The sequence below is a fragment of the Cetorhinus maximus genome, chromosome 13, assembly GCF_964194155.1.
Source record: "Cetorhinus maximus chromosome 13, sCetMax3.hap1.1, whole genome shotgun sequence".
Classification (NCBI taxonomy): domain Eukaryota; kingdom Metazoa; phylum Chordata; class Chondrichthyes; order Lamniformes; family Cetorhinidae; genus Cetorhinus; species Cetorhinus maximus.
In genome coordinates, this window is record NC_135891.1 from 57014240 (window position 1) to 57158418 (window position 144179).

Sequence of the window (144179 nt, forward strand, 5' to 3'; positions counted from 1 at the left end):
TATCGTATTTTCTCGCTGGATTGGGCTGTTCAGTAATTGCAGTTAAGACTTCTAGGCCCATTTTGCTTAGGGAATTTATTTAATGTTGTGTTCGTTTTGGTCAGAATTCTTATTTTGTATCTCAAATGATACAGGGAACTTGGAAGAGATTGTAAAATTGTACAGTGTGATGTTTGATTTGCTGAGAAAATGTCTATTTTCTAACAGTCTTTTTATTTGGTAATTGTAATGTGGCCTTAACTTAATAAAGTCACATCAATAGAAAATGAAAATTGTTTTTAATGACATAGGGTAAACTTTAGTATCAAAATAAACCCCATGTTTGATGTGGATGATATAGCTTATTCTACCTATAATCAGGTGTGTAAATGTGTAACTTTTTAAGTTTTTGTTGTGAGGGACCTCATGAAATCACTAAACTGCAGCAAAACTCCAGTGTTACAAACATCTGTTACTCTGAAGTGTCTTTATATGAGAAATAGTTCAAGCATTTTGTAACCTTTGCATTTTTCTCTTGGCAACATTTCGATGCTTTACATCCAATAACTAACAAGAAACTGACAAACGAACTGGTACAAAGGGATGGAGAAAAGATGATGTTGGCAGGATGGCATGTTTTATGAATAAAAATACTATTTATTTTCACAGGGAATAATCATTAATAAATTATTCATTTAACAGTGCAGAAGCTTGCTGTGCTGTAGTCTGGAAGGCACAATATTGCTGGCCTTAAGATTTGGGTGTAATATGAATTAATATACCCAAAGTGACTTTGCTAGTGCTGATTTACCAATGGTATGCATCCAGTGAGGGGCAGCCTTCACAGACAACATGGGCTGGGAAGTTTCAGGCCCTCAGCCCCTGATTTGCAATCTATTCATTTAATTGGATGGAAAATCAAAACCTGTGGAGCGACAACTTCCTGTGAATGGTGCTCATCACAAGGGCACAATGATCGGGAAATCTGTCCAATATATGCTTTTACAGGACGAAAGTGCAGTTAACTTTAGATGTAAAGATTTCTCTCTGTGAGTCACAGTGTGCAGTGTAAACAAGCCCAGGTTGCAGGAATCAAGCACATTGGAAACCACCATAAATGTGATCCTATTGGGATGCAGTTGGGGCAAGACTGCTGATTTTTAAATTCTAATTCTTGTTTTCAAACCCTTCTATGGCCTCAGCCTTTCCTTCCTCCATAACCTCCTACAGCTCCACAGCCCACCAAAATCCCTGTGCTCCTCCAATTCTGGCTTCTTGTGCTTTCATAGTTTGTTTCAATTCACTGTTGATGGCCATGTCTCCTGCTGCCAAGGTCTTAAGCCCTGAAATTCCCTCCCTAAACCTTTCTGACTCTCTACATCTGCCTCCTTCTCGAAGACACTCCTTAAAAATCTGAGTCTGAGTAAGCTTTTGGTCAACTGACCTAATATCTCATAATGTGATTCAGTGTCTGATTTCACTGGATCACTCCCCACTGAAGCTCTTTGGAATGTTTTGGTCCATTATGGGTGTTATATAAATGATAAGTTGTTATTTAACTAAGTAAGCATTTCAGAAGTAGTCCTGAGTGAGTCTCTATATGTCAGGAAGCCAGGTGTGTCTTTGATGGTGAACAGAGGGCACTTGCCTGATACAGTGGTAGACCAAGTATAGAAGCAACATATATCCTTGTGTTAGGCACTGGTTCATTGCATTTCACTTCCCTGTTAGTCTACAGCCTAGTGGCTGAACACATCATTACTGCTTTGTCAGTTGGATATGGCTCTTTGAAGAAGCTCTGCTTTTTAAAAGACACTTCCCTGCTCATTTTTTTAAATATTCGTTCATGAGTCAACCACATTGCTGTGGGTCTGGAGTCAATGTAGGCCAGACCAGATAAGGACAGCAGATTTCCTTCCCTAAAGGACATTAGTGAATCAGATGGGTTTTTTTATATGGCAATTGACAATGGTTTCATGGTCATTGTTAGACTTTCAATTCAAGTTATTTATTCAATTCAAATTCCACCATCTGCTGTGGTGGGATTTGAACCTGGGTTCCCAGGGCATTACCCTGGGTCTCTGGATCACCAGTCTACTGACAATACCACAATGCCACTGCCTCCCCCAGGGGAGGACCCAGGATCCAGCAGGATTGCTTTTAAAACTGTAAAGGACTTCCCCAGTGGCTTAAAGAAACCATGTGGTATAGCAAAACAAGGTTCCAGGTTCAATCTAGGTCAGTGTTGACTTAAATGATTTCACCCAGAGCAACATTTGAAGGGTCACAATGGGTCTTGGTGCCATTGGGTTGCAGAGACTGAAGTAAACACAGTCAGGCTGCCAGCTGCTTTTGAGTGCTTGCCACTTGGAAATGGACATGACATGAGGGTAGGATTAGAATTCTGTGTGGTTCATCCAGTGATCAATAGGCTGCTGGCACTCACTGTCTAGGTTTATACATGACAAATGAACACATTGAGCAACAAGCCAGTACCTTCAACAGCAAGCAGGAGCAAAGAAAGTGGAATGGTGAAGGAGTATAATGGTTGAATTAATAGGCAACGACTGTTCCATATACAACTGTTTCTGTCACATCAGTCTTTTCAAGCAAGTCATGGTCATAGAGCTTTGTATTCATGTGGATTAAGGGCCTTATAGTTTGCATCCACAAGCATGAGGTTTATGGTGTGTGAGCTCATTTTTGTGTTTATTATTGCATGTGATGAGAGTGTCACTGGCATGGGCAGTATTTATAGCCCATCCCTAATTGCCCTTGAGAAGTTGGTGGTGAGCCGCCTTCTCGAAGCACTGCCGTCCATCTGGTGTAGGTACGTCAAAAGTGCTGTTAGGAAGGGATTTTCATGTTTTTGAATATAGCAACAGTGAAGGAAGGGTGAGATATTTCCAAGACAGGATGGTGTGTGGCTTGGAGGGAACTTGCAGACGGTGGTGTTCCCATGCATCTGCTGACCTTGTCATTCTAGGTGGTAGCATCATGGGTTTGGAAGGTGCTGTCGAAGGAGGCTTGGTGAGTTGCTGTGGTGCATCTTGTACATGGCGCATACTGCTGTCATTGTGCTCTGGTGTTGGAGTGAGTGAATGTTTAAGGTGGTGAATGAGCTGCTTTGCCTGAACGGAGTCGAATTTCTTAAGTGTTGTTGGAGCAGCATTCATCCAGACAAGTACAAGTGTTCCTTCTCCTGTCTTGTGTCTTGTAGATGGTGGACAGGCTTTGGGGAATCAGGAGGTGAATTAATCACCACAGAATTACCAGTATTTATGTGGCTGATCTACTAAGTTTCTGGTCAATGGTAATCCCAGGAATGTTGATTGTGAAGGATTCACGCCATTAAATGTCAAGGGGAGATTATTAGATTTACTGTTTTTGGCAATAGTCATTACCTGGCACTCATGTGACAAGAATGTTACTTGCCATTTGTTAGCCAAAGCCTAAATATTGTCCAGGGCCTGCTTCGCTATCTGAGTAGTTGTAAATGGTGTTGCCATTGTGCAATCATTAGCGAGCATCCCCATTTTTGTCCTTTTGACAGAGGGAAGGTCATTGATGCAGAAGCTAAAGTTAGTTGGACCTAGGACATGACCCCAAGGAACTCCGGCAGAGATGTCCGGTAAATCACTGACCACTAACAACCACAACAGTCTCAGCTAGTGGAAAGTTTTCCCATTAACTTCAATTTTGCTAGGGATCCTTGATGCCACACTTGGCCATATGCTGCCTTGATGTCAATGGCAATCACTCTCAACCCACTTCCCGGATTCAGCTCTTTTGTCCATGTTTGGACCAAAACTGTAATAAGGTCTGAGCCACTTGGCCCTGGTGGAACCCAAACTGAGCATTAAGTAGTGCTGAAAAAAGAAACATGTCGAAGTTTGTCATCTTGCACTCTTTAGGACACTTTGCAAGGATACCAATATAGTGGGGAGACAGCAATTTATACTGTATGTGAAAATGCTTGACCTCATCCTCACCAGCCTGCCTGCCGCTGATGCATCTGTCCATGACAGTATTGGTAGGGGTGACCACCGCACAGCCATTGTGGACACAAAGTCCTGCCTTCATATTGAGGATACTCTCCATCGTGTTGTGTGGCACTACAACCGTGCTAAATGGGATAGATTTTGAATAGATCTAGCAACTCAAGACTGGGCATCCATGAGGTGGCGCTGTGGGCCATCAGCAGCAGCAGAATTGTACTCGAACAGAATCTGTAACCTCATGGCCCAGCATATCCCCCACTCTACCATTACCATCAAGCCAGGGGGTCAACCTGGTTCGATGAAGAGTGCAGGAGGGCATGCAAGGAGCAGCACCAGGCATACCTAAAAATGAGGTGTCAGCCTGGTGAAGTTATAACACAGGACTACTTGTGTGCCAAACAGCATAATTAGCGAGTGATAGACAGAGCTAAGCAATCCCACAATAAATGGATCAGATCTAAGCTCTGCAGTCCTGCCACATCCAGTCGTGAATGGTGGTGGATAATTAAACAACTCACTGGCTCCACAAATATCCCCATCCTCAATGATAGAGGAGTCCAGCATATCAGTGCAAAAGATAAAGCTGAAGCATTTGCTAAAATCTTCAACCAGAAGTGCCAGGTGGATGATCCATCTTGGCCTCCTCTGGAGGTCCCCAGCATCACAGATGCCAGTCTTCAGCCAATTCTATTCACTCCATGTGATATCAAGAAATGGCTGAAGGCACTGGATAGTGTAAAGGCTATGGGCCCTGACAATATTCCGGCCATAGTACTGAAGACTTGTGCTCCAGAACTTACCGTGCCCCTAGCCAAACTGTTCCAATACAGCAACAACACTGACATCTACCCGGCTACATGGAAAATTGCCCAGGTATGTCCTGTACACAAAAAGCAGGACAATTCCAACCCGGCCAATTACCGCCCCTTCAGTTTACTCTTGATCATCAGGAAAGTAATGGGAGGGGTCATCAACAGTGCTATCAAGCAGCACTTGCTTAGCAATAACCTGCTCACTGATGCCTAGTTTGGGTTCTGCCAGGGCCACTTGGCTCCTGGCCTCATTACAGCCTTGGTTCAATGGACAAATGAGCTGAACTCCCAAGGTGAGGTGAGAGTGACTGCCCTTGACATCAAGCTCGCATTTGACTGAGTGTGGTGTCAAGGAGCCCTAGCAAAAGTGGAGTCACTGGGAATCAGGGGAAAAACTACCGACTGGCTGGAGTCATACCTAGCATAAAGGAAGATTGTTGTGGTTGTTGGAGATCAGTCATCTCAGCTCCAGGACATCACTGCAGGAGTTCCTCAGGGTAGTGTCCTCAGCCCAACCATCTTCAGCTGCTTCCTTCCATCATAAGGTCAGAAGTGGGGATGTTTGCAGATGATTGCACAATGTTCAGCACCATTCATGACTCCTCAGATACTGAAACAGTCCATATCCAAATGCAGCAAGACCTGGACAATATCCAGGCTTGAGCTGACAAGTGGCAAGTAACATTCATGCCACACAAGTGCCAACAATGACCATCTCCAACAAGAATGAATCCAACCATTGCTCCTTGATGTTCAATGGCATTACCATCACTGAATCCCCTACTATCAACATCCTGGGAGTTACCATTGACCAGAAACTGAACTGGACTAGCCATATAAATACTGTGGCTACAAGACCAGGCCAGAGGCTAGGAATCGTGTAACCCACCTCCTATCTCCCCAAAGCCCGTCCGCCATCTAAGCCACAAGTTAGGAGTGTGATGGAATAACCCCCGATTGCCTGGATGGGTGCAGTTCCTACAACACTCAAGAAGCGCGACACCATCCAGGACAAAGCAGCCCACTTGACTGGTACCACATTCACTCCCTCCACCACCGACGCACAGCAGCAGTAGTGTGCACCATCTACAAGATGCACTGCAGGAATTCACCAAGGCTCCTTCGATAGCATCTTTCCAACCCACAACCACTACCATCTAGAAGGACAAGGGTAGCAGTTAGATGGGAACACCACCACCTGGAAGTTCCCCTCCAAGTCACTCATCATCCTGACTTGGAAATATATCGCCATTCCTTCACTGTCGCTGGGTCAAAATTGTGGAACTCCCTTCCTAACAGCACTGTAGGTGTACCGTACACTACATGGATTGCAGCAGTTCAAGAAGGCAGCTCACCACCACCTTCTCAAGGGCAAGTAGGGATGGACAATAAATGCTGGCCCAGCCAGCAAATCCCATGAATGAATTTTTAAAAAAGAGAGTGCTGATTGGTTGACAAGTGGACTCTGATTTTTAGAGGCGTTGCCATGGAGAATGCACCGGCAATAATGACTGACAGTTAAATGCCAAGAATTGTTTGAAATTTAAACCAGACAGCTTGACCCTGATTGGTCAAGGCATTGCCCTGAGGAATGAGTCAGTGAATGGCTGTCACTTATTTTGCTTAGCTGAAACAGACGCAATGTGCGTACATGTTCTTTCTGTCTGCAAAGAACAGGGCCATGTGTATTAATGTATGTAGCTTCTGGTACACGCAAATGCACCACACTGAGAGCCCAACTGACAATCTTAAATTGGTTGTCAGTGTAATTCTTAGCACATTGAGGATTATTATTTAGCAAATGTTGTCCAATCGCAAAATCACATCTAATGTTGGACACTGTGTTTTGAGTTTTGCAAGCACTGGCTGGTTGGGTACGGTCTATACCTCGCCCGTTGCGAACAATGGAAGCGATATGCTGTTTGATATGATCCACCTGTCTTTGGGACATATAGCCTACATGCCTAGCATCATAGTGGAACTGAAATTCATATACCACATTGCTCATTTGTGTGATAGGCAGAATGCCTTTTTGGCTTGATGGCAGCATCCTGTTAGTGGCGAATACCACTCATGTTGCTACTGCATAGTAACAGTGTGAAACAGCTAGCTTCACCTGTTGCTCCAATTTTTGAGATACCTTGCCCTTTCAGGGTAATCTGAGGTACACTGGGCACTTTTCAGGGCTGAAAGTGATGGCTTTAGGCCCGTTCATGAGGTTGTTTTATTCATTCATGGGATGTGGGCGTCACTGGCCAGGCCAGCAGTAACATTTATTGCCCATCCCTGTGGGGGCATTTAAGAGTCAACCACATTGCTGGGTCTGGAGTCACATGTAGGCCAGGCCAGGCAAATTTCCTTCCCTAAATGGCATTAGTGAATCAGGTGGGTTTTTACAACAATCAACAAATGTCATCATTAGACATTTAATTCCAGATTTTTATTGAATTCAAATTGCACCATCTGCAGTAGCAGGATTCAAACCCGGGTCCCGAGAGCATTACCCTAGGCCTCTGAATTATTAGTCCATCGACAACACCACTACACCATTACCTCCCCTAGCATACAACATAAAATGATCTGATCAGCGCAGCCATTATCCCTCAGGATGTCTTTGATATGCCCTATGTCAGCATCAAGCTTGTATAGTGAGCAAATGGCCTAAGCCCTATGGAGCAGTGAAATGAACTCCCCTTCCTTGACATACTAGTTGAGAAATCTACCAGGGGGTTCTCTACCACGGTCTACTGCAAGCCCAGTTACACTGGTCAACATACACATTGGGATTCTTACAGTTCCAGATGCTATATGATTGGTCTTATCGGCAACCTTTTAAATATGGCTTGCACTCTGTGATCAGGGTCGTATTATTGGAGACGCAGCTGTGAAACTTTAAGTGCACCTATTCCTTTGGCAGTCTTCAGCATCTGTCCCTTTCAGGAGTACACCGTTACCAGACACAAATGCTGAAGAGATGGGCAGCTAGCCTCACCTCAAAGGTGCTGAGGAGCACACAGAGAGAATAATGGAACTCTCTGGCGCCTGCCCATGACATTCTGGCAGCAATGACAAGCACCGCCGAGGTGCAGGCATCACTGATGTGTCCAGTGAATGTGAAGCCGGATCATCATTTTGCTCTGAAGGTTACACACTGCACAGGGAAGAGGCCCTGGACTGAGACACCTGCCTTTATCTTCTGCAGAAATCAAGGTTTCACACCTGAGTGACAAGATCACTGCTCATCAGAACAAGGAACCACAGGCAAGGAGACAATCTTGGAAGTTTATTTATAATAGTGAACGTTATGTACAAGTGAATAACTGCTGTGCCCACGTGGTGCAACTGCATTTTTTTAACTTTCCTAACCCTCCCGTTATGTCTTGTGCTCCCCCGACATCCACAGCGGAGGTAGAGGCAGCCTGCTGACTGCTACACCCTGACTGCATTGGTTTTGGTGGGTATTCTCTGGAGGGCCGAGACCTGGAGGGCCCCGGCCTGCTTTGGATATCCTGCTGTGGGCCAACTGTACCCTCATCGGCCTGTGGAGTGGGAGATGATATGGTCACAGGTAGAGGGGATTTGGATCGACCAGACATTCCTGGAGTCACCTGAGTGGATGTCTCCATGGTGTTGAGTTGCTGGTGCTCCTCCTAATGGATGCCCAAAGGCTTTTGACTGACTCCTTGAGGAGAAGGGGAAGCTGGAGTGAGATCGAACCTCCCATACACCCCTCTCACGTTGACACGGTTGGAGGACAACTAAGGCATCAGCGATGGTGTTCAGCCCGTGCAGCAGAGCAGAACCAATTTCCTGGACCAAGGTCTCCATGGGGGCTGCAATCCTGCCAGGGTTGACCTCGGTGCATTGGCATGTCGGTGGTGCAGCTCAGACTGAAGGCAAACAGACTCCTCCATCAATTTGCAATTTGAGGAATGCACCAGACACCCCTTCCTGATGTTCCCGTGAATTGTCTTTGCAGTTTCACCAACTTATTGAAGCTTGTCATCTGATGCAGACTCAGCAGATTCCTTGCCTCCAGCAATCCTCTGAGCACTGGACACCTGGGCAGTCCCTACTGCCGCCTGCTGTGGATCAGACAGTGCGATGTGCTCACCAGATTATGATGCCAAGGCTGCTCTACATCTAGGTCCCACATCCCACTGAGGTGTGTGTCATTGCGCTGGTGGAGGGTGTGGGTGAGCGCTGTGATGGGTTTTCAACGGTGTTGCCCTCAGAGTCCTCATCCAAGGTTCTCTCGGCGTTGGGGTCGAAGTCAAGGTTGCCTGAGGGCAACGTGGTAGATGTGCCGGGGAAAGAAAGTAGAGATTATTAGTGCTTGGCAGCCACATTACACACAGAACAGTGGACTTAGTGTAATGTTTATAGAGGGATGATGTGGTACAGGATCCTCAAGTGGACTCTTGTTGCAGACCTCACTTTCACAGAGTGAATGGTCCATGTCCTCTCCAAAGCATGAGTCTCGAATGGAGTGAGGATCTTGATGTCTGGCACTCCACCCCGGTCTGGGAACTCTCCTGTTGATCATGTCCTGCATAAAGACAGATGGAGAGAGCATGAGCAAGGTGCATGCCAGGCCAAATGAGAAGGATGCCAGGCATGCGTGTGTGCTAATTGGAGCCATGGACGGGATGAAGAGGCAATCTCCAGAGGAGGTGAGGCCAGATGGGGATGTGAGGGTGTGTGTGAGAGAGTGAGTGGTGATGTCTCTTGAGCTGGCAGTGAGTGAAATGCCAGTGAATATGTGATGGGCTTGTGAGTGTGAGTTGAGAGTAATGAGATGGTTGACTTACTCTGGTGGTATGGGTGAGATCATTCATCCTTTTTCTGCACTGGATGGCCGACCTCTTGTGTGTAGTGTTGGCACTGACCACTTCTGCCACCATCTCCCAAGCAGGAGTGGTGAGATTTATGGGCCTCCTGCGACCTAAGCGGGGGTAGAGGAGATTGTGGCGGGCCTCCATACCATCCAAAGGCATCCCAGTGATCCGTCACCGAATCGGGGGCTGCACTCTTCTTGGATTTTGGGGCCATGTCTTCATTAGAGCAGCCCTGGGCTGCAAGCATTGAGAAGTGTGTGTGCGGCTACCATTTAAGTATGGTGCCCGGAGTGAGGGAGCGACAAGGTAACTGTGTGGCAGGTGAATCATTGGCCGGCTGCCAGCGATCCAGCATGTCTCCCTTGACTGCACAATTTATGAGCCGGGAAGGGGACGTTATGGCATGGAAATCCGCCAATGTGGCTGATAGGTAAAATGTCTTTTTTCATACCCGCTACTGCACTTATTCCGCCCTTAATTTCACACACGCATGCACAGATGCAAAGACCTTGAGAACAGGCTTTACCAGACTGGGAGCCATGCTTAAGCTGACAATATAACATGTTGTATTGCTTCCCAAAAATTGCTGAGGAGAAAAGGTCTAACTTTAAGACAGACAATAGTCATGTTATTCAATTGTACCAGATTTTCTTTATATTACAAACTTAAGTAAACAAATCAGTCAAACTTCGCAGGAACATTATTGAGTTGAGACCTTAAGAGAGGTATCTTCATAACTGAGACAAAGACACCAAAAACTACACTTTTGTAAGTAATAAACTGATTGTTATTTGTTTGAATATCCTACCTAATTTTATTCTCCAAGTGAATTTGAGGTTTGCATTTACTATATTTAAATGCATTAGTTTATCTTGCGTTTACACGCTGTAATATTCAAAACATTATACTAATATAATCCAAGATTTAAGCTTATAATAAAATATTATATAGTAGCCATTATAAAAGGGTGTAACTCAGTCTATAAACCTCACGGACCCTAACCCTTCAAGAATTCTTAATTATAAAATTCCACTTTCTGAGAGGTTGCTCTCTGATAGGAGAGATAATTCTGCTATAATGTACCATATGTTTTATTTTGAGGGCAGAATTTTATGCCTCGTAGGGGGGTGTGCGCTCGACCCGACCAGGCATAAAATAGTGCAAGAGGACGTCAGGTGAGTGTCCTGACATCATCCCGCACATTCGCAATCTTCAGGTTGATGGGTGTGCGCGGGTGTTGGAGCCACGCCTGCCATCAATTAAAGGCCACTTAAGACCATTAAAAACCCAATCGAACCAGATTATACATTGCCTGTGTGATTTTGCGCTTTTTGCACGAGCAAAACAGGCAAGAGGGCAGTCCACATTTTGCAAAACCTCATCCAAGGGCGGGATAATAAGGGTCAGCAGCATTGTTATTGTGAGTAGTGAGGAGTTCAGGAGATAGTTTGCTGCTGGTTTCTTATTTGAACTTGACAGCTTCATCTCGTCCTGAGCTTCAGTCTTAGCATTTCTAGGCTTCGTTTCAGGACTCATTGGTGTCTCCAAGGCCCCTGGAGGATTTTGACTGTGTGGACCCTTCCAGGTATCAGACAGCCTTCAACAGCCATCTGTGACCATGGTAATGGGGATTATAGTCTCCTCTGGATGCACTTCCTCTGAGGAAGAAGAGCGGGGCAGAAGGGAGAGGAGGCCATGTGTCCCTATGCAGCTTCCAGGGTAGTGACCTGCGGGAGGAGAGGCACAGCACAAGGGGCGCAGGGCCAGCCGGGTGAGGCTGCAGAAGACATGACTATCCTGCTACCAGGGGTTACAGGTGGTGATGCAGCTACCTCAATATGTCTGAGGTGCAATGCCAAAGGAGGCTCCACCTCTCCAAACAGACCTTGGCCTCCATTTGTCAGGAGGAGAACACGGTTAACGTTTCGAGCCAATTTGACTCTTCAACAGAACTAAGTGAAATATAAGCTGACTTAAGGGGTGGTGTCACCCATCACTGGCCCTCTATCCAGCTCTACCCCCCCCCCCTTAAACCAGCTTGTATTTCACCTCTTTTCCATTTTTACTTAGTTTTGTTGAAGAGTCATACAGACTCGAAATGTTAATTGTGTTCCTCTCCGCAGATGCTGCCAGACCTGCTGAGTTTTTCCAGGTATTTTTATTTTTGTTTTGGATTTCTAGCATCCGCAGTTTTTTGCTTTTACCTCCATTTGTCAGATTGGGCCTGAGATCAGCTCCAAATGTGTGGGTGGACACCCCATGTCTTTGGCCCTGAAGGTCAAAGTGGCCCTCAATTTCTATGCCTCCGGCTCTTTCTAGGGGTCAGTGGGGGATCTTTGTGGATTCTCCCAATCAATTGTCCATAGCGACATCAAGCTAGTGACAGAAGCTCTGTTCAGGCAGACAATGACATTTATTCATTTCCGTACGGACAAGGCCAGTCAGGCTGAGCGAGCCAGAAGCTTTGCAGCGATTGCTGGGTTCCCCCATGTCCAGGGTACAATCGACTGCACACATGTGGCCATCAATGCGCCAGCGGGTCAGCCGGGTGCCTTCTTCAACAGGAAGGGATTCCTCTCCATGAACATCCAGATAGTTTGTGACCACATCACGCAGATTCTGCAAGTCTGTGCAAGGTACCATGGCGGCTCCCATGAAGCTTATATCCTCAGACATTCCCAGGTGCCAAGGTTATTCAGCGCTCCAGCCCAACTGGATGGATGGCTGCTGGGTGACAAGGGCTATCCGTTGAAAAGGTGGCTTATGATGCCTCTCCGCCACCCAAGAACAGAGGCAGGGCGAGTTATATTAGGAGTCATGCCTCCACAAGTGCGATGATAGAGAGGAACATAGGTCTTCTGAAGATGCGCTTCTGATGCCTGGACCTTTCAGGGGGAGCACTACAATACCCCCCAGAGCAGGTGTCATTGATAGTGGTTGCATGCTGCACTCTCCACAGTCTGGCATTGACAAGAGGGTGACCCACTGGAGGAAGAGGATCTTGACACAGCTGCGCAGCCACAGAGGATGAATCCAGTAGTGAGTCTGAAGAGAAGCACGGAGAGGAGAACGCTGAGGGTGTGGAGGCAGACCTCTGTATCCTCCAGGGACACCTTGATCCAATGCTCCTTCAGCTAGGCTGCCAAAGATCTGCTTCCACCTCATTCCAGGGCTGCCGCCTCCATCCCGGATTCTGAAATGACCCTTTCATTTGAACCCAAAGCCCACTCAGTGCCTGTGCAATAAGTTTAGAGCCACTCACGTCCAGCATTACATACTGGCGTACCCTACACTGAAAAAATACAAAGGTGAAGCATACTCAGGCCATTATAACAAAAACAAAATTTATCACATTCTGACAATCCAAAAAAATTAACTTTACCTTCTCTGGTCTTCATTCACAGACCAGTAAACATAAACAAAACATTACATAACAGAAGATCACACAATCCCCCATGTGCTCATGGTGCCTTAAACTTATGTTTGTGAGTACTACGTCTTGGTGCACTCCTGCCTCCCCCCCATCCCCTCCCCCTCCCTCCAGCCCCTCGCTGTCAACGCTATTGGAGACTGCCTGCTGGCTCCGGTGTCTTTTTGGCTTTAATGACCTTGGCGGTCGTCCTCTGGCCAGTGGAGCCTGTGCTGGTCCTACCTGGGAGGTAGCAGCCAGTGCTAGGGCTGGCATCTCCCCAGTCATCACAGCCTCATCAGATGCCACAGTCACTGGCAGAGGGGTGGAGGAGCTGCTACCATCATCCAGAGTGCCCTGAGAGGAGCCTGCAGAGATGACAAGCAGGTCAAATGCCAACATGAGGTCACTCTGGAACTCACTGCTCGCCAGTGATGGACGGGCACCTAGCTGGGATACTGGGTCCCTCATCTATCTCCCACACTGGCACTGACCTCCTGAGGTCATTGGCTGTGGGAAGGCTTGCAGGTCCGAGCGCAACCCCAGGAACCCCTTATTCTGTTCCTGGAGCTGCCTGTCCATGAGAGTCGTCACTCTCCCAATGGAGGAGGCAGTGCGCTTGGCCATGAGGGTCAATGCAGTGCTCATGTTCCGCATGGACTCCTCCACAACAGAGACCGTGGCATGCATACCCTCATGGATCTCTGCCAGATCCTCCCACACATCCTGCCGGACATCCAGCATCTGCCGCCTAATGGATGACTCCAGAGGCTCATCATCTGCCTTCGACTGAGCATCGTCCTGGTCTCCAGGAATTCTCCGACTGCCGGCGCCCTGGGCACTCTCTGCCTCCGCCTGCTCCTCAAATGAGTGTGAAGTGCCCTCACTGCTGTGATCCAACATTCGAGCCAAGGATCTAATGCCCACTGAGGTGCTGTTATGTGCGCTGGTGCCTCTTTCAGAGAGTGGGTGTGACGCAGGTGCAGGCGAAGCCTGGCGGTCCTCTGGATTCAGTGGTGGCTCTTTGGGGCCCTGCGATTGAGTGTGAACTGGTGAATCTAAATGAGAACAACATGTCATTGGTTTTAAGTCATTGGGTTGTTGCTGTGCATGCCAGGCGACCCTGGTGAGACCATGGAGATTTGCATCATGGTGCCATCGTCTTTCAATGATCAATGTGGAATGGAATTTTGAGGCTTCCATCAATAATGAGACTACACAAGATTGTTTGCACCATCCGAAACTCTCACCTCTGTGCACTGCATTCTTACCTTCGCCTGACACCCCAGCCTCTCCACGACCGGCTGAATGAGGTGCATGGCAGCTCTCCAGCTCCAAGGAGCCCTGCTCAAATTGTGTCAGGGTTAGGAGGCTTGGGGGGCCTCTGCCTGTCCATAACCTTTCAATGTTGTTATGGGTTGTCTTCTCCTGGAAGGACAGAGGAGCATGGATTAGTCCATTCTCTACTTGAAGTGTCATTCCAGCCTGGCCAACCCCACCTGAGGAGCACCTGGCAGGGCACATCCGAGTCATAGCCCTCAAACCACAAGGCACTCAGTCCAAACAACTAGGGCTCACCCCTTTGGCCAGCTCCGGCATCATTTACAGCTGGCACTCAGACTCTAACATCCCTGAGGTACCCGGGTGGGGAGGACGGGGGTGGGCAGCCAGACCTTAACGCTTCAACACAATGATCCATGCCAACACGGTACTCACCCTTCCTGAGCACAACAGGTTGTTAAACCTTTTGCGGCACTGCACTCATGTGCGCTGCACAACATCGTGGCTGCTGAGCTGCACTGCCACCTCCTCCCAAACCCTTTTCGGTAGGTGTGGTAGCCTCCTCTTTCCATCTCTGGAGACAACTGACAGCCACCTCCTCCCAGGAGGACCACGAGGCACTCATCCGAAAACCAGGGGATCGAGTGCCCACCCGAGCTGCCCTCCCACCTGGAGTCTCCAGCAGCACCTGAGGCCATAACTTGTGGTCACAACGCAAAAGATATGTTCTTCCCTGGCAGCCTTCAGGGGCTGCCTGTGCTGTTTTTAAACCAGCCGCCGGGTCGCCATTGGACCCGGTGACCAACAAACCCCCACCCCTGCCCGTCCCTTCCTGACCATTGGGAGGATGCGTTTCATGTTGGGCGGGCCTTAATTGGCCAGCCAGTGTGAAATCGCGGTCGGGTGCCTATCATGGAAGGCGGCCCTTTACCCGACCAGTTGTAAGCCCGCTGATTGCACCCACCCACCAGGGATAAAATTCAGACCTGAGATACCTTTGGAAGAAAGGATATCTTATCTTAGGACCATATCAATAGCTTGCATAGCTGATTAAGGTCTTTTGATGATTAAAATTTTCTCTCAGCTAAGTATTTAAGCTAACAGTAACATCAACTGAATGCATTTACTTTGTCGGGGGTGTAAAGATAGCAGAACCCTAACATATCCTATTCAGCACAATGGTAGTTCCACATAATATGATGGAGGGGATCCTCAGTGTAATGACGGGTCTTTGCCTCCACAAGAACTGTGCGATAGTGACTCCTATCGATACTGTTATGGGCAGATGCATCTGTGATAATTAGATTGGTGAGGAAGAGGTTAATTAGATTTTTCCCTCTTGTTGGTTCCCTCAGCACCTGCCGCAAACCAGGGCCTGGGAGAAGGGGGTGCCGAGAGTGCCAAACACCGGAGCCCGGAGTTCATGGGGCACGCAAGGTGGGAGGTGTGGGGAGATTGGAGGGGAAGGGGAAGTTGGATTTTCTTTTGAATTTATACCAACATATAAATAGCAGTCAAATTTTTTATTATGCCCCAAAGTAGGCACAATTCTGATGACATGCTGTGTTGATGTACCAGAGGCTTGAGAATCTTGGGACCCATCAAAATAAATGCAAGCAGCTAAAAACTGGGAGTGATGCAAAACAAGGTGCTGCCTCACTTTCATCCATTTTACTACTCTTGCAAAGTCTGGGAATGAAATCCCTATCTATCACTGAGACATTGCTTGAGGAAATTTTTATAAATCTTTACTCCATCCTGGGTTCACCCCACCCTGCTCCATCCTGTTTAAAATCTAGCAGAAGGTGGCCACCCTGTGGGACTAGAGTTTCTCTGAGGGAGCCATTCCCAATCACTGTAACTTTGGCAAAAACAAAAATCCATTGAAATCCCAAAGAAACAGCATAAAAGGCTTTTACAATGAAAGGGCCTTTATTGAAACCCAATCCTATGATTTAAGTGCTTCAAGAAATGATTTCTCTCGCAATTTTGTTGTTGCACCCTTTTTTTGCTGTTGGAGTTTCTTATTTAATAATTACATTGTTCCACTTAATTTGCCTGTCTCTCTCACACCTCAAACAGCAATTATAATATTTAAAAAATATTATTTTCATATTTATTTAGTACAAATGTAATGCAACATCATATGGAACCTGTGGATAGACTGTAAGTTCATAGTGTACAACACAATTGTATGACAGTGGGTTGAGACCAGGGAAGTCAGAATGGTAAGGTTGTATTATCTACAGAGTTGCATTGTTTTATAAATGTAGTGATTTCTTGGTAACCACTTTCCTAAAATCAGTTCATTTGTTCTGTTCTGTGTGGCTTTCAATTTCACCATTGCTGCAGTCACTCTACCTACTGCAGGCAGGTGCCATGAAAAAAGATAAAACTTACATTTAATCAGCACCTTTCATGATGTCCCAAATTGCTTTACAGCCAAATAAATACTTTTGAGTTGTAGTGACTGGTATAATGTAGGGAATGCTATCAAGTGGCAGAGCAGGCTCGAGGGGTCTGAATGGCGTACTCCTGCTCCTAATATGTATGTTCATATGTAATTCTAGATGGATGAGATGAGCTGGGCTTAGATGGCCTTTGTCACCCATAATGCAAACAGAGGATGGACTCATGGCTGAAGTTCTGTTTATTTTGTTGCTAATGCAAGTTTACTATGAACAGGCTTTGTGGGGTGAAATTTCCAGGACAGGAGTGCATAATGGGCTCATAGTGAATCAGTAACCTGTTTTACGCTGCACATGATTCTCAAGGGCCTTTTCCATTGACTTCAATCTTGTTCTTTTGCCTACTTACCTATTATCCCATTTTATCCTGGTGCTTTATCATGATAAAGTTGTGTTACATAGTGATACTGAAAATGTATTGTAGTGAGAAGCAGCAATCAGCAGAGTCTTCAGACTTGCTAATCAAGAAAACTCAGATACAATTGAGAACCAAATAGTCTTTGTCCTCAGCTGGTCTCTTAAATGTTGTGTTGTACAGAGACATCTGAGGGCTCCAATGTTTCTCACTGACAGTGAAGGCCATTCATTCCATTTTGTTGCTCAGGAGTCATTTGATCTTTCTGCCTGTGAGATTACTGATAAAGTAGGGTCTAATTACACCCTTTGTATGAAATAATTATATTGGATAATATCATGCACCCAGGCAGGAGAAAGTCTTCTACTTCTTTTTTCAGAATGCAAAAGATCTTGTGCAGTTTATCTGGGTTGCAAGTATTGAATCTTTCCTCCCAATATGAATTACTGTCACTGTGCCCATATGGTGCAATGCGTAGAACATATTAATGAGGGCTGAGGCAGTCACTGAAATCAGTGTTATTGTCTGCACAGTGTTATAAATAACAATGGAATATTTTCCTGTCAAACTAACAATATTGCAAGATGCTGCTAAAATAAAATTTGTACTCTCTGGTTTGTTTAATAGTCATGGTGGGATCACCTATAGGGTGCACACAAACTAACACTACATTATATTGTTGCTGTTCTCACTATTAATGACCCATGCTGCATATGTATCAGACAACATTTGTTATGCAGATGACAACAAAGGGCATTATCATTTTACCAGGACCTTTCTGTGATTGTTTGGTGAATTAATTGGTGAATCTTGAAAGGGGAAAAAGTATCATGCATGATTGAGGGGGAGGGTTAAAGTGGAAGGGGGTAATGAGGGGCCCGGAAACAGGAGAAGCACCAGGGCCCATGATTTCTAACCACTGCCCTGCTACAGACCCAGTCTAGCAACTATGTCCTTTAGGGTTCAGCCAACCCAATCAGCAATGGTACTGCTGAGCCACTCCTGGTGATGGCCATTGAAGACCCCCACCCAGAGTCATTCTGTGCTCTTGGCACCCTCATTGCTTCTCACAATTGGTGTTCAACATGGAGGAGCACTGATTCAGCAGCTGATGGAGGGCAATAGGTGGTAACCAGCAGGAGGTTTCTTTGCCCACATTTGACCTGATGCCATGAGACTTTCTGAGGCCAACTGCCTCTCAACTATATACCATTGTCCTGCCACTTCTGGTGGATCTGTCCTGCCAGTGGGGCTGGACATACTCAGGGATGGTGACAGAGGAGTCAGGGACAATGGCTGCCAGGTATAATTCGGTGAGTATGACATAGTCAAGCTGATGCTTGACTAGCCTGTAGGGCAGCTCTCCTAATTTTGACAGAAAAACCCAGATATTTGTGAGAAGCACTTTGCAAGGTCAACTGGACAGGCTGTGTTGATTTTTTATTCCCAGTGCCTAGGTCGATGCCAGGAAGTCTGTTTAGTTTCATTCCTTTTTGACTTTTCTGTTCGGTTTGGTACAACTGAGTTGCTTGCTGGGTCATTTCAGATGGTAGTTAAGAGTCAACCACATTGCTGTGGGTCTGGAGTTACCTATAGGCCAGACTGAGAAAGAACAACAGATTTCTGTCCCTGAAGGACATTAGTGAACCAGATGAGTTTTTAGGACAATCTAGTAATTTCATGGTCATCATTAGTGAGAATAGTTTTTAATTCTAGACTTTTTATTTATATTTAAATTCCAATGCTGCCATGGTGGGATTTGAACTTTTTGCTCTTGAGGATGAGTCTGGACTGGGCCTTTGGATTAGTGGACCAGTAACATTACCACTGTCCCCTTCCCACTGCCTCATTCATATCATGAACCAAAAAAAAGTTTTTCTTGATAAAAGAAATTACCTTTAATCTCTTGAGGCATTTCCATGAATTTCCTAGTTACCCCACATTTGGGAATGATGCATGGATCTGTGCTGCTGATTAATATGACTGGGCAGGAGATTCTGAAGGAATGGCCTCTAAGTTGGCATGTATCAGTGATCTAAATTCATGATTTTTAAACATGACTGTCACAGTTTGCGAGATCAGGTACCTGTTAACCACGAGTCACTAAAAGCTTGCATGCATGTGCAGCGTGCAATTGGGAAGGCAAATTATAGGTTTGCCTTCATTGCAAGGGGATTTGGGTACCAGAGAAAAGGTGTCTTGTTGCAATTGTATAGACCCTTGGTGAGACTGAACCTGGAGTATTGTGCACAGTTTCGATCTCCTTTAAGAAAGCATGTACTTGCTTTAGAGGGTATGCAACGGAGGTTCACCAGATTAGTCCCTGGGATGGTGGGATTGTCTTATGAGGAGAGATTGAGGAAACTGGGCCTCTCTGGAGTTTTGAATAATGAGATGTGATTTCATTGAAACTTACAGAATTCTTACAGGGTGTGACAGGATGGACGTAGATAGGATATTTCCCCTGGCTGGTGAGTCTAGAACCAGGGGACTCAGTCTCAGAAGAAGGGGCAGGGCATTTAATACTGAAATGAGGAGGAATTTCTTCACTCAGAGGGTGGTGAATCTTTGGAATTTTCTACCCCAGGGGGCTGTGAAGCTCAATCACTGACCACATTCAAAACAGAAATTGATAGATTTCTGGAGACTAATGACATCAAGGGTTATGGGATAATGGGGAAAAATTGGCATAGAGGTTGATGACCAGCCATGATCTGTTTGGATGGTGGAGCAGTCTAGACAGGCCAAATAGCCTACTCCTGCTCCTATGTTGAATACTGTTTGCTTCTTTGGCAGTAATCAGGGCCTTTTTGAGGTGGTTTTGTGACAATCTCAATACTGTTTTCCATCCTCTTTACAATATTGCATTGTATACAAATGTACCTGCTGAGTCCTATAAATATATATATGTGTTTATGATACCTATTACTATATATCCTAAAAATCATATACCCACAGCTCCTAGCCTGTGCTTAACCTTGTGACTTTGACCAAACTCTTAGCCACCTGCCTTATATCTCCTCCTGTGGCTCAGTGACGATACTTTTTGCCTGCTTTTGCAATTGTGAAGCACTTTGAGACATATAAATGCAATAATTTCCTTGAATTTTTTTTGCTTATATCGACCATTTGAAATGTCAATTGGATTACAGGCAATAACTTTCTTCTAGGTTTCTAGAAATCCATATATAAACCACTTGAATGCTTCCATTAGCTTCCAGTCTGTCACTCATTCTGGGTATTTATTATGTGGTGTAAAAACCACCTGAACCTTTTGATTATTTTAACATAACTTAGGCCTGGTCTCCACTAATTTTCTGTGCTATGTATAGTCTGTTCTACAAGTGAAGTTAAAGATTGGAGGTTTTCCACTTTCTCTATTGCTAGATGATTGATGTGAACAAGGAGATTGCACAATGTTAGCCCAATTGTATTGCTGTCACAATGGAGAGATGACTGAAAGCCTGCATTTTAGCTCGATGGAAAGCTTGAACCCTTTGGCCTGCTTCCTCTTATACAAAGTATCAGATAGCTGAAACACAGGCTTTTCCCTGAAGAAGGAGCAGATAAGAACTGGAATGAGTGGAGTGGAGAGGAATGAAGAATGGAGGATGATTATAGGACCATTGTATTATTTATGAATAAGTGGCTTTTCATTTCTCATCATGATTGGTATCTTCAGTTCTGAGTATTTTGTTGTGGTGAAATAAATATGGTAACACAAATGTGATGATTTATATAATCTCTATTTTTCAGATACAGACGGCGGAGCCTCTGAGCCCACAATCTGATATTCCACTGTGTTTAATGTGGACATGGCAGTACTGGGCACATTAAGAATGATTTGTGATAAATATATGCAGGATGCTGAATAACGGCCTGTCACCTCTACAGGTATTAGGCTCAGTGTGATGCACAGCTGGCCATGCTCTGTGTACTGAAGGCTCTACATCAGGATAGGTTCCTGCAAAGTAGTGGCCTACTTACTGCTGTCTTAGCGAAAAGCTGACCGCAAGCTTGATCTCTTGTGAAATAAAGTTTGATAAATTAGCTTGGTATTCAGTTTGCCCTGCTTCTATTGAACTGAATCAATTCCGTTTGAGGATGACGTTTAACTTGAATTGGCACTGAATTTGGTGTATAATAAACCTATTATTTCACTATACCTGTGGTGCCATAATAGTAGAGTGCCTGTTAGTATATATCACGGTCAGCTCAGTCACTGATATCACTTACCTTTACCATAATTGTTCCCCAGCACATCTGAATAGTAACAGGAGTGGTAAACTTTGAAGTGAAGCTCTTGCAGATGAGTTGGAAGTGAGAGTAAAGTTACCATTTGAAGTTTGGGTTCAGAGAAGCTCTTCACCTCAGCAGTCCAGTAGAGACTAAGGCCTCATTATGTGGAGAATCTTAGGCAAAACCCTGTAATATTAGTCTGTAGGAGCGGTAAACTTTGTTTACAAACTTTGTTTACTTTGCACATGCAATGTGCAACATCATTTTATCAAATGTCATAATAATTAATTTTTAAGGGAATTTAGTATTTTAAAGCTGAACTCTTTTCATTACTCATACACTGCAATGTTTAACCCGTGATCGTGCAGGTTCTCTTATAAGAAGAGGGGGCATTAAAAATTCTTCACATTTTATTGAATCTCAAAGCATCCTGTAAGGGAGGAATTTATGCCCTGTGCACTCAATGGGTATGTGTGTGTGTGTGTGCATGTGGAAGAGGAGAATTAAATGATTTTAAAAGACGTGTTCGTTCCCTGCAGAGGCTGTTACAGAACGCCAAAGAAGAAAAACACTTTTGTTCACCACCTTTGTAGAAAAAAACAAACATTGAGCTTCTAACTCACTTAGATTAAATACTAGCCTCCTCTCAGCCCCTTGTTCACCAAGTTGCTCACTCACCTCTGATTCTTTTGCTAATTACCTCAAATTTGTGCCCTCTGGTTATCGATCCTTCAACCATTAAAATCAGTTTCTCTTGATTTAGTCTATCTATACCCATCATGGTTTTAAACGCCTCTATCAAATCGCCTCTTAGCCTTCTCTGCTCTAAGAAGATCAACACCAACTTCTTCAATCCATACCTTTTTTATACCCTAATGGAATTTTCTGAAGGATCTGGAAATAAAAACAGCCTTATTTTCCACCAACTTGCACGTTTCCTTGGACAAAACAGGGGTGATGTGCAATATTTCTGCAAACATTCACGGGTGCAGAAGCCTGAAAGGTACCATGCAGACATTGTTCTCTGAGAAATAACGTGCGTGCGTGCGTGACCACACAAAAAAATTTCAAGGGCCACGCACTGAAGAGAATGTGCCATGCACAAGAAATACATTTCAAAAGGGAAAGCTGGTGATGAGAATGAAGGATAGTCCATGGTTAAAAAGGTTGAATATTGGACCTCCTTGTTATTAGTACCGTCACTTATATCATTTTTAGCTACATTGGTTAGAACGGGTGGATAGTGCTAATCGGTTTCGGGCCAGGCTGAGCATGTGAAGAAGCTTCATTTTTATGAGACAAATGAACTTGCAATCTAATCCAAAAAGGGAGCAGTTTTGAACTATCTGCAACATATGGATTAAGAATAGGCTTGCTTCTGCCCAGCCCCAAGGCAAATCGTAAGAGGATTTGGCCCATCTGGTAAAAGCACAACCGAGCTTAAAGGTATTATTGTGGAATGATTTAAGTTTAACCAAAGGAGGCAAAAAGGCAACAACAACATTTCTCAGTCTATGGTAGATTTGGAGAAACTGTCCGAACCATATGACTTTGGTGGACCTTCTCCACAATACAATAAGAAACAGGTTTTCTGCAGTATGAAGCATCATCACTGCAGGGGAAGTAGTTGAAGGAAGACAGTTTTATGCCTGCTAGAGCTTTGGGACTAGCCTTGGATGGAGATTGCTGCCAGACTCGATAGCGAATTATAGGCCACAGGGACCAACTGCTTGGAGTGAAAAGTGTGGTAAAAATAATGAACAGCCAGACCCATGCTTTTATATGAAGGTTAAATGCCTTAACTGCATGGAATAGCAGCAATCATCTAAGTGTTGTTGGATGTTTGCCGGCGCGGCTACATGGCAGATGGGGGAAGAAACAAAGACTCAAATCATATAGCAACATTGTGAAAAATGAACAGAAGGAAAGATAAAAATCCAGTGCCCAATGTGTTGAATCTGATGAGAAATCTGATGAAGAACCTGCACCACAAGAAGAGACAGATGAGGGAAAGATGCTTTCCTGTATGAGGTGTCAGCTGTGGGTCAGTTGGTAGCACTTTGAGTCAGGAAATTGGGGGTTTAAGTCCCACTTCAGGGCTGGGATACAAAATTCAAGACTGACACTCCATCGCAGTATTGAGGGAGTGCTCCACTGTCAGAGGTGCAGTCTTTCAGATGAAATGCTAAAGATGTATTTTAAAGATCCCATGGCACTATTTCGAGGAACAGCAGAGGAGTTATCCCTGGTGTCCTCAATATTTATCCCTTAATCAATATCACCAGGACAAAATGTCTGATCATTATCACATTGCTGTTTGTGGGAGCTTACTGTGTGCAAATTGGCTGCTGCATTTCCTACATTGAAACAGTGACTACACTTCAAACGTACTATTTTGGCTGTAAAGTGCTTTGCAACATCTGATAGTCACCAGAGACACTATATAAAATGAAAGTCTTTCTTTATCATAATTGCATAATGATAACTGTAAATGGCTTCCAATGTGGAGTAAAAACGTAGAAACTATTTGTCCCTTGTATTCCCTCTGTGACGATCTTTGACCCTAATGCAGTACAGTAGAAAAATCTGCAATTTCTTTGAAAAGTATGTGGAATCTGTAACTATTTTTAAGAATGTTTAAAAAGGGCTTTTAAGAGCTTACATCAATTGTAAAGGGATAAATTATAATTCTCAATAATAAGAAACACTGGTCTGTATGATCTGGTGAGCCTTGATCAGGAAGCCGGACAAACAGGAAGGAAATTAAGACAGAAGCTGTATGGTGGACAGAAGCAAAGGAAAGGTGCACACATAAAGGAAAGCTACAAACAGAGGAGCTGGAGGGTGAAGACATTCAGCGCACAGATGCAAGTGCAAAGAGAAAGCGCATAAAGACAGAAAGAGGAACATGGAGAATTCTTGTGAGGAAAATAAGCAAATCACTATCAAAAAGAGGTCAGTTTTTCTGTTTGGCAGAAAAGGAAACAAGAACTCTTGGAGGTACTATATAAACTGGCTAAAAAGGTCCACAACCTGGAAAGCTGTGTGAATAGCTCAGAGTTGCTAAAGAGCTGGGTGTTTCCCCAGAAGTGGTCAAACCATGAACAGGGGTGTTATTGGTTGGTCTGTTGAAAAGGAACACTACACCAGAAAGGTGAAAGCTACACCAGAAGGACTATAAGACCATAAGACATAGGAGCAGAAATTAGGCCATTCGGCCCATCGAGTCTGCTCTGCCATTCAATCATGGCTGATAAGTTTCTCAACCCCATTCTCCCGCCTTCTCCCCGTAACCTTTGATCCCCTTACCAATCAAGAACCTATCGATCTCGGTCTTAAATACACTCAATGACCTGGCCTCCACAGCCTTCTGTGGCAATGAATTCCATCGATTCACCACTCTCTGGCTAAAGAAGTTTCTCCTCATCTCTGTTCTAAAAGGTCTTCCCTTTAGTCTGAGGCTGTGCCCTCGGGTCCTAGTCTCTCCTACTAATGGAAACATCTTCCCCACGTCCACTATATCCAGGCCTTTCAGTATTCTGTAAGTTTCAATTAGATCCCCCCTCATCCTTCTAAACTCCATCGAGTATAGACCCAGAGTCCTCAAACGTTCCTCATATGTTAAGCCTTTCATTCCTGGGATCATTCTCGTGAACCTCCTCTGGATCCTCTCCAGGGCCAACACATCCTTCCTGAGATACGGGGCCCAAAATTGCTCACAATTATCTAAATGTGGTCTGACCAGAGCCTTATAAAGCCTCAGCAGCACATCCCTACTTTTATATTCTAGTCCTCTCGAAATAAATGCCAACATTGCATTTGCCTTCCTAACTACCGACTCAACCTGCAAGTTAACCTTAAGAGAATCCTGGACTAGGACTCCCAAGTCCCTTTGCACTCCAGATTTCTGAATTCTCTCCCCATTTAGAAAATAGTCTATGCCTCTATTCTTCCTACCAAAGTGCATGACCTCACTCTTCCCCACGTTGTATTCCATCTGCCACTTCTTTGCCCATTCTCCTAACCTGTCCAAATCCTTCTGCAGCCTCCCCGCCTCCTCAATACTACCTGTCCCTCCACCTATCTTTGTATCATCTGCAAACTTAGCCAGGATGCCCTCAGTTCCTTCATCTAGATCATTAATGTATAAAGTGAAAAGTTATGGTCCCAACACTGACCCCTGCGGAACTCCACTAGTCACCGGCCGCCATCCTGAGAAGGACCCCCTTATCCTCACTCTCTGCCTCCTGCCAGACAGCCAATCTTCTATCCATGCTAGTACCTTGCCTCTAACACCATAGGCTCTTATTGTAATGAGCAGCCTCCTGTGTGGCACCTTGTCAAAGGCCTTCTGGAAGTCCAAGTAGATAACATCCATTGGCTCTCCTTTGTCTAACCTACTCGTTACCTCCTCAAAGAATTCTAACAGATTTGTCAGGCATGACCTCCCCTTGATGAAACCATGCTGACTTTGCCCGATTTTACCATGCACTTCCAAGTATTCTGAAACCTCATCCTTAATAATGGACTCTAAAATCTTACCAACGACCGAGGTCAGGCTAATCGGCCTGTAATTTCCCGTCTTTTGCCTCACTCCCTTCTTAAACAGGGGGGTTACATTAGCGATTTTCCAGTCCTCTGGGACCCTCCCTGACTCCAATGATTCCTGAAAGATCACCACTAACGCCTCCACTATCTCTTCAGCTATCTCCTTCAGAACTCTGGGGTGTAATCCATCTGGTCCAGGTGATTTATCCACCTTCAGACCTTTCAGTTTTCCTAGCACCTTCTCCTTAGTAATGGCCACCATACTCACCTCTGCCCCCCGACTCTCTTGAACTTTGGGGATGTCACCCGTGTCTTCCACTGTAAAGACTGACACAAAGTACCTATTCAGTTCCTCGACCATTTCTTTGTTCCCCACTACTACTTCTCCAGCGTCATTTTCCAGCGGCCCAATGTCCACTTTTGCTTCTCTCTTACCCTTTATATATCTAAAAAAACTCTTGCAATCTTCTTTTATATTACTGGCTACTGCCATGACCCGAGGGGGAGAAGAATCACAGAAATGTGCCTTGCTGATGATAATCATATCTCTGAAACTTGAAGGTGAAAGCTCTTATTTGCTCGGACTCCTGACATACCCTGCATGAATAAAGAATGGCACAGTGTGGAATTGTGTAGCTACTTAGTGCCACATGTCTTCAGGGAGTGATGCGGGTACTTGTAGTTGTGTAATTATTTAAAGTGAAATTTATTTTTTCCTTTGAAGCATCATTTGCCTGTCAATTCACGTTTAACTTGCATTGGTTCTGATTTGTGTTAAAGTAAAAGTTACAAAAAGTGAAATCTTGTTGGTAATTTCTTTATTTGTGAGTTGTTTGGTAAATGTAGTTATTTTGGTTTACAGTTTCCCCAAGGGGATCATAACACTTAGTTATTCTTTGACAGAACCTTTTAAAGGATTTACAAATATAATTACTGTTGTTTTGCCAGTAACTTAATATTCTCACTAAAATTGAAAGTTGCATCCATACATATTTTCCTGAATCAAAAACAAGAGTGAAACAATTAAAGTGAATAATTGTGTAGGAAATAGATGGTAACAAGTTAATTTTAATATAGCATGCTTCTGACTAAGAAATTCTGAGGCAAGTTCTGTTCTTACTCAAATATTTTGCGTGGATTCAAAAAAAATCTGTAATAGAAAAATATAGGAAGCTCACTGCATTCTCCAAACATCTAAACTATTTAAAAAACAATGTCATTGAACTAGGAGTTAACTATTCTCAAATGAATGTTGGATCTCTTTGATCTCAATTTGGTCTATGTGTTTTTCTGTTGGTGGAATCCCAATTGGTCATGAAATGCTATTGATTGCCAAACAATGAAAATCTAAATTTAGATTGATGCCATCTTGATGGCCTTTTGTTCAATATGAATGTTTAAGACAGTGAAAAAGTCCTTGAAAGGATCAATGCCATCACAAAATGCAAAGTGAAGCATGATTCTTTAAAGCAGGACCAACATCCATCAGTTTAGTGAGTGTTAAGATCTCAGACAGTACTTGGATGATTAATCGTTCTCATGCCCTGAATGGAGAAACACAGATTGCTGGGTAGGCATCTGTATCTCTGGTCCCCAGAGAATTCATGTTGTGGTGTAATTCAACACCAAAACAATCCATATTGTTGCTTTACTTGTCCAAATTAAGTGGCAGTGCATTTATACTGCAGCCAACTGCTGAGACCAGTTCAGGGTTCAACCAAAGCAGAAGCTTGTTAACATTACCCAGAAAAGACTTGGCGTTCAGTTGCTCAGAGGAAGTCTGTACACATTTGTGTCTCACGTGCCTGTCTGTGTGCTCATACATGAACACGGGTCCTCTCTTAGCAGCTGAATTTGTCACATTGTGTGGTTGGCACAAGGTATTTTCCTCAAACATTGAAATTAGATGCAGGTAAGTGTAGAAAAAATATTTATAAGAGATCACCGAGCTCTCCTTAACATCAAGTTTGACACTGCACGCGATTTACACTCAGCAGTATATCAAGTGGAAACTGTGAGATTTCCTCCTTCAGGACTGTAAGATCAAGTTGGGGTCCTACTCCAGGATGTAAACTGCAAATAAAATTTCCATCGCAAAAGAGTATAAAAGCTGCTGAAATAAAATCCCAGATTTTCTTTCAATGTGAGGCTGGTAACTAACTTCCTCCATATTATCCTGAATTTCTAATTAGAATATGCCATAAGTGAGTATGGCAATGAATCAGAAGCATATGACTTCTAATTCACACCTCTTGCGCACCCGCAATCTCCTAGGCCCTAAGCTCTAGAATTCACTTTCTAAACTTTTCCTCCTCGCTCTCCTTTAAGATTTCTCCTTTCAAATCTATCTCTTTGACCCAGCTTGTGGTCACATGTCCTAATATCTCTTTGTTTCAAATTTTCAAATAGTCAAATATTTCAAATATTTTTAAGTTTCAAATTTTGTTTGTTAATGCTGCTGTGAAGCACCTTAGGATGTTTTGCTTCATTAAACACACTGTGTAAATGCAAATTGTTATTATGTATTTGAGTACAGAGATTCCACAGAAATGCAGAACCTGTTTCTAATCTCAGACTGCCCAAGTGTTCGTAAGTGTTTGTTATATTCATGCGAGCAATTCTTAAAGAAAATGATATATGAGCAATAAATTGTGCAGAGACCAAGGCACTCGCACCATCATTGTTATGCCTTGAGTGGCTTGAAAACTGGCAATGATCTGGAAAAATCATGGTCGCCGTTGTCTTGGAATGTGGTGCAGTTATGAAAATGACCTTCTGACATTTCTCTGTGAGGACTAAGGGAGAATCAGCTCAAAAGACTTGGGAAAATATAAAGCCTTGTCTGTGATAGCATAGGTCTGTAACTTCCTCTTCCATTTGCACCATTCAAAGGTCCAAACAACATCATCACGAAAACCTGGATTTGAGCCATGGTCACAGGAGGCAAATTTAGATTAAGCCATTTTTATACAGCAAACCCGAAGCATTGGTCAGTCTGAATTTGCAGGAAGCTTACATACACAACAATCATTTTTTTTCATTAAATTTCTTAATCTACTTCCCACACAATGGATAAAGTTAAGGTCATCCCCCGATCCTAATTTCAAACAGGAGGCAGGCTATACATAGGGCACCGGATGGAATTGCAGCTCAAATGCTTATGTTTGCTTTGCTGCTGAAGCACATTTACTAACATCTAATGTTTTTAAAGTGACAGTTTGTCTCAGCTAGTAGCACCCTTGTCAGTGTTAGAAGGCTGTGCATTCAAGCCCTGGTCAATATTAACTGCAGGGCTTCAGTTACATCCTGCCAGCCAGTTACCTGCCCAAGGTATGGATGAAGAAGTAGCTAACTGGAAGATGAACATTGGGCAGCGTGGAGGCCTCCCATCAGTGTAGGAGGATCTAAATATAATAAGCATAAAGACGTGGGGGAGGAGTAGGGTAAAGAGTTAACATCAGAAGCATACATGATGTTATAATTGTGTCTGATCACATGACTGAGAAGTAAGAGCAACTTGGAAAGAGGACAAGTTCCAACCTTGTGTAGAGGTCCAAAGATGTAAATACTTGCTGCAAATAAAGAGTCATGGTTTTGAGAAACTACAGACTCAAGCAGCATACTTTGAGGGAATAGGCAATCCCCAAAACCCTGGTCTAGGCCCCGACCTCACAGCGAAACATGGCGACATGAAGTAAAAGACCACGTGAACTTTAATAAGATGATACAGGGCTGACAAGAAAGGTATTCTCAAAGGAAGGACAAACGAAAAATATTGAAGACCCATCACAACGTCACAACATCACAGGAGAAGCAGATACATTCGGGACACAGACCCAGAGGCCAGACAGCAGTGAGCACAGGCCTGAAGCAGCAGAACAGAAGCAGGAAAAATTCCAGGCACATTATGATGTTTAGCTGAGTTAAATCATCCCAGATTCTTATAAAGCAGTTGGCTATGGGATCGTAGCCATTCTTGAACACTGTTTTGTTGGCATGGTGACCAGTGAGATAACACCTTGCTGCTGCATCTTTTCAATTTCACCCTTGACTTTGTCCAAGAGTGGGTGAGGGTCTTCCCTTGGTATAAAGAGGCAAATTGGCTTAGCATTAGCTCTTAGGATGATATGATACCTTGCTTCTTAACCCCACTAGAACTATAAGTGAGTTACCAGTGCTGAAGCCCAGGGAGAGAGTATGGGTCCATGACTAACGGAAGAAAGGCATAATCATTGAAAAAAAAATCCAGAACCAACATCATACAGGATTGAGACAGACCAAAAGGAGAAACTGCAGCACTTCAATAAACTTGGAGAGAAAGCCAATAGAAACTTGGGCTTACTACTCAGACCCTGATGAAGAAGAAGTATTTACTACAACTTTACAGCCACTCAGGAGAAGATCAATCACACTGACAGAAGGGAGAGTACAGAATATCCTCGACCACAAAAGATCAGAACGTGATCAGGGAGATTGGTCAAGGCCTCAGAGACTAACCCTGTGAAGACTGAGATTTTGGGAGGAGATGAAGGAGGATGTAAATATGATAGGGATAAAGACATGGGAGAAATGTAAAGGGTTAACATCAGAAGCACACAAGATGCTTATGCGATAATGATGTCATCACATTGCTGAGAAGTAAGAACAATCTGGAAGGAGGAGAACCTCCAACCTCGTGTAGCGGTCCAAATGTGTGAATGTGCTGTTAATAAAGAGTCATAGTTTTGAGAAACTACAGACTCAAGCAGCATAATTTGGGGGAGTAGACAATCCCCAATCACCCCACCCCTATCTAGATCCTGACCACACAATGCAATGACCAACACTCTGATAATTTGCAGGAAGTGGTGTGGTGTTGTCAGGAGGGAGTGGAAAGTTAGGAGCTGGTCCAACAGAGGCCCTGATTTCCCTGGTGGGCCATAGAGGAGCTCTCCTGCTCCTGTTGGCCCCAAAATGAAATGTTTAGAATGTGCCTGAGAGTCTCTGCTTCTTCCCAATGGCTTTGACTGGGTGGACATCCTGGTCAGTATACTGTTAAACTGTCATGGAGCCCCAAATGGTGCGTATTACTCTACAGGATCTCAATTTGTGTACATTATGTGACAGGATCCTGAATAACGTGTATAATGTCCCAGGGTCCTAATTAGTGTGCATCAATGAGGCACCCCCCCCCACCCCCCCCCCGCCACCACCCTCCCGCCACCTCACCCCTCGAAGGAGATGAACGCCTCTGCGCCAATAAAAACAGTAGGGTCAGGAATCGGTTCTGCCCTCTTTCTGCCAGGCAGAATGAATTTGTGACCCCCATCCCCCCGATTCCTGTCATGTCAGTAAGGAATAAAGTTCCCACTATCGAAGAAATCAGTCTCAGGACTTCATAATCAAATTGGCAAAACAAAATTCTGTGAAAGCGGAGATATAAATTTGAAGGTAAAAGATGCAGTGTGGTGGCAATCAGAGAAATGTCCCACTACAATGAAAAATAAAGTGGAACAAAAATTTATGATCTATGCTTAAAAAATGAATAAGACACCTCAGGACAAAAGCAAGTCATCAGCATACAGCTTAATGCTCAAACTATCATCAATCAAGACCAAGCTATAGGACTGCAGGGATACAATGGAAACTGGTGAAAGCTTCGCTCCTGTATCCTATTTTGGTTTGCTGTTGTTAATGTAAGTCTAAGAGAACAATCTATAATGTGCCAAAGTTATGAAGCTCACAAACAGAACAAAGAAGTTCTTTTTATGTTATGTTTATATCTAATGAAATTGCCACTTCCACTAAATATTCTTCTTTTGTCATCTTGGTGGACCCACATCAAAGTTTAAGGATTTCTCTGGCTGTTCTGTGGTAGTCACATTTTAAAAATTCATCTATGGGATGTGGGCGTCACTAGCTAGGCCAGCATTTAAAGCCCATCCCTAATTGCCCTTGAGAAGCTGATGATGAGCTGCCTTCTTGAACCGCTGCAGTCCATGTGGTGTAGTTACACCCACAGTGCTGTTAGGAAGGGAGCGCCAGGATTTTGACTCAGTGACAGTGAAGGAAAGGCGATATATTTCCAAGTCAAGCTGGTGTGTGGCTTGGAGGGGAGCATCCAGGTGGTGTTGTTCCCATGTATCTGCTGCCCTTATCCTTCTAGATGGTAGCAGTCATGGGTTTGGAAGGTGCTGTCTAAGGAGCCTTGATGAGTTTCTGCGGTGCATCTTATAAATGATGCATGCTGCTGCCACTGTTTGTCACTGCTGGAGGGAGTGAATGTTTGTGGATGTGGTGCCAAGCAAGTGGGCTGCTTTTCCTGGATGGTGTCAAGCTTCTTAGTGTTGTTGGAGTTGCATTCATCCAGGCAAGTGGGGAGTATTCCATCACACTCCTGACTTGTGCCTTGTAGATGGTGGACAGGCTTTGGGGAGTCAGGAGGTGAGTTACTCGCCACAGGATTCCTAACCTCTGACCTGGTCTTGTAGCCACACTAGACTATATGGCTAGATCCGTTTAGTTTATGGTCAATGGTAACACCCAGAATGTTGATAGTGGCGGGACTCAGTGTTGGTAATGACATTGAATGTCAAGGGGCGATGGTTAGATTCTCTCTTGTTGGAGATAGCAATTGCCTGGTACTTGTTTAGCCTAACTGTTACTTGTCAGCCCAATCTTGGATGTTATCCAGGCCTTGCTGCATTTGGACATGGACTGCTTCAGTATCTGAGCAGTCATGAATGGTCCTGAAGATTGTGCAATTATCAGCGAATATCCCCACTTTTAACCTTAAGATGGAAGGAAGGTCATTGATGAAGCAGCTGAAGTTGGTTGGGCCTAGGACATTACCTTGAGGAACTGCTGCAATGATGTCCTGGAGCTGAGAGGACTGACCTCCAACAACCACAGCCAGCTTTCTTTGTACTAGCTATGACTCCAACCAGTGGAGAGTTGACCCCATGATTCCCATTGACCTCATTTTTGCTAGGGCTCCTTGGTGCCACCCTCGGTCAAATTCTACCTTCATGTCAAGGGCAGTCACTCTCACCTCACCTCTGGAGTTCACCTCTTTTGAACCAAGGTTGTAATGAGGCCAGGAGCTGAGTGACCCTGGCAGAACCCAATCCGAATGTCGGTAAGCAGGTTATTGCTAAGCAAGTGCCGCTTGATAGCACTGTTGATGACCTCTTCCATTACTTTACTGATGATCGAGAGTAGACTGATGGAGTGGTAATTGGCTGGGTTGGATTTGTCCTGCTTTTTGTGTACAAGGCATACCTGGGCAATTTTCCACACTGCCGGGTAGATGTAGCTGTACTTGGACAGCGTGGCTAGGGGGCGTGGCAAGTTCTGGAACACAAGTCTTCAGTATTATTGTCAGGACATTGTCAGGGCCCAGAGCCTTTTCAGTATCCAGTGCCTTCAGCCATTTCTTGATATCATGTGGAGCGAATCGAATTGGCTGAAGACTGACATCTGTGATGCTGGGGACCCCTGGAGGAGGCCGAGATGGATCATCCACTCAGGACTTCTGGCTGAAGATTGTAGCAAATGCTTCAGCCTTAACTTCTGCACTGATGTGCTGGGCTCCTCCATCATTGAGGATGGGGATATTTGTGGATCCTCCTCCTCCAGTGAGTTTTTAATTGTCCACCATCATTCACGACTGGATGAGGCAGGACTGCAGAGCTTAGATCTGATCCGTTGGTTGTGGGATCGCTTAGCCCTGGCTATCACTTGCTGCCTGTGCTGTTTGGCATGCAAGTCGTCCTGTGTTATAGCTTCACCAGGTTCACACCTCATTTTTAGGTATGCCTGGTGCTGCTCCTGGTATGCCCTTCTGCGCTCTTCATTGAGCCAGGGTTGATCCCCTGGCTTGATGGTAATAATAGAGTCAGGAATATACTGGGCCACGAGTTACAGATTGTGGTTGAGTACCATTATGCTGCTGCTGATGGCCCACAGCACCTCATGGATGCCAAGTTTTGAATTGCTGGATCTGTTTGAAATCTATCCCATTTGGCATGGTGGTAGTGCAACACAACACAATGGAGGGTATCCTCAATTTGAAGGTGGGACTTCGTCTCCACAACAACTATGAGGTGGTCACTCCTACCAATACTGTCATGGACAGATTTATCTGTGGCAGGCAGGTGGCTGAGGATGAAGTCAAGTACGTTTTTCCCCCTTGTTGGTTCCCTCATCACAGTCTAGCAGCTGTGTCCTCTAGGACTTGGCCAACTCAGTCAGTAGTGGTACTACAGAGCCACTCTTGGTGATGGACATTGAAGTCCCCCACCCAGAGTACCTTCTGTACCCTTGCCACCCTCAGTGCTTCCTCCAAGTGGTGTTCAACATGGAGGAGTGCTGATTTATCAGCTGAGGGGGGTGCAGTATGTGGTAATCAGCTGAAGGTTTCCTTGCCCATATTTGACCTGATTCCATGAGACTTCATGGGGGCCAGAGTTGATGTTGAGGACTCCCAGAGCAACTTCCTGCCATCTGTATACCACTGTGCACTGCCTCTGCTGGTTTTGCCCTGCTGCTGGGACAGGACATACCCAGGGATGGTGATGGCGGTGTCTGGGACTTCATCTGTAAGGTATGATTTTATGAGTATGACTATGTCAGGCTGTTGCTTGACTAGTCTGTGAGACAGCTGTCCCAATTTTCGCACAAGCCCACAGATGTTAGTATGGAGGACTTTGCAGGGTCGGCAGGACTGGGCTTTCCCTTGTCATTTCCAGTGCCTAGTTCGAAGCTGGATGGTCCATTCAGTTTCATTCCTTTTTATTTATGTTTTAGCAGTTTGATACAACTGAATGGCTTGCTAGGCCATTTCAGAGAGCATTTAAGAGTCAACCACATTACTCTGGATCTGGAGTCACATATAGGCCAGACGGTAGATTTTCTTTCCTAAAGGACATTAGTGAACTGGTTGGAAATATGTTTGTGGAGATTTCAGCAACTTAATTTTTCTGATGAAACTCTAAACCTTTTTAAATGCCTACACCTATAAATCCCAAAGAGGAAATCTTTACTCAGACATATTCTAAGCTTTGCTACAGCAATGATCAGTGGAGTTTTTATCTCCTGTGTTCTAATGATTAGAGCTATTTATCCAAGCCTGGATTCTGTTTTTTTACTCTTGGAAGTGGCACTGGTTCAGGAAGAACATGCAGAACCCAACTACTTTGCTGTAGATTCAAGATTGTAAACAGCAAGCAGAACAAACCTATTCACTGCCAATTAGCGAGAAACAATCTTTAGAGGTACCAGTTCTAACTTGTTTACTTCACTCCATCATCATATGACAAAAGAACCAGGGAGTGAGACAAATTGGACAGCTTTCTTTCAAAGAGCCAGTGTGGGCATTATGGGCTGGAGGATCATCTTCTATGCTGTATCATTCTGTGATTCCAGATTCCAGATCACTATTGAAGTTGGTGAGCAAAATCAGCATGCCATCATTATCACTCAATCCACCTTCAGTTCCATTTGAATGATACCACAAAAAAATGTACCATTAAGCCAACTTTTCAAATTGATTCAACAAACTGGAAAAACATGGTGATTGTTGTATAGATGCTCAAAATTCCTAGGAGATTTGTTAGACTAAATAGGAACAAACTGTTTTCACTGACAGGAAATATGGTAACTACAGGATGTATATTTAAGATAATTGACAAATAAAACACAAGGGGAGATGAGGATAACATTTGTATGCAGTGGGTCATTATGATCTACAATGCACTGCCTGAAAGGGTGGTGGAAGCAGATTTGTTAGTAATCAGTGGAAATCAGATATATATTTGAAAAGGAAAACTTTGCAGGGCTTTGGGGAAAGAGCAAGGAAGTGAGAATAATTGGATAGTTCTTTCAAAGAGGCATGATGGGCCAAATGTCCTGCTTCTGCACTATATGATTCCAGAAGGGACTTCTATTTATACAGCATATTTCATGTTCTTGTCCTAGCACAAAGCACTTCAAGCCAATCAAACACCTTTGAAGTATGGCACTGCTGTTATGTAGAATAAAGCCAATAGCCAATTTATACTGGAAGTGAGATAAATAATCAAATTATCTGCTTTTGGCCATGTCGTGAAGTGAAAGAACTGCAAATTAAAAGTGGAAAAGTTTTCAGTTGTATTAGAGTAGGCTATTCAATAGGTAAAGTGTTATCCTGCATTGGATATTGTATATGGAAAGCATAACCTATTGGAACAGCTAACTATTTAAACTTTTCCCATGCTTTCTTTCGTTCTTTCCAGAGCCTCTCAATCATCTGGTTGGCTGTTTGAAAGCTCTGACAAATGTCTGAGTTTTCAGCTTTCTTCAAACGCACTATTGGGGACAAGGTTTATTTATACAGCTTCCCTGGGCAATGTCAGTTTGATGACTTGGCTGCCTTTTAAACCACAAATGGATTCTGCACTGCAGGGTTTGTTTACACAGTTGTTTACACAAATGTGAGCTTCTTTATTTGGACATATTTATGAGCTTCTAAGGGAATAATGCTTTTTCAGCTGCCTATAGAAGTGATACTTGTTTACCCTGACATATATGAGCTTAGGAAATATAAAATAAATCATTAGTTATTATAGTCAGCTGAAGAAATCAGTACCTCTTTGGGCTGAAGACATTACAAGTTTCAATGAAGTGCTACCAGAACTACTATTTATATTCACTGTTATTCCTGCCACTTTGTTGCTGTTGACACAGAGAAAAAAGCCTCTGTATCATCCTGACCCAAAAGTGCCACAACCCCATTGTTTACATTGCAATGTTGATACTGCAGCGGAGCTGCATCTAACAGCAGGGCTGTAATAGTTAGTGCAACTTTGATCTTCAAGACTGAGATTGATAAATTTTTGTTAAGGAAAAGGTATACAGGGATATGGGAAAAAGGCAGGTAAAAAAGCGTTGAGGTGCAGATCAACGATGTTCCAGTAGAATATTCCACTCCTGTTCTTGTGCAACACTAGTGACAGTTACCAGAGGTACACATCTGCATTCCAGTACTAGCTACACTTCATGTTCTGAAGTTGGCATTGTTCATAATTCCAACAGAATTGGAACGTGGAGAAATGCAAACTGACAAGATATGATAAAATTACCACAAGGAAGAATGGTGTCAGATGCAAATCCTTATTTGGTTTTATTTAAAGTAAGCGGGGATATAATTTAAAAATTAGAGATAAACAATTTAGAAGGGAAATCCGGAAGCACAATTCCGCACAAAAGGTAGTAGAAATTTGGAAAAACTTTCTCCAAAAAGCTGTGGATGCTGGAATAGTTGGAGCTTTCCAAACTGACATTGATAGATTTTTGTTGGGTAAAGGCATCAGGGGATATGAAGCTCGGATGAGGAAATAGAGTTGAGATACAGCTCAGTGTGATCTAATTGAATGATGTAGTACATTCAAGCAGATGAATGGCCTACACCTCTTCCTATATTCCTTCTAAACAGAAATCCTGTAGAGCTAATTGAACATTTTGGAAATTGTGGGTTATAATTTTGTTTTAACCAGTATCTATTTAACATTACAACTGCTCCAATCTGAACAGCATCATCTCGAGCATGAAGATTGGCCACATGTGAGAAAAAAGTCACCATTTTTGCCTGTTTGAGAAAGTTTCACTATCTAAAAGAGGAACCATTATTTAAGGCTGTAATTTTATCATCCTTTCCCTGTTAATTTACGAAATATCTTCATATAACACAAAGTTTTGTTTTAATTTGTTCTTGGGATGTGACTGGTGTCAATCTGTCATATTTTTTTACATATCTCAAGTTGCTTTGAGAAGGTGGTATTGGGGTTTCTTAAGCCAATGGTTCCCCCACAATGCTCGTGGGTAGTATTTTGACCCAGGGAAGATTCAAAAATGTGAGAATCAGGATGGCTGTCAGTATAAAATGATGAATACAATTTTGCTGTTTTGACCCCTGCCAATAGAATAGATTCTTTCAACATTTCTTCAAGATTAAGTTATGATGAAGGAAATTGTGCAGAATATTAATGAGAAGATTGTCTGAAATCTTGGCTTCTTTAATGCTACCATTCCCTGGATTCAAAGAATTAGCCATTTATAGTAATATTAACTAAAAAATCTAATCATACATTGTAATGACTTGACATACCGGACAGGTTTCAACTAGAAACAGATAACTTTATTACAGAGAGCTACATGCTTGAACCAGTTCCTTGACAAGAAGCCTCACCCTCCAGATTACCCGCGTTTAGGGCTCATTAGTCGGCGCTTCCAAGAGCAGTCACATGACCCCTGTTAGACAATGGTAGGAGAAGCTATAACTTCAATTACTACATTCACCTCCCTTTAGTTTTTTTTACAGTTTCTATATACAGAGAATATTTGAATATCCCATAATATACATATATACAACTCAGATGATTAAAGGTTAAATCTCTGAGGTGCTTTCCTTATTCGGTTAGAGCAGTGTAGCTCTGCCACTTGAGGTTCTTCCACTGGATCAACATGATCAGGAACCGCAGCACCAGATACATCACTAGGAAGTAGCAGTTCAGGGTTTGGCAACTCTATAGAAACATCTGACATGTCTATTCTAGGTTGGTCTGTCACCTCAAGGATTAATGGTTCAATGTTAATCACAGGTGGAGTAGCTGGTTGTTGGAATGTCTCTCTATTCCTAAGATGGCCCACATGTTTTCGAACAATTTGGTCTTCCACCTCAGCCTGGAAGGGCAAGGGACCAGTTTCTGAGACAATTGTACCAGGAACCCAACACGGTCCGCTTCTAAAATTCTACATGAAAACTGTGTCAACTACAGTGATTGTTTGAGCTTTACTATGAATATTGTGATTCAATTTTTGATTACTCTGATTCTTCTCTACCTTTCCCACTAAGTTTGGAAACACCAGACTTAACCTTGTACATAGGCAGCATTTCATCACTAATTCAGATGGCATTGAAACTGTAGTTGAATGAGGCGTCGTATGATAATTGAGAAGGAAGCGGGAATGTTGAGTTTCTATAGTACCATCGGATAACCTCTTCATTCCAGATTTGAAAGTTTACACAGTTCTTTCAGCTAAGCCATTTGATGAAAGATGATATGGTGCTGTTTTAATATGTCTTATTCCATTTAAACTCATGAATCTGTGAAACTGTACTAGTAAAGACCGTACCGTTATCAGAAGCGATGATTTCCAGTAAGCCATGTATACTAAAACATTGACGCAGCTTCTCAATAACTGCACTCGATGATCTGAATTCATACACATCCATCCACTTAGAATGCGCATCTATGATCAATAAAATCATGGTACTTAAGAATGGTCCTACACAATCAATATGTAGTCTAACCCAGGGTCGACCAGGCCACTCCCACGGATGCAGTGAAGCTGAAACAGGCAACTTATGTTGTTGCTGATAATGGAGACAATGCTTGACCATGCTTTCAAAGTCACTGTCAATGCCTGGCGATCAGACAATGCGCAAGCATTTTCATCTTTGATATGCCTGGATGTGCACTGTGAAGCTCTGTCAAGAATCGTTCTCTACCTTGCGAAGGGACGGTAACTCTTGGCCCCACAACAAGATCCCATCTTGACAACTTAACCCTGCTTTTTGGGCATGAAATGGTCTCATCTTTTCAGACACTGGTGAATTTGACCATCCTTGCAATACAAGGACGCTGACTTTTGACAGAATTGGATCTCTGTTCGTCCAACTTCTAATTTGCTTTGCAGACACAGGCAAGGAATCCAAGAAATTCAGTACAAGCGCAAATCCTTGTGGCACTAGAGCATGTACAATGCCATCTGGTAATGGGTAATGACTGAACACATCCGCATTTACAATATGCAAGCCAGGGTGGTGCATAAAAGTATACACCTATGTAGATAATAAGGAAAGCCCAATATTGAATTCTTGTTGATGCTATTGGCAGAATGGCTTTATCCCCGCTGAATAAACCCATTAATGGTTTGACACAATGGTGAAATGCCCTCCATCCAGATACTGGTGGAATTTCTTCACACCGACTATCACTGATAAACCTTCCTTTTCTAGTTGGGAATAACCCTTCTCGGCTGCAGAGAGGGTTCTGGAGACATTGCCAATTGGCCTTTCTGATCTGATTGCTGTCTTTTCTTCTTCTGTTTGCTGCAGAGTTTTGTCTCCTCCTTAATTTTGATATCATAGTTGGCCAAATTTCTCTCTGGCGAAATCTTAATTTGGTTCAGTTCAGTGGTTGAGCTACCCATGGCTTCATTATCCACTTGCACCTTGGAATGTTCTACGACTTTTCCTTCTAATGCCGCTTTTGTTTCATTCAGCTGATTCTTCAGCTCTTCAGCCTCTTTCTTGTATCTCTTGTATCTCCAGGCTTCCTCCTGGAATATTGAACATTGCTGAGTCTTCTCTGCCAACTGTTTCTTCAGTTTGTTCAGAGTGGCACTAAATACACTTTGTTTCTCTTCATGATTTTCCAGAGGAACCAACTCTGACCTGAGGGATCCTTGCAGCATGTGAAGGTCCTTCAATTCTCCTAACTCATTCTGAAATACTCTGTCGTATTTTCTTAGCAGTTCCTGTTCTCAAGTGAAATATTTCAGACCAGTTGAGCTTTGTTTTTGTAACCAGTCTTGGCCCAGAAGACTAGGTCTTTCGCCTGTCACTATGGTCACTGGAAACTGGGCTGCCTGTTGCCTATAGGACACAGGTATTGTGGTGATGCCCTTTACTTCTATGGATTCTCCAGTGTATGTCTTCAATTGAGCCGTTGTTCGCTCCAGATTCCGAGAGTGGGCACCTTCATTTAGGTATTTAAACGTGTGCTCTCCCACCGCTGTGGTTGAGGCTCCCGCATCTACCTCATTATTAGTGGCTTCTCATTAGGTTGGATTGTGACAGTGATAGGTTCGGTTTTTACCGCTATACAGGGAATAGATATCGGCAGCTTCAGGTTCTATTGTATTATTCAATTCAATCATATTAGTTTGCTGCCTTATGGGCTCTTTTGATTTCACCCTGCATTGCTTTATTATGTGACCTTTCTTATGGTAGTAATGGCATTCTGCCTCCTTGAATCTGTAGGTGTTTGATATGTGGTCACCCCCACATCTATAACAGATTAACCTTGGAGTAGCTGCTGAAATTGTTCTACTAGGCCTTTTCATTTTTCTAACAGCGGACATTGGCTCTCTCTTCGCTGCTGTGTCTCTGGTTTTTAGGCCACGCTCAGCAGTAGGTTCCCGCCCCACGTGAAGAACAGTACCATGTTGTACATTTTGTAAAGCCTGCGAGTCTCTTGCAGCACTTTCCCATAGTGCTACTTCCAGGGTGTGCTTCAAATCGGTTGACTTCTGCAAGTAAATGGTGCTGAATGGCGTTGTCTTGAACTCCACAAACTAATCGGTCCTGCAGCAAATCATTGAGTGCCTCGCTGAAGTCACAGTCTTCAGTCAACTGCTTCAATATCGCTATATAGGTTGCGATGGACTCTCCTGGGACCCTAACTCTGGAATTAAACTTATACCTCTGCAATATTATGGGTGGTTTTGGCTAGAAATGCATTTTCACGAGGTCTGCTAATTCATTAAAGGACTTAGGATTGGGCGCGTTCAGGGCCGTCAGGCAGCAGATAAGATTGTATGTCTTGCTACCACATACACTCAAAAGGATTGAATTCTGCTTCTCTTCCGTGATAATTTCAAAGAACAAAGAAAAAAGAACAAAGAAAAGTACAGCACAGGAACAGGCCCTTCGGCCCTCCAAGCCTGCGCCGATCATATTGCCTGTCAAACTAAAACATTTTGCCCTTCCGGGGTCTGTATCCCTCTCTTCCCATCCTATTCATGTATTTGTCAAGCTGTCTCTTAAACACCACTATCGTACCTGCTTCCACCACCTCCTCTGGCAGCGAATTCCAGACACTCACTACCCTGTGTGTAAAAAACTTGCCCCACACATCTCCTCTAAAGTTTTGTCCTCTCATCTTAAATCTATGTCCCCTAGCAATTGACTCTTCCACCCTGGGAAAAAGCTTCTGACTATCTACTCTGTCCATGCCACTCATAATTTTGTAAACTTCTATCAAGTCGCTCCTCAATCTCCGTCGCACTAGTGAGAACAATCCGAGTTTCTCCAACCTCTCCTCATAGCTAATAACCTCCAGACCAGGCAGCATCCTGGTAAACCTCCTCTGCACCCTTTCCAACGCCTCCATATCCTTCTGGTAATGCGGCGACCAGAATTGCACGCAATATTCAAAGTGTGGCCTAACCAAGGTTCTATACAGCTGCAGCATGACTTCCCAGCTTTTATACTCAACTCCCCTGCCGATGAAGGCAAGCATGCCATATACCTTCTTGACTACCTTATCCACCTGCGTTGCCACTTTCAGTGACCTGTGGACCTGTACACCCAGATCCCTCTGCCCATTGATGCACTTAAGGGTTCTGCCATTTACTGTATAATTCCTACCTGTGTTAGACCTTCCAAAATGCATTACCTCACATTTGTCTGGATTAAACTCCATCTGCCATTTCTCCGCCCAAGTCTCCAACCGATCTATATCTCGTTGTATCCTTTGACAATCCTCTGCACTATCTGCAACTCTCCAACCTTAGTGTCATCTGCAGACTGACTAACTAGCCCAGTTACATTTTCCTCCAAATCATTTACGTATACTACAAACAGCAAAGGTGCCAGTACTGATCCCTGCGGAACACCACTAGTCACAGCTCTCCATTCAGAAAAGCACCCTTCCACTCTGTCTTCCAAGACCAAGCCAATTCTGTATCCATCCTGCCAGCTCACCTCTGATCCCGTGCGACTTTACCTTCTGTACCAGTCTGCCATGAGGGATCTTGTTAAAGGCCTTCCTGAAATCCATGTAGATAACATCCACTGCCCTTCCATCGTTGATCATCTTTGTCACTTCCTTGAAAAACTCGATCAAGTTAGTGAGACACGACCTCCCCTTCACAAAACCATGCTGCCTCTCACTAATACACCCATTTGCTTCCAAATGGTAGTAAATCCTGTCACGAAGAATCTTCCCCAATAATTTCCCTACCGCTGACATAAGGCCCACCGGCCTGTAATTTCCTGGATTATCCCTGCTACCCTTCTTAAACAATGGAACAACATTAGCCATTCTCCAGTCCTCTGGGACCTCACCCGTAGCCAGTGAGGATACAAAGATTTCTGTCAAGGCCCCAGCAACCTCCTCCCTTGCCTCCCTCAGTACCCTGGGGTAGATCCCATCTGGCTCTGGGGACTTATCCACCTTAATATTCTTTAAGACGCCTAACACCTCTTTTTTGATCTCAACATGATCCAAGCTATCTACACACTCTTCCCTAGACAAACCGACCACTACGTCCTTCTCTTTGGTGAATACTGATGAGAAGTATTCATTTAGTATCTCTTGCTCTATTTCTAATCTCTATTTCATTCACTATGAAATAAAAACTAAGGCACTCTACACACTGGCTCCAGTCTTCCATAATCATGTTGTAAGGATCGATTCTGCCAAAGAGTGGCATGACTGGTGAGTAATCTTTTTTTTTAAGATTTGATGTACTCATGTTAACAAGGTGAAGTGCATCATGGGAGCTATTTTACCCTTGTCGCCAGGTACAAATTGCTTTTCTCTGCACTAACAAATCAACAATGTTGAACAGTTAGGGGATGATTTTCCAAATTTGCACTCACTGTAAGGAGCCTCACCCCTACCTTCCACCCCACCCTGGTATATGAATCAGAAAGTTACGGGTGTACTCCTGAGGATTTTCCATTTATTCCTTTTAACAGGACTGCAATTTCCAATTTTTGTGTGGGTTGGTGGAAAAGAAAACCATGGCACAATTTAAAAAGGACTCACTTACTTTCTATTAGAAAGAGGATTATAAGGCTAATGATTCTAGAAGCAGGGTAAGGAAGTTGATGGACAGTTTGGAAGGGTAGGTTTGATGCATCAATGGTCGTCTTGTGTCTTAAACATTACTTTGCTACTACTCAACAGACTGGTGTTGTGTTTCTGAAATCTGGGGAATATACCTGCAGTCTGGTGAGCACCACATCACTTCAATGGCTTCAATTGGCAACTAAAACATTGATACTGTTTGTCACAACTCATGGCTATAACAACTATTTAAAGAGTTAGAAACACGGTGACAGCGGTGGAAGTGATTGTTTAAAGTAACTTTCACTATTTTGGTGGATACCTTGGTAGCCAGCAGAAGTGAAAAACCTGAAAAGTCCGGATGGTGATGTTGGGAGTTGTAGTGATCATAAGTAAAACCTTTCATACTATTTTGGGGATCACATAACTGTACAGATGAATCAGCCCTAAGCACGGATAATCTTAGGGGCGGAATTTTCTGGTTGTGGACCTGGTTCAAGCATGTAGCTTCATCAGGGGCTCTGTTAATAAAGTTTACTGTTTCTAACAAGAAACTGCTCAGTTCACCAAGCTTATTATATGAGTGCTCTACCACTGCCACAGACTCTCAAAATCCATAACATGGCTGCAGTGGAAAAGGTTCAAGCGAGCATGGAAGTGCTACGCTCTGTTGAAGAAGCCTGGCACCCACCACTGAGCAGAGCAAACCTGCCAAATATTAGTGCCTGTAATTTTGCACATGAGCTGAAAGAAATTGTTATCACAAATCACCTCCAGTTGGTTGCCAACTTAATCACGTTGCAGTGGATGGTCCAGTTCAGAAGCAAATGCATATTGTTATTCTGCAAAGCTGGTCTTGGATCAAGCCAGAGGCACCTGAATGCTTCCACCAAAGAGATTTGATATTCAAAGGACAACTTCCTTACCCTGCTTCTAGAATCATTAGCCTACCCATTGCATTGTGCAAGGAATCAATGTCTGTAGCTCATTCAATATGCATCGACATAGAAGGTTGTATCTTTAGAGCCTATGATAGTGTTCATTTGCCTAGGATGTGAACAGAGTTTAAACAAATGTGTGATAATTGTTTGTCCATCGAAGGTCAATCTCCAGGTAAGGAAATATTAATACAGCAAAAGACTGTGCTTGGGCCTTGGTCAAAGGATGGGGCTGATCTTTGTGAGTTATATCACCCAACCCAGCATTTAACTATTAAGTGACTTTATTGAAGCAGCCAGCTTCACTTCTGCTACTATGTACAGTGATCTGGGAGAACTTCGAGATGTTTGCAAGATCTGGGATACCAGACATCCAACTAATGGATAATGATCCATCATTTGCATCCGTGACATTTTCAGTGTTTGACAAGAGCTGGGGTTTAGGACACATGACATCCTGACCTCAACACCCACAGTCCCATGAGAAAGCCGAAAATGCTGTCAAGACTGTGAAGAGGCTTTTCACAAAATGTAGAATCTGTTCTGAATACGAGTTTCTAGCTCTTCAGGTTATTGCAACCTGCTGAATGAAGAAATGGGTATAATTCCTGCATGGAAATTTAAGAGTCATAGGTGCGAGAGGTTAGATGACAAAAGAGATGATGGTGCAAGGCACAAGCTAGCTAGTAATGGGACAAGTAAAGAAACAGAAGATGTGTACACAGGAGGCGTGAATAGGAAAATGCAGATTCTCTCTGGTCTTCCATCTCATCAGGTGTTTCAATTTGTTCTTTTCCTTTCCTCTCCCCTTGGCTTTCCCTGACTTTGCACTTGTTTTAAACCTGGTACATCTCTGTTTTCCAGTTCAAAGGATCAACTATCTGAAGGAACTCTGTTTCTCTCTCTACAGATGCTGCCAGACCTGCTGAGTATTTCCAGCATTTTATTTTCATCTCACCACTCATTTGTTGCAAGGCCATTATACTGTCAAAGATGCCAATGTTTCTTCATCCGACTGTAGATACCTGAACCTCGAGTTGTGCTAAAAAATATACCTCCCACTCCAGGTTAGACAGGGAATCAGGTTTAAGCAAGAACTCCCAATAACATTTACTTCTGACGCATATAGTCAATGAAAAAGCACTAGAATCTTCCAAAACTAACAATGTCCCAGAAATTAATATTTTTTTCATTCCTTTGTTGGATGTGGGCATCACTGGCAAGGGCAGTATTTATTGCCCATCGCTAATTGCGTTTAAGGTAATGGTGACTGACAACTCTGCTAAATGTTGAGTTACTGCAGCAGATCCATTTCCACCTGAGACTGGTTCTAATTGAGTGACTGGAGCATCACAATCTTCAATTGGCACCACCGACTGCAATTAAACAAAGTAGAAACTTGGATTTATATAATGCCTTTTATGACCTTAGGATGTCTTAAAACACTTTAAAGCGATAAAGTACTTGTGAAATGAGTCATTGTTGCAACGGAAAGAGTTGCGGCAGCAAATTTGCACACAAAGTTTCCACAAATAGCAATGTACTTTATGACCAGATAATCTGTTTTAGTGGTGGTTAAGGGGTAAATGTTGTCCAGGACACTGGGAAATAATTCTGCTCTACTCCAAATAGTACAACAAAATCCTTAAGATGGCAGACAGTGCCTCAGTTTAATGGTTCATCACTCGGAGTTAGTTAGGTTAAGTGCACAGGGGCTGAATTTTTGTTCTGGGGCTCTGATCCTAATGTTGGATGTATTTCCAGGCCCTAACCTGCATCATGCTTTTTGAATGACAAGCCAATTCGTGGCCAGGGTGTGCGCTCACCACACAATTAAGAATGGCGGGTGGGCTCATGAGGCTGGAGGGCCAGTAGGAGGCTCTCCAGCAATGACAAATTGGTAGCTCCACTGTCAGAGGTGGGAACTGCTGATGTACGTAGGTAAAAGAGAGGGTGCCTCCATCTTGAGGCGCTCTCTGAGAACATTTTAAAAATAAGAAGAGCTCACAGCTGCCATGCTGTCATTGTGGAGGGCATACCCCATCCAAGGGGAATTCTGCGTCCACAGTTGTGGCCGTCTCATGATCATGGCCATGATAGGGTGTTAAAAATGGTAGATGGAGTACTGGCTCTCCAGTCTGCTACTGGGAGGTCGCTCCCATTCCTCAGTTAGGATTCACCCTTAATGGGGACCCCAATTACCAGCTGGAAAAAAATTCCAGTTGGCGTTTGCACAGTGACCAACTATCAGGTTTAATTGGCTACCTGATACTTGTGGGTGGTAGCCACCAACACCCGCCCTGTCCGAACCGGCATGTTTTAAAATGGCAGGGAGGTGGGAACATGCGGGCAAACTGGTATGCTAATCATCAACACAAAATTGTGGGCCTCTCTGCCCATTTGAAAATTCAGCCCCAAGTTTACAGAGTGGGACTTGAACTGATAACGTTCTGAATCAAAGGCGAAAATGCTGCCATTGAGCCAAGATGACACCTTTGTGATTGGCAGTGATTGTGATTCCAGTTGATGACAGTGTTGCACTAGGGCTTGAGCTGCTAATATATTCAACTGCCATCTGTATCACAAGTAAAGGAGCAAGATATCTTCCTGAAGATCCCCATGGAATATGCTTCAGTATAAGATCTTCTTCCATGAGGTGATTCTCGAGGAATGTGTCTGCTTTTATTAAAATGATGGCGTTTGCGTTACTCGAATTGTGCTACTTATCTCTAAGCCACTTGCCCCAATGTCAGTTCTAGTCAACTCCAGGCCCAGTTTGATACTGAAGGAAGAGGCTGGCTTTGTTTATTTGACCAACTTGCATATTATGCCAACACCATGCAAATTTGGCACATGTGCCATTAAAACCTCACAGATATCTTTACTCACCATACATGTACAGGCAAGGAGTAGCCAGGCTTTATTCCTTCATTGGCTTCTTTGAGTATCGTAGTGCTTCACTGGCTTCATATAAAATCACTTCCCTCATTTATTTGCATATCTCTTGAAATATGGGTGCAAGGTGACCCTGATGACTTAAGAATTATCGGTGAGGGAGCAGTACTAAGAACAACTGGAGCAACTGGAGTACTGTGTGCAGTTTTGGCCCCGTTACCTTAGGAAGGATATTATTACCATAGAGGGAGTGCAATGAAGATTCACCAGACTTGCTTCCAGGATGGTAGGACTGTCCGATGAAGAGAGATTGAGGAAACTGGGTCTGTATTTTTTAGAGTTTCAAAGAATGAGAGGTGATCTCATTGAAACCTACAAAATACTTAAAGGGATAGAAAGGGTTGATGCAGGTAAGATGTTTCCCCTGGTTGGGGAGTCTAGAACCAGGGGACACAATTTCAAAATAAGGGGGAAACCACTAGGGACTGAGATGAGGAGAATTTTTTTTTACTCAGAGGCTTGTGAATCTTTGGAATTCTCTACCCCAGAGGGCCGCGGAAGGACTGTGGGAGCTCAGTCATTGAGTATGTTTAAAGCAGAGATTGGCAGATTTCTAAATACCAATGACATAAAGGTCTATGAGGATAGTATGGGAAAAAAGGCATCGAAGTGTATCATCAGCCATGATAATATTGAATGGCGGAGCAGGCCCAATGGGCCTGTTTCTATGTTCCTACTTCTGTCCAAGCCTCTGGTCACATTAAATACAAGCAGGCCAGTAAGAGATATAAGGGAAGATACAAACTGAGTAACCTATGCTATGAAGGATGGATTACCAGGGCTTGCAGGACACATGAAGTCCATGGGCGCCCTAAATATAGATGAATTAGTGGACACAGTCAGCAGAGGAAGAATTAAGTTTCTTGAATTAATACTTGAGGTCTAACTTTCTGCAGGGCGTTCCTCAATGAAAATTGTGTGCTTACGATTTCTCGATAGGCGCTCCAGATGAGCACATTCCCTGCTTGTAGCACATGTTTGGAAAATCAGCTCTTTAATTCCCTATCAGTTTGGCACTGCAATGAGGCAGACCTCATGGCAATCCTTAAGAACAAATGGTTACTGTGAGATTTTGCTGCAAATGCCAGGGCAACAGGTCTGTTGGTCGTAATAGCCCATCAAGCTCCTGAAGAAAACTGGCAATTATATAGCCCCTTTCATCACCTCAGGGTCTCTCAAAGAGTTTTACAGCCAATGAAGTACTTGCAAAGTGTAGCTATTGTTGTAAAGTAGGAAACACAGTGGCCAGTTACACACAGGAAGCTCCTAACGACTGCTATGCAATATTCTACTATATATAATAGAAACGTTTTCTATTTTTAGGTGTTTGTTGAGAGATAAATATTGCCCAGGACACTGGGGATAACCCGATCTTCTTCGCAATAGTGCCAGGATATATTTAACATCCACCCGAGAGAGCAGACGGGGCCTCAGTTTAACATCTCATCCAAAAGATAGTGTATCCAGCAGTACAGCACTCCCTTAGTACAGTGCTCAATTGAAGACCTCACTAATGCTCTCAAGCCCCTGAACTCACAAACTTCTGACTTAGTGCTGAGAGCACTGTCACTGAACCATGGCTGATACAAACACAGGAAGAGGGGAAATATGGCCTGCATTTTAGGCTCCCCTACCCCGCTGGGGCAGGCTGGCAGGCAGCATAGCGTAAAATTGAATGGCATGGAAGGGGGCAAACCGTGCATGTTCCCTACCCAGCTCCACTGCTATTTAACTACTGGTGGGGAAGACATCGGATGGCCAGCCCTTTGAGCCAAATGAGGCCCTTAAGTGGCCAATTAAAGCCCTCTTTCTTCTGCCACCACTGTGCTTTTTTTAACCAGTGGTGGGGACACCCAGGTCTCATGGTGACGCTGCCAAATGAACCCTGGCATTCTTGTTGTGGTCTGGGATGTGGGAGCTTTCTTTCAGCTTGGGCATCCTGTGCTCAACAGAGGCCTCCTCAAGGTACTTCCAACCCCTGTTTATTTCCCCCCACTGCCCTTCTGATGGTGACCCCCCCCACCCCATTTGCCATGGCCTGTCAGACTAGCCCTGGTGAAACATCCCTCCTCCACCCCACTTACTGCGTTATCCAGTTCTAGCAATATTCTTCATTGGGGACTGAATGCACTTCCAGCAGTAGCCGCCATTCTCGATGGTACTGCAGTGACTGAAAAGCTGCCAGCCATTTTATTGGCAGCTTACAGAGGTTGAGCTTCCTCTCAGATGGTGCTGGAAGTCTTGCCCTGAGCTAATTAACAGCCTGATGGCCATTAAATCAAGCTTGGGCTTCCTGGCCATGCGAAGGTGGGCTCAGGCCTGAATTTTCAGCCAAGGGCATGGCCACTTCTGCCTAAAATTCCACACTATGTGAACATGCCTACACCTCGCTCCATCCCCTCTTCCCCTTTCCTCCTTCCCAAATTTCCCTGGTCCAGTGACCAGAATATAAATCACAATTCCTCTAAAGGGTGGTGCATCCATGTTTGGCACCCATACATTGCTGTCCAGTAGTGAAAATGAGGCAGATTCCCCAGCCCCAGGAATCACAGCAACATTTCTAATTAAAGCAGCCTGTAATATAAATACAGAAAGATGATTTCTATTGATAGCAAATGAGAATTTCTGCTGAAGGCTGCAGAGAGAGATTCAGTCATCTCTAGATTCTTGAAGATTTCGCTCTCTTATAATAAGAGGCGATTGAGGTCGAGAGATTTCTTGGAATTGCCCCTCTCTGCTCTCCTAACTTTAGCAGAACATGGGGGGGCTGCAGCTCTGAGGAAAATCCTGGTCTATATTTTTACATTGCTTGCTGGAATCTCACAGCTGGTTTCAGCAGGTCTGACCTGTTTCGTCTGTCTCTCCCCTATTGTTATTCAGTGCACGCTCCTGCCTTGCTAGATTGAGACTAATTTCCATAACCTAGATACCCCGAGATCGCAACAAGACATAAAGAAGGATAGAAAATCTCATCACCATTCAGCTTATTGTTTTTTTAATCATTTTGGTAACTGAAGGAATTCATTAGGTTACAGAATGCATTTTAGAGATTTACAAAAGCTCACAAATATCAGAGACAATGAAAAATATTGGCTGTTTATTTTTCCTCTCGTGGTGCTGCGTGATGTTTCATGGGGAAGTTGCTGTTTTGGCATAAATTGTTTCTCAATGTTGCCCCTGCCAGGGGATGGGTTTGTTTTCTTCAGATCCTGTTTTTGTTTCATTCCTTAACAAATTGCACATTGCACAAATTGACATTTATTTGACTCCTGCTATGTTCTGTCATTAGCCACGACAAAAAATTCTGATGAAGGACAAAGGATGAAAGTGTGGGGCACACAGCCCATAAAACTTTGAATTTTTGGTATTAATGAGCAAGGCTGAAGAATGAATAATAGTTATCCGAATTGGACTTTTTACAGAAAAGCCTTTTATATAAAATGTTGAGTTTCTGTTTTGGATGCAGTTGTAGAATCTTCCATGAACTAGAGCAGTGTAGCAGCATTAAATAATGTAATGGTTTGTTTTCTTTTTCCATTAAAAATTATTCTTTGGAATATTTTTGAATGGTAACCTGGTGTAGTTTTATTAATATAGCTTTAATAAGGATGCCCAGTCTTCCAGCTGTGAGTTAATTGATTTAAAAATCATTAAACAACTATACTGAAAATTAGTGGATCAATAGCATTGTAATAGATATGCATGAAGTTGAGAGATATTTAGGAATCTTAATTCTTTCGAGTTATCAATAGTCACAGATTGCAACTCTTTTTGAGTACAATCACAGTTCTTGGTTTCCGGGAGTGGGACATGAACCCACAACCTTCTGATTCAAAGGCACCTGAAACTTAACATGTCCAACCAATTCAGAGCAGCAATCAAGAAAGCCAATTGGTTGTTGAACCACAAGATGAAAGCAGTTGAACATAGGTCAGAAGAAGTAATGATCACACTGCACAATGTCCTGGTCAGACTACACCTCAATTGTGTGGCCTGTTCTGGTCACTGAAAAACAATTACTGAAGGCAGTGCAGATTGCGACTGGTAGAGGTCCAAGTTATGAAGAAAGACTGATGAAACCTTGGCTTTTCAGTCTGGAAAGCAGAAATCTGAGACATGGTCTTATAAAGGTATACAAGGTAGTTAAAAATACAGGTGTGAAAAAGACATGAAGGACATAAGTACAAACTAGCTTCTACAATTAGGGGGAAAGATCTTTCTGGATGGGCGAATTAAGATGAGCTGAAGGGCCTCCCTCATCCATAAGTATCTTGTTATCATACATTTTAAAGTTAATCGAATGCTATCACTATACACGAGCTGGATTAAGATAAAGAACCATTCATTAAGAAACTAACCACTGTCAATAATTAGGTCACCTCTGATGGTCTGAGATTGATTGCATGTGAGGTCTGTAATGTCGTATTCATCCAGAATGAGATTTGCTAACACTTTCTGCATATAAATGTATAACCTACTTTGATGGTTCTCATTGGATGGAATCGTCCGTGCCCGCTGGCTGGTGCCAGGGCGGGCGTGAGCGGGAAATATGAAGGGAAGACCAAAAATCGGTTTCATGCCGTCATGAAACTCGTTTGCAATCTTCCGCTCTGCCCATCAATGGTGAGCCACGTTTCCTGCCACCGGATGTTTGGAGCTTCATTGTAATACATCTACATATCATTATAAGCCCGTCTTGCCAGAATCAGCCCCTCCTGTAAAATTTACCACCCACAAGTGGGGGAACAAAGGTTACATAGAAACATAGAAACTAGGAGCAGGAGTAGGCCATTCGGCCCTTCAAGCCTCTCTGCCATTAAATATGATCATGGCTGATCCTCTATCTCAACGCCATATTCCTGTTTTCTCTCCATACCCCCTCATGCCCCTAACGTCCAAAAAAATATCAATTTCTTTTTTGAACATACTCAGTGACCCGGCCTCCACAGCCTTCTGTGGTAGAGAATTCCACAGGTTGACCACCCTCTGAGTGAAGAAATTTTTCCTCATCTCAGTTCTAAATGGCCTGCCCCATATTCTGAGACTGTGGCCTCTGGTTCTAGACTTCCCAACATCCTCCCTGCATCCAGTCCGTCTAGCCCTGTTAGAATTTTATATGTTTCAATCAGATCCCCTCTCATTCTTCTAAACATTAGTGAATACAGGCCCAGCCGAACCAATCTCTCCTCATACTGCAGCCCTGCCATCCCCAGTATCAGCCTAGTGAACCTTTGTTGCACTCACTCTATGGTAAGTATATCCTTTCTTAGGTAGGGAGACCAAAACTGCACGCAATATTCCAGGTGTGGTCTCACCAAGGCCTTATATAACTGCAGTAAGACACCCCTAGTTCTGAACTCAAATCCTCTTGTAATGAAAGCCAATGAATACCATTTGCCTTCCTAATTGCTTGCTGCACCTGCCAGTTTACTTTCATTGACTGGTGTACAAGGACACCCAGATCCCTTTGTATATCCACATTTCCCAATCTATCACCATTTAAATAATTCTCTGCCTTTCTGTTTTTCACACCGAAGCATATAACTTCACATTTATCCATGTTATACTGCATCTGCCATGTGTTTGTCCACACACACAATTTATCTAAATTGCTCTGAAGCCTCCTTGCAACCTCCTCACAACTCACAACCCCACCCAGTTTTGTGTCATCAGCAAACTTGGAAATATTGTCTTTGGTTTCTTCATCCAAGTCATTTATATATATACCGTGAATAGCTGCGGCCCAAGCACTGATCCCTGCAGTACAACACTAGTCACCGCCTGCCATCTGGAAAAAGACCCATTTATTCCCACTCTCTATTTCCGGCCTGTCAACCAATTCTCAACCCATGCTAGTATATTACCCCCGATCCCATGTGTTTTAATTTTGTCCACTAGCCTCTTATGTGGGACCATATCAAAAGCTTTCTTGAAATCCAAATACACCACATCCACTGATTCTTCCTTATCTATTCTAGGGTTTCGGGGGTGAGGTTGCGAGGGGTGGAATGAAGGTGTCGGGGGTGAGGTTGGGAGGGAGGATTGATGGTGTTGGGGGGTGAAGTTGGAAGGGGAGAATGAAGGTGTCGGTGGGTAAGGTTGGGAGGGAGGGAACGATGGTGTTGGGGGAGTGGGGTTGGGAGGGGGTGAACGAAGGTGTCGGGGGTGAGGTTGGGAGGGGGAGTATGAGGGTGTCAGGGGTTGAGGTTGAGGGGGGGGAATGAAGGTGTCGGGGGGGTGAGGTTGGTACTGGAGCAGGGAGTACGGGGGAGGAGGGTGTAACGGGGTGAATACGGCAACTGGGGAGGTAGGTGTAAAGAGAGAGAAAGTTGTAATGGGAAGGAGTCTGGAGGGGAGAAGGAGTCCTGAGGGGTGAAGGAGTCCAGGGGAAGGAAGGAGTAAGCGTAGAGGAAGGAGTGAAGGTGGAGGAAGAAGTAGGAGTGGAGTAAGAAGTAAGGGTGCAAGAAGGAGTAATGAGTCCATTGTGGGGGGACGGGAATCATTAGGGAGGTTCCAAGGGGGTAAGGAGCAAGTGGGGGATGTCCAGATGAACGTGCAAGGTGGGGTCTGTGGGTCATTGACTGTTGCCCGAGGAGTGAAATGAGAGTGGGCATGGTAGGGGGAATAGTGAGAATGAGAGAGGGCAGAGTGAGGCGGTAGGGTGGGAGGGTGAGGGTGCGACAGTATCGGGAGAAGGGACAGTGAGGGTGGTTGATGGGGATTCTGAGGCAGGCACAGACCCTGGGAGTGAGAAGAAGGAGATTGGGGATGTTAATGTGGACGGAGGTGGAATTTTCAAGAGGGTAGGGAATGTGCACGTTTACCTGAACATCTCAGAAAGAAAAGAGTTGTGGCTGGTAGGTGACAGTGGAGAGGTGGAAGGTGATGTCGGGGTGTCGACAGTGATGGGGGAAAAGGACATGGGTGACTGGGGGAGGGGAAAGGATGGTGGAGCTAAAGCACAATGTGAAACACATCATGCTTGTGAATCTGAAAGTGAAAGGAGACTTGTGGTGGGCAAGATCAGGTGCTGCATGGCAGTGTGACCAGTGGGTGGGCGGAGATGCAGGTCAGCTCAGATGGACAACTGAAAGAGAACCTCAGCAGGCAGCATTGAAAATACTCAGGACATTGAGATGAGTGTGATTGAGGAAGGATCTGCATGTGTGGGAGAATGCTTGCATGAGGCTCCAAAAGGTCCTGCCACACACACACACACACACACACACACACACTTTTCCCTCCAGAATCACTCGTGGGCCGGCTGCATGCAGCTGAACTGTTAGTGGTGGGAATGCAGTGGGAGGACACGTGAAGCCTGTCAATGAAGCTGAAAGACACCATTACACAATATTCAGTGAAAGTGAATATATTTTCTGATTGTAAAGTGACAAAATGTGTTCACCTGAGCAACCAACTGTGATCAGAATTTATTAACTTTTTTAAGCCTAACACTTCTAGGTGCTTCCCTGACGTCCGCAGCAGGGGTGGAGACAGCCTGTGCAATAGTTGGCTCTGTTCTTTCTGATGACTTTGGCATGGGCCCTCTGGAGATCCAAGGCCTTGGGGGCCCCGGCTTGCTTTGGGTCAGCCACTCCCTCTGAGGTGACAGAGGATGGGGTTGAGGAGAGTCACAGGAAAAGGGGACTTGGGGGAGAGGACAGCCTTTGGGACCCCTGAGTGGATGACCCGAGGTGTCCAGCTGCTGCTTCTCTACCCTTCGGGTGCCCAAAGGCCACAGCCTGACTCCTTGAGGCGAAGGAGCACCTGGAGGGACATCGAGGTGCCCTGTTTCCCTCTCAGGGCCACGGCCTGACTCCTTGAGAGGGAACTCATCCCGGCTACTGCGATGGATTGCAGGTCTGCACGCATCTCCACGTTCTGCTAGACCAGGGTCTTCATTGCGCCCACCATCCTTCCCATGGAGACCTCCATGTGCCATCAGAGTGCAGGCGGACACACTCCTCCGACTTGCATGCCACTGTGTTGAGGGCTTCCAATAGCTCTGCATGAGGTCCCCCCCGCCTTCTGCCGACTCTCCATGAGTTGGAAGGCTAAATCCAGAGGCTCGTCATCTGACTTGGACATCACAGATGCCTCTTCCCCAACAGAGTGCTGGGTAGATCGGTTGAACCTGCCCCCTTCTGCTGCGGTCACCTGTCTGTGCGGTGACTACCAGATTGTGAACCCGATCCTGCTCTAGATCTAGGTCCCACCAAGGTGTGTGTCTCTGTGCTGGTGGAGGGTGTGGGTAAGCGCTGCGATGGATCTTCCAGGCTGCTTATTTCCAACTCTTTAATGGAGGAGGTGTCCTCTTGGCTGGAGGTGAGGACCTGGATGGAGCTGAGGGACTGGCTGGCTGAGGGTGTCAGTTGCTTGGCAGAGCTCCCTGTGAACCAAAGTAGAGATATTTAGTGCATGGCAGCAGAGTCAAAAGCAGGAGAGAGTATTCGCATTTGCGTTGAGCGAGGGATGATGTGGTGCAGGATCCTCACGTGGGTATTCCCCGCCGACCTCACCATCACTGCAGGCACGGTCCATGTCCTCACCAGTCAGCACGATGGCACGCTCCTCAAAGTGAATAAGGGGCCTAATGTGGGCCACTCCACCCCTGGTCTGGGACCTCTCCCTGCTGATGTGAGCCAGCTTCTCCTGCAATGAAAACAGAGGGAGAGAGTGTGAGCAAGACACATGGCACTGCATGGAATGTTTGTGTGGTCAGCGGCCCAATGGATGGGATGAGGATGTGAGCTCGAGTGGAATGAGCCTGATGGAGATGTGAAGGTGTGTGTGAGAGTTAGTGGTGTTGTCCCTTGAGATGTGAGATCCCTGTGGATGTGTGATGGGTTTGTGACTGTGTGAGTTGAGAGTGATGAGAAGAGTGACTTACCCTGGCGGAATGGATGAGACCATTCATCTTTTTTCGGCACTGGATGGCTGTCCTCTTTTGCAGCTCTGACCACCGCTGTCACCGCCTCCCATTCTGGATTGGTGACCTTGCTTGCTGGCCTTCGCCCAGAGTGGGGTTAATGGACATCACAGCAGAACTCCACGGCGTCCAAAAGACATTCCAGGGATGCATCACTGAATCTGGAGGCTGCAATCTTCTTGCCTTTCGGGGCCATGTCTTCTTTGCAGCAGTCCTGGGCTGGAAGCATTGAGAGATGTGTGCATGGCTGCACTTTAAATATAGTACCTGGCATGAGGAAGTGATGAGCTGATGGCGTGGCAGGCAAATGAGAGTCCGCCAGCCATCGAAACGGTGTGTTTCCTGGGAATGCATGATTAATGAGGTGGGATTAGGACGATGCGGCTTTGTTCCCCCCGCTCGTTCCCGCACTTCGTCCAAACCTGGGGTGATTCTGCCCATTGAAGCTAACCACTGTTTAAATATGTTTGCAATCTGTCTCACTCATTTTAACCACAAATCTCAGGCACAACGTTTTCCAAATGTTGACAGTATGGGTTTGGTGAATTTGCGCTCCCAGTGCAGAGTTTCAGCCTTCTGGAAGTTCATATGGAGAATTAATTAAAATTAATCGATGAAAAACCCTTCAGGCCTTGCTGACCTCCACACGCAAATTCCCAATATGCATTCCAGGCATAGAAGATATGTTGACGGGGCTATGAAGTAAGATAGGAGAAGCATAAACAACGGCACAGACCTTTTGTGCCAAATGCCCTGATCTCGTGCTGTAAAATTCTACATATTTCCATATAAGGTGCTCATTGGGAGTGAATTTGTAAAATCTCCTGTATTCCTATGATGTGTGACTGTGCGATGAACCCTGCCTGTTCATGAATAAAGAGCGATTGAAATCCGACCATCTTGATCTGCTTTCATTTTGCTGTCTCCAGCTTTAAAAACCTCACGTTAACAAAGTAGAGAATATAAATCCCAATGACAAGTATAGCTGACCACCAGTATATAAGAGCTGCATTCTTATGGAATGGTGGGACAGCCTAAGTTTGTATTGGTTCATCTGATTTGAGATTCATAATGTTGATCCAGGAGGGAAACAAATTGTCTTCTTTCTGTCCTTGAATGGAAGTCCACAGTGAGGCCACTTTGGAACATGCACAATGTCAGATATACGTTTAAGCACAGTTCTTTCCTGTGAATGAATCATTGTTCCAGTTGAGACCAGGCTGGGCCATTCTGCATTATTCCAGTAACTACATGTGGCTCTGAAATGGTTCAAAGGGTGAAACGGGGACGAGAACATTTGTGATTAAAGTGGCTCCTAATGAATCTTCAGTATAACTGCAAATGTAACTGCCATTGTGATGTGTCACGCAAAATATATTTTTGGACACAGAAAAGGCTCAGATATAGTTCCAACAACATCAGCAATCATATCTGATACCCTGGCATAGTTTTAATGAAAGTTAAAATGAAAAAGTCAAAAATTGAATTGTAGAAGTTGCAGCTGTAAACTGACTTTGAGGAGCAGGTTTTTCATAGAAAAGCATAGAAGTTAGAATGGTGCATAGGGGCGTAGTGGTATTGTCACTGGACTGGTAATCCAGAGACCCAGGGTGATGCTCTGGGGAACTGGGTTCGAATCCCAGCACGACAGATGATGGAATTTGAATTCAATAAAATTTGGAATTATAAGTCTAATGATGACCATCAAATCATTGTTGTAAAAACCCATCTGGTTCACTAATGTCCTTTAGGGATGAAATCTGCCATTTCACCTGGCCTGGTCTACATGTGACTTCAGACCCACAACAATGTGGTTGACTCTTAAATGCCCTCTGAAATGGCCTGGCAAGCCACTCAGTTGTATCAAACAGCTAAAAAGCTAATAAAAAGGAATGAAACCAGACAGACCACTGGCATTGACCTAGGCACCGGAAAACAACAAACCCAGCCCTGTCGACCTTCTAAATCCTCCTTACTAACATCGGGGAGCTAGTGCCAAAATTGGGAGAGCTGTCTCACAGACGAGTCAAGCAACAGCCTGACATCATCATACTCACAGTATTGTACCTTACAGATAATGTCCCAGACGCCACCATCACCATCCCTGGGTGTGTTCTGTCCCACCGGCAGGACAGACCCAGCAGAAGTGGTGGCACATGGTATACAGTCTTGAGGGAGTCACCCTGGAAGTCCTCAACATTGACTATGGACCCCATGAACTCTCATGGTATCAGGTCAAGCATGGGCAAGGAAACCTCCTGCTGATTACCATGTACTGCACCTTCTCAGCTAATGAACCACTACTCCTCTATGTTGAACATCACTGTGAGGAAGCACTGAGGGCGGCAAGGTAGAATATACTCTGCGTGGGTGAATTTCAATGTCCATCATCAAGAGTGGCTCGGTAGCACCACTACTGACTGAGCTGGCCAGGTCCTAAAGGATATAACTGCTAGACTGGGTCTGCTGCAGGTGGTGAGGGAACCAACAAGAGGGAAAAACAGGCTTGACCTCATCCTCATCAACCTGCCTGCCGCAGATACATCTGTCTATGACAGTATCACATAGTCGTTGTGGAGACAAAGTCCTGCCTTCACATTGAGGATAACCTCCATCATGTGTGGCACTCCCACCGTGCTAAAGGGGATAGATTTTGAGCAGATCTAGCAAGTCAAGACTGGTCATCCATGAGGTGCTTTGGGCCATCAGCGGCAGCAGAATTGGACTCAACCACAATCTCTAACCTCATATCCCGGCACACCCCCACTCTACCATTACCACCAAGGGATCAACTCTGGTTCAATGAAGAGTGCAGAAGGGCATGCCAGGAGCAGCACCTTGCATACCTAAAATCGAGGTGTCAACCTGGTGAAGCTACAACACAGGACTACTTGCGTGCCCAACAGTATAAGTGATACACAGAGCTAAGCGATCCCACAACCAACAGTAGATCTAAGTTCTGAGGTCCTGCCACATCCAGTCATTAATGGTGATGGGCAATTGAACAACATCAGTGCAAAAGATAAGGCTGAAATATTCGCAACAATCTTCATCCAGAAGTGCCGAGTGGATGATCCATCTCAGCCTGCTCCGGAGGTCCCTAGCATCAGAAGTGCCAGTGTTCAGCCAATTCGATTCACTCCACGTGATATCATGAAACGACTGAAGGCACTGGATACTGCAAAGGCTGTGGGCCCTGACAATTTTCCGGCAATAGTGCTGAAGACTTGTGCTCCAGAATTTGCTGTGCCCCTAGCCAAGCTATTCCAGTACAGCTACAACACTGGCATCTACACGGCTATGTGGAAAATTAGCCAGGTATCGCTTGTAAACAAAAAGCAAGACAAATCCAACCTGGTCAATTACCGCCCCATCAGTTTACTCTCGATCATCAGTAAAGTGATGAAAGGGGTCATCAACAGTGCTATCAAGTGGCACTTGCTTAGCAATAACCTGCTCACTGACGCTCAGTTTGGGTTCCACCAGGGTCACTCAGTTTCTGACCTCATTACAGCCTTGGTTCAAACATGGACAAAAAAGCTGAACTCCAGAGAGGTGAGAGCTACTGCACTTGACATCAAAGCAGCATTTGACAGTTTGCGGCACTAAGGAGCCCTGGCAAAACTGGAGTCAATGGGAATCAGAGGGAAAACTCTCCGTCAGTTGGAGTCATACCTAGCACAAAGGAAGATGGCTGTGGTTGTTGGAGGTCAGTCATCTCAGCTCCAGGACATTGCTGCAGGAGTTCCTCAGGATAGTGTCCTAGGCCCAACAATCTTCAGCTGCTTCATCAATGACCTTCCTTCCATCATTAGGTCAGAAGTAGGGATGTTCGCTGATGATTGCACAATCTTCAGCACCATTCGCGACTCCTCAGATTCTGAAGTAGTCCATAACCTGGACAATATCCAGGCTGACAAGTGGCAAGTATCATTCATGCCACACAAGTGCCAGGCAAGACCATCTCCAACAAGAGAAAATATAACTATCGCCCCATGACATTCAATTGCATCACCATTGCTGAATCCCCCACTATCGACACCCTGGGGGTTAGCATTGATCAGAAACTTAACTGGATTAGCCATATAAGTACTGCGGCTACAAGAGGAAGTCAGAGGCTAGGAATCCTGCGGCGAGTAACTCACCTCCTAACTCCCCAAAGCCTGTCCACTATCTACAAGGCACAAGTCAGGAGTGTGATGGAGTATTCTTCATTTGCCTGGATAAGTGCATCTCCATCAACACTCAAGAAGCTTGACACCATCCAGGACAAAGCAGCACACTTGATTTGCACCCCATCCACAAACATTCACTCCCTCCACCACTGACACACAGTCGCAGAAATGTGTATCATCTACAAGATGCACTACAGAAACTCACCAAGGCTCCTTTGGCAGCACCTTCCAAACCCACGACCACTACCGTCTAGAAGGACAAGGGCAACAGACACATGGGAACACCACCACCTGGAAATTCCTCTCCAAGCCACTCACCATCCTCAATGTCGCTGGGCCAAAATCCTGACATCCCTCCCTAACAGCACTGTGGGTGTACATATACTGCGTAGATTGCAGTAGTTCAAGAAGGCAGCTCACCACCACCTCCTCAAGGGCAATTAGAGATGGGCAATAAATACTGGCCCAGCCAGCAAAGCCCACATCGCGTAAATGAATAATTAAAAAAATCAGCTCAACCAGGCTTTGTGTTTATCTGTTAAGCAAACAATATCGTCCCAATTACATTTGATCATCCTGTTTTCATATCCTTTCATCCATTTCCTTCTTCATCCAGCTCTTCAATCTAGATTTGAATGTTGACATAGTTCCTGTCTTAACCACTAACTCAAAACTAATTTCCGAGCCTCACAATGATATATGTAAGAAACTTTCCCCTGCCCTATGTACTAAAACTCTTGGTTTTTAGGCAGGAAAGTTAAGGGTTCAAGTCCCACTTCAGGGACTTGAGCACACAATCCAAGCTGACATTTTAATGCAGCACTGGGGGAATGCTGCACTGTTGGAGATGTCATCATTTAGGTGAGACACGTTAAACCAAGTCAGGTGAATGTGCGAGATCACATGGCACCAATGTTCCCACTAAGCTGTGCACGGCCACAACTGCACAGCAGACTGGAAGATACTTTGCAGCCATTGCTCTGTGTTAATCAATGCGTGTGTGCAATTGGGAACCAGCTCATAGTAAAGGACTTTTATAAGGAACCTCGCACAACACAATTTCAAAGGAGAACAGTGAGTTCCTCTCAGTGTCCTGACCAAAATTTATCTCTCAACCAACATCACTAAAACAGGTTGTCTAGTCATTATGGCATTGCTGTTCGTGGGGTTTATGTGTGCATATGGGCTGCTACATTTGGTAGATTACAACAGTGACAATATTTCAGAAGTACTTCTGTAAAGGCTGTAAAGGACTTTGGGACAAACTGAGATCATGAAAGATGTTATATAAATGCTAGTCTTTTTTTCTATCCATGGTCCCTCATTCTTAACCCCTCGAATATTGGTCTACTTCTTTCTGTACTGTTCCATCATGGCATAATTTAAATTATATCGCCCTGTAATCTATGTTAGTCTAAAGAGAAAGGACTGAACATTTAAGTCTTTCCTCCTGTTGTATTTTGTCACTCCAGGTAGCATCCTCATGAATTTGCACTGTCTTGAATGCCTCAATATCCTTCCTATACTGTGGTCTTATTAAGATAGCTTGTTCTACAAGCTCAAGTTCTCCAACATGGTAATCCATCCCCGTGTTATTTGCCTATAAGTGCCAGGTCACTCTGTCGGTTTTTGCGGGTTGTCAGCTTGTAGACTTTTAAGCAGGAATTTCCATTTCCTGCATCATCACTTCCAGGTTGTGTGAGATATAGTGTAATGTCACTCTGTATTGCCCCAGCAGTCTCCCTCAGAGGTGATATTTCTTATTTCTGAGATCACTGTATGGTCTCTTTCAGTGATAAGGTCATTTTAATTCCAGATTCAAATCGTGCCCATTAGAAACTGCAGTAATATTGCCTACACTAATTTATATCATGTTCTTATACCCAATAGATAGAGGAGAATTTTAGCCCACTAGTCTGGTTTAGATTTGACTCTTCATACTCACTGTCTAACCATTGCACTCTAATAATCTAATACTCTCTTTACCAAAATTAGCTAATACAAAGGGGCTGTGGCATAGTGTTAATGTCACTGGCCTTGTAATCCAAACGCTCAGGCTAATGCTCTGAGCACACGGGTTCAAGTCCCACCATAGCAGCAGGTTTAATTAATTAAATCTGGAATTGAAATTGTCTCAGTGCTGATGACCGGGAAACCCCTCTGGTTCACTAATCCCTTTTAGGGAAAGAAATCTGCCATCCTTACCTGGTCTGGCCTACATGTGACTCCAGACCCACAGTAATGTTGTTGACTCTTGAATGGCCTCTGATATGGCCTAGCAAGACACAGTTGTGTCAAACTGCTACAAAGTAAGCTCCCTTCCTAACAGCACTGTGGGTGTACCTGCATCACATGGACTGCAGCAGCCTCAAGGGCATTTAGGGATGGGCAATAAATGCTGGCCTAGCAAGCGATGTGCACATCCTGTAAAAGGATAAAAAAAAAATCCTGTGTCAGTTGAAGAATAAACTGTGTAACACCGATAATAAGTACTTCCCATGCCTAAATTGCATAACCTGCTTAATCGTGATTAGACAGTTTCTAATACAGAAATGACCAATTTAATTGTTTCTTCCTACATATAAATTGTTTATTTGCATAAAATGTTGGCATCCTTGTATACTTCTTCACATGTTTCAGTGTTTGTTCTTCTTATCAAACCAGCACTAGGTAAAATCCTTGCTCTCTTCTCACACCTCTGGTAGAATAACAGGTGCTGCATTTTGTAGAAATAAAACTCCCAAAGAGTGCAGACTCAAATTAAGCAAAGAACAAATGTGCTTCATTATTTCAGAATTTTGTTCCAGATTTCCTTTGCAAATGTTAACCCAGTACTGAACTGTGAATGTGCATGCTGATATTAGACTGCTGTAGCTTATTAATCATCACCCAAGAGTATACCGGTCTAATATTAAGCAATTAAATGGCTGACGCTTAAATAAATTAAAATATTGCACTTGCTACAAAAGTCTTATTAGAAATGAATGCAAAGAAATTGAAAGTAGCATGAAATTTGTACCAACGGTTGGTGAACCAATAACAAGGAGGCACAGACTTGAGATTTATCACTTAATGAGAAAAGAGGTAAGTTTGAAGAGGATTTTGACATAGAGGGTTATTAGAATATGAACTATTTTACCTCAAAGGCTCTGACGGCAGAAGTTATAACAACATTGAAAGGGGGAAATTGAATAATTATTTACACAGAAAAACATAGAACGATGAAGGAGCAGTAAAATAGGACCAGAGTAAATCTTCAGTTAAAGAACTGGCACTGTCAATGTGTTGAGTCTCCTTCTGTGCTGTGATTTCAATGAGACATGTAAGAGTGTAAAACAACAAAAATGAGGCCGAGAAAACAGGTTTGGTGAAATAAAGAATTATGAGCAAAAGAATGAGCAAGACAGGAAAAGAGACAGGTAGAAATTCTAAAATTTACCTCAGATCAATGTGTCGAAGGAAGAATTAAAAGGGACTTAGTGCAGGTGTGGGTTCTTTCAACTCTTGTCTATTGATCGCATTGGTTTAATTAAATGTGATGCCTTTGGTTTTACACCAAGCTACCGGTACGATTTCAATCGTAGCACATAGACATGGGGCAGAAAATTCCCCCCGTGCAGGGGCAGGTGGGGGCAGGCGCGAACCCGATCGACGCCTCCGATCGGGGCCACGCCACCATTTTACGTCAGTGTGCCAAGCAGGGCCCGCCCAACGTGACACGGGCCCGCAAGTGCTGAGCACTCCCTGTGCGGGTGACGGGGGGGAATTCCCTGAGCAGTTCCCTGCGCTCTTTCGCGCATGCGTACGAAAGAGCACAGAGATCTCCCTGAGGCACCACTGTTGGACAGGCAGCTCAGTTAATTACATTAATTACTTTTTAACAAGCCTTCGACGGGTTTGCAGCCGACCTGGTTGTGTGCCCGCTGAACCAACAATCTAAATGACGCGTGGTGACGTCAGGACGCATGCCCGACGTCACCGCACGTCATTTTATGCACAGGCCAGTAGGCCCCCCCCATCCACCCCCTCTAGCCACACCCCCCCCCCCCCCCCCCCGCCTTACCCCCGCTTGCCCGTGAATTTCCGTGAAGTTTTCTTGCTCATTGCCATAACTTTGGCTGACATGCAGTGCAAACCTGAGAAGAACAGAGTGAATGCCATTTAGGCTGCATTTACAGATTGTCCACAACTCTTCTGCTCAAGTTAAGGCAGCTAAAAGATAGGGTCCCTGCAGATATTCAGCATGTTTACGACGCATCCCCAGGCAAATCATGGCCATCTGCAAAGGGGTTCAAAATGCCATGAAAAAGCTACATCCTTCAAAATCATATTCTTGAAGAACTGTATTCCAGAAGGCTCAAAATTAAGGGTAGAATCTTGCCTGGGCTCGGTTGCCAGGCTCAGAATTGGCAGAGCAAAGTCAGAGCCTACCAGAACCAAGAGGTTCGAGGCTGAATCAAAGTTGGAAATTGGGAGTCATTAGCATTTTATGCATGAACTGCTTGTGTCTGTTTCATAGTTTGCTCATTGCAGGTCGCAAATGCCGCAACATCATACTCAAAGGTAAGTCCAGGTTAAAGGGCAGAGGGTGGGTCTGGTCGGGGAGGGGAGGGGTTGTTGAAGTCACTATGACAGGGGGAGGAAGGGGATCAATTGCAACAAACGTGGAATTGGGGAGTAGTCCTGCTCCTCCATTCTCCACAGAAATTTCTTTTTCTAAGGTTGTCAGTAAGAGGGTTTCTGAAGAATTCTGGCCCTTTCTCAGAAACAAAATTTGCCAAAGAGTCCTTCAGAAGGTGTTAGGCCCAAATTAGCATCCACAACTAGCCAAATGCCTTTTTAAATGGTACCCAGTGACACAAATAAGTGGGCCTGTGAATTTAGCAGTGGGCCTAATGTCTGTAGATTGGGCACAGGCTGTCCCAGTGCTAAATTGGCTGGTGTTGTACCCATTTTATACCCAAAAATTGAGCCCAGTGCATACCAGTTTCTCTTAGCTTGGCCACATTGGTTTGATAAATGTGGCCCACACCAAGGACAGAATTTTATGTCCTGCGGGCGGGCATGCGCTCAACCTGGACGGGCGTAAAATCGTGCGAGAAGACATCACTCGCATGATATTTCGCTCGGCGGGCGCACGCAAAAGTCAGAAGTGCACCCACTGACAATTAAGAGGGCAGTTAAGCCCATTTGCAGCGCAATTGTCTTTGATTTTTCGTGGCCTACCTAACCTTACGGTTGGCGGATGGGCGAATCAGCCAGGCGGACTTTGCATTTTTCACCAAACCTGATCCAAGGGCCGGATGAGGTTTCCGACATTAAGTAAAATGAAAATGAAAATCTGTGTGCTTGCCCGTGACCGCGGAAACGTCATCGCCCTCCTCCCGCCCCCCCCACCCTGGCAGCGCTGAGCTTTTCAGCGCGCGTTTCATGCTGGCTGCCCGTTAATTGGCCAGCCAGCGTGAAATCGCAGTCGGGGACCGATCGCGGTCGGCGGTCCATTTCCCGACCGCTCCCGCGTCCACCAATCATGCCCTCCCGCCAAGATGAAAATTCAGGCCCAAGGAGTGCATTTCTCTGCCCCATGAACATGTGGAGGCAGGGGGCCAGGAAAACAGTGGAGTGCTGCGTCAGGAGTGCTCCCCAAAATATTCCCACCCCTGGAAGAACTTTCCAAGGGGGAATTGAGAAGAAAATCGGCAGCCCACTCCAACAAGGCTGGTAAGCCATAATGCCTCTTATAGGCCCAACTTGGGGTTAGTTTCCAATGGAGACAGAATCACCCTGCCACATGTGGAGTTCTTAGAGCTGTACTCAAGGCCACAGGCCCCAGGGCCATCGATGCCCCTTTTAAATTCCCCTTCGCAGTAATTATTAGACATTAGCTATATCCACAGGGCATTCTTTGGGCCCCCCGTCTACAATAGGCAGTTGTGGCCACTTACCTTTAACAATTTTTTAAGTCTTCAGAGAGTGTCTGCTTCTTGAAGTACCCTCACAGTCCCCCAACTACTTTGGCAGTGCCAGCCTTTCCCTGTGGGGCTACCAGCTGCCCACAGCCTTGGATGGTCCAATTGGCCATCCCCCCTGAGCAAGCCACCCACTGTCCTTGATTACACAGGGGTCTCGGAGCTGGCTTGTTAATTGACTGCCTCTGGGAAGATCACGCAGTCAGGTGGGACTCAGGTGCCCTCATTTGGTTTCGACCTCAGCTTCCAATACCCACCTGAAAATCCAGCCCCAAAGTGTCAGGATATCAGATCAGAGCTACCATATAAAGAGTTTGATAGCCTTGTTTTAGTGTTTAATTGAACAGAATACATTCTTTAGGGAAGGAAATCTGCCATCCTCACCTGGTCTGGCTGACATGTGACTCCAGACTCACAGTAATGTGGCTGACTCTTAATTGCCCTCTGAAATGGCCTAGCAAGCTACTCAGTTCAAGGGCAATTAGAGATGGGCAACAAATACTGCCCTTGCCAGTGAGGCCCATGCCCCATGAAAGAATAAAGAAAAAAAACAATTCAAAGCAGAGATTCATCACACAGAACGCAGTTCAAAATATGGATTGATTTGCTAAATGATATACCAATGCTTTAAAGGGAATGAGGGAATGATGTGGACAGCCATTTAAGTTTTATCTTGGAGCCATCTTGCTGATTTATACAGTATCACAGATTAAAAAGGGAGTGGGAGTTTGGATTGCAATTGGGGAACATCAAAGCAGTCAGTTATACAAATTCACCAGTGCTGGGACTGTTTCTGGATTAATTCTAAACTCTGAAGGGATTTTATAAGCGAAGGATAATAACCAAGGCTGATATATTCCACATTTTCTAGAAAATAGACTACTGAAGCTGACAAACGATTACACTAATGAGAAGTACTTTATTCAAATGTAATGTTCCTAGGTTGTTTGTACTGGGAGCGTTCAAGGTGGAGATGAGCTATTGTATTCATAAGTGTTCACAGACCAAATCAGATGGTGCACTGTATTCAGTGTGTATGGCCTTTTCAGCACTGTAAACCTGTAATTGCTGTCCGCCTCTCTTCCTATTCCTTCTCTTTTGTGAATTATTTATTTGCAGACACTGAATGGGTCACTAAGAAAACTGAAAAGCATATTTCTCTAAATTGAGTGCATGGGCAGGAGACTGTATTCAGCAACACTGTCGTCTTGTGCTTAATGTTGCAGAAGCTGTAGTTTTGTTGACTCCAGTTATCCCCAATGGACCATTTTATATTGTACTTTCCAAGTGCATCATGGAAACGTTACCCAGTTACGCACCAAATTCTGGAACATTAACTGTCATCTTATTCACTCTTTTTCAAATTTTTGCAGCTTAAATCGCCCTAGATAGCATTCAAAGTATTGAAAAGACAGGCAAAGAAATGGGGATGAATTTAAAAAAGAGAGATATACAACCTCAAGCACTTACAAGCATTCCAAGGCAAAGGAAGAAAATAAATGTTACTTATTCGCTTATTGAGGTTGCAATAGTGCTGTGTGCTATTACTGAAACCCATTCTGCTTTGCTTTACTTCTAGTGTCTCTGAATTGTGCGCTGTGTACAGTAATAAAAGAAAGAAAAAAAGAAGAAACTTGCATTTGTTTTTCACAAGCGCAATATATGCCAAAGTGCTTTCTAGCCAGTAAAAAACCAAAACACCCCCCAACACCTGTAAATATATTTTCTTCCTTCCTCTCTTAATGTGGGTCATTTGGGGTGTTCAGGTAGGTTTGCAAAAACAATCTGTCTGTGCACTTGCTCCATAATCTAACACAAACATATGAACATACGAATTAGAAGCAGGAGTTGGCCACTCAGCCCCTCGAGCCTGCTCCGTCATTCAATAAGATCATGGCTGATTTAATTTTAACCTCATCTACACATTCCTGCCTACTCCCAATAACTTTTCACCCCCTTGCTTATCAAGAATCCATGTACCCCTGCCTTAAAGATATTAAAAGACTCTACTTCGACTACATTTTGAGGAAGAGAATTCCAAACTCTCAACCCTCTGAGGGAAAAGTTTTAATGGGCGACTCCTTATTCTTAAACAATGATCCCTAGTTCTAGATTCTCCCACAAGAGAAAGCATCTTTTCCACATCCACCCTGTCAAGTCCCCTCAGGATCTTATATGTTTCAATCAAGTCACTTCTTACTCTGCTAAACTCCAGTGGATACAAGGCTAACCTGTCCGACCTTTCCTCGGAAGACAACCCACCCATTCCAAGTATTAATCTAATAACCCTTCCCTGAACTGCTTCTAATGCATTTACATCTTCCCTTAAATAAAGAGACCAATACTGTATGTAGTACTCCAGATATAGGGTGGGATTTTCTGCACCCACCCGCTGCCAGGATCTTCTGGCCCCGCTACAAGTCAAAGGACTTCTGGCTCCGCCACAAGTCAATGGACTTCTGGCTGGGGCATCGCCTCAACAGCGGCGGGTCCTGCCTGCGACAGGGTTGGAAAATCCTGGCCATAGTCTCACCAATGCCCTGCCCAACTGAAGCATAATCTCCCTACTCTTGTATTCAATTCCCTTCGCAATAAACAATAACATTCTATTAGCTTTGCTAATTACTTGCTGCACCTGCATATTAACCTTTTGCAATTCATGCACCAGGACACCCAGATCCCTCTGCATCTCAGAGCTCTGTATTCTATCACTATTTAGATAATATGCTTCTTTTTTATTTGTCCTGCCAAAATGGACAACCTCACATTTGACCACATTATACTCCATTTGTCACATCATTCCCCACTCACCTAACCTATTTATATCCTTTTGTAGGCTCCTTGTGTCCTCTTCACAACTTACTTTCCTATCTGTCTTTGTGTCATCAGCAAATTTAGCCATCATACCATCGGTTCTTTCATCCAAATATTTTATATAAATTGTAAAGAGCTGAGGCCCCAGCACTGAACCCTGTGGCACACAACTCATCACATTCTGCCAACCAGAATATGACCCATTTATGCCTACTTTCTGTTTCCTGTTAGCTAGCCAATCTTCTAACCATGATACTATGTTACCCCCTACACCATGAGCTTTTATTTTCCACAATTACCTTTGATGTGATACCTTATCAAATGCCTTCTGAAAATCTAAATACAGTACATCCACCATTTCCCCTTTATCCACAGCATCTGTCACCTCTTCAAACAACTCCAATAAATTGGTTAAACATGATTTATTTTTCATAAAACCATGTTTATTCTGCCTTTAATAATAGCTTCTAACTTGTAGTGGCAAAATGTCACCACACACAGACACGCATTTCTATTCTACATTCAAGAGTAATAGGGTCTTACGGACATTAGACTGTGTTATGGCACAGCCGATGGTAAATGCTGAGCTGCTCAAATCCCAAAGGGAAACTTGAAATAACTGCCAAAACTGTTTTGCAATTTGTATAAATTTTGAGATGCATGGCTTGAATTCAATAGTAATAAGACCACCGAGTCTTATAGGTTTCTTACAAAACTAAATTATACCTTTATTAATAGAAGAAATGATTTTAAATACATACATAGATCTACAAATTACTCCCATGATAACTTCTAACTCCCAGTTAATCTAACTCCCAGTTGCACTTTCATTAAGGCAACAGTAAGGCACATAGATTTTAGAAGGCTCAGGCAAAGTAACATGATACAATCCAATTCAAAGTGAGTTTTTTTATCTTCAGTTCTTTGTACACAATAGCTTGAGGCTTAGATGCTGGAGGCTTTTCACACTTGTGTTAGATCTTAGAATTCCTGCCCTTACACACAACCTTCGCTCCTTTATACATATTTTTCCCTTTGAATGCAAATTCCCGTTGTTTCACTATGGCCAGGATTTTCCCCTTGGCGATTTGGGGGTGGGGTCCGGTTGCCGAGGGGAAAATGACACGGGATGATGTCGGGAGGAACACCTGACGTCATCCCGGTCCATTTAAATTTTTAGGAAGGCGGGTGGACAGCGAAATCAGCTGTCCGTCCACCGACCTGTCAATGGCCAATTGAGGCCATTGACAGGCTAATTAAAGTAATTAAAGACCTGCCTGGCCAACCTTAAGGCTGGTGGGCAGGCTAGGAGCCCCAGCGGGCTCCAGATTATTCATGAAACTTCATCCACTGGCGGGATGAAGTTTCCTATACGTTTTGTACAAAATTAATAAAGTTTATGTGTTCTTTATTAACATGTCCCATCTCGTGTGACATTTTTAATGTTTCTATTTTTAAAGTTTTTTCCACTGTCTGTATTCTCCCTGAGACAGGACATTGCCTCAGGGAGAAGTGCGCTCTTTCGCACGCATGCGCGAAAAAACGCACTTTGACAGATGGGGAATCCCTCCCCCCCGGCACAGGAAGCGCATATATGTATGCAGGCTAGTCTTTCTGTAAGTCTGAAGAAAAAATAGAATTAATAATAGAACACAGAACAGTGCTTTGCTGTGGGTTTGGGAGAGGTTGTATCTGACGTAGTCCCTTAATTCAGATAATTAAGAACTCCATCCGACAAATTCTGCCCTATGTCTTTGGACTTTGCCTCTCTGGTAATAAAAATCTCTCATTTTACCAAATTCACCAGTAATCTTTGGGAAAAATAAACACACTGTTTCTGAAATTCTCCTGGCTAGTTGACACGTTTCACACCCTCTTTTGAATTCAAGCTAGTCTGGTTTATTTAAAAATGCAAATATTCCCTTTACAGCTATGTTTACCTACTTAACATTTCAAACCTAGCTTATCTTGTTATACGTCAAACCCTTCAGACCAGCTGCCTTTAATTCAATTAAGTCACACACACACACACACACACAGACATAGACACAGACCCCACTATTGCTCTACTTTACAATAAATTCCAATAACATTATGAAAATTATTTTATCTTCCTGACAACTGCTGGGTCTGCAGATCCCTGGTTTCTCTCTTCCTCCTTTCTCAAATATTGGACTGATGTGTTTTTCTTTTATTCTGTTACGGGATGTGGGCCAACATTTATTGCCCATCCCTAATTGCCCTTGAGAAGGTGGTGGTGAGCTGCTTTCTTGAACTGCTGCAGTCCATGTGGTGTGGGTACACCCACAGTGTTGTTAGGGAGGCAGTTCCATGATTTTGACCCAGTGACAGTGAAGGAACGATGATATAGTTTCAAGTCAGGATGGTGTGTGTCTTTGAGGGGAACTTGCAGCTAGTGATGTTCCCATGTATCTGCTGCCCTTGCCCTTCTAGGTGGTGGAGGTTGCGGGTTTGGAAGGTGTTGTGGAAGGAGCCTTGATGAGCTGCTGCAGTGCATCTTGTATATAGTACATACTGTTGCCACTGTGCGTCGGTGGTGGAGTGATTGAATGTTGAAGGTGGTGGATGTGGTGCCGGTCAAGTGGGCTGCTTTGTCCTGGATTGTGCTGAGCTTCTCGAGGGTTATTAGATCACACTCCTGACTTGAGCCTTGCAGATGGCAGACATGCTTTTGGGAGTCAGGAAGCGAGTTACTCTCTGCATAATTCCCAGCCTCTGACCTGCTCTTGTAACCATGGTATTTATATGGCTGGTGTGATTCAGTTTTTGATGAATGATAACCCCCAGGATGTTTATGGTTGGGAAATTCATTGATGGTAATGCAATTGAATGTCAAGGAGATGGTCATTGCTTGGCATTTGTATGTCATGAATGCTACTTGCCACTTATCAGCCCAAGCCTGAATATTATCCAGGCTATGGACATGGTCTGCTTCAGTATCTGAGGAGTTACAAATGGTGCTGAACATTGTCCAATCATCAGTGAACATCACCACTTCTGACCTTATGATTGGAAGGAAGGTCATCGATGAAACAGTTGAAGACGGTTGGGCCTAGGACACCACCCTGAGAAACTCCTGCAGTGATGTCCCAGGACTGAGATGATTGATCTCCAACAACCACAACCATCTTCCTTTGTGCTAGGTATGGCTCCAACCAGTGGAGAGTTTTTCTCCTGATTTCCATTGTCTTCAATTTTATTAGGGCTCCTTGATGCTGCACTCAGTCAAATGCTGCCTTGATGTCAAACGCAGCCACTCTCATCTCACCTCTTGAGTTCAGTTATTTTGTCCATGTTTCGACCAAGGCTGTAATGAGGTCAGGAGTTGAGTGCCGTTGGCAGATCCTAAACTTATCCAATCCAATGACATAATTCCTGAATCAAAAGACATTTGAAAACATCTAGCTAATGGACCTGTAGTTTCCTCACTAATTTATTTTAATACATTGGGTGGATACTACCATGCCCTGGAGATTTGTTCATCTTGTGTCCCATTATTTTTTCAATCACCCTTTTTAAAAATGTTAAAGATGCTCCCTCTCATGTAAGTTACCAGAGGTTCAAGGGAAATTAAAATTACCCTCATCATATGCTGTAAAAATGGACACAAAGGCCTGTATTTTCATTTTCAAAGAGGGAATTATGAGGCAGGCCAATTTGTGACATCACAATGCTGCCTCCTGCTGGCAGTGCTCGCCCATGATACTCTCATAGTGGGGTGGTGGGGACGAGTGGGCATTATGGCCACCGCCTCCAGAAGGAGGCCCAAGGCAGCGACGGAGATGGGTGGATGCCGGGACGGTCAGGTTATAAAATCCGTCTCTGTTCCCTGGGTCATTGGCCCAATGCAGTATATGAACATGAATCCCCCTTATTCATTCTATACCCCAAGCCAATTCAGCCAACCCTCAACCCCCCCATGCCCATTCACCCAGTATCCACAATGTATAGAACTCGAGCCCAGAATGACATTAAGAAGTCTCTGAGATGCTCATGAAATTTTCAAATGTAACAAACTCATTCAAAAGCTGCTTCAAAAATGCTATTATCCTCTTAATTACTCATAAATCTGTCAAGTTAAATAAACACACAGTCCCCTTAACAACAGTGTCAACAACTCCTGCTAAGCTGAATCTGTTAGTGGGGCTGGGAACTCAGCCAGGCATTCATAATGGGATTCTGTTGCACAGCTGTATAAATAAATCCTCTAGGGCTGAATGCATTAAAACCTTTGAAGTCAGTGAAAGATCTCTGTCATTTGTTCAAGCTTAAACACAGGGGGACAGATATGTGGACTATCAATCAAAGAAAAAAATATATTGCAGGGGGCCATTGACACAATCAAATCTGAATATCAGTACACTTCAATGCAGCAGAGCACTTTATTTATTGGATAATGTACTGTAATGCATCTAAACACTTTTCCATTTTCACAATGCTGGCCAATTTAATGATCACTATATAAGAACAAAACCCTAACATCAATCACTGCATTAAAAACATATTTAACTTATCATACACCATTACATTATGACATTGTCATCAACAGTGCTATCAAGCGGCACTTGCTTAGCAATAACTTGCTCGCTGACGCACAGTTTGGGTTCAGCTAGGGCCACTCAGCTCCTGACCTCATTACAGCCTTAGTTCAAACAAAGACAAGAGCTGAACTCCCAAGGTGAGGTGAGAGTGACTGCACTTTACATCAAGGCCGCATTTGACAGAGTGTGGCATCAAGGAGTCCTAGCAAAACTGGAGTCAATGGGACTCAGGGGAAAAGCTTTCCACTAGTTGGAGTCATACCGAGCACAAAGGAAGATGGTTGTGGTTGTTGGAACTCAGTCATCTCAGCTCCAGGACATCACTGCAGGAGTTCCTCAGGGTAGTGTCCTAGGCCGAACCATCTTCAGCTGCTTCATCAATGACCTTCCTTCCATCATGAGGTCGAGAGTGAGGATTTTCGCTGATGACTGCACGATGTTCAGCACCATTTGCGGCTCCTCAGATACTGAAGCAGTCCATGTTCACATGCAGCAAGACTTGGACAATATCCAGGCTTAGGCTGACAAGTGGCAAGTAACATTAGCGCCATGCAAGTGTCAGGCAATGACCATCCCCAACAAGAGTGAATCCAACCATCACCCCTTGGTGTTCAATGGCATTACCATCACTGAATCCCCCACTATCCTGGGGGTTACCATTGATCAAGAACTTAACTGGACTAGCCATAAAAATACTGTCGCTACAAGAGCAGGTCAGAGGCTAGGAATCGTGCGACAAGTAACCAACCTCCTGACTCCCCAAAGCTTGTACACCACCTACAAGGCATAAGTCAGGAGTGTGATGGAATACTCCTCACTTGCCTGGATGAGTACAGCTCCTACAACACTCATGAAGCTTCATACCGTCCAGGACAAAACAGCCCATTTGATTCCCATCACACTCACAAACAATAACTCCCTCAACCACCGACGCACAGTAGCAGCAGTGTGTACCATCTACAAGATGCACTGCAGGAATTCACAAAAGCTCCTTCAACAGCACCTTCCAAACCCACGACCACTACCATGTAGAAGGACAAGGGCAGCAGATAGATGGGAACATCACACCTGGAAGTTCCCCTCCAAGTCACTCATCACCCTGACTTGGAAATATATCGCCGTTTCTTCACTGTTGCTGGGTCAAAATCCTGGAACTCCCTTCCTAACAGCACAGTGCGTGTACCTACACCACATGGACTGCAGCAATTCAAGAAGGCAGCTCACCACCACCTTCTCAAGGGCAACTAGGGATGGGCAATAAATGCTGGCCCAGCCAATGAAACCCACATCCTATGAAATATTAATTAAAAAAATGTAAATTTTTTAACACCTTTTGAACTTACCTGTCAAAAGGTTCCTAACTCCAGAATGAGGTCCTCATAATTCATAGATAAAAACAAAAAACTACTGCGGATGCTGGAAATCCAAAACAAAAACAGAATTACCTGGAAAAACTCAGCAGGTCTGGCAGCATCGGTGGAGAAGAAAAGAGTCGACGTTTCGGGTCCACACGACCCTTCAACAGAACTGAAGTATAGTTAGGAGAGGGGTGAAATATAAGATGGTTTAAGGTGGGGGGCGGGGGGAGAGAAGTTGAGGGTGGGGTGGTTGTAGGGACAAGCAAGCAATGATAGGAGCAGATAATCAAAAGATGTCACAGACAAAAGGATCAAAGAGGTGTTGAAGGTGGTGATATTATCTAAGAAAAGTGCTAATTAAGAATGGATGGCAGGACACTCAAGGTACAACTCTAGTGGGGGTGGGGTGGAAAGATTGACAAGGTTTTAGTTGTAGATTTAAAAATAATGGAAATAGGTGGGAAAAGAAAAATCTATATAAATTATTGAAAACAAAAAAAAAAACAAAAGGGAGGGGGAGGAAACGGGGTGGGGATGGGGGGAGGGGGAGTTTAAGACCTAAAGTTGTTGAATTCAATATTCAGCCCGGAAGGCTGTAAAGTGCCTAGTCGGAAGATGAAGTGCTGTTCCTCCAGTTTGCGTTGGGCTTCACTGGAACAATGCAGCAAGCCAAGGACAGACATGTGGGCAAGAGAGCAGGGTGAAGTGTTAAAATGGCAAGCGACAGGGAGGTTTGGGTCTTTCTTGCGGAGAGACCGCAGGTGTTCTGCAAAGCGGTCGCCCAGTTTGCGTTTGGTCTCTCCAATGTAGAGGAGACCGAATTGGGAGCAACGAATGCAGTAGACTAAGTTAGGGGAAATGCAAGTGAAATGCTGCTTCACTTGAAAGGAGTGTTTGGGCCCTTGGACGGTGAGGAGAGAGGAAGTGAAGGGGCAGGTGTTGCATCTTCTGCGTGGGCATTGGGAGGTGCCATAGGTAGGGGTTGAGGAGTAGGGGGTGATGGAGGAGTGGACCAGGGTGTCCCGGAGGGAACGATCCCTACGGAATGCCGCCAGGGGGGTGAAGGGAGGATGTGTTTGGTGGTGGCATCATGCCGGAGTTGGCGGAAATGGCGGAGGATGATCCTTTGAATGCGGAGGCTGGTGGGGTGATAAGTGAGGACAAGGGGGACCGTATCATGTTTCTGGGAGGGAGGAGAAGGCATGAGGGTGGATGCGCGGGAGATGGGTCGGACACGGTTGAGGGCCCTGTCAACGACTGTGGGTAGAAAACCTCGCTTAAGGAAGAAGGAGGACATGTCAGAGGAACTGTTTTTGAAGGTAGCGTCATCAGAACAGATGCGACAGAGGCGAAGGAACTGAGAGAATGGGATGGAGTCCTTACAGGAAGCGGGGTGTGAGGAGCTGTAGTCGAGGTAGCTGTGGGAGTCGGTAGGCTTGTAATGGATATTGGTGGACAGTCTATCATCAGAAATTGAGACAGAGAGGTCAAGGAAAGGAAGAGAAGTGTCAGAGACGGACCATGTGAAAATGATGGAGGGGTGGAGATTGGAAGCAAAATTAATGAATTTTTCGGGGCTCTTGCCCACATGTCTGTCCTTGGCTTGCTGCATTGTTCCAGTGAAGCCCAACGCAAACTGGAGGAACAGCACCTCATCTTCTGACTAGGTACTTTCCAGCCTTCCTGGTTGAATATTGAATTCAACAACTTTAGGTCTTAAACTCCCCCTCCCCCCATCCCCACCCAGTTTCCTCCCCCTCCATTTTGTTTTTTTTTGTTTTCAATAATTTATATAGATTTTTCTTTTCCCACCTATTTCCATTATTTTTAAATCTACAACTAATACCTTGTCAATCTTTCCACCCCACCCCCACTAGAGCTGTACCTTGAGTGTCCTGCCATCCATTCTTAATTAGCACTTTTCTTAGATAATATCACCACCTTCAACACCTCTTTGATCCTTTTGTCTGTGACATCTTTTGATTATCTGCTCCTATCACTGCTTGCTTGTCCCTACAACCACCCCACCCTCAACTTCTCTCCCCCCGCCCCCCACCTTAAACCATCTTATATTTCACCCCTCTCCTAACTATACTTCAGTTCTGTTGAAGGGTCGTGTAGACCCGAAACGTCGACTCTTTTCTTCTCCACCGATGCTGCCAGACCTGTTGAGTTTTTCCAGGTAATTCTGTTTTTGTTTTGTCCTCATAATTCATGACTGTTCTGAGATTCTGTGGACCAAGTCTCCTTCAGAAGCTAGCCAACTTTGTCAAAATTGCAAGGGCTATGAAATGCGCATGCCTGCGATGGAGCTGCAAATGTCAGTAGTACCATGTGTGGCTCACTACCCACTACCGTAACCCATACCACTAAAAATCGCAGATGATTGTAATCAGGGCAGGAATCCTGGAATTTGACATTGAGCCAAATTATTAGGCCTCCCTCCATGTTGGAATGAAGGCAGGTGAGCTTTAAAAATGGTGGGAGGACCCAATTCCAGGATTCCTGCCTGAATGACCCTTGAGGAGGTTTAAGTTTTTCTTAATGGCCCTGGCGTTTTTTTATCAGTATGATGTGTGGTTGAGTGACAACTCTACTACATTGTAGAAGTTTAATTTTTTTCATGTCCATTTCAAAGCCTTCCCATTTCTAAGTCATGGCTTCTGACATCTGCTTGTAGTGGGTACTGGGTGAGTGGCTATAGAGAATTCATTGGGGGCATGGGGTATGAGATGAAATTGGGGAATGCAGAAGGTGCATGGGTGTATGAGTGGTCTTGGAGTCAGAGAGGGGTTATGGGGGCATGGAGTCATGGAGGGGGCATGGGAAGCATGAGGCACCATGAAAGGGGCATATGGGGTAGATGGAAGGTGAGGGGGTGTGTTGGCTTAAGGGCCTGACATACATCATTAAAGTTGTGTCCATGTCCCAGTAAATGGAGGTGGGCCTCCTAGCCTTACCAGCCACCCACCTCCATTGCCGCCTCAGCCCTAACCCTGGAAACAGCGGGCCCAACTTCATTCTACCCCTGCCTCCTCGGCATGTGCGGGCCTCCTTATCAGAGACAGGTTTGCATGGTTGGGAACTTTCCCGACTTGTGTTTCCCAACTCCTTCACAAAACTCGAGCTCAATGCCTTTATTTATAAAATCCAGGATCCCATATGCCTTTTTAACAACTTGCTCAACCAGCCCTGCCATCTTCAATGATTTGTGCACATAAACTCCAGGGGCTGAATATTCCCCCCGTCAGGAGGGATGTTGATGGGTGGGCACATACTAGCGCACTTCCGATCGGCGCCCCCCAATCAGAGGCGCGGCGCCATTTTACATGGCCCGCCCAGTGTGACATCCGCAGGGAGCTCCCTGTGCGGGCGGGGGCTGGGGGGGTGGGGGTGGAATTCCTAAATTTGAGAGTGCGCTCTTTCGCGCATGCACACAAAAGAGTGCATTCATCTCCCTGAGGCTAAGTGCAGTCTCGGGGAGATCGGCTCTAAATGTGAAAAACTTAAAAATAGAAAAATAAAATTTCCCTAACATGTCCCCTCATTGACAATGTCACATGAGTTGGGACATGTTCATAGTTTCCAAAAAAGCTTTATTAAATTTTTAAAAACCTACATGAAACCTCATCCCGCCCGTGGATGAGGTTTCAAGCTTTTTCTAGCTCGCGTCGGGGCTCCTGGCCTGCCCGCCAACCTTAAGGTTAGACGGGCAGGTCCACTAATTACTTTAATTGCTCTGTCAATGGCCTCAATTGGCCATTGGCAGGTTGGCGGGCGCGCAGCTGATTTTGCTGCGCCCCCGCCTTCCTGAAAATTTAAATGGGGCGCGGTGACATCGGGCCCCGCCACCGCTCACCGACGGTAAAATCCAGCCCCCAGGTCTCTCTGTTCCTACATCTCCTTTAGAACTGTATCCTTTAGTTTACATTGCTGCTCCTCATTCCTCCTACCAAAATATATCACTTTACATTTCCCTGCTGTAATAAACTTGGAGTACAGGAAGGGTTTCTTGAAAGAAACAGTGAACTTTATTTACAGACCCCATGTTATGACGCAGCAGATGATGTGTACCAGATGGATCAAATCCAGGAGGGAAATTTGAATGCGCTATCACAACGGTTTTGCAATTTGTATTTATTTCAAGGTGCATGGACTGAATTCAGAAGTAATAAGTCCACCAAGAATTTTAAGAGGTTTTATTTAAAAAACTAAATTAAAATATTTATTAACGAAAGAAAAGATTTCAAGCACATACATAGGACTACAAATTACTACTATAATAACTCCTAAAATTTCGAATTAACCTGACTCCCAGTTACACACTCTTTAAAGCAACAGTCCAAAAATAGATTTTTAAATTTTAAGCAAATCCAGTAAATTAACACAATACCCTGGACAGTGGAATTCAAAATGTGTTCTCCAACTTCAGTTTCTGTAGTCAGTAGGCTTATGCACAGATGCTGGAGGCTTCGTTAAGGCTACTTCGCACAGTTCTGTTAGATCTTACAATGCCTTCCTCTGATACATAGCCTCATTCTCCTTTATGTATGTTTCTCTCCTTTTTAATATGTAAATTCTATTGTTTCATAAGTCTTTGAAGCTGTATCTCCCTATAACATAAAAACGTTCATGTTGTCATTATATATTGTCAGTAACCCGAAGGAAAAATAAACACATTCCTTAGCTTGCTTGTCTGGCTATTTGCAAACAGACTGAGATCCTTTTGAAATCCAAATCCCCCTCCATCTATCTAAAAATGCAAATTCCCTTCACATCTTACATAGTAAGCCAGCATCCATGTTTACTCATTAGCATGTCAAGCACCCAGCTTCTTTTGATGAGTCAAAGTCTACAGTCAACTTGACTTCAAATATAATTAAATCACACGCAGACAGACTTAACTATACTTATCCCATAAATTTACTTTACAATAAATCAGAAAAATATTATGAAAATTATTATACTTTCATGGCATTCCAGATGAGGCTACATGCTTGTTCCAAGACCAAGGGGCTAAAAAGCTCCGCCCCTAAGATTCACCACACTTAGGGCTGATTGGTCTATACAGTCACATGATTCCCATAACAGTAAGAAATGGTTTAATTTACAATCATTACACCTGCATTAGGATGTAGATAGCAACATCTGTGCTATATATCATGGAGTAAAGGTTCTCTACACTGCACACCTATATAACTGAAGACCCTACAGAAGCGTCTTCACTGACACGGGTACTAAACACAACAGAGTGAATGGCTTGTTTAAAATCAGTAGCTTTTTTCAAAATCTAAAACTGACACCGTACATAAATTTTGTTTAGAAGTTTTTCTTTCTGTATCAATATTAAAAAGTCCAATACTGTGTTTGCAAACAGCGAATTGAAAGTGAGGAGAATATTGAAGATTCTCCATTGAGAAGGATATGTCCAATCTCTAATTATAATAATACAGAACAGATTGCCACTAACTCAGGTGCTTATTCTATTCCCGCACTGGCTGTTGGCTTCATTGGAAATATCTGAGGTAAAAGAAGAAATCAAATATTTGATTGCTGGGAAATTTGGAATAAAATTGAAAACATAGAAAACTGTCAGGAGCTCACTTACATCTAGAAAATCAATATCAAAATTTACAGGTGATATCAAACTGGGGGCGGGGGCAGGGCGCGGTGGATGTAGCTATAGCTAACCCTGATGAAGGAGGCAAGATAATAGAGGAAGACTGGGTAGTTAAATGGCAAATTAACTTTAACGTAGGTTGAAGTACTTTGGTAGAAAAAAATAGAAACCTCAGCCAGATCTTAGAAAATAAACTGAATGGATTAGAAGAACAAATGCATCTAAGGTGCAGGTGAACAAATCACTACAAGCAGGATCACCAAATATCCAAAATAGTGGTTGTATTTAAGTCGTGTGGCATCCTAGTCAGGCTGCACTTTGAAAACTGCGCTCAGTTCTAGTCTTCACACAAAAAAATGACTCTGAAGAAAGGGCAAAAAAGTATTTACAAGGATGATAACAGAGCCAAACGATATCAGCAATTGGGAAAAATTAAACACAATGAGCTTTATTCTTTAGAAAAACAAGACATGAAGACATGCAGGTGACCTGATAGAGATATTTCTAATTATAAATGGGAGGGCAAGGTAGATATGGAGAGAATGGGGGGAATTTTGCTAGCCTACACTAGGTAGGGTCACAGCTGCGGAGGAGGGCACGGTAAAATGAGGGGGAAGCCATGCTGAATTGGGTCCCCAACTATGCCCCGCCATCAGGGAATGTTCCTGATGGTGGGACAGGCTTCAGATAGGCTTCCTGCAATGAGGTGGGAAGAAAATTTAAATATTCAAGTTCCTTATTAAGGGCCATTTTGCCAGGCCATCAGCATTTTGCTGACAGCAGATCGACACCCTGCCCCATCTCACCCTATCCCGCCCACAAGTCAAGTGGGAAGGCTGCCAGCTGAATGCAGATGCCCCCCAATGGCAGACTAGGTGTGGGGGGGTGGGGGGGTGCAGGGGGAATTATTTGTTTATTCAGAGAGGGAGGTGTGGCCTAAAAGGCAATCCCTGTGGGCCTAGTGATTACCTCAGAGGGGAGCTCCCCTCCCATCAATATAATTTATATGTTTCTTTAATTATCTTTGGCCTACTTTCTGTAGGCTGCAGGGCCCTTGCCTTCCTGAGCAGTGGCCACCATTCCTAGTGGTACTGTTGAGGCCCCTGAGCTGTCAGCAAATCAGATTGGTCAGCAGCTCTCTGAGGCGGGGCTTCCTCCTGAGTGAGGAGTGGAAGTCCCGTTGCCAGTCAATTAATGCCCCATAGAACATTCAATGGCAGTGGGGCTGTAGACATCGGTGGGGACACATCTGAAAAATCCTGCCCAATGTTTCTACTTGTGAAGGATCCAAAACTGTAGGCCGTAAGTACAAGTTAGTTGCTAATAAATTCACTGGAGAAATAAGGAGAAATTTCTTCTCCCAGAGAATGGTTAGAATACAGGAACTCACTAGCACAAACAAGTAGCTTAAATGCTTTCAGTAGAAAACTAGATGAGCACATGAGAGACAAGGGAATAAAAAAATACGTTGAGAGACTGAAATGAGGCTGACAGAATGGGAAGAAACTTGTGTGGAGTAGAAACAGCAACATAAACTAATTGGGTCAAATGGCTTGTCTCTGTGCTGCATAAGCTGTTCTATTCTATGTATCCCTGCTATTGCCATTCTTCCAACATAACATCCCTATCCTCAGTGATCTGGAATGGTTTCTTAACTAAAAGCAAAATACTGCAGATGTTGGATATCCGAAACAAATGCAGACTTTGAAGAAGGGTCACATGGACTCGAAACATCAACTTTGTTTCTCTCTCCACAGATGCTGTCAGACCTGCTGAGTTTTTCCAACATTTTCTGTTTTTGTTACAATGGTTTCTTGTTCCTCAATGCATCAAATCCCTCTGCAGTCTTACTCCTTCTTACTCCTGCATCTGCCTCTAGCCTTGCATCTGCTCCTCTGCTCTCAGGTCCTCTAACTCTGGCCTTCCCTCCCTCTGCCATCAATAGTGGCTGGGCCTCCAGCTGCCTCCAGCCCACCCTCTGCTACTCCCTTCCTAAACCCTATTGGTCCCTCTCTTCATGTTTTAAAAACCCTCAGAAAACCCATCTTAACCAAGCCTTGCCTCACTCTCCTGCTACAGCATACATATCTTGGGACTGTTTCTATTTTGAAGATGCTTTGTTAATATAAGCAGTTGTTAAATAAAGAAAACTGGATTAGTATTGTCGTGTGACCCTTCGCTAATGAGGTCAGTTCCAAGAAAGTGTCCCATTTGTCCTCCTCTTTAAGATATGAAAGACCTGCTGGATATTTGCAGCTCTCTTTGGCCCGTCTCTGTGCTTTAAAAAGGTATTAATTTTGGTAATAATAGCAGACTCAAACTGGTGTGTTCTTACTCTACTAAGCATGCTATTAGATTTACAGCATAGACCTTGACCCACAGCCACATTACCATTGTCTATTCGCCTTTTTATAGATTTGAAATTAAACTGTAGTAAGACTTCTGAAGTCATGTGCTGTAAGGAATTCCATTTGACTGCAAATAAACCATTTCCATACTTTTAAAAAATGCATTTATATTGCATCTTTCACGATTCTAGGATGTCCCAAAGTCTTTTACAACCAGTTAGGTTATTTCGAAGTATAAACAATGTAGCAGTGTGGGAATAAAGCAAGTTCCCACAAACAGCAATGTAATAACCATCAGCTCATTGTTTTGTTTAGTAATATTGGTTAAGCAATAAATATTGGCCAGTACCAATACTGGTGAGACCTCAGCTGGAGTATTGTGTTCAATTGAACAAGGCTTTGGAGAGGGTGCCGAAGAGATTTACTAGAATGGTACTTAAATGAGGCACTTCATTTTTGTTGAGAGAGTGGAGGAGCTGGTGTTGTTCTTCTTAGAGTAGAGAGGATTAAGAGGAGATTTGATAGAGATGTTCAAAATCATGAAGTTTTGATGGAGTAGGTAAGGAAAAACTGTTTCCAGCAGCAGAAGGTTGGGCAACCAGATGACATAGTTTTGGGGTGATTGCCAAAAGAACCAGAGGTGACACAGCAAGTTGTTATAATCTGGAATGAATTGCCTGAAAGGAAGATGAAAGCTGAATCAATAATAGAATTCAAAACAAATTTGATAAAAACTTGAAGGAAAAATGCAGCGCTATGGGGAAAGGACAGTAGTGAGATTAATTGGATAACTCTGCCAAGGAGCCCGCAAAGGCATGATGGGCCAAATGTCCTTTCCATGCTGTATCATTCTGTGATTATAGAACAGTGGGGAGAAGTTTCCTGCTCTCTTTCAAATTAGTGCTATGGGATCTTATAAACATTCTGGGAGGGTAGACAGGGTGTTGGTTTAACATCTCATCTAAAGGGCTAGCACCTCTGACAGTGTAACACTTTCTCAGTCTGGGAGTGCCAGCCTAGATTTTATGTTTAAATCTCTGGAGTGGGTCTTGGACCCACAAATTTCTAAATCAGAGGCAAGAGTTCTATCAACTGAGCCACAGCTGGCATGCAATCTGAAGTGTGTCATTATATAACAATTTGTCAAGAGATTCAGTTCATGTCACTACCTGTCGTCAAAGCTTAAAATTGCTTTGTAGACTGGTGACATGTTTTAATTATGCAGTAGTTCTAGTCTTCTGTGGATGAGACCCTCTAAGGGGAAAGAGTGGTGGTTTCTGTTTGCCAATTATAAGACTAGTGATGAGCGAGGCCAGAGATGGGGACACTCGATGCTGAGTGTTCACACTCCTGCTACACGTTTGGGGTTTGTGTGGCAGCTGGCACATCGAGTGAGTTGAGGTGTACTGGCCTCCATGAGGGGTATATGTAGGTAGCCTGACTTCCTGAAGTTTAAAAATCTATTTGGATTCATTAAGAGGATCGATAGGGTTGTTGACAGGGTCAGGGAAGGAGCTTGGGCAACCCTCCCCTCTCCAATCAACCAACCAAGGGTGGAAGATCGTGAGAATTTGCATGAGGTGCCCAAAGTGGCACTTTGGCCTTGGACTTCATTTTCAGAGCACACCTCCAGTCACCTGCGAAAAATTGATGCAAAGTTAAAATTGGAGTTGGTGAGATTAATGAAGGAGAAGATTTCGCAGTATCGTCATAGCAACGAAAGAAGTGAATCATATGGGAGGAGTTTTCTCCACAGAGCATCAGTATAACAACCATTCGTGACTACATCACAGTGAAGCAAGTAAATATGGCAGCCCAGATGTACACAGGCACATGATCAGCCAGTGCTACATCAGGAAACAGGATTACTGCATCAGAAGCATCTAGCTGAACACAACAGAAGAGTAGTGCATGAGGGGTTCATTCTCACTAAGGAGCCTGTGGCTGAAGTATGTCACGGTCCAGGTTCAAGTCATGACCATCCACAGGATTCAGTGAATCCTCTGCTAGATATTATCAGTGGTAATTAAGATCACCATTGCCTTTAACCTTCTTATATGACGCAACCTTCTATTCAGCAGAGGGAACATCTCAAGAATCACTTTGTTTGATGGTTGGACCTGTATGAGTGAGGACTGTGGAAGTTGGCAACAATCATAATATTTTCTATAATTGACTTCTGATTTTTTTTATGGTGTAACTTTAAATAGTTAACTTAGATAACTAATTTTGGTCATGAAAACCAATTTTTTAAAAAAGAAAACTAATAACTTTAGCCTTACAAATGTTTTTCAAAGATTAAAGCATCTGGGCCTCCTAATGTCCTGGGCCTTTCTTGCTAATGAGGAGTATGTGTTGATATACAGTTTTACACTTACATCAGGTTACATCAGTGGTGAGATATTCATGCCTTTGATAATTAATGAGTGGAGTGTAAATTTATTAGACAATTGGCATTATATAAAAGTATAGTTGTGATATATGGTAAGAGCACTCCATTTTGAACCATCGGGATGGCTTTTACTTTTTCTTTCCAGGTTTCCACTTTGGCAGGCAAGTGAAATGTTACTTTTTGAAATAATGTGCCCGATAAAATCCTAACCACAAGCTAGTGGCTTAGCCTCCGAGAGATACATAGGGAATGTGGACTCTTCCTGCTTCATTAAAATGGTACGAAATAGGACTGCAGCACAAAATGAGCTGAGAATAAGGATTCCTGTCCAATATTCGACTGGTAGAGAATACAGAATCCAACCCAGTACTAGGCTGGCAGACAATACAGATTCCAGCCCAGTGACAGACTGATGAGCAATCCAATCCAGACTTCTACCCATTCTGACTGGCATGGAATACAAACTTCCACTTGACGCTAGATTGGCAAAGAATGCAGATCCCTGACCCTCACTAGACTGGTCGGAATACAGATTCCTACCGTGCATTAGGCAGACAAGGGATAAAGACTCCCACCAACTCTATTGCAGCAGGAAATACAGACTTCCTTGGCATAAAGTTGCCATGCTCTACATCAGCATAACAACACTAGATTGGTCAGAAATTAAATGTAATCATTGCCCAACAGACTGGGCAAAAAGCCAAGATGTATATTTATTGCCAGAGCCCCAGAGATGATATAGCTCAATCAATAAATAAATAAATACATAAGAACGATTAAAAGAAATCTAAGAAAAAAAAGAGAACCAGCAGTAAACATCAACGTAGTCATCAAAATGATTCAATTCAGGTCACATGGGATGGAATTTAATGCCCTCCCCTGAGGTGAGTTTGGTGAGGGGTGAATTTATTCGAGTGGGAATGTCACCCTGCTGCCTCCCCGCCTCTGCCCCAATTAAGCCTGAGGTGGGAAGGCTCATGGAGGGCCTTCCCGCCCCACTGAAATTAATGCCCAATTAAGGGCCTCAACCAGCCACTGCAGGTATTTCCCCAGTGGTGTACATGGGACTCACAACATGGGAAGCCCAAAAAGCAAATCCTGTCCGGATTTCTTGCAATCTTCCAGGTGGGGCCTGTTGTTCAAAAACATTAAGTGCCTATCATTGGCCAGCAGCTCTAAGGGGCAGGGACTTCTGCCCCCAGAGTCCTTGATTCCAGGGAAGATCCATCAATTTCTAGTTAAGTGCCTGATTAGCATTTAATTCAGCAAAAGGAAACAATGCAGGCTCTTGTTGGCTCTCCCCGCCAACCCAATCCCTCGGCTCTATTAAATACAGCCCCTAGATACACAAGTCTTTTCAACAGCCATCCTTAATGCCAAGTAGCAGTGAGAATTAATCATGACCGTACATGGGTACTAAAGGTTTCTGGCCTTTTGATAAACCTTGCTTCTGTGGGATGTAGGAGGAAGGATGGGCATGTTAACTTGACAGAAGAGACAACTGCTGGGGTCTTCTAATTGAATTGATGGCCTGAATTTTCATTTGGCTGAGGAGGCAGGGCGGAGGTGGGCCGGGCCACAATTTCCCATCACAGAGCGGCATGCTGGCTTTCTGATGTGGTTCCATCTCCCAGTGATTTTGAAGAATTGATGAGTCCCGTATACCAGCCATCTGCCCAAATATGGGTGACCAATGGTTTAACTGGAGGGTCCAATCTATTTGGAAGGCACAGCTCCAAAAATTGGCTGCAACCCTGGCATGCCTGTTACTGTCGGCGACTTTCCCCCTGAAGTTTGAAGGCCCTACCCCTCCTGACACCCTTACTGACCTAATTAGTGACCAAGAATGGAGGCACCCTTTCTATCCACTTCAACAGGTCCCAGCTCTGGCGGTAGGGCTGCTGACCTGTTAGTGCTGGACAGCTTCCTATTGCTCCTCATGACTCAGGACCCTGCCCCCATTCTGAACTAGATGGTGCTCCAGGTAAATTAAATTGGAGTCAGCTAGCTGTTTTCAGCCAGAGTTTTGCTCGTATTCTTGGCTGTTTTTTTTTAAATCTTAGCCTCAAATATAAAGGCTGCTGAAGTTCTAAAAATTTTGAAGGCCTGATTGTCATCAGTCCAACCTGAAGACACAATGCTCATCCGGTTAGAATGATTATAGCTTGCAGTTAGAGAATACCTTTAACATAACTGTCCCAAAAACTTTCACAAATAGGAGCAAGCAAAATAGACATGAAGCCACAAGGGCCACAAGCCATTAGGAGTTGAGAGGAGTGATTACATTTTCATTAAATTTCCATTCCCATTGAGGTGCTTTTAAGCCTTTCTCAGTGATGATTCCTTGGGCACAGCTGGCCAATACATTGCCCAACTTGGCATTGAATCACACAAACCTGGAATGACCAAAGGTTCGAATTTTAGTATAACTGTTGCCTGCCTGCATGGCAGTTGAAATGCTAAAATTGGCCTCAATGTTCCCGGACCAGCCTCTGCTGATAAATTTGAACTTAACTTGGCTGCACATTAGGCAAGGACAGGGGACAAGCTTGGACATAGATTTGATATCATCCATGATGAAATGCTGATTTTATCAAATTGTCAGACATTGGGCAGCATATATTAGCTAGCATTTAAGTTGGAGGCAGTGATTCAAGCAAAGAAAGTGAGGGTAAATAAAAAAGTATTTTTTAATACATCACATATATCAAATATTGAATGACTTCCTATGTAGAAGTAATGAAAGCACCAACATGAGCATTTCTTCTGGTCCTTATTGCTTCACAAAGTAATTGGTACTGATTTCTAAACTTGTAGCAGCCTCTCATCCTTCACTAATAAATAATACAATAAACAGGTCAGATCTGATTTCAGTTCTCCAAAATGTATCATTTGTCATAGTCTCTCCTTCATTTCCTCTAATCCTGTTAAGTTGTCCAGCCAAAGAACATCTTCATAACTTGGGTCCCTTATCTCCAAAGCTCACTTTGTGGATTAGCTGCGACTGAGTCAACAAGCTGGATGCCAAAAGTAAAATGTCAAAGTCGGCCAACATGTTCTACCTAAAGTGCAGCCACCGTCCCAAGAACAATAAATCTTAAGTACTGAGCTAGCTCTGTATGGTACTGAGATAATGCAAGCTGTATTTACATAATCTATGCAGGCATCTCACTCAAGTCATTAGACCGCAATGCAGAAGAAAATTTGGAGTGGAGACATTTACAACCTGCATATTTACCAAGTGGCAGAATTAGGGCTGGTGAGATTTTTTTTTCTCTCTTAAATACAGATTTCATTACTTTCATCTCCAAGGGATTGATCACTATCCTGTTAGCTTCTGAATCAGACACCCAGTACATTAAAGTTGTCATAAAGAGCTGTCTGAAAAATGTCTGAAGCATCATCTACAAATTTCCATATGATCATCTGATCTCAGCTTATAATGATGAATAAGAATGAGTTGGCCTAATTTTGTTCCCTGAGGTGCAACCTACTCAAATAGAATCTGTGGCACCAGTTTCAGTCCCGTGGGTCATTTCGAACTCACAGTAACAGATTGAATGAGCCAACCTCACAAGTTTATCTAAAAGGTTTGTTGTGATCAAAAAAAAATAAAGCATGCATTTTTTTTCCCTCTTTTAGTAAGCAACATTGTACTTTGAGGAAATCCATCATCCATTGCAAATCACTTTTTGTGACTCTACAATTTTCTACTAAAGCCATTCACAAATGTAACTTTCATTAAGCTTGCTCATAGCCAGCATTAGACAGTTTGGATCATAGCTGGATTTACCTTGAGTAGAATAGTAACGATGGCAATCAATCTGACATTCACTGGTGCATTAAAAACAGCACAGAGAGGAGCCTTTAGTTCAGCCTTGAAAACCCACTAGACTTCCTCACATAAATTACTGTTAAAGTGTTCTGTGGCACAGGGGCACATGGTGATTTGCTGATACCGTTTCAGGTAAGCTGTCAGGAAAAGTACTTTGATGTAACATGGAGAAGGTCCAGTGTAAAACCATTATCGATCACTGCTTCTTGCAGTCAGCTGCAGCTGAATTTGCAGGGGGGGTGATTTTATGGAGCCCGCAAAAAGTGTAATACAGGGTGGCTGAATTAGGCAGGGTGTGAAAATTTCAATTTCCCAATGTCAGGTTGATATACAACAATTAAGTCAGTGGCATGTTTGTGATGTGGCAGGCCTCACGCCAGTCTGTTCATGGGTTCAATTCCATGAATAGTCATTCGCGTAAAATGTTTTAATTACATCCTACCTTTGAAATAAAGTCAGCTAGTCGGCGGCACACAAGAATCTTGTGGCACCAGGTTCATGTTAGTTTAAATCTGGTGTACAACAGTCAGCTTTGTGCAGCTATGTCTGAAGTCAGTGGTTTTCCTTGTTGAACTCTGTGGCAGAAGGGAGGGGAATGGCAGCTTGCACAGAGGCTTGAGACCAGCAAGGGTGAGTAAGTGGTGAAATGGGACAGGTGGTGGTGTGAGTCAGGTTGGGGGCAAGGAGGAGTGAAGTGGGAAGGGCCTGGCGTGTTCGGTGTGGTGGGGGTGTGTGGTGGGAACAGTCAGTCAATGTAGGGGTTCAAAAGGTGGTGTCAGTACTATCCATATGTGGGTCAATGTCAGGGTGTTGGCTGGCAGAATCTTTAATGGGATTTGAGTTCACCTACAACATTTCAATTATCCCCACTGAGAGTGATCTCGGACAATGCTCTTTACAATGCATAGAAGGGAGGGCCAGCTGAGGGCCAGCAAGTTCAGCCAATTCTCATAGAGAAACAAATACAATATTGGACACTAACGTGAACGTTCATAAAGAGTGAACACAAAAACACAACATTGTTTCTTCCACAATAAAGAAATGTCACTAACTCCCCTATAACCATTAATACGTGCCAAACATGAGGCGCACCAGTACATTTAGCTCTCCAACTAAGCTAGTCTCAACAAATAATAATGATGCACACATGAATAAAGCGAAACTAATATAATGTGAAATACTTATAAGTGAAATTGAAAAATACTCATGCCATCCTTGTGCTCTCAATAAGTCTTAGGTTAATGGCAGTGGGGGTTGGACAGGAAAGTTTTGGCTGCGATAAAAGTCTGCCTGTTTTACAAGGATGTTCTTTAATAGCCTGCCTGTACCAGCTGCATTGTCAGCTGACGGTGGGTTTCACCACTGAAAAGCAGTCCTCATCATATGATCACATGTGTCCCCTGTGCACATTGCTGGCACTTTGCATGGGAATCAGCAAAAAACAAGAGAGTGGGAGTGGTGCCCACTTCCTGTTCCACCGTCAGGAATAGCAGGCCACGGTTAAAATTCCCCCTGTGATTTATCAATTTCCAGTTTTCAAATAAGGTTCAGTATCTCTTTATCAGACATTTATTTTTTCCTGCATCATCTTAGTGGGTTATGACAAACAAGCATAAACTGTGTGGGGCAGTATACCCCTGATACAGTATTGCAGCTCTATAACCCTCAACATGACAGCATTCCAACTGGTATCTAATGGTCAGTTTGATAATCAAATTATTTATGACAGCAGAATGGTACACTTGCCTGCACAATTACCAGTACAAATCATGTGGGTCGAAGTCATTCTTAAGCAGAAATGCCCGATGTTTCGAAATCTCTTTATAAATATGGGCAGGTTTTTCGGGTTGTCAGGTGGGTGCGGTGGGTGGGCCTGGGAGCGGTCACAAAACGGTACACCGCCCACAATCAACCCACAGCTGCGATTTCACGCTGACTGGTCAATTAATGGCCAGCCAGCGTGAAAAGCGTGCTGAAATGCTCAGCTCTGCCAGGCTGGGGGGCAGGAGGAGGGCGAGCGTTGAAGTCTGAGCAGGCACGGGGGAGCGCGCACTGAAAGTCCCCTGAAGGTAGGGAACTGCCTGAATTGACTTACGTTTTATACTCTGTAAAATCCATACTAAAAGTACAGATATATTAAAGTGTTAGGTTTGGAGAGCTATGCACTAATTTTCTGTGGAAGCAATTTGATCCTAAAGTATAGATTTTTGACTCTCCTATCTTTATATCCCATGATGACAAAATCTGCCAGAGTTTTGTGTCCTGAGCACTATCCAGTCTATGCGCGAAACTGTGCTGTATGACATAAGTGGTGTTTTCATATGAAATTCCCTCAGCTCCTGCTGTAAATAAGCCATTTTCTGTGAGTTAGTACCTTGTTATTAATGTCACATGTTGCAATTTTGAGCTGTGGGTGAGAATAGGATTGGACTGAGTTCTGACGCTATCTGTCAAATAGGCCTCCAAGACACATTGAGCAAGTTACTAGTGGGTTACTGGCAGGAAGAGCAGATGAGGAAAACCTCAAGAGATCAATATCATAGTAGTAAAAGAATGTAGAAAAGGTAACTGGAAGTTATTGTTGAAATTCTGTAAAATCTCTTGCTAAAGGGACTGGTACCCAAACATAAGAGATAGGAGCTGAAGATTAACCAATCCAAATTCTAGCACCACTGGGTGCGAACCCAAAACTGGGCACTTAATGTAATATCATAGTGTGGCTGAGTGGTCTATCAGGCACAAAAAGTCATTTTGGAAGTAGAACAAAATATTGAATGAAATGTATAACCTTTACATGTTAAAATGGGATGTGTTTTTTGGGACATGCTTCATACACAATTTAAACTTTAATGCCCAAATTTACTGTTGGGGGCTAAATATTCATAATGTTCATATGGCCATCTAAACCATATGGTACAATGACCACTCTTCCCCTATCTTTTCTGAACACTTTGTACCCTTGGATATTAAGTGCACAATTCTAAACCATTTTTAAGCTACATTTCCATCGTTACCACTCCCACCACATCATATTCCTGCATGGCTATTTGTGCTTGTTGCTCACCAGTCTTATTCACCACACTTTGTATGCTTACATGCATACATTATAAACCGGTCCTCATATTTATCTAATACTATCCAATGCTCTTTACTCCTTTATGCATCTTATTCTTCTTTTCTACTTCTATATGGTGATGCCCATTCCCTGACTAATTTAGTTTAAACCAACCCCAAACATACCAGGGAACCTCCCCAGGAGCATATTGGTCCCAGACCTATTGAGGTCCCTTTTGAAAAGTTGCCTCCTGCCCCAGAACTGGTTCCAATGTCCCAAGAACCTGATCCCCTCCCTCCTGCACCAAGCCTCAAATCACCCTTTGATCCTCCCTGTCTTCCTATTTCCACTGTCACCAGCATGTGGCATTAGGGTTAATCCAGAGATCACTACCATCGAGGCCCTTCTTTGTAACTTCCTCCATCGTTCCTGAAAATCTAACCATAAAACATCAATACCTGCTCTCCTTAGGTCATTGCTAGGATTGATGAGACGCTGCCCTAGTGGCAATAGTTATGTGAAGCAGAATTCTGCTGCCTTCTCTTGGAAAGGCAGCATTCATCATCCCCCCCACCCCGCCACCCCCCACCACACCCGCACTACTCTCGCTTTGCCAATGACTTTGTGCCAGTTTGTGTCAGCTCAGATTGCTGCTGCCCATGCCGAGGCAATGCAGTCTGCACCTGGACTGCTTGAGGTTGTCCCCCAAGGCCATCTGCAGTCATTGCCATTGAAAGTCACCAGCTTTGCACCAGAGATGGTGCAACCTCTGGAGTAGTATGAACACTAGGACAGGCAAGGGCACATGGTAGACAGGTAATAAGTGAATATATAAAGGTGATTAGTTGACTTTTGAATGAAATATTGGATGGTTTGATTTATAAAGTTGATTTGGAACCTTTTATTTTTGGTAGTTATAATTGCAGCACTTTGGACGAAAAGACACTGTGATGTTCAATAACAGAGGGAATGCAAAGTGTGGGACTGTTGGTGAATGGTGATTTAGGATTACGTTCACTGCTACCACAGTCAGATTAGCAAACAGTGGACAGCCTAGCCAGAAAGGGGATGTATTGGTTGTCACCTCCCTTCCTCCTCCACTTCTTCCTCTTTCTCCTCCACTTCTTTAGCTGCTTAAAGTATACGTGGTGATAAGGGCTGAACATTTATGACAAGTTGGTGTAACATGAACAGACCACAATAAATCTTGACCCACACATGTATTGCAGGTCTCCTCCAGACTAGTCCAGGGAACAGAAGCATAGCTCCTACTACCCCAGAGGTTGCAGCATGTTGGGTGACTCTGAATGGGAAAGACTGCAGATGACCTTGGAGGACAGCTTTGAGCAGTCCAGGTGCAGTCTGCATTGCCTTGGCATGGGCAGCAGCAATCTGAGCTGACTGGCTGACAGGCAACAACAAGGTCACTGGCAGAGTGAGAGTGGTGGGAGGGTCAATGCTGCCATCCTGAGAGAAGACAGCCCATGGTCTGTTCAATCACATTTTGTGTGGCAGCATTGCTTTCATTGTAAGCATGCTGCTCACATGTGCATGGGTTGCACACTGGAGTCATGTGCCAGATGGTCTGCAGATAACCCTGTAACCCAGTAGCCTCCCTCTGGTTTAACGTGGTAGCTCAGATGAATATGGTGCAGCTGACTGCCGCAGAATGAGGGCATCATGACTGTTGTCAGGATACTGAACGTTGGCTCCATGATGTGCCGTATATGGTCACACACGAGCTGGATGTCAGGGGAGTGGAACCCGTTCCAGTTGTGGTACATCTCAGAATTTACATGCGGTGTCTGCAAAGTGATGTGGGCATAGTCAATGGCACCTTGCAACATGAGGAGGCCTGCAATGCTGGCGAAACCCCATGCCCACTCCACCTGCTTCTCTCTGGCAACAGAGAATGAAGTGTATTCAGCTACCTTGCAATACATTGACCTCCCTTATGAAACCATGGATGGTGAACTGAAAGATGTGGCAAATATCATCTGCTTCAGCCGGAAAAAATAGGTGCAAAAAAATTTGCTAGCCGTGGTCATCTTCACAGCTACAGGTAATGTTTTTGTCCTGCTCTGTGGTTGCAGGTCAGGCTGCAACAGGGGGTAAATTTTATTGAGCTTTAGTGAAAATGAGACATCTGACACAGTTGTTCCTCACTGTGATTGATATCATAGGAGGTTTGCTCCCTGAGCATGTTGGGTTGATATGGCCACCAGCTGACAGCCATCATCCTCCCTTTTCAAGCAGTTTGTCCTGCTCTGTGTCACCTATGCTCATTCTCCCTGCCATATTGTAGTCCAAGGAGGTTATATACTGCACCTATTTCTGAGAGCAAGTGGTCTGAGCAGTGGCCTTGAAGTCAGTCTTTTGGCATGTGCCACACCGCCCTCTGTAGACTTTAGTAACTTGAAATACCAGCATGAAGTGCCAAACACTTCTGCAAACTCAGCAACAGCCAGTGGAAACAAATCAGCAACAAACCTGATAGTAATTGATGATCCCTTTAATAGTGTTGGTGGGGTCCTTCCTATTATGGAACACAAGTTCAGCTGTGCGAGGTTAAGTGAGGACATTAACTGGAGTGTTGAAGTTGAAAATGGAGGCATCAAATCAGTGTTACATGCTGAATAATATCATGATTTGCCTAATCGGCGTACTTCCACTGCACCCTTCCTACACCCTCACTAACACCCTCACCAAAATGGTGCCCAGTGCAGTTTGCACCAGAGATATATCCACGCCCTGTGGACACCATTTTGGAACTGAAACAGTACCCATGGCACCAAAAATATGGGCGCTACACAACCAAATTTTGCAGCTTTGGATGTTAGGAAGGAGAAAGTTTGGGTAATAGCTTTGTGGAATGAAAGAGAGGGCTACTGAAGTAAGCAGTAGAAATTCAATAAAATACAGAAGAGGGTTGCAGTGGGAAGCAAGAATAATTGAAACTCATTTTTAATAAATTCATTGGATTTCACTGCATTTGGTGCACAAAGGAAATCACGATACTGGAGGGTAAATTCAGTGCTCTGCGTGCAGAGGTAAATGTGATCGGATGGCATCAGGAATCTTGGCATACCCAATTCATGACTGACATGACTTTCTGTTCCATCAATGCTTTTACCAAGTGAAATTGGGCAAACAAGGTAAAAAAAATAGCAGGTCACTGAACCCCTGGCTCCTTGCCAGCTTTACCTTGCAATGCTGTATCTAGGTTTGCGTGTTCACCAATAAACCGTTCTCTCTCTCTTGCACATATTGTCCGAATGCTTATTATTGAGGAAAACTCAATGCAAATAAGCATTTGAGCAACTCTTTCACTCCCTATCCTGTACCCAACCAATACAAAGCCTTCCCATTTCAGTTGAGTATTATGAGCTGTTGGGGAATGGCATGTTGATTAGGCATGTTGATAATTTTTTGTTTGCCATTCATGGCATGACGTGATAATTGCTTTCCATACACATCTACCACAGGATGAGGAAGTGTTTACGATGAACAAAGCAGTTGATAGGATAAATCAGGATAATCCATTTCCTTGGGTAGGGGAGTCCATACGAAGGGGCATAATCTTGAAGTTAGAGCTGGACCATTCTGAGACGATGTCAGAAAGAACCTCTTCATATATTTCCCTCAAAATGATGTTGAGGATATGTCAGTTGAAAATTTGAAAACCAGAGATTGATGGCTTCTTGTTAGGTAAGAATCCTAAATTGGATATATGGAGTTAAGATATAGATCAACCATGATCTAATTGGATGACAGAACAGACTTGAGGGGCCAAATGGCTTATGTTCCTGTTCCTATCTTCCTAGCCTTGGATGGCATCTTTTTTTTCTGGTCACTCATCTGCATGTTGCATGTGTCTCAGTGAGTGAGCGGTTGGGCAAGATGTAGCCAAAACCAAGACTTTTTACCCTTGAGCTTGAGGATGAACCCTTTTCTATTCTCTTGATCCATGCAGACAGGGAGACCCAGGATGCCCTCATTAAAGGGAATTAAAGAATAACTTTGTGTATTCTAATTGTGCACCAACTTTTCTCCAAGCAGAGAAATATTGTGATCTGTTGTGAATTTAAGAAACAATGCAGCATTGAACATTGCCATGTAAAAAGTAACTACGCATGGGCCTGAATCTTACATTCGTTGGGTGTGCACAAGCGGCGGGCCTGCAAGTGGACATGAAATGCGCTTCCGCCTGCGATCAGCCCCTGAACGCAATTAATGGCTAGCCAGTGTGAAACACGCACTGAGAAAGCCTCAGTGCTGCTGAGGGGGGGCGGGCGCCGACAAAAGTGAGGGTGCAGGTGGGTGCTTCTAGCAAGCTGCCTGAAGGCAGACAGCTGGTGCGGAGCTGCCTCAGGGAGCTGCAGGCCTGTACAGATTAAATGACAAGAAATAAATGCACCAAACTGTGTCTATGCAGCACATTCAAGCACCTGACAGCAGAACTCAAAAAACATCAGTCCCAGATATCTTTTTTTATTATATTTCACTGCAAACATTTCATCCCGCCCTGGATCGAGGTTTCAGTGAAAATGTAAAGGCCAATTGGCCCATCTGCTAACCGTAAAAGGGGACGTGCCACGAAAAAGCGATCTCAATTGCTTCCTTAATAGGCTTACTTGCCCACTTCATTGTCGGAGGGAGTGCTTCTGGCTGCTGTGTGTGCCCGCCGAGCAAAATATCACGCGAGTGCGTGATGACGTCAGGCGCGCGCCCACACAACCAGCGTAAAATTATGGCCCATGATGTTGGGGATGATATAGCACATACAGAGGTTTGGCTAACCAACAACAAATAGAGGGAAGGATTTTACCGCTCACTGACGCGTAAAATGATGCGGGGTGATGTCGGGCGGAACTCCTGACGTCATCCCGCCCCATTTAAATTTTCAGGAAGGTGGGCCCGCAGCAAAATCAGCTGCGTGCCTGCCGAGCTGTCAATGGCCAATTGAGGCCGTTGACAGATCAATTAAAGTAATTAGTGGACCTGCCCGTCCAAGCTTAAGGTTTGTGGGCAGGCCAGGAGCTCCGGCGGGAAGTAGAAAAAACATGAAACCCCATCCACAGGCGGGATGAGGTTTCATGTAGGGTTTTAAAAATTTTAATAAAGTTTTGTTGGAAATTATGAACGTGTCCCAACTCGTGACATTGTCACATGAGGGGACATGTTAGGGAAATTTTTTTTTCTATTTTTAATATTTTTGCACGTAGAGCCAATCTCCCTGAGGCTGCGCTTAGCCTCAGGGAGATGTGCGCTCTTTCGTGCACATGCACGAAAGAGCGCACTCTCGATTTTAGGCATTCTCCCCCGCCCGCACAGGGAGCACATAGCGCTTCCCTGTGGACGTCACGCTGGGCCCATCCCATATAAAATGGCGCCACGCCTCTGATCGGGGACGTCAATCGGAAGTGTGTCCACATGCGCCCGTCCATCAACTTCCCCCCCCAACGGGGGGAAAATTCTGCCCAGAGAGGCAGGATAAATGTGTCATTTTCAACTTGACAGACTATAACTAGTGGAGTGCCACAAGGATCAGTGCTGAGGTCTCAACTACTTATGATCTATACTAATGACTAAGATAAAGGGACTTAAAGACAAAGTACATTGTAGACATATTTGCTGATCATATGATAATAGGTAGAAAAGGAAGTGGTGAGGAGAATGCAAAGTGATAAGTTAAGTGAGCAGACAACAATTTGGCATAATGTGGGAAAATGTGATGTTGTCCACTTTGTAAGGAAGAATAGAAAAACAGAATATTATTTACATGAAAAGAGACTGCAGAATTCTGTGGTATAGAGAGATCTGCATGTCCTCATACACAAAAATAACAAATAGTTATCATGCAAATATAACAAACAATTAGGAGGTCAATGGAGTGTTGGTCTTCAGTGCAAGAGGAAAGAAAATAAAAAGTAGGGAGTTCTTGCTATAAATGTACTATCACAATTGGTGAGAGCACACCTATTGTGTGCAGTTTTGGTCCCCTGAGCAGTTCCCTTTCAGCGTTAATGGTCCCTAACAGGACCATAACAATATATATCTTGTTGCATAGATTGGGGCCTGGATTTTATGGCCCTGTTGTGGTGGAGTTTCACTGGAGTTTCAGCGGCCCAGTCAAATGTCCATTGGCTTTTGGCAAGGCCGGATGATCCCAGCAGCGGGCAGCGTCAGAAAATCCTGCCCTAGGTTAACATTAGATACGATAGATATGGAAAAATTAAAGTACGTTTCTGTAATAGAAAATTCTGGGCTTGTGGATCAAAAGATAACACTCAGCTAGACATCTGGGTGGAAATGAATATGTTGATGTAGGGTTGAAGGAAGTGTTCTTCCAGGGAGAATAAACTGGAGCAGGATGGTGAACCAACTGGTCAGTTCAAGTGAGACCTGAGTACCTCATTTTGGCCCAATTCAAGTCAGTTCAAATGTGCATACAATTATCCTTTTAAAAACTGACTGCTGTTAATATGGCAACAAAATGTTCATGAAAATATTTCCCAACAGAACTAAACCAAGAGCTATAAATGCACACAAGCACTTTGGATACTGGAGCAGGAAACCAGAGTAGAAAATGGAAAAGGATATACATTGTAACAAAGGGACTGAATTCACCAGCTGGGCAGGGTCTCTTTAATAAGGAGTGCTGGAATTAATCTGAATCACTCAAAGGTAATAACTAGTGTGTACATCAATCTAGGAACTGTCCATGATGGATTTAGGGATTAGACTGTCTGGTGAACATATCAGGAATCAAATCTGTACAGGAGTATAGTACCAATGATGAAAACACTCAGGGCCAAAGGACTTAAGCCTTAATTTGTTACAATTATTCACATGGTTTTCATTAAACGTTATTACTCAGAAAGAATGCACACACTGATCGGTTTAATATAAACCTTTATCAGTTTTACTAATGTAAAACAGTGGTTTCATTTTTTCGACTGCATATAGCCAGTGATTCTAACTGCGGTATCACCAGGGTTTCCACTGAACTTCTGCTGCTGCAGCTTTAAAATGTTGAGCAGGAGAACCCCCATCACTATGGGATATTTGCCTCCATTCCATTTACATTCCAACAGAACTAAATGTCCCAAAGTGGATTCCTAGGCAGAGGTAGGAGAGAAGCTGGGGAGTTGACTGGAGAGCTAACTCGATAGGCTAACTCAAAAGGTTTTGAAAAGTAAGGAAGGGGCAGTAAGGCAAGAAAGTTTTGTAAGGGTATTCCTAGAGGGTAGTGCATGAGCAGAGTGGGTCAGAGCAAGGTGGGATAATACGTAGCAGACATAGGAGTCAGAAAAGTGAAAGGCACATGGCAGATCGTAGAGTTGAAGAAGGTAAATAGGTTGGGTGAAGCGAGCCTTTGGATGGATTTAAAGTGAGGGAAGTACTCAGAAATCAGTTAACTGGGCTGAGCAGTGGAAGCGGTTGATCGTACCACCTTCACTCCACCGGCAGTGGTAGTGATATCAGCCACCTTCTTCCCATGTTCTTTAAGGCATAGAGGGTATGAGGTACCATGGGGAGTGGGTAGAGGGGCATAGTTTGACATGGAGTATACGATGGCTGGGTGAGGGGCATGAGGTAGCATGGGGAGTGTGTGGGAGGTGAGGATGTGTGAGGGATGAGGGCTAGAATGCTGTTTTGTTTGTGCTTTTTTTTTACAGCTGGGACACAATGCCAGAGCACTGAAGCCAGCCTTTCAGACAGCCTGTCTCCACACCCGGCAGCCCCCGTGGCTGCTTCCATACTGTTTCCGGGCTCAGTGGGCCTGACTCCCATTATCACCTGTTTCCCCGGAACGAAAATCAGAGCACCCGGGGCACTTTCTCCTGAGTTGGGTTTGTGGAGCAAAAATTCAAGTCCAAATCACAGTTCCCTCATTGTCGCTCAGTCAAAATTTTGGAACTCACTGTGGGTACACACACCACATGGACTGCAGCAGTTCAAAAATATAAGCTCAACACCACCGAATCACTGGTGATTATGGATGAGCATTAAACTTGCCTGCAATGTCTAAAACTGATGAGCAAATAAAAAAACATGAAACAAGAAGCTGAGGAAGATGAAGGAAGTGCTGGATAGACAATGTTGAGAGTGACCTGTCACAGGGATACCAATGACTGAGGCATCATCGTCACTATTGAATCAACAGATGGGAATTAGGTAGTAATGTGTGTCCCTGTATAATATATGTATATATGTGAGAATATATACGTAAGGAACTGTAGAATCTTAATATCTACCTAATGTTCTGCTGCGATAATTATCACTGCAGTACACGAATTGTTCATGTGTTTAATAATAATATCGCTTCTTCAGCTTTAGCACAGCAATATTCTCACAGTAGAGATGAAAATTAAAACTGTGAATGATGCAAATCTGAAATTAAAATAAGTCCAACAATACCAGAAAGGTAAAGTCAGGCTACGTTCGAGTCTATTCTGTTGAAGGGCATCATTCCAAATGTCAATTTCCCTTTCTCTTCCAGATGTTAATGGAATTTCTGTGCATCTGGAGCAGTGTCTGTTTTAAGCAAATCCCCCTGCACTGCTTTTGAAGTTATTAAACTTTGCTCATTTGCCAAATGAGAAGGGGAATGGGATGCAAGTTTAAATGTAGAGATTAGAGTTTTATTTTGACAATATGGCTTCAATGTGAAATTGACCCAGATGAGGTTTCTATCTGGCTTAGATTGGGTAAGCTTTTATTTAAATGCCAAATGCCAAACACAGGAGCAAGCTTGTGAACTACATTTGCAAATTTAAACTTAAAGCCCACCCATGAATGGCAGGGCTGCATCTGAAATCACTGCACTGCCCAGAGATAAACTCATTTGCTAAAAAGTCAGGAGTGTGGGGGAGGGGAAAGCCCACCCATGATCCCATTGGCTGCCCTGCACTAATTTAACGCTGGGAACAGTGTTATTTGCTTTAAGGCAAGACTTCCATTCCTATCTCAGGAGGAAGTCCCCCTTCAGAGAACTGCCAGCCAGTTGGATGGCTTGCAGCTCTGCCATCCTTATAGCACCCCCAGGAGCAGTAGCCACTGCTGGGACTACAGGCAGCCCCAAGACTGAGGAGCCCAGGCTAGTCCAGGGTCAGGAATCTTACCGGGGCCTGCCTACCTACCCCCAGTGAGGAGGGTTGAGAGGGGTGGGGAGGCTGGGTTCAAGAGGCCCAGCGGGGGGGAGGGTTAAAGGACGGGATGACCTGGGGTGGTGTTGGGCCCAAGGGACAAGCAAAGGAGAACCCTCCTTGTCTGACAGCTGCCTGCACAGCTACAACTGCCAGGTTTACCACATGGCGTGAGCCTCCTCGTCAGCCTCAAGTAAAATACCGATGGCGGTGGGGCGAGGCCCTCAAGTGACCATTAATTGACCTCTTAAGGGGATCAATAGGCCCAAGGGTGGTCGGGCTGCCCAATGCCTCCCCTGCCCCTGTAAAATTTCATACAGGTTGGGGGCAGGCGCATAGGTGACGGGAAGGCCTCCCATTGGATTTTATGTGCTCTTCCACCTTCAAACCCACCAGTGGGAGAGTGCAAAATCCAGCACATGGAATTAACATCTACCTTATTTATCTGAAAGTTTGAGCTTACTGATTCTTTTTTAAAAATAGCAATGCTATACATTAGGCTTCTTGCCCTCATGCCTCCTTCTTTGGTTCAGCGTCAATATTTGTCTAATTACACGCCTGTACAGTGCCTTGTAATGTTTTACTATGACAGAGGTGCTATATAAATGCAATTGTTGTTACATTATCCATTAGCTGTCTGCATGCAACCATCCCCCAGATGGATGGGAAGATGTTATCATGTAAATTAAACAGACTATGATCACAAGCCACATATCACTTCACCAGCTCGCATAAGTTAGGTTGTTTTCTCAAAAAACTGGCAAACCTGTTGTCATTTGTGGAGAAGAAGAGATGGACAATGGTTCAACAGGATTTTCAGGAGCCACAACTGAAGATGGCAGCCTGAGGGATGAAGAAGAGACACAGCTTGCAAGGTGGAGTATAAAAACTATGCTCATCTGTATTCACATTATTCTTGAAACTCTGATAGTCACCACGCCTCAATAGTTGAGCTATTAGTATTTATATTAATCAACCCCCAAAAGGCTTTGTATAAGCCCAAAACTCATTTCCTCTGTAGTAATCATGATCCAAGTGTCAACAGGCTAGTAGCCCCATTCCCTAAACATTTTGTTTAAGTATTCCTGTTCCACTGGTAACTGCTATAGTCTTGGATAGATTTGTGAAGACCCCCTGGGCCAAATGAATAGTTGTGGGTCTTACAGGTATCTAATAAGGACTAATAGACACCATCAGGCTGGATATACTGGAGGCAACAGGTGTCTCACCTACCAGCTGGAGAGCAGGCAGGAACCCCACATTAAGGGAAGGCCCACCAAATTAAGAGCTCCTCAGGCGCTTAAAAGGCCAGCAGTGAGCCTTCCCTTGGTACCAAGGACCCTGGGGATGGAAGTCCCATTCACTTTGAGCTGCCAGCCAATCACCTGCTGAAGAAAAGGATGAGACCTGAGGATGCCTCAGAGTGGAGGAAGACATCATGAGCTCCTTCTTCAGCTGAAATAAATGAAGGCGTAGTACTGTGAGGGGCCTCAGGGTGGAGAGATATCCCCTTCGGAAGAATGCCTGCACCTGGATCCCTGTGAGCCTTGTGTCCCATGATACAGCCATTTAATGTAGGGAGTTGGTGGGCTCCACATTCAGCCGTTGGGAGGGAGGGCACTCTGATAGCGGGAAACTGCTTTCACCTTTGAAAAACAGCTCCTAACTGGGGCCTTTATTGTCCATTTTGGCAGCCTGCCACCACAGACTGGTCTGCTGCTTTGTTCCCAGCCCTCCATGGGAAATTACTCTGGAGGTTGGAAATTATCAGGGAGCATTCACAATATGGTTTCCTCCTATTTTCATGATCTAGCCATCTCTATGGGACTGGGAAAATTTAGCCCAATAAGTCAAGTAGTGATTAGACGGCACTAAGCATGGGTTTTAAAAGCTTTATCTTGGAGGAGGAAGGTAAGACTGTGTGAGATCCAAAGTCCTGAGTCCCTGGAAAGAATGTGTTAAGATCAGGATACTGCAACCAGTCCTGTTATCAGCCTCCCTATCTCTGAAATCTCCTCCAGCCCCACAATCCTCCAAAATATCTGTGCTTCCCTAATCTGGCCTCTTGTGTATCTTCAGTTTTAATTGCTGCACCACTGGTGATCGAGCCTTCAATTGCCTAGGCCCTAAGTTTTGGAATACTCCCGCTCTCCTTTAAGACATTTCTTAAAAACCTACTTCTTTGACTAAACTTTTGGTTATTTGACCTAATACCTCAGTTATGGCTCGGTGTCATACTTTGTTTCATAAAGCTCATGTGAAGCACCTTGGGATGTTTTATTGTGTTGGACGCGCTATATAACTAAAAGTTGTTTTCAGCAGCCTGAAGATGCTGAGTTGAGAAAGAGCATGTAGGATGGTATAATAGAGAAACAAGAAAGGAAGGTTCAGAAGAGCAATAATTAGAAAATAAGTGAGGGTATCTTCTGCCATCAGCAGAGTAGGCCTGTAATCATCAAAGCAAACCTGGTTTACTGTTCAAAAACAAAAATACCTGGAAAAACTCAGCAGGTCTGACAGCATCTGTGGAGAGGGATACAGTTGACGTTTCGAGTCCGAATGACCCTTCATCAGAACTAAGACATATATGTCTTAGTTCTGATGAAGGGTCAGTCGGACTCAAAACGTCAACTGTATCCCTCTCCGCAGATGCTGTCAGACCTGCTGAGTTTTTCCAGGTAATTTTGTTTTTGTTCTAGATTTCCAGCATCCACAGTATTTTGCTTTTATCTCTGGTTTACTGTTATTCTGGTTTGAAGGTCATTTCCAGTTGCAGCCAAATTGCTCCATCGTGTAGGAATGTGGGCCATGTATGCTGATTTACACTGCCACTGCCAGAGCTCCAGATTGATCTATTTGATAAGTCAATATTCCAGGATTGTCCACCTTTGTTCCCAATGTCACTGCTGACATGTTATGGAAATGAGTAGATTGTTTTAGAATTCCTGCACGTTCTGTAACGATAAGAAGTTTGCACAAGGAATATTATTAAAATCCTCTCTCTGGCTCCACTGAAATCTGTACAGGATTCATCAGAGAATTCACATGCTGACTTTAATACGATGAATTTGGCAATTCCTTCATACAAACATCAATGCCAAGCCAAGGGACATTTCCCTTCTATTAAAACCAGTGGTACCTTTGAACTAATACAATGACAGACAATTGACAGGACCAGCCTACAGATAAAATAATAGGTACATACACAGTAAACCTGAATTCAGAGTTGGGGAGGCGATGTGGTATTGCCGCTGGACTAGTAATCCAGAGACCCCGGGTAATGCTCTGGGAATCCAGCCACTGCAGATGGTGGAATTTGTATTCAGTAAAAATCTGGAATTAAAAGTCTAACGATGACCATGAAACCACGATTGTCGATTGTTGTAAAAACCCATCCGGTTCACTAATGCCCTTTAGGGAAGGAAATTTGTTGTCCTTACCTGGTCTGGCCTGGCCTACATGTGACTCCAGACCCACAGCAATGTGGTTGACTCTGAAATGGCCTAGCAAGCCACTCAGTTGTAACAAACCGCGACAAAGACACAAAAAAAGAATAAAAGCGGACGGACCACCCGGCACCGGAAACGACAATGGCAATCGCAGCCCTGTCAACACTGCAAAGTCCTCCTTACTAACATCTGGGAGCTAGTGCCAAAATTGGGAGACTTGTCTCACAGACTAATCAAGCAACAGCCTGACATAGTCATTCTCACGGAATCATACCTTACAGATAATGTCCCAGCCTCTAGCATCATCATCCCTGGGTATGTCCTGTCCCACCAGCAGGAAAGACCCAGAAGAGGTGGTGGCACAGTGGTATACAGTCAGGAGGGAGTTGCCCTGGGAGTCTTTAACATTGACTCCAGACCCCATGAAGTCTCATAGCATCAGGTCAAACATGGGCAAGGAAACCTCCTGCTGGTTACTACGTACCACCCTCCCTCAGCTGATGAATCAGTACTCCTCCATGTTGAACATCACTTGGAGGAAGCACGGAGGGTGGCAAGGGCACAGAATGTACTCTGGGAGGGGCACTTCAATGTCCATCATCAAGAGTGGCTCGGTAGCACCACTACTGACCGAGCTGGCTGAGTCCTAAATGACATAGCTGCTACACTGGGTCTGCAGCAGGTGGTGAGGGAACCAACAAGAGGGAAAAACATACTTGACCTCACCCTCACCAACCTGCCTGCCACAGATGCATCTGTCTATAACAGTATCGGTAGGAGTGACCACTGCACAGTCATTGTGGAGACGAAGTCCTGCCTTCATGTTCAGGATAACCTCCATCATGTTGTGTGGCACTACCATCGTGCTAAATGGGATAGATTTTGAATAGATCCAGCAACTCAAGACCGGGCATCCATGAGGCGCTGTGGGCCATCAGCAGCAGCAGAATTGTACTCGAACACAATCTGTAACCTCATGGCCTGGCATATCCCCCACTCTGCCATTACCATCAAGCTGGGGGATCAACCCTAGTTCAATGAAGAGTGCAGGAGGGCATGCCAGGAGCAGCACCAGGCATACCTAAATATGAGGTGTCAACCTGGTGAAGCTATAAAACAGGACTACTTGCGTGCCAAACTGCATAAGCAGCAAGTGATAGACAGAGCTAAGCGATCCCACAACCAACGGATCAGGTCTAAGCTCTGCAGTCCTGCCACATCCAGTCATGAATGGTGGTGGACAATTAAACAACTCATTGGAAGAGGTGGCTCCACAAATATCCCCAACCTCAATGATTGAGGAGGCCAGCACATCAGTGCAAAAGATAAGGCTGACGCATTTGCTACAATCTTCAGCCAGAAGTGCCAAGTGGGTGATCCATCTTGGCCTCCTCCGGAGGTCCCCAGCATCACAGATGCCAGTCTTCAGCCAATTCAATTCACTCCACATGGTATCAAGAAGCGGCTGAAGGCACTGGATATTACAAAGGCTATGGGCCCTGACAACATTCCAGCAATAGTACTGAAGACTTGTGCTCCAGAACTTGCCACGTCCCTAGCCAAGCTGTTCCAGTACAGCTACAACACTGGCATCTACCTGGCTATGTGGAAAATTGCCCAGGTACGTCCTGTACACAAAAATCAGGATAAATCTAACCCAGCCAATTACCGGCCCATCAGTCTACTCTCCATCATCAGTAAAGTAATGGAAGGGGTCATTAACAGTGCTATCAAGCGGCACTTGCTTAGCAATAACCTACTCACTGATGCCCAGTTTGGGTTCCGCCAGGGTCACTCAGCTCCTGACCTCATTACAGCCTTGGTTCGAACATGGACAAAAGAGCTGAACTGCAGAGGTGAGGTGAGAGTGACTGCCCTTGACATCAAAGCAGCATTTGACTGAGTGTGGCATCAAGGAGCCCTAGAAAAACTGGAGTCAATGGGAATCAGGGGGAAAACTCTCCGTTGGTTGGAGTCATACCTAGAACAAAGGAAGATGGCTGTGGTTGTTGGAGGTCAGTCATCTCAGCTCCAGGACATCACTGCAGGAGTTCCTCAGGGAAGTGTCCTAGGCCCAACCATCTTCAGCTGCTTCATCAATGACCTTACTTCCATCATAAGGTCAGAAGTGGGGATGTTCGCTAATGATTGCACAATGTTCAGCACCATTCGCGACTCCTCAGATACTGAAGCAGTCCATGTCCAAATACAGCAAAACCTGGACAATATCCAGGCTTGGGCTGACAAGTGGCAAGTAACATTCACGCCAGACAAGTGTCAGGCAATGACCATCTCCCACAAGAGACAATCCAACCTTTGCCCTTTAATGTTCAGTGGCACTACCATCACTGAATCCCCCACTACCAAAATCTTGGGGGTTACCATTGACCAGAAACTGAACTGGACTAGCCATATAAACACTGTGGCTACAAGAGCAGGTCAGAGGCTAGGAATCGTGCAATGAGTAACTTGCCTCCTGACTCCCCAAAGCCTGTCCACCATCTACAAGACACAAGTCAGGAGTGGGATGGAATACTCCCCACTTGCCTGGATGAATGCAGCTCCTACAACACTCAAGAAGCTGGAGACCATCCAGGACAAAGCAGTCCGCTTGATTGGCACTACATCGACAAACATTCACTCCCTCCACTACCAAAACACAGTAGCAGCAGTGTGAACCATCTACAAGATACATTGCAGGAATTCACCAAGGCTTCCTAGGCAGCACCTTCCAAGCCTACGACCACTACCACCTAGAAGGACAAGGGCAGCAGATAGATGGGAACACCACCACCTGGAAGTTCCCCTCCAAGTCACTTACCATTCTGACTTGGAAATATATTGTCGTTCCTTCACTGTCGCTGGGTCAAAATCCTGGAAGTCCCTTCCTAATAGCACTGTGGGTGCACCTACACCACATGGACTGCAGCAGTTCAAGAAGGCAGCTCACTACCACCTTCTCAAGGGCAACTAGGGATGGGCAATAATGCTGGCCCAGCCAGCGAATGAATAAAAAAAAATGCCCCTCCCCACTCTTCCTTCAACCCCAGTCCACCAGAACTTGAAAAACTTTAATATGGCCCAATACATACTAATTTGTTTCAATATAACATTTTCCATTTATTTTGCATAAATGCAGCTACATGAAGAATGTTAGAATTTGATCCTGAAATGCCCTTGCTTCTACTGATGAAACTTGTCAGTATATGTTGGGTGACATTGCTATAACGTCGGTTGGCTGTGCAGCTTAGAAAGGCAGACCCCATTACAATGAGAAGAAATAAAATGGATTTATTATACTGAATAATGTGACCTTACAACATTTATTCCCGTTTTCTATTTCCCTCCCAGAACCATTACATATTGAAGTTGATAACATGTTAATGTTTTCTTTTTGCTTAATTGGGAAAATTATAAGTGGGTAATATTGTTTGGCAACACACCTGTATTAGCAAGAACATGACTTCACATTTTAAAGAGGCACTTTCATCTGGAAATTTTGCAAGACACATTAACATGACATAGAAGGTTACATAAAAATGTTCTCCCTACACATTTTAAACTTAGGTCAGGATTTTCCGTGCCCACCAGCACTGGGTGTGTTCGGTGGTATGAGCAGATAATATGGCGTGATTAGTTTCACAATGCCGTGAAACCAGTTTGCAATTGTCCACTCAGCCCACCGGTGGCGGGCCACGTTTCCTGCCATAGGACATTGGGAACGTCACTGGGAACATCTGTATCAGTATTAAGCCAGCCCGCAGAATCGCTCCCCCCCCCCAACTGCTGGATCGTCTGCCCACGTGAACGGGAAAAAACACCGACGTGTTTCACAACAGCACATAAGCAACATGCACCCAACGGGCTGCACTTCTCTCGGGACTTCAGGTTTGTTTTCCCGCCTTGCTTCAGTCTGCACTCGCAGTCATCAGCGCCATGCTTCACAAACAGCACCACATCACTTTTAGGAGGGCTCACGGCAGGTCTCCACCTACCAGATCAGCCATTGTGAGTGGCTTTTCAATGGCTGCAGGGCTAGGGCTTGCTTGGGGAATGGGGAGAAGTGGCCTCAGGCAAAGGAAGAGGCTGCAGGACGAGGGCTGTACTGGGGAAGGAGGGTAACCCAGGGTGTGTGTGGGGTCACATGTTGATCTGTGCAAGTGGCCTCAAGATGGTGAGGGTTGAGGAGGCAGTCTCCGGAGGAGTGAGGCCAGATGGACATGTGAGGGTATCTGTGTGAGAGAGTGAGTGGTGATGTCCCTTGAGCTGGCAGTGAGTGAGATGCCAGTGAATGTGTGGCGGGCTTGAGTGTGTGAGTTTAGAGTGATGAGATGGTTGTCTCACCCTGGCTGCACGGATGAGGTTATTCATGCTCTATCTGCATTGGATGGTCAACCTCTTCTGTGCAGCATTGGCACTGATCACCACTGCCACCGCCTCCCAAGCCTGGTTGGTCACACCGCTGCCCATCCTGTGGCCAGAGCGGGGGTAGAGGACATTGCGGCGCGCCTCCAAGGCATCCAAATGGCATTCCTGTGACGTGTCACTAAACTCGGGGGCTGCAATATTTTTGCCTTTCGTGGACATCTTCCCTACAGTAGTCCTGGGCTGGAAGCACTGAGATGTGTGCATGCGTCTGGACTTCAAATATGGCGCCCATCGTGATTAAGCAGTGAGGTGATGGCATGGCGGGCAAATCAGGGCCCGCCCGCAATTAAATGGTGCGTTTTCCAGGAATGCATAACTAATGCGGTGGGTTTGGAACGATACGGCGTGAAAAGCTGCCATTGCAGCCGGTGGGTAAAACGTCATTTTACCCACCTGCTACCACACTTAGTGCAAATCTGGATTGATTCTGTCCTTAGAGTTCAGCTTTGGCTCAGTGGTAGCATGCTCCATTCTGATTAAGAATGATATGCTTTTGAGCCTCACTCCAACTTAAAAAGTAGGATGACATTTCAGAGCAGTACTGAGGGAATGCTGCACTGTCAGAGGTACTGGCTTTCAGATGAGGTTTTAAACTAGGGCCTTGCTGCCATCTCAAGAGGACATAAAAGAATCCATGGCACTTTGGGGCTTCCTTTCAAATTATATTCCTGCTTTAGATATATATCCACAATCGCATTTATTTACATTTAATTTTTATGTTGTATGAATCTCTTTCTGTTTTGGATCCCTGCATTCTCCTGCATCTAAATATATGAACATACAGACAAGGAGCAGGAGTAGGTCATTCAGCTCCTCAAGCCTGCTCCACCATTTAATAAGTTCATGGCTGATCTGATAGTAACCTCAAATCTGCATCCTGCCTACCCCCGATAGCCTATCACCCTCTTGCTTACCAAGAATCTCTCCACCTCTTCCTTAAAAATATTCAAAGACTCTGCTTCCACCACCTTTTCAGGAAGAGAGTTCCAAAGACTCTGAGAGAAAAAAATTTTCCTCATCTCCATTTTAAATGGGTGACCCCTTATTTTTATTTTTGAACAGTGACTCCTAGTTCTAGATTCTCCCACAAGAGGAAATATCCTCTCCACATCCACCTTGTCAAGATTCCACAGGATCTTATATGTTTCAATCATGTCACCTCTAACCCTTCTACTGAATCTGAATTCAGACTGCACATCGAGGCACTTTAACTGCAAATTGTAAGTCATGCTTAAAATATAGACACGCATATGTAAAAAGGAAAAGAAACTATCAATTTGTTTCCTACAGTTGATGCAAGTTGACAGCTTGGACTTAATGCTTTACATCTCTCCATTCCTATAAATGGCAAAGCTGCTATATCACTCCTCACTCATGTTCCTATAAGAATACCTTTTAGGGAAGACATGCCAATCCATCAGTTTTTCACACTAACAGGCAGGGGCTAATTTTGATAACCTCCGAAAATAGGCATAGGGATCACAATGTGCGATTGAGCCAGTCCATCAGTTAAAATGCAGGCAACATGCCAGCTTGATGCTGCCTGCTCATCAGAATGATTGCTGTGCTAATGGTGCTGTTCATTGGCAACATACATCAGCTGGGGGCACAAAATCGTAACTTCCTAGCGCTCCTCAAACCTGGCTTCCAACAGCTTTGTGAGAGAGCAGGTGAATTATGGCTGGAGCCAGTGCTGGCAGTCATGCAGGAGGTGAACATGACTTGGGAAACATTACAGAAATGAGGATAGTGGGCTCCAAAGTATTGGATGGGGCACTGGAGGCCTTGGTGGAAGAGGTGGAAAGTAGAAGAACTGTCCTGTATTCACAGAGGGCTAGAGGCCATGGTCAAATAACAATGGGAACAGATGGCTGTGGAGGTCAATGCTGGGAGTCTTACCCTGAGAAACTGGGTGCAGTGCTGCAAGAATCTCAAAGACCTCACACGAGTGGTCAAGGTCAGTGAATGCGCTGTATCCTACCAATTGTGTCCTCAATGCACTATACCCCCATCACTGATCTCTATCAGTCTGGACTCAGGCTTAACATTTATTTACTCCACGGCACTTGCACATAATTAGCACTGCTGCATGCCTCACACCCATGTCCCAGAGCTTACATAGTTATTCAACCATGACACCCAAACAGATTTCACAACAATCACGATTCAGTTCACTCTCTTCTTGCAGAACAAGGTAACGCACAACCGAAGGCAGCAGGAACAAACTGGAGGGGACAGACCCCTCCTAACCTCTTTGGGAGATGGTGCTGGCCGTTATGGGAATGGCAATTACTGAGCTTGTAACCAGCAGCAGGGCTGAATCAATTACAAATGATAATATCCTTATACCTAATCCTCCATATTTTTTATTCGATCATGGGATGAGGGCATTGCTGGCTAGACCAGCATTTATTGCCCATCGCTAATTGACCTTGAGAAGGTGGTGGTGGTGAGCTGCCTTCTTTAACTGCTGCAGTCTATGTGCTGTTAGGGAGGGAGTTCCAGGATTTTGACCAGTGACAGTGAAGGAACTGTGATAATAGTTCCAAGACAGGATGGTTTGTGGCTTGATGGTAGTGTTCCCATGGATCTGTTGCCCTTATCTCATGCCCCACTTCCTCATTAGTCTATAATCCCCTCTCATTTACAAGCTGCAGATATTGTATGCATGCACCTCTTACTTTCTCCCCCACCCTTCCTCCCCTCAACACATCCTTACCCATGTGCCTTTCTCCTGCCAGATACCCAAAATGTGTAACCTGGTCAGGCAGTGTTCCTCGTGATTTTGAAAATTTCATTCTTACTTTTCCTTTGTCTTTCTTTCCTCTTGATCCAATCTTTCTTTCCCTCTTTTTATTTCACTTTCTGTATCTAATTTGATTCTAATTCACACTGGCCTGATTCTTCTGGTTGGCGTGTGGGGGCGGGCCCTGCTCGCCGACGCATAAAATGACACGCGGTTACGTTGGGCATGTGTCCCAACATCACTGCGCGTCATTCAGATCCTCAGTTTGGCGGATGTGCACCAGAGTCAACTGCGCACCAACCAAGCTGTTAAAGGACTATTACGGGCATTTGACAACTAATTAAGCTGATTGTCTGGGCTGCCTGTCCAACCAGGCGAAGAGCCCAGGCGGCCTTCACATTTCTCATGAAACCTCATCCACGGGCAGGATGAGGTTTCATGTAGGGTTTGTAACTTTAATAAAAATTTTAAAATAAAATTCGTAGACACGTCCCAGCTCATGTGACACTGACACATGAGGTGACACTGTCACATGAGGGGGCATGTCCGAATTAATTTTTAAAAATCTTTTTTTCAGTTTTTCACAATCAAATTAATCTCCCTGAGGCAGCTCCGTGCCTTGGGGAGATTCCTGCGCTCTTTCGTGTGCATGCGCGAAAGAGCGCAGGCCTTGACTCTCCCTCCTCCCCCCGCCTGCACAGGGAGCCCTGAGCACTTCCGGGTGCACATCATGCTGGGCAGGCCTTAGTTAGCCCGCCCACGTAAAATGGCGACGCACTGTGGATCGCGGGCGGCGATCGGCTGCGCACCCACCTGTGCCCGCTCCTGCCCAGCCTGCACAACAGGGAGAAAATTCTCCCCACTATTTCCTTCCTCAATTCTTCAGCTGCCAAGGCCCTCTGCTCCAGAATTCCCTCCCTAAACCTCTCAACCTCTCTCTCCCCCTTTAAGAATTTCCTTACCTCTTGACTAGACTGTTGATGACTTGCCATAACATCTCGCCGTGAAATGCCATGGCCCAACAAATTCTGGCCCATTTGGTGATAAGCTGTCCAACTGCCAAGGAATTTACTTCAGCTGAATGTTTTTGCTGAATTGGATAGTTATTTACAGTAACCCTATGGAAGAGATATGTTGTGACTTTTTGCAGTTTTGATGGGATTGGGATATTTCACTTTGTTTCACTTCAGCAGGGCAGCAGTGGTATCCAAATATATCATAACTAAGAATGTCTGTATGGTAAATTCCCCACAACTAAGATTACATGTAGCAGGAACATATTTAGTAGTAACTTTCAAAAGGGAATTGGGTATATAATTGAAACAGAATAATTTTCAGGGCAATGGGGAACGAGCAGGGTCAGCTTTTTCTAAGAGCTCGCACAGATACATTGGGCCAAATGGCCTCCTTCTGTACTGTAAGAGTCTACGAAGTCTCCTTTAATAATGCAGCTCCATCCATATATGTTGGGAAATATTCCACATAATTTTTATGGGATCATTCATGTTACGCATTGAAGCAAGAAGTATTGATGGCAATTCATCTTTCAATTTTTTGCAATTTTTTGCTGAATGCTGCACTGTGGCATGTCATTTACTGGTAGCTCTGTGCTTGATTTATTGGTTCTGAGAGTGCAGGTGTATCAGTGGCTTCCTCGTGTGCATCCAGCTACAATCTCCCTTCCAGGTGAACAGGAGTTTACCAAAAGAAAAGTGAAATAATAGAAAAAAATTGCTTCCACACCAGTCTTTATTACAGCAGGAGGCTCTCGATCTCTCAGTATTGCATTTCTATTATATTTTTAGGATTCTAACACATCCAGAACATCATAGGCTTTATTTAAGGTACTTCTGAATCAAATAAACAATTAGTTCAGGGCAAAGACTTGTATGAGTTCAAGTCTTGAGCAAAAAGGATGAGAGAATTTGAACTGTAGCGCAGTTCAGGCTACATTTATATTGTCCTAGAACTTGCTGTCAAAACAACAGTGAGCTAAATGGCGCTCACTGTTATATATGCGCAAATTGGGGAGCAACTTCAGGCGAGCACAGATGGGTGGTTAAACATTAGAATCCAAACGTTACAGTCCAACTCTGTTAGCTTCAATGAAAATGGCATTTCACTGTTTGACTCACTAATAGAATGCATTGAAAAGTGTGAAACTCCTGTACTGACATTGTAGATATGACCTATACTTGTTACAGAAAGTTAGTGCTGAATCTTAACTTACAGTGAGGAGGGACAGCAGCAGACCGGGAATCCGGAAATTTCAGCATTGCGGTTTGTCGGTGGCTTTTCAGCTCAGCCACTGCATTTATATCTGACTTCTGGCTTTCCTCACCAATTAGGGCAGATGGGTATGATGATCTGCATCTGTTTCAACTCCGATATTTAAAAGGCATCTGCGAGGATCAGGATTGAAGCATTGTAGAAACATTATGACAGAGCCAGGAACTTGACAAAAAGAGGCTCAAGGTGGAAAGGCAGCACTTGGCTTCCCCAGTGACTCCTGAGCCATCATGCTGTGGGTTGTAAGGACCCGCAGAGAGATTCTGTTCTCTGTGGACAGGAGGAAGGAGCCAGCCTCAGAGGACAAACAGGCACGGCTGGAGGTGATCGAGGAGGTCAGCAGCAGGAGTGTGGTGCCTTACTCCTGGATACTGTCATCTTGTTACAATGAAATAAACACTAATCACTCATAAGGGATTGTGGAAACAGGTTGTGGTTTCATTTATTTAGACGAGGCACATGGGGACATTTATACATAGTTACAAAGCTTGAAGACATCAACAACAGAGCTGTGTGTGAGTGTGCTCTGCTTCAAAGCAAAAGTGAAATGAAGACTGGATCACATGACACGCTTCCCTTCTGGTGATGGCATGCTGCTATCCCTTAAAAGCATGTTACAACATCCCCCTTTCTTTTTAAAGATGCTTTCCCCCCTTCCAAAGAAGTATAACTATATACAATACATGTTCATGTTTAGTTACCATTACATAAGTATATAGGATTGATGAATCTATGAGTCTCTAAAGTGTAGAGTTTATCTGCTGGTACGCCCAGATCTTGTGATGGTAACCTTGTCTGAAGGTTTCTTTAATTGCTCACAATGATCTGTGGGATTGTCATTCTTGGATGTTGTTCTTGGTTGCATTTGGGATCTAGTCCTCATTGCAATAGGTGGTTGAGGATTTGGAATTAATCTGATTTGTCCTTGGTTATGTCTCAGCCTTTGTATGTAATGACTTCATTGGCCAGGTAGCTGGTTGCCACATACCTTCTGTGGGATCCTGGATGCAAACTTATTGTCCCAACAGTAGACTTGACAATTCTGTACCTGCATTTTTATTGTGCGTGTTGGTCATCTTCTCTTGCATTTTAAAAGTTGTTCTCTAGTTTCTCGGAGAGTAGCATGGGTAAGAGTAGGTAAATTGTTTTGCACTGGTCTGCCAAACGTGAGTTCAGCTGGTGATGGAATAGCTGCACTTAAAAGTGCCACTCTCAGATGTAGCATTGCAATATGTAAATCTTATTTGGTCTGTCTACATTTGAGAGTTAGGGATTTCACCTTGCAAATCATTCATTTAACTAGGCAGTTAGATCTAGGGTGATGAGGAATTGTAGTGTGATCGACATTCTACTTCTCGCATACCCTGAAATGGCTTACCAATAAATTGTAGACCATTATCCATAATGATCTCTCCAAACACACCAACTAAGCTGAAAATAGCACTTAAGACTAGGTGCGACAGTTGTGCTTGAGATATTGTGCAGTTGCCGAATAATGGGATACTTGGTAAAGTAGTTGATGATGACGATGAAGTCAGTGCCATGGACATGAAAAAGGTCAGATGAGATTTTGAGCCAAGGATGGGTAGGAACTTCATGTGGAATCAATGGTGTTTTGTGCTGACTTGGCATATGCTCTTGACATGCCTCACACTTCTTGACAATGTTCATACCTGGCCAATAGATGTTGCGGGTCTTCTTGTACGATTTATGCTCATGTGTGAGTGTCAAAGCTGTTGAAGACTATTGGGTCACAAAGATTCCGGTACGGTAATCTGCCTGCCTTTAAAAATGACTCCCCGGGAGATGCCTAGCATGTCCTGGTAAGGCCAAAATGGCCGCACATCTTCGTGGACATGTTGAATTGAATCATGCTAACCTTCAATGACAGTTTTCCACATTTTCTGTAGTGTGGAATTTTTCACCATTTCTTCTTGTAGCTGCAGGCATTTGTGTTACGCAAGACATACCAGATCAATTGACGGACTTGCATTCTCCTACAAATAAAATGTTGCAGCCCCTTGAATCTACAAATTTTGTTGAAACATTCTGGATATTTCAATGTTAGGTCATGAACTGAGGCAATAGGAGTAGTTTCTGAGATTGATCTGCTTTGTAAGATCCAACTGATTCCATGGATTGTCATCAGTGTGAGGTCATGGCATGCTAGTAAAAATACAATCACTGAGCCTTTAGTTTCCATGATGTAACACCCAGGAAGATTGATTAAACTTGCACTGCAGGATTATGGATCCTGCACATGGAATTAGTAAACCACTATACATCAAAAGTTAGCAGTAGTAGGTTTCGCCCTTGTCCCCCAAGTCTGTGAATGCATCCCTTTAGAATCCGCAGAGCTAGGGTGTTGGCATTTGCTCTGTGTCAATCTTGGTCAATAAGGAATATTGCTAAGCTTCTTAGGGCAGATAATTTGAATCTTGACAAACACTTCAGATGGTGAGATGGTATTAATATTTTCCACGAGATTGGCAGCGTAAAACATGTGTTCACCGCTCTTCATCTCATCATGCACATCATCGTCATTTTCTTGTTTGTCAATCACCTCATGTATATGTTTCTGACAGGGTACCAGACGTTCATTCTTATTGCTTGAAGGTATCTGTTGTGTATGGTCTGTTTGGGTCAGTGCATGGCTCTTTGTTACTGCACCAGCCTTTGCTCTAATGCACTGCCACTGCCAACGGCTCTTTCTGCCATAATTCAGCATGTCCATGAAGATGTGAGACATGCTTTGCAGAGTTGATGGGAAACTGGGCATTCCCTTGGTGCATGCAGAAGACCACACCTTCCACATGTCCTGCTGGGTTTGGTGTGCTAGTGAATACATCACCAACTGGTGTTGTCCTTAGGGCTTGTAAGCTTTGTCAACCTTTGTGGATTATTTCATACTTACGTACATCCTTGAGTAGCTCTTCACTGCTATACATTTGGGGTTTGTCTAGCAGATCTTGCTGGAATGCTTCCATGGGAGTGGATGCGATCACCAACTCAATAATCCTGTCTGCTAGCTCTGCATCCAAAAAATCTGCTTTTGCTGACAAAGTGGTCTATGGATTCTGTAGGCTGATGTTGAAATGACATGAACTCTGGTTGATGAATACAGAAGTTTAACCTGTAGATTCTTAAGATCTTTAAGCTTGAATTCTGCTCATCTTAAGTCTCTTTTAAACCCATCCAATGGATAAACAATTCAAAGGTACATTACAATCAAATTCAGTAAATTCAGATTTTATGTATTGATGGGCGCTGGTGACATTGCCAATGAGACCAAATAGAAAACTTTGCTCCAGCGCTGATTCATTGCCCATAACTTTCACAGGAACAATATTTAATTACTTAGGTAGCTACTGAGCTCCCCTTATTTCCTCCTGCCAAAGCAATTTGTGTTCAATTATTTAAGCCAATTGGGTTGCTATGGCATTGTATAGATACATGACGCGATCTATTAACTAGACATCTAGTTCATGTCCAAACACATTGCTCTTGACGTTAGATTCATAATTTCTGTGGGAATGAAGTCATGGACCAAACTTTATATAGGTGCGATCACTCATTCATCAATGATTCTTGCCAAGAAAAGGATAATGGCACATCCTTGCTTGAGAAAAATGTGAGTCTGCTGTTCTGGTCAAAAAATAAAGATACAGTTGAGAATTATTGAAATGGCAGTTTAATAAAGGGGAGGTTACATGATGGAATGAAGGGGACGTCTCCCACATTGATCAATATGAATATTTGAATGAAGATTAAAGCCAGAAAATTACAATTTAATTAGGCTGAGCCAAACATCAGTGCCTTATTACAAAAATGTATGCAAACCACTTTTTTAATGCTCAAATAAATTTAAGTGTCCTGTGACATAGTTCCTTTAAGAAGTTCTGGCCATGTTTATTCAGTCATTGTGATATACATCCTGAAACAAATGGACAGACCAGTGGAGAACAGCTTGACTCATCCCAGGCCAAACTGGTTCAAATTCACCAAAATGGCAGCCAGATATGAACAATTAAAATTGCATTTGCAATTTTAGGAACAGGGATCATCTTGAAGATCCTCCCTCTACTTAGCCTGGATTTGGATTTCGTGTTGTGATCCGGAATGCATTGCCTGAAAGGGCGTTGGAAGCAGACATAGTAACTTTCAAAAGGGAATTAAATACTTGAAGGGAAAAAAATTATAGGCCGATGGGGAAAGAGCAGAGGACTGGAATTAATTGACTGGCTCTTTCAAAGAGCTGGCACAGGGAGGATGGGCCAAAAGGCCTCACTCTGTGTTATATGATTCTATGATTCAATATACTCTTATCATCTTGTCAGACATCTACCCAAACTAAACAGAGCAGGCCTTTGCTCTGTGACAGGTTTTGCCAACATTTTACTGAGAGCTTATTTGATTTTTTTCCCCTTTTCAATTTGATGTATTGATTTTTTTAAGCCTTATTTCTGTATGTGACATTTGGAAAAATTAATGTTTTAATTTTGACAATCGAAAACAAAACATGCCAGCTTCCATTTAGTGACTTAATTAGTCCCGATCTCAGTGCAGGCACCTTCACCTCTGTGAGAGAAAGCAATGTGATCCTTCAATCTATTGCTATGGCAATGTTCTCTTTTGAGTCATACAAGCAGAAAATTTAACTCCAGCATTGGACTGTGCTCTGGTTCTTTGTAGGCAAATGATGATAGAGTTTTGCGCATAAACAACTGATGAGAAACTGGAGCTTAGAGCCAGCAATTGATGCTGCAGACATTCCAACCATTGCATCTCTATTGCTCTTTATTTGTGTTGGGACTTGTTCAGTGTGGATATTGTGAGTTTGAACATCAAAATTATGTGAGGATCCTATGCACTTAAGGCCCCCACTAAAATTGCAATGGGCATGTAGATGGTGGGAAGTTGGTGCTAGCAGTCATTCATTGGTAATGCTGTCACCTCTGAGTCAAAAGATAGTGGGTTCAAGCCCCACTTCGGGGACAAAATGTTATCCTCAACCAACAGCTACAACAGAATATCTGGTCACTTGTTTCATTGTTGCTTGTGGGAGCTTGCTGTGCACAGATTGGCTGTCACATTTCCTGTATTACAACAGTGATTATACTTCGAAAGTGCTTCATTGGCTATAAAGCATTTTAGGGCATTCTGAGGTCATGAAAGGTACTATGTAAATGCAAGTCTTTCTTTAAAATTGTTTCTTGCAATTTCCAACTTGCTACAGCCCATTTCCTACCTTCAAATAGAGAATCATCAAGGTTTAAAATTAGCCCCATTGTGCAGAAAATCTATAGTTATTTGATGTTTTAGAAGAAAAAATGCAAAATAGTTCATGAGGTGTAATTGAGCTTTGTTGCATTAGTAACTATTGGGCTAACGTATTAAAATGCAATCTCCCCCCCTCTGCTGTTCAACTGCTTAAGATAATAAAGGATTTCATCCCTTAATTAAAATAGTGGACAGGAATTTCATCCAGGTGTTTGAAAGCACTCCTTTAGCAAAGAACTAGCTCTAAGCAGGCATGTATCCAGGTTACCTCTCCTACTCCACATATTGCCAAGAAGTTATTTAATACCCTAATATAGTCAGTCACAGACTGCTTCCAACAGAGTGATACTTTTGAAAAACAATTACCTAATAACTCATAAATCTCGAGGATCAGTTAATTAAGTCTACAGAATAGGTGAAAGTCATTTTCTATGCATTTTTTCCCACTGATCATTATAGGACTGTCCCTGGTAAGATCAACATCTGAGAAAATTGAAGCTTTCATTTGAGAAATTGAAGATCCTTTTATCAAGTGTTAACTTCCCTCCCTTCCCTATCCATTCCACCCCCATTTACTGCCTGTTCTTAGGATGTGAGATAGAATTCTCATCAAACCAAATCAATGGCAGAACATTACAGAATCCAAAGCTTGCAGGATAGAGTGCTATAACTGCCTGTTAGAAACAACCTCCAGCCTTGTGTGTGAGCAGTTTCCTTAGAGCTTATCCAAACAGCTTGGTAAATCATTTCAAATATTAGACCTCAGCCAGAGTATTGTGTCCAATGCTGTCCATTAGAAAGTATGTCAAGGCCTTGGAGAAGGTGCAGGAGAGATTTACTAGAATGGTTCCAGGGTACTCTTATGTCAATACTCTTTTGCCCGGGCTCACCAGAAGCACCAACTTCTGTGGGATGATCAAAGATGGTATAGACTACATGTGCTACTGAAGGGCTCACCATATTAGATCTCAGCAACCTTATGGAACATAAGCAGAGTTTCAAATCCCACAACTGATTCATCAACAAGACTGCAGATTCTGTCTCTACAAAATTGCCCACTCCCACCCTTTCTCTGTTCTTTTTTTAATTCATTCATGGGATGTGGGTGTCACTGGCCAGGCCAGCATTTATTACCCACCCCTAATTGCTCTAGTGCAGAGGGCATTTAAGAGTCAACCACGTTGCTGCTGGTCTGCAGTCACATGTAGGCCAGACCAGGTGAAGACAGCAGATTTCCTTCCCTAAAGGACATTACTGAACCAGATGGGTTTTTACAGCAATTAACAATGGTTTCATGGTCATCATTAGACTTCTAATTCCAGATTGTTATTGAATTCAAATTCTACCAAAGGTCATGGCAGGATTCGAAGCCGGGTCTTCTGAAACCAAGATCCTTATCCGTGCTTTTTTCATGTTCAGACACAATGGATGAGATTTTAACTTACTGGGCAAAATCTTTTGGCTGGCGTGCCGGTGGTGGAGTCCGCACGCCAGCGCTTAAAATGTCGCGCGCGTGTCCCGACGTCAGCGTGAAGCATCGTGATATTTCGGTCAGCGGGCAAGCTATGCAGCGAGACGTGCACCTGCCATTAATTAAAAGCCTTGTTAAGGCCATTAACTCTCCAATTGACCAGGATTTTGAGGGGCCCGTGTGAACTTCGGATCGGCGCACGGGCCCAACAGACAGGCGGTAAGTGATTTTTTTACAAACCTCATCCAGTGGCGGGTTTCCTATGATAATATTGATGCAATGGTACGGTTAAAGGGTGATTCCTAATTACATATCATAATGTCAAGTTTGACTATACAACTGCATGTTTCATGCAGCTTGTTCATTAGTTTGTAATTGAGTGCAAAGGAAATCAGCATGGTTCATTTGGTGTCCTCCGTCGGTCAGAAGTTTGTCACTGAGTATGACACAAAGGTTTGTGTGAATAATCAATGCTGCAAATCCAGGTCTGTACTGAGGAACCAATGGATTGTTGGAGCTCCCATCCTTTGGGTGATATATCAATCTGAGGTCCTGTCTGCTGATTTGGTCATTCAAGTGCATGTTAAAGATTCCATCAGACTATATGAGGAGGACCAGGCAGTTCTTATGACAGCTGGAAAATGTTCTTCCATCAGTCAAGCCCAAAGAAAAAAAAAACAGATTGTCAGCGTAGCATAGCTCTTTGTGTAACATAATGGCTCAATGTATGTATGTACAGACATTAAGGGCAGGATCTTCCCAGCGAGATTTGGGACCCCTAGCTCTGGGATTGAAAGTGTCAAAACCACATACTGTGTGGGCAACAGTCTCCTGCCAATGATTTTCCTTGAATCAGTCTAACAGTAGCCAGAGTATGGGCATGCTCTTGAAGCTGGATGGTCAATAGGAGGCCATTTAGCTTGGAGGAAGCAACTGCCTGCCTTTTCAGATGTGAGAGAGAGGACTCTTCAAGATGGAGGCACCCACTCTCCAAACTTTTAAATAAAAAAAATACACTCAGCAGCCAGGCACTATTGTGGAGGGGAAACCCCTCCAGTGAATGGCCAGTGGCCACAGCTGTGGCAGGCAGAGAAGGCCTCAAAGCCTGCCTAGAACACTGGCCCGCCACCGGGCATCCAGGAGGCCGACTGGAAAATTCCAGTTGGCCTCTGACAGTGGGCCTTAGTTGGCCTTTAATTTTCGTTAATTGGTTACCCGGCTGCCACCCTGCCCCTTCAAGTCCCATTTCTGAGAAAATGGCCTGGGGGCAGGATGGTGGCAACAAACCAGCATATAGCTGGCAGTGCAAATTTTTGTGCACACTCACCTCTGTGCTCACACCCATCAGGAGTTAAAAATCCTGCCTAAAGTATGTCACAATGCTGCTCTGTGTACAAAACTGGGTTCGAGTAGGATTGAAACTGGTCCTTCTGTAAGATCATTGGCTTTGCCTTTATTTCTTATGTCCTAAATTGTTCATCCTTTACATTGCAACTGGTAGCTGTTACCTAGGCCCTAAGTTCCCTCCTTAAACCTCAATCTCCACCTTTCTACTGCTCTTTTCTGCTATAAAGCTACCTCTTTGACTAAAACAGTCATAATGTCTCTTTATGTGGTTTGGTGTCAAATTTTAATTCTTTACGCTCCTGTGGAGCCCCTTGGGACCTTTTACAACATTAAAAGCACTATATAATTGCAAAGTTTTGTTGCTGCAAACAGTATTACCTCCATGACTAGGCTCCTTCTGTTGGATTCAGGTGCAATTACATGCCATGGTTTTAAATACAATGCATTCTAATGCCAGTGCCTGGAAATATATCATAAGCCCCCCAGCGTCTGAAAGGAGAAAAGATAGGTTAACAATTCAGTTTGAGACTTTCCTGGGTCCAGATATGAATGATCCGATTTGAGTGTTTATTATCCTGTTCTTGTTGAGCATAACAGATAGAGATCAGGAAATGTTGCTCATTGCACCAAACTAATGTGCAAAACTAAATATAGGCCATCATTGCCCTGGGGCCGTCATGTTCAAGTTCAATTCAAACCTATAAATGGCTGCATGTCACGGAATGAGCTAAGGAAGCGAACAATTTTAGTTCATGTTTGGTTCTGCATTTTGCCATGGGTAAATGGTTCCGATTGTGTGAATCTCCGGCGACTGAAAAGGTTCGAAATAGCAATCCAAGTATTTATTTCTGCTGCATCTTATCTGTGTAGGTATCTACATTTCACATGAGGGACAAGTTTCAGATTAAAGACATTTCCCAGGATTTAGTATTTTGCTACAACCCTTCCCCAGGCAATATCAGGCCACGTTAAGCCCAGTTTTATTGTGTTTGCTTGTTGCAAAATGAATTTTGCAATGAGAGGAGATGGATAATGGGAGAGGGATATTGTATTTGCAACAATCCAAAAGCAATTTTATTTTCCATCATAGCACCAGAACTCTGAACTAGCAGCACAGTGTGTCAGAGGAGACAGCATGATAAATACAGCCATATGAATACTGCAGCTTCAAGAGCAGGTTAGAGACTAGGAATCCTGCAATGAGTAACTCACATCCTGACTCCCCAAAGCCTGTCCACCATCTACAAGGCACAAGTCAGGAGTGGGATGGAATACTCTCCACTTGCCTGGATGAGCACAGCTCCCATAACACGCAAGCAGCTTGACACCATCCAGCACAAAGCAGCACATTGATTGGCACCACATCCACAAACATTCACTCCCTCCACCTCCGACACACAGTAGCAGCAGTGTGTACCATCTACAAGATGCACTGCAGGGATTCACCAAGGCTCTTTTGACAGCTCCTTCCAAACCCACAACTATTACTATTCAGAAGGACAAGGGCAGCAGACACATGGGAACCACCATCTGGAAGTTCCCCATCAAGATACTCACCATCCTCACTTGGAAATATATGGCCGTGACTTCACTGTCACTGGGTCAAAATCCTGGAACGCCCTCCCTAACAGCACTGTGGATGTACCTACACCACATGGACTGTAGCGGTTCAAGAAGGCAGCTCACCACCACCTTCTCAAGGGCAACTAGGGATGGGCAATAAACGCTGGCCCAGCCAGCGAAGCCCACATCCCGTGAATGAATATAAAGGTGGTTCATTCAACATGCATTCAGTTGTCACGAAAAAAATCAGAAGCATTTTCGGATTTGGCTTAAATCTTGGACAAAAGAGATAAGGATGGAAGTCACATTGGGCTACAATACTATCCTTTCACCTCTGGTTCTTTGATCCAGACCCAGCCCAACTATATCCATACTTTCACAGAAATGGTTAATGTAGCATGATTGGCACTGGAGTTTGTGCCAGCACAAAAATGGGTGATGAGTAAAGCTGTGTAAGCATGGTTAACGTGAGAAGTATGACATGTGAGAGATCAGGTATGAAAATTAAGACATTGCTAGACTATATAGAGGAAAAGCACCACAATGTGTTCTGAGAGTACAAATATAAGTTTGAGTTAAAAATTGAAATTACATAAGTCTTGATTTTAGTTTCATTTGGTCTTGCATTTATATAGCATCTTACACAGCTGCATGATGTCCCAAAGCTCTTTACAACCAATGAAGTACATTTGAAGTGTACTCAATATTGTAATGCAGGGAAAGCAGTGACCAATTTGCACACAGCAAGGTCCCAAAAACAGCAATGTGATGTTTTAGTGATGTTAGTTGAAGGGCACTGGAGACAACTCCCGTTATCTTCTTAGATGTAGGACCACTCTCAGACCTCACCATGCCCTCCCCTCAAATACCCCATGCCATTCCATGCCCTTCCATGTCCCCTCATGTCTCCCATACCATCTCCATGTCCCCTCAGATACCCCACAGTTGTGTAAACAAACAGCCAAGTACTCGGAAACCACATCAATGACAGAGAATGTTATTACAACTCATAAAACCATCATTCATTCCTCTGAACAGATTTTGGGACTCAGCTAAGCATTCATAGTGGCTACAACAGTCAAAACATTAATTTTCCAACTCTAAAGTCTGAAATTGAAAGCACAAATGGCGTCTTCTGCATTTCAAAGTAGGTTTCTGTCAATCAATGGAAGGGATCATTGGAACAAAACCAGAAAATGCTGGAAAAACTCAGCAGGTCTGGCAGCATCTGTGGAGAGAGAAACAGAGTTAACGTTTTGAGTCCGTATGACCCTTCTTCAGAGCTGGAGAGAAGTAGAAATGTGATGAAGTTTATACTGTTTAAGGGGGTAGAGCAGGTGATGTTTGATGGTGTCAAAACATTTTACACTTACTTTTCAGGCTGTTCCCAACTCTTCAGCAGGCTCCCCCAATGGTCACAAACTTTCCAAGAAGGTACTTTTCTTAGGGCTTCCAGAATGCATACCAGCACATGAAAATAGTGTACTAGAGGAAATACTATTTTCCTGCGTTCCCCACAATGGGGACCCTGACTTCAGAAGAGGTGTGTGTGTTGTGCGCCCAAGGTCATTTTGGCCCTCGAAATGGCTACACCAAAATGATGTGGTGTCCAGAAGGCAGAGAAAAATTGTTTTCATAGCCAAAAAAAAGCTAAGGCCCAGATTTTCATCCCTGGGTCAGGTTCGTGAATCTGACCTTTAAAAATGGCTGCCTGCATGTGGACTTTTCAGTCGGCGGGTGTTGGGTTGGGGGGTGGATATGGCAGAGGAGGGTGGGTGGGCTGAAACAGGAGTCTGGGTAGGTGACTCCAGAACAAATCCTCAACAAATCCACAGGCTGCTGGGTGCTGAGACGGGCTGAGTGCAAGGCCTGCCTCTGTGCCCTGGCACTGTGTTTAAATAAATAAAAAAAACAAAAAAATCCCTCCTGCTCCCACCGCTCACCACCTCACACACTCTCTATGCCAACCCATGCCCCCATCCACCTCCCATGGCCCCACAACTCTATGCCAACTTAATGCACTTCTACCTACCTCTTTACCCCATATCACCTATGCCAACTTAATGCCAACTCATTCCAACCCATGCCTTCGCCACTCTTTGCCCTTACCACCTCCATGCCAACTCACCTAGTACTGTTGGATAGCTTTGACTCTTCCTGGGTAACTTTTACAGGTTTGACACTCCCTGGATAGTATGACAGAGTTGACAGCTGGACAGCTCCTTAACATTTCCTTGGCAGCTGGACAGTTCCAATAAGTCTGTGCGTAAAAAGTGCACAATCATGTTTACTTTTAACAACCCTAAAAGGTGTCTTACCTCTCCCAAAGGGTGACCTACCTCTCCCAAAGGTGTCCCGAAACCCTATCCAAAGGGGTACCTTACCTTTCCAAAGTGGTATGCTGGCTATCCATAAGGAATCCACCAAGTTCAGACCTCCTCTTACCAGTTCTAATTTGCAAACTCCAGATTTCACACTCCTGTTCTTCCGAAATCCCACTTCAGTGGAGGCAGCCAGTGGTTTAAGTGGCCAGCTGGCTCTGCGAATCGCGCATGAGCAAACTCTGGTGAAACTCCAGTCCTGCCACCGTGAAGATGGGAAATGCTGGGTTCAGGGGCGGGACTTCAGATTTTCGGTCATTTCTGGGATTGTCGCGACAACGGAGAGCGTTTGAAGACTTGTTTCGCAATTTCATTGGGGGCCAAAGTCTGGCTCCTCATCTATAAAACATCACCTCCCTATCCCTTCATTCTGCCTAGATTTCTGCCTGGAAGGTCAGCCTAGATTTTTTTGCTCTGACTCAGAGGCAGGAGCACTACCAACTGAGCCTCAGCTGACACTATATTTAAAAAAAAATAAGAAATAGTGGGGCAGAAAAGCTAAAGCACAAGCTGGTGGACAATGTAAAATTTAAAGTAAAGTAGAATAAGAGCAAGAGGAGATAATTGAAGTTGTACAACAAAGTAGTAGTTTATGATTTTTTTGTTTAATTTTAAAGGGGTAGAATTTCTGGAGTTATCCCAAGATATCTCTGAAGAAATAGCACAAAAAAGATATTTACAGTGTTTTCTTGGGTTTGCTAATGGCTGGAGATCAGGAAAATCCCTATGGAATCTCTACTCCACGATGTTAGTAAATAGCATTAATTTTAGAATAATAATCTGACTTCTAAGTAGTCATTATCCGAATGCTTGTGGTTACCTTTTTTAGAATTTTAGCACTAAAATCTTAAAATAATTTGTTCCTGCCATTCTAATAATTAATACATGGTCCCCTCCTTTAAATTGGAAACAGAAGGATATATGATCAAATAGAGAAATTAAGAAAGAATTATGAATGCTGGAAACCTGAAATGAAATCAAGAATCATTGAAAAGAATATTTCTTTCACTTCAGATGCTGCTAGAACTACTGCTTATCTCCAGCATTTTCTGTTTGAATATAATTAGGCAGAATTGATCAGGAATAAGATGAGTTTGATAAATGATCCAATATTAACAGCAGGTTGTGAGAATCTACTGACGTCCCCGGACATTGCTTGCAGTTCGGCTTGAATCTGGATATTTCTCGGATAGTGAATAGTTAATGTTAATTTCTGTCTGATGTGACTATCCTACTGGAGAGGTATTCCCTATGTTGAAATGGTCTAGATAATCAAATCCTGAAGTAGAGGATAATTTGTTTCTCATGCACTGGCTTCTGTCTGAGGGAAAACCATTCAGCATGCCAAGAAGGCCTGACAAAAAAAAATCTAAAAGAATTTTGTTTCTCTTCCATATTCTCCTGTTTAAATTCTGTTAAAAAATGGATAATTGTTGGGCTGATAAAATGGCCTCAGCTAGTCACATGCTGGTAGTTCTTTAAAATTCTGAGCAGTTCCAATGGACAAAGGCAAACTCCTGAAATGTGACTTGTATTGTATTGTATGAACATTACAGCCAAGCCAACACAAAGGACTAGTAGACGAGACATATGCCCAGTCAGCACTGGACAAAGGCAGAGCTATTTGTGACTCCTCACCTCCAATGTTGTCCTATTGGTTCGACAGTTATATGCTCAAAATACAATGGATTTTAATGAGTAGGCCTTAAAGTACACCATTAGCTGAATGGCTCAACCTGAAACCACCCTGTCACATGACTGAGACTTGAGCTGTTTGCAGTGCTTTAATTATATAGCTTTTGGATTCCATCTTCAGTTGCTATTTAACCTCAGAAGAGATAAGGACTCCAGGCTATAGCAACCTGCCTCTGACCTCTGTCTCCCTCAAAGCCTGGTCTCCAGAAAGAATCCTACAAAGTGAACTAATTCCCATCTTCACCAGCCTCAGCCTTCAACAAAGCTCCTAGGAAAAAGACCAGGACTTCTGCCAGACAAAGCCAACTGAAAGAACCTTCCTTAGACAGTGACTTACTGGACTCTGGACTCATGTGAACAATATTTTTTTTTCCTGTGGTCTTTGCCCTGTGCCTCTTTCTTTCCCTTATCCCTCTTTTAGTTTGTGAATGTACTGGGGTTACATAGTGACACCCCCTCCCCATGTTTTGTGTGTGTGTAAAATAAACTAACCCTCTGATTTTACCCTATCTTGAGTTTTCATTGGGTTATTAATAAAGGATTGGATCACTCTAAAACTGAGGGGTTGTGGAAAATACACCACCACTTATAAAGGGGAAATCAAAAATCAGAAACACCTTTCAGTTTACAGATGGCTGGAGAGAGAAGAAATCGGGGCTGATTAAATTAAACCGCCCTCCTGTCTGTAACACAATTTAACAAGAGAAATAACAACAGATGACTGGCTTCTAATTCCTTTTTTTCCTTATCTCTAACACCTCTAATTAAGTTGTCTGAAGTGGGATATATCAGGAAAAATATTTTGTGCTTAGTTATGGGGGTAAATTATCTGCTTTGGGCTCAATGGATGATTCCAGCAAAAATTGTGTCCAAAATTTCGCCTGTTTTGAAATGTTTCCCCCACCCCGCCCCCAAGTTTCTGCACAAACTCATTTGCATATTGCCAAACACAAAATTGGTCTTGAACCAGTGCAATCAGGTAAAGTTTTATAACTTTTTTAAAAATTTGTTTTTAAAAGTATTTCTTGATGTATTTAAGAGAGCTGATTATGTGAGCCTGTTTACTTTTGCTTCTCACTGTTTGATTGGTTAAACCTGGGTTTGAACTCCAAGAATCATGGAATTGTTACAGTGTAGATGGAGGCTATTCAGCTCATTGTGTTTAGACCAGCTCTCCGAATCATAAGTTCACCGAGTGCCATTCCCTCACCTTCTCCCCATAACCCTTGGCATTCTTCCTTTTCAGATAACAATCTAATTCTCCTTTGAATGCCTCAGTTGAACCTGTTTCCACCACACATTCAGGTACTGCATTCCAGACCTTAACCACTCACTATGAAAATAAGATTTTCTCTATGTCACCTTTGCTTCTTTTGCCAATTATTTTAAATCTGTGCCCACTCATTCTTGATCATTTCACGGGTGGGAACTATTTCTCTCTATCTACTCTGCCCAGACCCCGCGTGATTTTGAATGCATCTATTAATTATCCTTTCAGCCTTCTCTTCCCAAAGGAAAACAGTCCCATCTTCTCCAATCTATCTTCGTACTGAAGTTCCTCATTCCTGGAGCCAATCTCATGAATTTTTTCTGCACTGTCTCCAATGCCTTCACATCTTCCCTAAAATGTGGTACCCAGAACTGGTCGCAGTACTCCAAGGCTGAACCAGTGTCTTATCCAAGTTCAACAAAACCTCCTTGCTGTTGTACTCAATGGCCTTATTAATAAAGCCTAGGAAACTGTATGCTTTAATAATTGTTCTCTCAACCTGTCCTGCCACCTTCAATGACTTACGTACATATACATCCAGGTCCCTCTGCTTCTGCACCCGCTTTACAGTTCTACCCTTTATTTTATATTGTCTCTTCATGTTCTTCCTACCAAAATAAATCACTTTATATTTCTCCACATTGAACTTCAACTGCCACCTGTCCGTCCATTCCACCAACTAGTGTATGTCCTTTTGAAGTTTGACACTATCCTCCCCAGAGTTCACAAGTTTTGTATCATCTGCAAATTTTGAAATTGTGCCCTATATGTCAAGATCTAGGTCATCAATATCAGGAAAAGCAATGATCCCAACATTGACCCCTGGGGAATTCCACTATTAACCATCCTTCAGTCCAAAAAAAAATCCATTAACCACTATTGTTTCTTGTCACTCAGCTGGTTTTGTATCCATATTCTACTGTCCCTTTTATTCCATGAGTTCACAAGTTTGTTGTGTGGCACTGTATCAAGTGCCTTTGCTAATCCATATACACCGTATCAAAAGCATTAACCTCAGCAATATTCTCTGTTATGTTGGGTTCCTACGAGATGAAAAGAAATCCAACACTATGTTCAAAGCTTTATTCTTATTGCTATTTTTTAAAATTGATTTCCAGCTGAACCAAAAAAATGGCTGCTACCAGTTACAGGGTTGGCTTTTTGTTCTGGGAGTTACCACCAGGAGTTACAAGAAAATAATTCCTCATTCAGCTGGTGGAATCTCACACCCCATTGTACAGGCCTCTTGTAATCAACGAAAGCAGAGGAAGTGCAGACGAACTGGCTCCCCAACCAGGACTATCACAAAAGAGGGATCAAAACCCATTATCCTGGAAGCGATGCTACTAACCACTTTGTCTCTCTCCTAAGGAGAAACATGGAATTGTGGCCAGAAGCACAGAAACTGATTGTTGAGCTATAATTAACCATGCAACATGTCACATGACCTCTGGCCCCTGGCCTTTTTGGATAGTTTTAAAATTACATCTTCAGCCTCACAAGCAGCCTGCTGTTTAACATCCAACATCCAAGAAGCAGACCTCCAGGCAGAACAACAGCCTGCTCCTTGAAGCCTGTCTCCGCTCAAAGATTTCCTACTATCGCCTGCAGAACCGACTCTCTCTCTGTACCTACTTCACTTTGTGGCATCAGCATCAACTGTATAGCGAATTCTGTAACTCCAGTCTTCAGTCAGCTGAACTCAAAATCTTATGTAAAAATATTCTTCATTGGGTTCTGACTCTGGACTCTTGGAATCACATGAACTAATATTCATTTATGTGGTTCTTGTACTGTTACTATCCATAGTTGTAAAACTCATTTTTCTATTCCCCCTTTTGTTTGTTTGTGTGTGTGGTGGAGTAGGACGTTGTGAACACTCCTCCCCCAGGTTTTGAATGTGAAATAAACTAACATTCTGAGTTAATCATAACGCAAGTTTGCTGCAGGCTATTAGTAAATTGGATCACACAAACCGAGGGTTTGGGAAAACATGCCACCACATATTTTAAAAATAATTCAAAACACCTTCTGCTCACGGACAGGTGGTGAGAGGAAATAAATACTGTTTGCCTGTCTCTCTCCTGTCTATAACAGTAACTTTTTCAAAAAATTCCAGCAAGTTAGTTAAACATGATTTTCCCTTAACAAATCCATGCTGACTTTCCTTAGTTAACGCACATTTATCCATGTGACCACTGATTTTGTCCTGACTTATTGTTCGAGATGTTTCCCCACCACTGAAGATAAACTGACTGGGCTATAGTTGCTAGGCTTATCTTTACACCATTTTTTGAACAAGGGTGTAATATTTGCAGTTATCCAGTCTTCTGGAACCACCCCTGAGTCTAAGGAAGACAGAAAAATTATGGCCAGTGCCTCTGCAATTTTCAGTCTCACTTCCTCGGATGCATCTCATCCAGTCCTGGTGCCACATCAACTTTAAGTACAGACAGCTTATCTAATATGCCTTCTTATCAATTTTAAATCCTCTGTAATCACTTCCTCTTTCACTGTGGCCTGGGTAGCATCTTCTTGCTTGGTAAAGAAAGGTGCAAAGTATACAGTTAGCACCTCAGCCATGCCCTCTGCCTCCATGTGTAAATCCCCCTCCTGGTCCCTAATTGGCCCTGTTCCTCCTTTTACCCACCCTTTTACTATTTATATGCTGATAGACAATTTTGGGATTCCCTTTTATGCTAGCTGCCAGTCACTTTTCATACTCTCTCCTTGCTTCTCTTATTTGCTTTTCCTCTTCCCCTCTGAGCTCCAATAGTCAGCCTGGTTCTCAATTATATTTTCTACCTGACATTGTCATGAGCATACTTTTTCTTATTTATCTTAGTCTCTATCTCCTCTGTCATCCAGGAACTCTAGATTTTCTTGATTAGCCTTTCCCCTTCCTGGTGGCCTTTGGACTACACCAAGCAATGTAATTACGCCTTTTTTGTTTCTTAGCTCGAGCCAAATAGATTCTGTCCTTGACCCCTCTTGGGCATCCTCCTTCTCCAGAACTGCTCTCCTTAATCAATACCACTGCTCTTCCCCCTTTTCTTCCTTTCCTATCTTTCTAAGCACCATGTATCCAGGAATATATAACTGCCCTTTGAGCCAAGTCCCCATTATAGCCACAATATCAAATTTCCACGTCAATCTGCACCTGTAATTCACCAATCTTATTAACCATACTCTGTGCATTTACATAGATGCACTGTAATCCTGATTTACACTCCATTATTTTCTCCCTTACTCTGACCCCACTAATAACTTACTATTTCCTACTCTAGTGCTATCTGTCTCTGCCGGTATTCTGTTCACCTTGGTATTCCTCTGATACTACCTCCTTGTTTCTACACCCCTGCCTAGTTAATTTAAACCCTCCCCAATATCACTAGCAAGGAACTCAGTCCCAGCTCTATTTAGGTGCATCCCACCCAGCTTGTACAGGTCCCATTTCCCCCAGAGCAGTCCCAATGTCCCATGAATCTGAAGCCAACCCTTCTGCAGCATGTTTCCATCCAAGCATTCACCTGTCTTATCCTCCTAATTCTGTACTCACTTCCATGTGGTTCTGGAGATTACTGCTTTTGAGGTCCTACTTGCTAATTTTCTACCTAGCTCCCTAAATTCTGACCGTCAGACCATGCCTCTCTTTCTACCTATGTCATTGGTACCAATGTGGACCATGTGTGCTGGCTGTTCACGCTCCTGCCTCAGGGTACTCTGCAGCTGTTCAGTGACATCCTTGATATTGGCAGCAGGGAGGCAACACACCATCCTGGATTCATGTCTACGGCCAGAGAAACAGCTGTCTATTCTGCTAACTATTGAATCAGCTATCACTATTGCTCATCCAGTCTTCATTGTACCACCCCCCCCTCCACCCCGTACAGCTGAGCAAGCCATGGCACCATGGGATTGGCTCTGGCCGTGCTCCCCAAATGAACCATCACTCTCATCAGTATTCAGAACTGGATACTGGTTGGAGAGTGGGATGCACTCAAGGGACTCCTGCTCTGCCTGCCTGTTCTTTTTTGATTGTCTGGTGGTCATCCATACCCTCTCTCCCTGCATACTCTTAAGCTGTGGTGTCACCATAACTATAAACATGCTGGCCACAATGCTCTCAGCCTTACAGATGCACCAGTGATGCCAGCTGCTGTCCAAGCTCTAAACCCCAGAGCTCAAGCTGCTGCAACTGATGACCCTTAATGGTTACCCAGAGACAGGAAGTAAACAAATTGTAGAAAGTGCTGGAAGCTAGCGCTAGAAGCATAGAGAAAATATTTTACAGCACTATAAATAAAACCTATTGCACACATAGAAACTAGTGTCATGTCTGCATAGCTCCGAGATATAAAATATACCCCAATTAGCCTTTTAAATGACAGTACCAATGCACCACCTGTGAGTAAACGGATTTCAAATTACTGGAAATAACTTTCTAAAAAATAAATGTCAGTTCCTTAGTAACTCAAAAAAAAAATCATTCAACATCTTTCAAAATGTTCCGATTGGTGTTCTTGTGCCAAAAAAAAGCTTAGTTTTTGATTACTCCTCGAAGGCTTACAAACCAGTACAATTAGCAGAAATTCCCCATGGTGATTAATCCACTCTGGGGACATAGCCAGGTTTTTGGGCAGCGTCTGCTTCTGACGCTATGGCGGAATTTTTATTCCACACTAGGGCCTAGAACAGAGGTGCTCTGGTGTGAAAAATGGTACTGCCAGCTCTCATGCCAGTTCCCTGGCTCCATCTTGACGTGGCCATTTTCCCGAAGGCGGGGTGGGGAAAGTGGCAGGGATACCTGTTGCATCCGGCGAGTGAACTAATTTATGGCCTATTGAGACCTCTTGTTGGAAGTCAACTGCGATGTTTCAGTTGGTCTCGAGGTCCTCACAGAAGGAGGCAGACGGTAAAGCAACCTAGAGGCAACCTCTTGGTGACAGACTGGGACAACCTCGGCTCCAGACAGGTTTAGAAGCCCTCCCCCTCCACCATCTGGGTTTAACAGCAGCTGCACACCACCTTATGAAGGAGATTCTGCTTCCCCATCCTCCAACCCACAGTGGTGACTCCACTGCAAAGGCCACTTTTAACTTTAAATTTGCAAGGTTGGAGAGAGGCTGCCTAAACTATTGGCTGATCAGCTTCTAGAGCTGAATTGTCATCCTTAATTGGATGGTGAACCCAATCCTCTGGCCACTGATTGGCCAATCCAGGGAAAATCACAGGTGAATGACCGTTTCCCACAGTGCAAACTCCAGACTCCCATTTGAACTGAATGGTAGGATTCAGAAGCCTGCAGGAAGATCCTGCCCTATGTTTTTTTAAAAACCTACTCTGTTGGAGATGCTATCTTTTAGATAAGACGTTAAGCCAAAGTCCTCTCAGGTGGATGCATATGATCCCAGGATGCTTTCTCAAAGAAGAGCAGTGAAGTTCTCCCCAGTACCTGGGTCAATATGTATCCTTCAACCAACATCGCTAACAAAACACATTACTTCATTGCTAATTGTTCCTCTATCGCAACATTGATTGCATGTCAAAAAAAAACTTACTTGCCTATAAAACTCTTCAGGGTGATCTGAGGTCATGAAAGGCATGGCTTTCTTCCTCTTTGAAAACACCCTGTTCAGAGTAAGTCAGAAGATACATTAGCTCATAAAGTCAAAACCATTAAACCCTGAAAACAGTGAAATAGGTTTTTGTTTGATAGTGTTGGGAATATGCCAGCTAAATCGACTGACCACCTGTTACCAAACAACTGAGCAGGGGATGAGGCTTCACAATATCCCCAACCTGCCCCATGCAAGCTGTTCCAGTGCACCTACAACATTGACATCTGCCTGACAATGTGGAAAGTTGCCCAGGTAAGACAAATACAATTCAGCCAATTACCACCCCATCAGTCTACTCTCATCAGCAAAGTGATGGAAGGTGCCATCGACAGGAAGAGGGATCCTGTATTCAGGAACAGAGGAGGCTCAGCTCTTGACCTTGTCCAACAGGTACGAGGTACTTGCTCCCTGTGTGGATGAGGAACAGGGCTGTAGGGAGGATGAGCCAGCTGACCCCGGCACCGTGGCACAGGAGGCCATTCAAGAGGGGGGAGCAAAAAGACAAGTGGTAGTTGTAGGGGATTCTATAATTAGGGGAATTGATAGCATCCTTTGTAAGCAGGATCGAGAGTCCCGCATGGTATGTTGCCTGCCCGGTGCCAGGGTGATGGACATCTCTGACCGGCTTGAAAGGATATTGGAGGGGGAGGATCCAGTTGTTGTGGTTCACGTTGGGACAAATAACTTAGGTAAGACTAGGAAAGAGGACCTGTTTGGGGATTATCAGGAACTAGGAACTAAATTAAAGAACAGGTCCTCAACGGTTATAATCTCCAGATTACTACCCGAGCCACGTGCAAATTGGCATAGGGACGCGAGAATAAGGGAAGTAAACACGTGGCTAAAGGAGTGGTGCTGGAAAGAGGGGTTCCATTTGATGGGGCACTGGCATCAGTATTGGAACAGGAGGGATCTGTACAGTTGGGACGGTCTCCACCTAAACTGATCTGGGACCAATGTTCTAGCGAAAAGGGTAAATAGGGTGGTCAACAGGACTTTAAACTAGAAAGTGGGGGGGGAGGGAAGGGTAAAACTCCAAGAAGTATGACTAATGGGAAACAAAGCAGCAGGTTAGTGTGTGCAGGGGTGGATTCAACTTCACGGAAAATTATGAAAAAATTGAAAAGAAAGAAGAGCCCAGGAGAGGCTATTAAAGTCTCCAGAACACAAAATAGGACAGAGTGTTTGGAAAGGGCTAGGAATCTAACTTCAAGCACATCAGATAAAGGGATGACAATGAGAGGGGAAATGGGAAATACAGGACTGAAGGTGTTGTATCTGAATGCACGCAGTATAAGAAATAAGGTAAATGAGCTTGTGGCGCAGATTGAAATTGGCGGGTATGATGTGGTGGGCATCACAGAGACATGGCTGCAAGGGGATCAGGACTGGGAGCTAAATATCCAAGGATATACATCCTATCGAAAAGATAGGCAGGTTGGCAGAGGGGGTGGGGTTGCTTTATTAGTAAGAAATGAAATTAAATCGATAGCAAGAAACGACGTAGGGTCAGATGATGTAGAATCTGTGTGGGTAGAGTTGAGGGACCGCAAAGGTAAAAAAATCATAATGGGAGTTATGTACAGGCCTCCAAACAGTAGTCAGGATGTGGGGCGCAAGATACACCAGGAGATAGAAAAGGCGTGTAAGAAAGGCAAGGTTACAGTTATCATGGGGGATTTCAATATGCAGGTAGACTGGGAAAATCAGGTTGGTAGTGGATCCCAAGAAAAGGAATTTGTAGAATGTCTACAAGATGGCTTTTTGGAGCAGCTTGTGGTGGAGCCCACGAGGGAACAAGCAATTCTAGATTTAGTGATGTGTAATGAGGCAGATTTGATAAGGGAGCTTAAGGTGAAGGAACCCTTAGGAGGAAGTGACCATAATATGATAGAATTTACCCTGCAATTTGAGGGGAGAAACTGGAATCAGATGTAACGGTATTACAGTTGAATAAAGGCAACTGCAGAGGCATGAGGGAGGAGCTGGCCAGAATTGACTGGGAGATGAGCCTAGCAGGAAAGACAGTGGAACAGCAATGGCAGGAATTTCTGGGAGTAATTTGGGAGACACAGCAAAAATTCATCCCTAGGAAGAAGAAGCATACTAGAGGGAGGACGAGACAACCATGGCTGACAAGGGAAGTCAGGGACAGCATAAAAGCTAAAGAGAAAGCATACAATGTGGCGAAGAGCAGTGGGAAGCCAGGGGATTGGGAAGCCTACAAAGACCAACAGAGGACAACTAAAAAAGAAATAAGGAGGGAGAAGATTAAATATGAGGGAAAACTAGCCAGTAATATAAAAGAAGGTTGCAAGAGTTTTTTTAGTTATATAAAGGATAAGAGAGAGGGAAAAGTGGACATTGGGCCACTGGAAAATGACGCTGGAGAAGTAGTAGTGGGGAACAAAGAAATGGTCGAGGAACTGAATAGGTACTTTGCGTCAGTCTTCACGGTGGAAGACATGAGTGACATCCCCAAAGTTCAAGAGAGTCAGGGGGCAGAGGTGAGTATGATGGCCATTACCAAGGAGAAGGTGCTAGGAAAACTGAAAGGTCTGAAGGTGGATAAATCACCTGGACCAGATGGATTACACCCCAGAGTTCTGAAGGAGATAGCTGAAGAGACAGTGGAGGCGATAGTAGTGATCTTCAGGAATCACTGGAGTCAGGGAGGGTCCCAGAGGACTGGAAAACCGCTAACGTAACCCCCCCCTGTTTAAGAAGGGAGTGAGACAAAAGACGGGAAGTTACAGGCCGATTAGCCTGACCTCGGTCGTTGGTAAGATTTTAGAGTCCATTATTAAGGATGAGATTTCAGAATACTTGGAAGTGCATGGTAAAATAGGGCAAAGTCAGCATGGTTTCATCAAGGGGAGGTCATGCCTGATAAATCTGTTAGAATTCTTTGAGGTAACGAGCAGGTTAGACAAAGGAGAGCCAATGGATGTTATCTACTTGGACTTCCAGAAGGCCTTTGACAAGGTGCCGCACAGGAGGCTGCTCAATAAGATAAGAGCCCATGGTGTTAGAGGCAAGGTACTAGCATGGATAGAAGATTGGCTGTCTGGCAGGAGGCAGAGAGTGGGGATAAGGGGATCCTTCTCAGGATGGCGGCCGGTGACTAGTGGAGTTCTGCAGGGGTTAGTGTTGGGACCAAAACTTTTCACTGTATACATTAATGATCTAGATGAAGGCACTGAGGGCATTCTAGCTAAGTTTGCAGATGATTCAAAGATAGGTGGAGGGACAGGTAGTATTGAGGAGGCGGGGAGGCTGCAGAAGGATTTAGACAGGTTAAGAGAATGGGCAAAGAAGTGGCAGATGGAATACAACATGGGGAAGTGTGAGTTCATGCACTTTGGTAGGAAGAATAGAGGCATAGACTATTTTCTAAATGGGGAGTGAATTCAGAAATCTGGATTGCAAAGGGCCTTGGGAGTCCTAGTCCAGGATTCTCTTAAGGTTAACTTGCAGCTTGAGTCGGTAGTTAGGAAGGCAAATGCAATGTTGGCATTTATTTCGAGAGGACTAGAATACAAAAGCAGGGATGTGCTGCTGAGGCTTTATAAGGCTCTGGTCAGACCACATTTAGAATATTGTGAGCAATTATGGGCCCCGTATCTCAGGAAGGATGTACTGGCCCTGGAGAGGGTCCATAGGAGGTTCACGAGAATTATCCCAGGAACGAAAGGCTTAACATATGAGGAACGTTTGAGGACTCTGGGTCTATACTCGATGGAGTTTAGAAGGATGAGGGGGGATCTGATTGAAACTTACAGAATACTGAAAGGTCTGGATATAGTGGACGTGGGGAAGATGTTTCCATTAGTAGGAGAGACTAGGACCTGAGGGCACAGCCTCAGAGTAAAGGGAAGACCTTTTAGAACAGAGATGAGGAGAAACTTCTTTAGCCAAAGAGTGGTGAATCTATGGAATTCATTGACACAGATGGATGTGGAGGCCAGGTCATTGAGCGTATTTAAGACCGAGATAGATAGGTTCTTAATTGGTAAGAGGATCAAAGGTAACAGGGAGAAGGCGGGAGGATGGGATTGAGAAACTTATCAGCCATGATTGAATGGCGGAGCAGACTCGATGGGCCGAATGGCCTAATTTCTGCTCCTATGTCTTATGCTCTTATGGACAGTGCTCTCAAGCGGCACTTACACAAGAATAACCTTCTCACCGATACTCAGTTTGGGCTCCACCAAGGATAATTCGCTATTGACCTCATTACATCCCTGGTTCAAACAGGGACAAATGAGCTGAACTCAAGAGGTGAAATGAAAGTGACTGCAGTTGACATCAAGGCAGCATTTGACAAGAGTGTGACATCAAGCAGCTGTAGCAAAATTTAAGTCACTGGGAATTAGGGGAAAAACTGTCCACTGGCTGGACTTATACTTAGCACAAATAAACATGGCTGTGGTTCCTGGAGCCAATCATTTCAGCCTGAGGCATTGCTACAGGAATTCCTCAGGTAATGTCCTGGACCCAACCATCTGCAGCTGCTTCATCAGTGGCCTTCTCTTCATCATAAGGTCAGAAATCAAGTTTATTGATGATTGCACAGTGTTCAGAACCATTCACAACTCCTCAGATACTGAAGCAGTCCGTATCCACATGCGGCAAGACCTGGCAAATATCCAGGCTTGAGGTGACAAGTAACAAGTAACATTCATTCCACACAAGTGCCAGGCAATGACTATATCCATCAAGGGAGAATTTATCCATCTCTGCTGCACATTCAATAGCACTATCATTGTTGAATCCCTCGCTATCAATATCCTGGGGGTTACCATTGGCCAGAAGCTGAACTGGACTAGCCATATAAATACTGTGGCTACCAGGACAGGTCAGAGGCTGGAAACACTGTGGCAGGTAACTCACCACCTGACTCCCCAAAGCCTGTCCTCCATCACAAGTCAGGAGTGTGATGGAATATTCTCCACTTGCCTGGGTGCACAATTTTGAATTGTCTTTTTCCTTCTGGGAGGACTTTTGAGTTGCAGCGTGATAAGAGCCAGGGCTGTGAACAGGGCAGTTTGAAGCCTCAGAAATTTGAGGCTCCAACAACACTCAAGAAGCTCTACTCAATCATGGACAAAGCAGCCCATTTGATTGACACACTTACTCTGTCCAGCACTGTAGGGGGTGGTGGTGTGTGTGTCAGCTTCACCTCTGACTTCTGAGCAGTTCGAATCGCTCCCACTCCCTGGGTTCTAGACCTTGGACTTATTTGGGGATTGTGACAAAGTGCAGCAGCCAACTGGTTTTGATGCAAGAAAAAAAAAAAAAAAAAACTGGGTTTATTGAAGTCACAAATGAACTTATAACATTCGGATTACACTGAGATTATACAGATCTACAAAGTACACTTAGTTAAGAATGGGGAACACATGGCATAATGAGGGAAAAATCACGCTACTAATCCCCTTACCCTTGTCCTACCCCCAAAACCTAACTAAATTGAACTAGGAGAGGTCAGGGATCATGCTCACCAACCAGGGTTCCTTGACAGTTCGAAATCCAGCCAGGTAAGCCGGTTGCAGTTTTGGGGTACGCTCTTTATGTCCTCTGGGGCCTGCCGTCCCCACGTGGTCCTGGTCTGTGGAATCTGCGAAGGTTCTTCAGTTGGGTGGAGGACGCGGTTGTGGGTGGTCGATCTTCGTGGAGGGCTGCGGTTGCGGCCTTGTTGTCTTCGGTTGAGCCTGCTACCCCGTGCCCCTCGCCGTGATGTTGCCTGCAGGCCTGTAAACCTCCAGATCTTCTTCCTCTGCTTAGCTCAGCTCCCTGCTTAAACTCGGCTTCAACCGCTCCCAACTGCCCACTGCCCAAAAAATGCTCACTTCGGATCTCCTGGCCCAGTTATAGTGTTTTTTTCGAATTTCTTATCTCAATCCAAATCAAGGTTAGTTCTTTGTTTGGTTTTGGTGGGCTTCCCCAGGTGATTGTTGTCTCGTTGTTTTTAATGGGCTCGCATGATGATTATCATTGTCTTCCTGCCTCCGTAACTAGTCTTGAACTGAAAGCCATTGTATATGTGGAGTATTGATGGGTTCGCATAATTGCATCGATTGTGGTCTTCCTGCCCTAGTAGTTAGTAGCGATTATTTATGCAAGATTATGATGGGCTTTAGTTTCGTGTTGATTGTTTTAAAGGGAAGAATGCGTATTCTGTCTCCTCTCATTGCCTGATTTCAGGTAAAAGTCATATCCTTGTTGATGATATGAAAAATGTGGGAATTTTGAGAACCCTTCAGCACTAACAGTGGTAACAGTGTGTATCATATACAATGCGCACTGAGCTATCTCGACAAGGTTCCTTTGACAGCACCTTCCAAACCCACAACTACCCCTTAGGAGCATACAGATGAGAACACCACCCCCTGCAAGTTCCCTTCCAAGCCACACACCGTCCTGACTTCACTGACATCATTCCTTCACTGATGTTGGGTCAAAAATCCTGGACCTCCCTTCCTTACAGGATTGTGGGTGCATCTACACCCCATGGACTGCAGAAGTTCAGGAAGGTGGCTTACCACCACCTTGTCAAGGACAATTAGGAATGGACAACAAATGTTGGCCTTGCTAGCAACACACGTCCTACGAAAGAACAAAAAAAAAAAAATCAGGAATACTGCACCTTCTCACTTACAATTATTAACTCATGGAATAGTTTGACAGTCAGACCTGTGAAGGGCCACTTAGTCCAGACATTCAAGCAGTGACTGGACATCATCTTGGTTCAGCTGGGTAGAGCTTGTTACCAGGCCAAGATACTGGAGATAGCCTGTGTAGGCTTTGAATGATAACTTAAATGATGAGTCAATTTTCCTCTTTGTACTTAAAATGCTTATCTCTGTGACATACCCTTCATACTTCCTGGAATTTTCCTGAGGGAAGGGCAGCCTTGAAATTATATCCCATTTTATTTTTCTCGGTCTTCACTTGGCATCTGACGGTGGTTTATCCACAGGTTGTGGACCTTACTATTTTCTCTCAGCCCTGGAGTATCCACGGATGATCTGGCAGCAGGTTCTTGAGATTGAAAATAGTTTGTTTCTTTTTCTCCCGCTTGGTAAAGTCTAGGACACTGGTAACTGGAGGATCTCTAGCTGCCTTTTTTGGACAACAGCTGCTGGGCATAACCACTTGTCTCAGGTTTGAAACGCCACCCCTGCTTGCAGATGTAAGGCCAGGCACAGGTGGGCATGGGTCATAAGAACTTTGTGCCCAGTAAAATGACTTGAGCCCTGAAATACAGCCAGGATAACAGCAGGTTAATTGGGATGTATGTCAGCTGGCCTGCACCCAGCTAGGATGGGCTGTGGAACAAAATCAGCCATTGCTGGCCTTGACAGTTCAAGAAATATCCACCATTAACTGCGAGACTAGCAGAAGTGTTTTAAGGAGTGCAGGGAAATAATTGTTTTTGTCTTGTTACCAATGATGGTTCAATACTAAATATACAGCAGCATTTTGTTTTTGGATTAATTTAATTATTTGGATTATGTTGCAAGATTAAAAACAATAATACAAATGTTAGAATCAGGCAAATCAATGAGAGAAGAGGCTTTGGAAAGTACTGAGGGATGTTGTTTGTCAGAGTCAGCAGGCTGGGTAACCAATAATAATTAGTGGCCATAATGACATTTTGGCTTAATCTGATTTCAGTCCGAATGGATGAGGTGAGTGTCTGAAAGTCAATGCTTGTGCAGTTTGCTGAAACTGCCTTTCATCTTCTAAAACTTCAGCATCCTTTTGTTACATGCCTGCACATGTAGGGAAAAATGAAAAGTAAGGTTGCCCACAGCTTGGCTTGACTTTTTTCTCCTAGCAATTTCACCTCATGGCCTCCCACCTCCAACCATCCTGCCCAAACAGCCTTTTTCTCCATCCCCAATATTTTTTAAACCAATAAATGAAAGTGTTCAAAATAATGACTGAAACCATTTTGTAATGCCCTTTCGATGAGTTCTCTCTCAGGTTGCTCGCAACATTGTGCAGCAGATTAATCTTTAAGTCATGGAGGCTCCAGGACAATCCTGGAAGGTTGGCAACCCAAATCAAAAGTCAAATCTCCTCCGATTACCCACAAGCTGTTACTTTAATCGCAAATCTCTTTCTAAATCTCTTGAAACATCTAAAGGTCAAACAAATGACAATGTATTGTGTTTTTTTTATGGATTGCACTGAATAACATAGATGTTCCTTTTGATATCTGCCATTTCTGCAGCTCACCCATGCAGGACTATTAGTGTCTGGCATGCAACCAAACAGTTGAGGGTTCTAATCCCAGTGTGCGTGTCACTCAAACCCATGAGTTATCAGTTATCTCAGCCTCGTTACATGAGATTCAAGCACACGGACTGCACAAAGGTAATAAAACAGGGATCCCTTATCCCACTGGTATCAAAGCTTTAGAAGTATTAATGGAAAAGCTTAACTCAGAAACACAGCATTTACAATGGACATTCGTGGGTTGTTACTCCAGATCCACCAGGATACTGTTGAGAGCTTAACTCCTGATCTTTAATCAGCCAGGTGGCAGAGTTCAATTGGTAGAGCCCCTATTGTTAATTTCCCATAACCATGTGAACCTCCTTGTTGCCCAAGCAGGGAAATCTCCTCTTGGCTTCTCAGACTTCGGGATGCTGCCCAGACGGTCCACCTAGGTCTCCAGCAGCTGTATGCCTGCTTCAATTCCACTTCTCAGTTCTCT